Below are 144,179 nucleotides of genomic sequence, written 5' to 3'. Positions count from 1 at the left end.
GACATTTCCAGGTCTACAAAGACAATTCATACAAGTGATAGCCGAGCGGGGTAGCCGCAAGGTCTCAGGTGTCTTTTCACGCTCCGCGCGGCTCCCCCATTCGGAGGAAAAGTTAGATTCAGTAGTGTGTAAGCTTAGGGACCGATGACCTAAGCAGTTTGATCCCATAAGGTCTTACCACATATTTAAATTTAAATTTATAGGTGAAGACATGGTATTTAAGACTGAATCAAACCTCTTATCCTTGGCAAATTTCTACTATCCGAGCAACGAGTTTCTTCACAGAAAAACGTTCTATAATAAACCATTCGTGGTACTGTACTTAAAAATTTTACATCTCTGATTACTTTCTTCATTCCATTTCTTCATTCTGTGCCAGCCAAATAATGGGAGAAAGTCAGAAATTTACTTGAAATCTAAATTTAAGTTATAGTTGTTGCAGCAGAAGCAGGAAATAGTAAAATACCTTCTAATGGCGTAGAAATTAAACGACACTTTTTCTGTAGAAGATGTATCAGATTTCCAGTGTAGTACCCTTGTTTTCAAGGAGCAGCAAGATATAACTTATTATGGATATCGACCACTACACGTTCTCCATACTCCCAATAGTGTCTTCCTCCCAAGTGGGAATATAACGGTGTACTGTTCATGTGACTGAGCAAACAAATCACCGGCAACCATCCGGAATCACGATGGAAGTCGCGAACATCTTAACTTTCATGTTTGGCTAAAAATGGTTCAAATACCATTGCATCAGAAAGAGTAACGATTGGACGGATACACCATCTGCAGTGCACAATTTTCAGTCATTAGAGCCAGGATGACAAATGCTTGTATCATAGCACAAAAAAGGCGAATATGTCCTGGACGAAGTCAGGAACGTAAAATAAGGGAACTAGCTTTCGAAATTAATGTGTCTGCCTCGAAGGTATTTAAATCAAATCATCTCGACATATTTCCAGTTTGATACTTGTTAGTATTAGTGCCCATTTCATGTAACATGATGCATCATGTCAAGTATAGAGTAACGTAATACATGATGTCACGTCGTATAACATCTCACATGCCATCAAGTCGCCGAGCATGGTATTTGTGATGTGCAGTATAACACAATGGGTCATTAAGGTTTAGGATGCTGCATCCCCAATCTAGGATGCTTCCTGTTATAGATGCACCCCGAAACTGAAACATCTCCCATTGCAGATGCTTCCCACTTCTTCCTTTTTAAGTCATCTGTCTTCTGCCTGGTTTGATGCGGCCAGCCACGAATTCCTCTCCTGTGCCAAACTCTTCATCTCAGAGTAGCAGTTGCAACGTACGTCCTCAGTTATTTGCTGAATGTATTCTAATCTCTGTCTTTCTCTACAGTTTCTGTCCTCTACAGCTTCCTCTATTACCATGGAAGTCATTCCCTCATGTTTTAACAGATGTCCCACCATCCTGTCTCTTCTCCTTATCAGTTTTTCCACATATTCCTTTCCTCTCTGATTCTGCGCATAACCTCCACATTCCTTTCCTTACCAGTCCACCTAATTTTCAACAATTTTCAACATTCGTCTGTAGCAACACGTCTCAAATGCTTCGATTCTCTTCCAGTTTTCTCACATTCCACTATACAATACTGTGCGCCAAACGCACATTCTCAGAAATTTCTTCGTCAAATTAAGGCTTATGATAGTAGTAGACTTCTCTTGGCCAGGAAAGCCATTTTTACCAGTGCCTGTCTGCTTTTTGGGTCCTCCTTGCTCCGTCTGTCATTGGTTCTTTTGCTGCTTGGATAGCAGAATTCCTTAACTTCATCTACTTTGTGACCATCAGTCCTAATTTTAAGCTTCTCGCTGTTCTCATTCCTGCTACTTCTCATTACTTCTGTCTTCTTCGATTTACTCTCAGTCCATTATTCTCTATTCATTAGATTGCCCATTGCAGTCCATTAAAATTCTTCTCTTTATCCTTTCTTTTATTTCCATCATTGCTTCTTCGACGTATAGACTCAACAGTAGGGGCGAAAGAATGCTTACTGTCGTACACCCTTTTTAATAAGTCCACTTCTTTCTTGGTCGTCCACTCTTACTATTCCCTCTTGGCTCTTGTACATATCTACAGCTTAAGCCCATTTTTGCTCAAACTTTCGAACATCTTGCACCATTTGATATTGTCTAACGCTTTTTTCAGGTAGATAAATCCTATAAAAGTGTCTTGCTTTTTCTTTAGTTGTGCTTCCATTCAATCGCAACGTTAGAATTGGCTCTCTGGTGCCTTTACCTTTACTAAAACCACACTGGTCATCTGACACATACTCAATTTTCTTTTCCATTCTTCTGTATATTAACCTTGTAAGTACCTTTGATGCGTCAGTTTTTAAGCTGCCTGTGCAATGTCTCTTGCACTTGTCAGCTCTTGCAGCCTTTCTGTCACCTTCCCCAATGATTTTAGAAATTCGGTGGAATGTTATCGATCCCTTTTACCTTATTTGATCTCAAGTCTACCAAAGCTCTTCTGTATTCTGTTTTTAATACTGAATCCCCTATCTCTTCTTTAAAATAGACATCTCTGCCCCTTATAGAGGCCTTCAATGTATCATTTCCAAATATCCATTCTCTCCTCTGCATTTAACAGTGGAATTGCGCTCTTAGTGTAACCAAACTTGCTTTTAATTTCACCAAAGGCTGTTTTGACTTTCCTATATGCTGAGTCAGTCCTTCAGAGAATTGTTTTAGCTTCGATTTCTTCACATTTTTCTTGCTTCCATTTTGTCTTAGCTTCCCTGCACTTCTTATTTATTTCATTCTTCTGTATTCCTGAATTTCCTGGCCGCGCGGGACGGCCTCAGAGGTTTTGTCGCGTAAGACCTTAGCACAAATTTCCAAATTTTTCCTGAACATTTTTGTACTTTCTTCTTTCATTGATCAACTGAAGTATTTCTTTTGTTGCCCATGGTCTCTTCAAAGTTACCTTCTTTGTACCTATATTCTTTCTTTTCAACTACTGTGACAGGGCTTTTTAGAGATGTCCATTCCCCTTCAACTGTACTGCCCACTGAGCTACTTCTTATTGCTGTATCTATAGCCTTAGTGAACTTAAAACGTATCTCGTCATTCCTCAGTGCTTCAGTATTTGCGTATTGATTTCTGCTGACTAATCTCTTAAACTTCAGCCTACTCTGCATCACTTCTACGTTGTGATCTGAGTCTATATCCGCTCCTTAGTTCGCCTTACAATCTAGTATATGATTTCTAAATCTCTGAATGATGTAATCTAGCTGAAATCTTCTCATATCACCAGGCCTTGTCGACGTATTCCTCCTCATCTTGTTATTCTTGATTTCCATATTATTTGCTGAAATTTATAACAGAACTAACTTAGCCCTTCTCCTCTCTCATTCCTTGTCCCAAGCCCATATTCGTCTGAAAGCTTTTCTTCTACTCCCTTCCATACAACTGCATTCCAGTCCGCCATGAATTTTAGATTTTCATCTCCCTTTACGTACTGTATTACCCTTCTGTTATTCTCATATATTTTCTCTATGTCTTCAGCTTGCGACGTCGGTATGAATACCTGAACTATCACTGTCGGTGTTGGTTTGCCGTCGATTCTCATTAGAACAACGTTATCATTGAACTGTTCACAATAATACACTCTATGCGCTGCCTCCCCATGCACAAAAAAAAAAATCTTGGCCCAGTTATACCATTTTCTGCTGCTGTCTGATATTACCCTATACTCATCTGACCAGAAATTCCTGTCTTCTTTCCATTTCACTTCACTGCCCTAGTACACTTAGACTGAGTCTTTCCATTTCCCTTTTCAGATTTTCAAGCTTCTTTACCACCATCACGATTGTGACGTTCCACGCCCCGACTCGTAGAACGTTACCTTTTCGTTGGTTGTTGTTGTTGTTGCTGTTGTTGTTGTGGTCTTCAGTCCAGGGACTGATTTGATGCAGCTCTCCATGCTGCTCTACCCTGTGCAAGCTTCTTCATCTCCCGGTACCTACTGCAACCTACAACCTTATGAATCTATTTAGTGTATTCATCTCTTGGCCTCCCTCTACGATTTTTACCCTCCACGCCGCCCTCCAATACTAAATCGGTGATTCCTTGATGCCTCAGAACATGTCCTATCAACCGATCCCTTCTTCTAGTCAAGTTGTGCCACAAACATCTCATCTCCCCAATCCTGTTCAATACCTCCTCATTAGTTATATGATCTACCCATCTAATCTTCAGCATTGTTCTGTAGCACCACATTTTGAAAGCTTCTATTCTCTTCCTGTCCAAACTATTTATCAACCACGTTTCACTTCCATACATGGCTACACTCCATACAAATACTTTCAGAAACGATTTCCTGACACTTAAATCAATACTCGATGTTAACAAATTTCTCTTCTTCAGAAACGCTTTCCTTGCCATTGCCAGTCTACATTTTATATCCTCTTTACTTCGACCATTATCAGTTATTTTGCTTTCTAAACAGCGAAACTCATTTACTATTTTAAGTGTCTCATTTCCTAATCTAAATCCCTCAGCATCACACGATTTAATTCGAGTACATTCCGTTATCCTTGTTTTGCTCTTTTTGCTGTTCTTCTTATATCCTCCTTTCATGACACTGTCCATTCCCTACGACTGCTCTTCCAGGTTCTTTGCTGTCTCTGACAGAATTACAATTCATCGGCGAACCTCAAAGTTTTTATTCCTTCTCCGCTGAATTTAAATAATACTTCGAATTTTCTTTGGTTTCCTTTACTGCTTTCTCAATTTACAGACTGAATAACATCGGGGAGAGGCTACAACCCTGTCTCACTCCCTTCCCAACCACTGCTTCCCTTTCATGTCCCTCGACTCTTATAATTGCCATCTGGTTTCTGTACAAATTGTAAATAGCCTTTCACTCCCTGTATTTTACCCCTGCCACCTTCAGAATTTGAAAGACATTATTCGAGTCAACATTGTCAAAAGTTTTCTCTAAGCCTAAAAATGCTAGAAACGTAGGTTTGCCTTTACTTACTATATCCTCTCAGATAAGCCGTAGGATCAGTATTGCCTCATGTGTTCCAGCATTTCTACGGAATCCAGACTGATCTTCCCTGAGGTCAGCCTCTACAAGTTTTTCCATTCGTCTGTAAAGAATTCGCGTTAGTATTTTGCAGCCATGACTTATTAAACTGATGGTTCGGTAATTTTCACATCTGTCAAACCTGTTTTCTTTGGGATTGGAATTATTATATTCTTCCTGAAGTCTGAGGGTATTTCGCCTGTCTCATACATCTTGCTCACCAGATGGTAGAGTTTTGTCAGGACTGGTTCTCCCAAGGCTGTCAGCGGTTCTAATGGAATGTTGTCCCCTCCCAGAGCTTTGTTGCGACTCAGGTCTTTCAGTGCTCTGTCAAACTCTTCACGCAGTACCATATCTCCCATTTCATCTTCATCTACATCCTCTTCCATTTCCATAATATTGTTCTCAAGAACATCGCCCTTTTATAGACCCTCTATATACTTCTTCCACCTTTCTGTTTTCCCTTCTTTGCTTAGAACTGGGTTTCCATCTGAGATCTTGATATTCTTTCTCCAAAGATCTATTTAATTTTGCTGTAGGCAGTATCTATCTTACTCCTAGTGAGACATACCTCCACATCCTTACCTTTGTCCTCTAGCCATCCCCCCTTAGCCATTTTGCACTTCCTGTCGATCTCATTTTTGAGACGTTTGTATTCCTTTTTGCCTGCTTCATTTGCTGATTTTTTATTTATTTATTTATTTATTTATTTTGTATTTTCACCTTTCATCAATTAAATTCAATATATCTTCTGTGACCCAAGGATTTCTACTAGCTCTCGTCTTTTTACCAACTTAATCCTCTGCTGTGTATACTATTTCATCTCTCAAAGCTACCCATTCTTCTTCTACTGTATTTCTTTCCCCCATTCTTGTCAATCGTTCCCTAATGCTCTAACTGAAACTCTCTACAACCTCTGATTCAGTCAGTTTATCCAGGACCCATCTACTTAAATTCCCGCCTTTTTACAGTTTCTTCAGTTTTAATCTACCGTTCATAATCAACAGATTGAGGTCAGAGTCCCCAGAAATATCTTACAATTTCAAACCTTGTTCCTAAATCTCTGTCTTACCATTATATAATCCATCTGAAACCTTCCAGTATCTCCAGGCCTCTTCCATGTATACAACCTTCTTTCATGGTTCTTGAACCAAGTGTTAGCTATGATTAAGTTATGCCTTGTGCAAAATTCTACGAGGCGGCTTCCTCTTTCATTCCTTACCACCATTCCATATTCACCTACTACGTCACCTTCTCTTCCTTTTCCTACTATCGGATTCCAGTCACCCATGACTATTAAATTTTCGTCTTCCTTCACTATCTGAATAATTTCTTTTATCTCATCATACATTTCATCAGTCTCTTCGTTATCTGCGGAGCTAGTTGGCATATACACTTGTACTACTGTGGTAGGCGTGGGCTTCGTATCTATTTTAGCCACAATAGTGCGTTCACTAGCCGGCCGTGGTGGCCAAGCGGTTAAAGGCGCTATAGTCTGGAACCGCGTGGCCGCTACGGTCGCAGATTCGAATCCTGCCTCGGGCATGGATGTGTGTGATGTCCTTAGGTTGGTTAGGTTTAAGTAGTTCTAAGTTCTAGGGGACTGATGACCTTAGAAGTTAAGTCCCATAGTGCTCAGAGCCATTTGAACCATTTTGCGTTCACTATGCTGTTTGTAGTAGCTTTCCCGCATTCAATTTTTTTATTCATTATTAAAATCTACTCCTGCATTACCCCTATTTGATATTGTATTTATAACCCTGTATTCACCTGACCAGAAGTCTTGTTCCTCCTGCCACCGAACTTCACTTATTGCCACTATAACTGTAACCCATCCATTTCTCTTTTTAAATTTTCTAACTTACCTTCCCGATTAAGGGATCTGACACTCCACGCTACGACCAGTAGAAAGCCAGTTTTCTTTCTCCTGATAACGACGTCCTCCTGAGTAGTCCCCGCCCGGAGATCCGAATGGGGGACTATTTTACCTCCGGAATATTTTATCCAAGAGGTTGTCATCATCATTTAACCATACAGTAAAGTTGCATGCCCTCGGGAAAAATTACGATTGTAGTTTCCCCTTGCTTTCAGCCGTTCGCAGTACCAGCACAGCATGGCCGTTTTGGTTGGTGTTACAGGGCCAGATGAGTCAATCATCCAGACTGTTGCCCCTGCAACTACTGAAAAGGCTGCTGCCCCTCTTCGTTGGTTATTAAATCTCTTTTCATGGTCACCTCCAACTTGACAGTGCCCTCCCAAAGATGCATATGGGGGTCTAATTGCCAATGGAGAGATCATCATGAAACGCTTTTGGTTGCAGGTCACATGTCGGTGGATATACGTTACTTGTCTTTCATGAAGTGGTTTCCATTGCCTTCTGCATCTCCATGCCGTTAATCATTGCTTCCGCCTTTAGGGGCAGTTTCCCACCCCAAGGACAAGAGAGTGCCCTGAACCTCTGTCCGCTCCTCCACCCTCTTTGACGACGCCATTGGCAGAACGTAGGTGACTTTTTATGTCGGATGTCTGCGGTCGCCAATGCTGATTATTAATAAAAATTTGATCGGTGGCGGATTCGGAAGGCGGAACCAAGGGTCTTTTGATTTCTAATCAAAGGGTCTACCTCTACATCGAATGTGCGCCCGTTTTTTACAACCACTTAAATTTATGTCTATTTGTCCTTGCACTCTACACCGTACATGTCATATGGGGTGGGTTAGGGGTTAGGGGAGCAAATGGTTACCTCGGGAAAAAAAATCAATCCCCACTCATCCAGAATACAAAGAATTGTTTCAGGGTCCGCCCAGGAATAAATCAATGTCTAGAAATTCCCCCCCCCCCCTAAAAAAATAGTTGTTATGCGTATGGTCTTCAGCCATATGATAGATACTATATATTGTTTGCTATGGCCGGTGAATCTCCTGGATTTTCTGCAGAGGATCAGGAACTTCAGCTTATGAACTGCAAGTTGCAGGTGTGCCAACCCCTTGCAGCTAAGAGAGCTCACTGTGCTGTGGAGATAGGGTTAACTCATAAAAAAGCGCGAATATATAAAGATGTTTTGATTTAAAAGTCTTTGAACCTCACTTAAGTGTGATTTGCACACTATTCATGTAGATGTAGATATAAAACTTGCCGAGGACGCCTTTTTTGTGCTATGATTGGAACATTTTTCATTCTGTTTCACAGCTTTTATTCTACCATACTTTTGACGTTAGACCGCCATAGATTTGGAACAGATGTATATTTTTGTTGTGAAGACTGATCCGTTACAGATTTTTTTATTGTATTTCGAACTATTAATTATATGTATTTGTCCACGTTGTTACAAAATTTGAACCGATTCACACAAGCTTGAATATTTAAGTGACGCACGTGTTTTTTGCACCTAAAATCCAATTAAAGCTATATTTTTGAAGCGAGTTTTCAATCTTATCGTGAAAATGCATTTTTTATTTTCCGTGCCTTCAGTGCAAGTAAGAACGTATTTTATGTGCAACATTTAGCTCGACTTTAAAGCGCCGAAGTGGCCGTGCGGTTAAAGGCGCTGCAGTCTGGAACCGCCAGACCGCTACGGTCGCAGATTCGAATCCTGCCTCGGGCATGGATGTTTGTGATGTCCTTAGGTTAGATAGGTTTAACTAGTTCTAAGTTCTAGGGGACTAATGACCTCAGCAGTTGAGTCCCATAGTGCTCAGAGCCATTTGAACCCCCTCGACTTTAAAGCATATTATCTCGACCACGGATAAAGGTATCGGATAAAAACATTTGTTTTAACTTTGACCATTTATCTACCTTCCTGGAAAGTTTGAACTGATTCCTACAATTTTAAAGTGGTGTGACTCAAAAACCTCCGAGAAAAACATTTTTTGTATGTTTTTGCACGTAAAATGCGAACGGTGCACATACAAACTGCACAAACAAATATGCCATTAGCTGAGCATCAGTTTCACTCCAATTAAAACCATTTACCAAAGGAAATTATCGAACTATACAATTTGCCTGTGCACCAGTTCTGGTCTGCCATTCAAATTTTGCTCAGTACACTGTAACGTAGCTCTAATAAAACAGGCGTTCGAATGTTATACAAATGGCGAATGTTATACAAACGCTAAGCAAAAAACTTTTTGCCCCGTGTTCCTAGCTAAAACACCCAACCGCGATTCTGCGCGAGACATTTTCAGACATATTTGTTACAGGGATTCCGCTGATTTGAGCCACTGTATCTTAAACGATGATGTGGTGTGCGATGGAAAGCGACTAACAAATTTAGTTGAATTGTTTCTAGTTTTTATGAATTGTTCAAAAGTTTCCATATTTCTCGCTAACCTGTGTGAATAGCGATTTAGACAGTATTCTAACAAGGAATTGTAAAATTACCACCAGTAATACTGGAAAGATACAAAATGTCGAGCGTATTTAATGCGACAACAAGCGACCATGTGCCCCAAATTCCTGTGCATGTGTTGTAGCGCAGTGAACTCTGCTGCCTGGGTATTCAGCGCTGAGTATATTCGGTGCAGCCCGATGGCAGAGCCTGGTGAGGGGGCGCCGTGTAAGCCCCACTGATACCCTCCGCTAGGCAGCGCGCGCGGCGTTAAGCAGACAGGTGCGCCACCCGTGGATAACAGCCGTCTGCGTCAGCTGGAGCGAAAGCGCCGCGGAGCGACTGCTGCGCGTGCAGACGCTGCCGATACCGGCACAGAAGCTGTCTCGCTGGCGGGAGAGGGGTAAGGGGAGAGGGAAGGAAGAACCAAAACTCACGGCCACCCTCACCACGCCATCCAGCATCAACACCACCACTGTCACCTACACCTTCTCTGCCTTCTTTAATTTTTATTTATATTTTACACATCTAGTTCTATAGGACCAAACTGAGGAGCAAATTTCCATAATCACGGGAAGGGTCAATTAATAAATAATACATGAAATAAAAGTCCAAATTTGTCCTATGTGGCCGACAAGGCTCTGAGTACATATTAACGTAATCAAAAACATAAAACGGGGTGCTGCTTAATTTTTTTCCAGGAACACACTGAAACGCCCTGCTAAACCCGCAAGACAGATCAGGTGGTTTAAGTTGTGGAAAGGGGCCGAAATAAGCGCCTGTCAGCCGGCCGGGGTGGCACAGCGGTTCTATGCGCTACAGTCTGGAACCGAGCGACCGCTGCGGTCGCAGGTTCGAATCCTGCCTCGGGCATGGATGTGTGTGATGTCCTTAGGTTAGTCAGGTTTAATTAGTTCTACGTTCTAGGCGACTGATGAGCTCAGAAGTTAAGTCGCATAGTGCTCAGAGCCATTTGAACCATTTATTACTTCATGGACATTTTACCTCATTGCAGTGGTTGTGATTTTTATTCTCCAGGTAGCCGCGTAACACCCAGCGCGAGAGTTAAGGTGATAGGATGGAAACACACATCGAAATCAGTCACTGTGATGGCGGGGTTCGACGGTGGCCACTGAAACCAAGCGACCGAGCGAGGTGGCGCAGTGGTTGGCACACTGGACTCGCATTCGGGAGGACGACGGTTGAATCCCGTCTCCAGCCATCCTGATTTAGGTTTTCCGTGATTTCCCTAAATCGTTTCAGGCAAATGCCGGGATGGTTCCTTTCAAAGGGCACGGCCGATTTCCTTCCCCATCCTTCCCTAACCCGAGCTAGCGCTCCGTCTCTAATGACCTCGTTGTCGACGGGACGTTAAACAACAACACTAACTGAAACCAAGCATTCTGATGATTTAGGGACTCACCACAATCGACCTCGTAGAGAACAGAAAACTGCGTTACCGCACAAGCAGTTCATCTGCCAGAGATGTCAATGTCTAGCCATATTATTTGTTATACTGCACAATCACATTTCCAACACTCAAGAAACGTTTGAATATAAATATCAACCATTACACCAGAAATGCTTACATTTACGTCGTAAATGAAATGTAGAACAAAGGCGTCGGTTCTTAAGTCCAAGCCGGCCGCTGTGGCCGAGCGGTTCTAGGCGCTTCAGTCGGGAACCGCGCTGCTGCTAAGGTCGCAGGTTCGAATCCTGCCTCGGGCATGGATGTGTGTGATGTCCTTAGGTTAGTTACGGTAAAGTAGTTCTAAGTCTAGGGGACTGATGACCTCAGATGTTAAGTTCCATAGTGCTCAGAGCCGTTTGAACCATTTCTTAATTCCAAAACAGGCACACCTAGTATTTGTCTGCTACGGCGCCCTCTACCACGAATGTAAAACGATGGACTGAGTAAACAGTACGTATTTTTTGGTGTAGAATCCCAATACACAATAAAAATGGAGAGGGTTTCCCATTTGAAAAATCAAAGCTAACTCCGCTCACGCACGAGTAGTGGTTAGGAAGTGGCCAGTTGTAGCACAGGCATATGTCCCCTTTACTAATATTAACTTTTCATCTAAAACATTCTTTTTGTATGGTGAGTCGTTTTTGAGATAAATAGGTGTGTTGAGTGAAAACAAACACCCTGTATATTGAGAGACCTGTGTCAGAATTTCCAAACTCCTAGAAATGGCAGACAACAGATTTGCGAACGAACAGGACATATGGCTCGAATTGCCCTTTTCTCAGCCAATAATATCCCCTGAGATTTGGAAGAGTTACGCGTAATATGATGCCGTATGTCATAAGCGCCAACCGCGGTGATGTAGCGGTTCTAGGCGCTCAGTCCGGAGCCGCGCGACTGCTACGGTCGCAGGTTCGAATCCTGCCTCGGGCATGGATGTGTGTGATGTCCTTAGGTTAGTTAGGTTTAAGTAGTTCTAAGATCTAGGGGACTGATGACCATAGATGTTAAGTCCCATAGTGCTCAGAGCCACTTTTTTGTCATAAGCGAATGAAAACAAGCAGATCCTGACCATGCGCTTTCCATGATAGATTACCGTCCATCTGAGCCCCTACGAATCTGGACTGTTCAGACTCATCAATCATACCCCCATCCTCTGTAACTAAAATGTCAGTTTTAACTGACATGTGTGTCACAAACTGTAAAACCTGAGTCTGTGTAACAAAAATGTCAGTTTTCAGTTGTAACTGAATTGTGTGGTATACACTGCAAAATTTTAGTCATGCTGTGATTTAACATCAATTTATTTTGTAGAAGCCACGAACTTATGTCTTCAACTGCACTAGTTTATACACTTATAACTGCACTATTTTATACACTGTCAACTGCACTATTACATACATGCATGCTATATTGGAACGGTGTTTGGTTAACTTTGACCTCTCGACGCATGGACACAGTGTCACGACTATAGTACCTGGGAATGGGTTATAGTCACTGTCGCCAAATACACAAACACATACAGTAAGGAGACAAAACATTATCACTCACTGGTAATACCACAGTAGGTGACATGTTCTTTATACACTTACATAATAGTTTTTTATTCGTTTATTTCACTGTAAAATAGTTTCGTAATTAAAAATTACTATGTTTTCGCATGATGTTCTGTGTCTATTGTCTTAATTTTACTGGGTCATGTATAGCGTTCATAGACAGTAGTACTAGTACAATGTTAGCAAAGGAAAAGCAGGGGGTAAGTCCCTCTCCGTCAGGTACATGTATGGGCGCCATAGTACGAGTGTTGCCCTGAAAGTAATGCACCGAATTTTTTTTTTCTCATCCTAAAACAATGCTGCGAATGCGAAACGTTACGTATGTATTTTTGAAGTCTCCTGAGTGGGCGCGCCAAATTTCCGTCACTTCCGACAGATAGTGTTGCTCCAAGACAGTTTCAAAATGGCATCCGTAGGTGATGTACGTTATAAACAACGTGCTGTCATTGAATTTCTTATAGCAGAGAAAGAAACTGTGGGGAATATTTCACAAACGCTTGTGCAAAGTCTATGGAACCTCTGCTGTCGACAGTTAATTGCTGGGCATGGTGGAGGGGGGGGGGGGGGGTGAGGACATCATAAGGGCGTTCAGTGGAGCTCCGTGAGACCATCCACGGCTGTCACACCTGACATGTTGCAGCGAGCTGATGTTTGGGGCATTAAATGATGCCATTCGTGGAAGACATTTTGAGGACGATGAGGAGGTGATTCATACAATGAAGCACTGGCTCCGCCACCAGGACAAGGACTGGCACCGACAGGGCATACATGGCCTTGTTTCGAACTGGAGGAAGGCCATAGAACGGGATGGAGATTACGTGGAAAAATAGGGTGTATAGATAAAGCTACGTTCTTACGTGTGTATTATTCTTATTATTTCAATAAAGAATTGTCGAAGAAAAAAATGCGGTGCGTTACTGTCTGGGCACCCCTCGTAGATGCTGTAGAACGGGACTGTGTGTGCGTCTAGTCACACGTAGTCAGCGCATTCGAGTGGAGCTTGCCGAACAGTACAGTACCAACATAAAAAGACTCGACAAAAGTTGTGAAGAAACAACATTGGCTGAGGAGGATGTTAGTGTTTAAAGCCCCGTCGAGAACGAGGTCATTAGAGACGGATCACAAGCTCGGATTAAGGAAGGATGGAGAAGGAAAGCGGAGGTGCCCTTTCGAAGGAACCATCCCGGCATTTGCCATGAGCGATTTAGGGAAATCACGGAAAATCTAAATCAGGATGACCTGACGCGGGTTTGAGCCGTCATCCTCCCGAATGCGAGTCCATTGTACTAACCACTGCCCTAACGCGCTCGGTAAACAACATTGCACTCGGCTCAGCGTTCACCACCTTCAGACAAAGTCGTGAAAAGACCTGTAGAATTCATGGATCAGTGCTTAAGAGTCAAAATAAGATTAATGTTATTCCAAATTCTTGCCCAAAACCTGACTACCTATGTAACGTTACCAGGGACGGCTTCCTGGTCCACATCTTCAGCACTGAAACTTGTTATCGTGCAAAGTTAATTACAGTACTTATTAAAGTACCATATTAAGTTTCGTGATAACTGAGCAACAGCGTTTTTTCTAGCAGTCAAGTAAATGATATGTGTTATTCGTCAGTAAAACTACGTAAGAGTCTTTCATTTATTTGCTAATTATAAACCAGTAATTGATTTGCACACTGCCTTAAAAGAATTAGGAACTGAACGTAAATATCGTTTATTATCCTAAATTGGTGCCTGCTCTGTTAGCCGAGCGGCCTAACGCGCAGCTTTCCGGATTGGGAGCAGTGCCTGGTCCCTGGCACGAATCCGCCCGGCGGACTTGTGTCGAGGTGAGCCGGCTGGTCTGTGGATGGTTTTTATGCGGTTTTACATCTCCCTCGGTGAATGCAGGCTGGTTCCCCTTATTCCGCCACAGCTACACAATGTCGGTGATTGCTGCGCAAACAAGTTCTCCACGCACGCGTGCACCACCATTACTCTACCACGCAAACATAGGGGCTACACTAGTCAGGTGTGAGATGTTCCCTGTGGGGTCCACCGGGGGCCGAACCGCACAGTAACCCTGCGTTCGGTGTGGGGCGGCGGAGGGGTGAAGTGGACTGCGGTAGTCGTCGTGGGGTTGTGGACCACTGCGGCTGCGGCGGGGACAGAGCCTCTCCGTCGTTTCAAGGTCCCCGGTTAACATAACATAACATCCTAAATTGCTACAAATTAAATGTCTTTTGCATAGCAGCAGTGTCTTTAACAGCGTTATAATAATGTTGCAAGAGTTCCATTTCTTTCATTTGATGTATAAAATAAAAGCTGCAATGGTAAGATGGAACATGTTGCTGGATCTCGATTCTAGTATGAAGTTTCATAGTGTTTCTAATTTAGTTGATTAGTGGTATTCTGTGCAACTGAATACAAGCTTCTCTTTAATTAAATAAACAAAACTTTGAAAAAGAATAATGTAGTTACTGTGAATTATTGCAAATTTGCGATACTGTTAAAAAAAAGGGAATGATAAGTGATAGTAAAAGCTCTGATAAGACTGGCGAACTTTTTCGAAAGGTTACCATATAGTACGCAAAATAGTGTACTTCTCGCGAGTAAAGTCACAGTTAACTCATAGTCTTCTGAAGTTTAATGATTTTGCTTCTTAGGAATAACTCTTCAAATACTATGAATGTGTGGTCATATTGCTATCTATTTGCTTCGTTAATACAATTAAAAACCGATTTTTCTCATACAAAATACAAGGTAACACACGCAAGGTACGAAACATTTTTAATTTTCATAGAAGCGGTAGATACAGTCACAACAATTTTTACAATATGATCAGATTAATTTTTTAAGAGGATAAATATATACGCAAGGATATGGGGCATTACACAGTCCCCCCACGTGACTAAATGTCACTTGGTGACACTGTGGGATTTAATGCGATAAGGAAAGTATACGGCGTGCTCAGAAACAGTGGGAGAAACTTGTAAAGATGTTGCAGGACAGGTTGTGCTGAGAAATTATTATTGAGAAAAAAATCGAAACTTTACGCCGTTCCGTGTTAATCAGCACTGAAGCTAGCCAATCAGACCTTAGCGCGAGCAAATTCAAGCGGCCAGGCAGATATAATTAATGTCAATTGTTATTATAGCGTAGATGTGAGCGCACGAGACCGCTCGGCCTTTGGCACAGGTTCGATCGTTACTAACGTCCCACGTCAAATGTGTGTATCGCTCTCTTCTTAGGATTTAGAAAACCAAACAAGAACACGTTTCGCTACACGGTCTTTGGCTGGTCACCTGAATTTGCACTCTCACCGACCTGACTGGCTAACTTCAATGCTAATTAACTCAGAAACGGTGCAACAAATCGATTTTTTTTTTCTTAACTCTTATTTCTCAGCACAACCTGCCCTGAACACCCTTGCAAGCTTTTCAGTCTATTACTGACCACCTCGTATAAGCAGACCAGAGACGAATGGGGCACCATTCTGTCTACAGTACAAATTGGGAAAATCCCGTCACATAAACGACTGAAGCCGATAGCAGATTATTACAGCCCGGCGTCTGGACAGCATCGCGGAAACGGCGATGCTGGTCGGCTGCTCGCATGCTGCTACTATGAGAATCTATGGAAGCCGGTTGAAGGATGGCGAAACCACATGTCGGCAACAACGTGATGGACGTGCACAATTCATCACAGAACTTGAAGGTGGCTTGTCCCGATCTGTAAAGTATAGTATCTGTGGCAGAACTGACGGCAGACAGCATCACTGATTCGGGCACAAATGTTTCAGAGCCGACCGTTCAGTGCTCATTGTTGAATATCTTGGTCAGCAATAGATGACCTCTGTGTGTCTCGTGCTCACTGAAGGACATGGTCAATTACGATTGTAATGGGCATGCGGTTATCGAGACTGTATCGTGTATCAATGGACTCGTGTCACCGTGTCGGATGAATCTCGTTTCTTGTTACGCCAGGTCGATGGTGTCCAAATACACCGGTTCCTCTAAACATGCACCATCACACGGACGCAGGCCGACGGGGACACTGTTATAATATGGGGGACGTTCACCAGGACTTCATTAGATCTGTGGTAATAATCAAAAACACCATGACAGTTGTCATTGCAGGCTACCCGCATCGGTTCACGCTTGATGTCTTCCTTGACGGTGCTGGCAGGGGGCTGATGTCCTTTCTGTTTAGCGCCCTAGACCTCAAACCATCATCATATCGACGGAAATGCCGTCGCCACAGTGATTTGGAGAACAGGTCGATGTCTTGGCCATCAAATTCACTTGAGCTGAACGCGATGAACACATATGGAACGTTATCGGACACCAGCTGCGCTCCCAAAAACCATCAGCATGACGTGACGTATGGGTTGACATCTGGTGTCACATACTTCCAGAAACCTGCTAAGAGCTTGTCGAATCCGTGCTTCTGTACGACACGACAAAGATAGAACAACACACTATTGAGTTGGTGGTCATACATAATGTTTTGACTGATCAGTGTGTACATTAGTCCTTTGATATGGAGGGTGCAAGATTCTGGTAACGCTGGTGGCTCAGTGGGTCTTTGGCAAGCTGAAACGGACTAGAACCTGTTTACAGTGAGGTAAAGGTAACAGTCTTACACAACTTTATTTTCATTCTTTCTGGGTCAAGATTAATACTTAAAAGCGTTATTGTTGTTCTCTTTTTAAAAAAAAAAAAACAAGTACTGCATATGATTATTGATTTGTGTTACACGACCATGTATTTCACATAATGTACTGTGCAGGGACTATAATAAAGTTTTCCTACACAAAAATGCCTGCGTTTTTAGCACACTTTTCTTACATCCGCCCTCCACCCCCACCCCGACCCCTCCACCGCACCACTCTAAGTGCCAACTCTCGCTGGTTGTTTAGTTTATTTTAATTTGTGAGTTACTGTGTGTGCGTGTGAAATCAGTGTCAGCCATTCAGCCATCGTTAGCACTTTGGCAATCAGTATGAAGGTGGATGTATATCAGAACAATATTCACAGTGAGAAAGCGTTTATGAACATTAGAAGTGCAGGCAAGTTACTTTACGAACATATTCAGTTACGTAGCGTTTCTGCACACTACGAAATCAGAGTACGTAAGTTTCACGAACCAGTCCCTCCGTAGATAGCAATTCCAACGAAGTACAAGCATGTTTCAAGGTTTCAAATTAGTCGATATATGATTTTCACATCCAACGTAGTTTAGGAGGTGTATAGGATAACTGTAAGCTCAGCTCAGTGTTCCTTTCACTTAAGACCAGTGTCTCATAAATTAACAGATATATCAGACATTAAGTTAAAAACAAAAGAAACTGTACATTTTATTACCATCGAGCTTCGTCTTTCAGACTTCGTCTGTGCAGCAGATGATCCTCAAGTGCCAAGGGCGGATATCGCTGGACGATTGCACACTTCCTGGAACGCCACACCTCACTACCGATACCGTTGTCCGGCAGATGCTTGCCCTCGTTGTTTTGACCGGCCAGTTGTTGTGGCAGACATTGTCCCTCTGGTCGGTCTGAGCGTTGGAATTCCAACATCCATACACTGGGCTCCGTACACTTGTCCCATTATTTGACGAATTTCCGTTCCTGTGCTCCTTCCACTGTAAGGAAATGCACGACACCTCCTTGGTGCTTCTTTCGACGTCTCCACTTCTTTGTTTTCAACTGTGCTAAGTGCAGTGGAAAATCGACGCGTGCACGTGCTCGGTCTGTTGTCACTTGCTGTGTGCCCACGTCCCTCTAGCGGCGAGTCTGAGACCTCAGCGCTCTTCTGTAAGCTGTGGTATTACGAGCCCTTCGGCAGATTTTACTTTACAGCCTCCGGCTCGTTTCCTTTGGAATATATATAACGCGCAGTTTCCCTGCGATGACACTCCTTCACTGCAGGAATGGAACAGTCTGTTCAACTGAATGGGAAGGAAGTCGTAAGATAGTGCGCTACTTTTGACATTTATTAGGCAGTCTACTAAGAGCTGGAGAGCAGAAACTATGGCAATATAAAATGAACTTTAATGAGTTTCCGAAGTAACTGCAGGCACAGATTTTTTCAGCCTAGTGGCTGTCTCATTCTGAAGGAAAAGGAATTGCAAAGGGGCACTCTATGAAAGTCTCTGTGTCGAACTGCTCGACAGATAAACGACGTGGTTAATAATTAATATGTCTTCGGGCTTATTCTGTCAAGACCTCCAGGTAAGTTACTGTGCTATGGTGTTACGTTACATGATGTATTAAGCCGAGGGCAGGTCCTGCGCCCTTGAAAAATATTCGTGTCTTTAGAAGGGGCTTCATTTGCACATTATCGGGGCACCAGTAAAAATATTGGGGTGGAAGGGGGGGGGGGGGCGGGGCTGTCTGCTTCGGTCGTCCTACTTAACGTTCAGGCTCATGCTAAGCAACAAGTTGGCCTTCGAAATGTCAGCATGCTATAATATTTCCAAAGAGTAACCCAAAAGATGGGTAGCAATGTATGTGGGGAGAAGTGCATTACTTATTGCTACAACAGGTTGTTGAGCCGTGTTGCGGCTCGCGTTGGTGCCGTTGGTAGGTTGGCATTGTGTAATAGCGTTAGTGGCGTCTCGTTTTCTTCTTGTGTTTACTCGCGCCACAATGTTTGCTAGCGTTGTCTGTCCATGAGTGGCAGCAGCAGTGGTTATCGATATCTAGTACTGTGGTACTACCTTTGGAGGAATGTCAAATGTTTTCCAGGTTGGAGTGTGTCGGAGACAGTGGTTGGGACGGAGCAGCAGTGAGGGCCGGCAGTGCGAGAACATGCCGGGACCGCATCCAGACCGGATCCAGAATGTTGGATTTGAGTGAACATTAATCTAGTAGTGAAACCTCCACTCTTTTGAGATCACGCCATTTGTTCGCACATTGTTGCTCAAAGGGTCAGTAAGACGAAGTGCAACAAGTGAAGTGTTTGGAGTTGGCGAAATTAATTAACCATCCTCCACTTGGCGAAGAGTTCTCGGGCTTCCAGCCGGGTGGCGGTGTCTTCAAACTGCGACGTTTCGACGAGTGACATACTCATCATCTTCTGGCGAAGTGACTTGCTAGAAGATGATGAGTATGTCACTCGTCAAAACGTCGCAGTTTGAAGACACCGCCACCCGGCTGGAAACCCGAGAACTCTTCGCCAGCTGTATACGCCGGGAAAGCATACATTCACATTTACGACATCCTCCACTTATTATTAATCAGTGAACTCCTTGTGTTTATTGATGAAGTTCAACCAGCGTTATTTTCCCACCTAGTGGCCGCTAACGCCCCAGTTACCTGCCCTGGACGTTAGCGCATTTTCGCAGCAGTGTACCTTTCCTCGCCTTGTCGCTGCTGTCCGGTAAGGTGTGTAGTTCGACAGCCTCCTTGATTGAGGTTCGGCTATTTTGTTCTTTTGGACTACCGTGATCGTAGTGGTTCCTTCTGCTTCTGGATGCTCTAAACACCAAATTCTGAAGACGCAGTGCTGTCCGCCGGTTCCACCTTGCTGGGGTTATTCCATTGTTGCATTGGTTACCAGATGTTAGGTAGACTTTTCAAGAGTGTTGGTCTGCATTTAAACTGTCACAAGTTGAGTTGCCACCCAGTTAAGTGAATACAACTCGTGGCTGCTTGTATCATCGTTTACGAAGTTGAGCGACTTCCCCAGGTCGATCCTTGGGGCACTGTCTGAGGCCCACGTCTCACTTGATTTGGTCAGATTGTGATAGTTGTCAATAAGGCCTTCAGCCGTGAACGTAATTTATGTTAAAAATTTTTAGTTAGATATTGTCTCTTAATATGATTGTTTCCTTTTTTATAATATTTTAGTAAGAATTTGCTAACTAGGCCTACAGCTGTGAAATTGTTTTTGAGTAATTACTGTTGGGGCCTTCAACCGACAAATGATTTGAATTTCTCGTCAGTAAGGCCTTCAGACGTGAATGCAGTTTGTCTAAAGAATTTTTAATTAGATATTGTCTTAACAGTCAAATTTGGTAATTGTTCCTTATTGTCAACCTTATATGCAATTGGCTCCAAATAAAGTGTGCGTTATTTTAAAAAAAAACTGAGCAACCAACGGTAACTGAGTATGGCCCCGTTCACACGAAATCTCAGTTGTGTCATAATATGCTCTATGTAGCAAACGTATCGAGAATACTAAAATGCCATTCAACTGTATTACTTCTATGAAAACACGAGTGCTTTCAGGTCACTCTAGCTTTTAGCTACGATCTTTAGCTACGATCAAAGGCAGACTCTAATTAGATCTCCCAAGTAGACTACACTAAAAACGGTGACCCTTAAGAAAGCAATCTGGTGAGGACTGGTAAAAAATGTGGGTCCAGGGCTACCAATAAAATGATCTGCTTCATAAGCATGGCGTACTACGTCACAAAAAGAAATCGCGTGCGTCACATTGCGTGTGCACCACGTGGATGACGTTGCTGAACGTTCTTCGATCCGGTGGGGAAAAGAGCATTTCAAGCATGTCAGGAATTCCACCGTCCAGCAACGTTCTTGTGCGAGCTAGTACTTCTTAAACCTTGTGTAACGTACCGCAGTAAGATTTATTTAAAATGCTGATACAGCGATCATAGATTGCTTTAATGCACCTAGCTTACTAACGCTTGGCATAGTACATTTGACTAGCAGCTGTCAATTAATAGGTACATACTTTATGAAGGGGTTATAACAGCTAGAAACAGCGAACGCATGAGATATTTCTTATGATAATATTGCTTCTACTCATTGGAGACTTCCCAAATTTAGTTCGTCTTCAGACGGCTAAATGGCACTTACATGATGAACTAAAATTAGATGCTGAGTGTCTGGTGTGTGATGGTGCCCTACACTGAAAATTAATTTTAAATTGAGAAAAATTTCAAGAATAAACCAAAGCTAAAAGCACAACATAAATGTACGGCCATTGAACTTACTGTAAAAATATCTCATCTATTTTCAAAACCTTGAATTTACAATGCGGTACGTAATTTGTCGTTGATTCGTTTCATGTATGTTTCTCGAATGTTTCTAAAGGGTATGTTATGGTTTGGAGCATATGTACTGCTCTTACTCGCTTCTTGAATGTTCCTATGTCGCTCAAAAATAAGTTTTTGAGGGTAGTACATGAATAATGAGCTTGGAGACGGGATAGCCATCACTTAGGTGAGCTAAGGTAATATCTGCAAGCGTAGGCTTCCGCGAATATTGTCACATTCAATAAAAGTCTTCTGCGTCTGTGTCGGCGTTGTCAATGTATAAAACTTCCGACGTTTCGGCCACTACTGCAAACGGCCTTTCTCAGGATTATTTTTTTTTTTTTTTGTAACTAGCGAGAAAAACACTTGGAAGGGCCTTTTTATTGACTAAGGTAATACTGTTAACAGTTTCACTCTTTTCACTCCTGATACCAGTACTTTGCCAACGGTGTGCTGCCACTTAAGGATCGGTAGTCATGATGATGAAGTGACGGCGAGGAAACAGGTTGGAAACCATCAGTGACACGTACCTAAAAGAAATCCGATACCCACGACAAGTAATTTGGGGAACTTAAATTAGGATGACCACATAGTGATTTGAAAATGTGTTGTTAGTAAAAATATAAAAATAAGAAATACGAGTGCACTGGCTGAGGTGAGGAGAAAGGGACGGCGTTTTATTGTTTATGAACTGGAGACGGATACCAGCATGAATAAAACGGTAAAATATTTTGTGACAAAAACAGTCCTTAATTTTAACATTCTACTTCTTCCATTTGAACATTGGTTATCTCCTCTAGTCTACTCCACAATTATCTTATTGTGGGTGAAGTAAGGACAGCTACTTAATTTAAAAATGAGATTGAAGTTGCCCTTTGAAGACAGACAGATATCGTGGTACTGCTTGAACCTGACCCTCTCACGCAAAAATCTTTCGGGGATTTGTAGCGTAGGCTTGGGCAAGTGCAGATTTCTGCCCCAACCATCCCCCAGCAATCAGAGAAAGGGGACAGGGGCGTGAGGGGTGGAGGGGTGTGCATTATTCAAGCCCTCTGCCGCACACCTGTCCAGGCCGGTCCTCCGCCATTGTCCCCGAATTATACGGAAACTGCAATAAGTTCCGCCAGCCGGCCACTCACTTTAATCATTCAAATGATACGGGGCCCCCCGGCGCCATCTGCGACTCATAATTGGGTCTGAAAGCCTACGACTGCCCGCCCGGACCGTAACGAAATACAATTACGGGAACCATTTGCGAAAGTTCTCCGAATATAGTGTACTTTGCTTTCGTATTCATGAACTGATTAGGTCGGCCGGATGTTCCAGTTTTGATTGTCAGCTTTATTATTATTCTCAGAGGAAGTCTCGTTCACCACGGTCAATGAACTTAGTGGAAAATTTTGCGGTCCCGGTGGAAGGTTTCATGAAAGCACTTCGAATTTGCGATAACAGTTCTGTACATTTACGTTTTCTTTTTACCAGCGTTAACAGATGTACAGCTTTGAACAGGATCAGAAAAAAATGTTTTACATCCGATTTGCAATGTGTTTCAGGAATTAATCGTTTTCAGTAATTAATTCTTTCTTTATTTTCGACATTCATTTTTCGAACCTGCTTTCGGATCTTGGATTACGATGAAAACCATACATCTGCGCAAATGCCTTTATTAACAAGGAAGGGGGGAAGGGGGTGAGACAGGGATGGGTCTAACATGTGGGTCACAGATTTTGGTAATAATGAAAATGGCATAATGAAAATAAAGGGTACGTCTTTCGGCTTTTAGCTAGGTACTGCCTAGTTTCTGAAAAAATGAAAGTCAAAGTCGATGAGAAGACATCGCATTTGCAATGCTATACATTGTAAGAATGTCTAAAAATAAACACATTTTGTTAATATAATAAGGAGTCAAAAGTCAATAGCGTTCGAATTATAAATGTTTTGTGTTTTCGTGCTATACCTATGGCACCAATCGTTCTTCGTGTGCTCGAGCAGTCGAGGCTTTACAATACCAATGGCTAGTCCGTGTTCGATTCTTGGTCGGTGCTCCTTTCTCTTTCATTCGATATTTTCTCCTGTGTATATGGTAATATTATGCCAATGGGAATATCTTTCGTGGATATATGTTCCGTTTATGCAACTAACTGAAGGCAGTTTGTTTACTGCTATACGCGTTTCGCTTCATTTATTTGTGAAGCATCTTCAGTGGCGATGCATATGTTGATCACAAAATGAACACATTATGATCTCATTATGAAATGAAAAACAGCAGAACAGCGAAAAACACAAATGAACTCATAACACAAATAAAAGACTTACACATCCGACAAACAGCATCACTCATCTCTTCCAACATAGAGAACATGTGCAACTCAATGCCCACTGCTGACGCAATAAAACTTATTAAAGAGAACTTACTGACGTACAACAAACTACCTGAAGACAATATTAAGGAAATAACTAAAGCCTTTTGAGCAATCACATCCAAAATTACTTCCAGTTTGAAAAGAAATTTTACGTACAAGAAGATGGGGTTCCAATGGGATCCACTATTTCGGAAAACTGGCAAACATTTTCATCAGCCACATAGAAAACAGAATCTTTGATACAGAATACAAGCCGGCCGAAGTGGCCGAGCGGTTCTAGGCGCTACAGTCTGGAACCGCGCGACCGCTACGGTCGCAGGTTCGAATTCTGCCTCGGGCATGGATGTGAGTGATGTCTTTAGGTTAGTTAGGTTTAAGTAGTTCTAAGTTCTAGGGGACTGATGACCACAGCAGTTAAGTCCCATAGTGCTCAGAGCCATTTGAACCATTTGAACAGGATACAAAATTGTTTCCTGGTACAGATTTGTGGATGACGTAATTTGTGTGGAAGATGAACCAAGAGAGAAAATTGATAAAGTTCATTCAGATACAAACAACATTCATAAAAATATTGAATTCACCATTGAGAAAGAAACACAAAAGCAAATACATTTTTTGGACATAGCAATAAAAAGAGACAACAATAAACACACATTTTACATTTTCAGAAAGCCAACAGCCACAGACATAATTATACATCTTTCAGTCACCCACCCACAAAACAAAAATTAGTTGCCCTACGATATATGTCACACAGACTAAATAGCATCCCACTGAGCAAAGAAAACTATGAAAAAGAATTACGAACACTACAACTCATAGCCACAAACAATGGTTACAACACCCATATAGTACAAAAACTCAACCAAAAAAATTAAAACACAACTAAAGGAAAACGAAAACAAGCAGAGAACACAAACACCAAAGAACCCCACAGACACTACAGCACACACAGAAACACAAAACAGTAATAACGCTCATGACATGAATAACAGAAGAAAATGGTACACTCTTACTTACAAACACAAAGCAACACACGAGATAGCAAATATACTAAGGAAACAAGGATTACACATTGCTTACAGAACAGAAAACACTCTTCAATCACATCTACAAACAACAGGTAAACCAGGTAAATACCAATGAGCAGGTATACATCTGTTAGAATGCGAAGAATATAAATCAGTATATCTGGGGACGACAAGCAGGAACTTCAAAATTAGATATAAAGAACATATAAAAAGTTAGAAATATGAAAATAGCCATTCTACCTTGGCAAAACACCTGATAAAACATGGACACGAACCATTCAAAATGGAACGTAACATAACAGTTATCAGGGGAGATAATCACGACAAAAAGCTCCTCACATTGCAAGAAAACTATCACATTGCAATGGGAAAGAGGGTACTCAACGACCAAATCCATATAAACAATAACTCTCTGATCATGCCAGCCACCAAAACAGTAACAAATCGAAATGTAACCAGCATAAATAATTAATCTCCCTCCCCCTTCTCTCTCCCCCCCTCTCTCTCTCTCTCTCTCTCTCCCTCTCTCTCTCGTATACACACACACACACGAATATCCATATATATTTTAAAAAATTATACGTACACACACAGCAAATACACAGACACACACACCAAATGAAAAATATCAAACCGCGCACAGAACACAAACAAAAGACGACCAATAAACACACAACAACAGGTGGCAACACTACACACATATGTTGGTCAGAAAATGGAATGTGCAAATGATATATGCAACGTTACATTGTGGGTGAAAGAACGCCAGAAATCGGTCAGCTGGAACATGGAAACTAACGAATACATCTCCAGGACCACACGCATGAGTTAACAGCGCTGGAAATCGTAGCTAACACCGAACGATAATTTCACATTACGAAATCTGTACTACAAAAGTTGATTCTAACCAAAAAATCAAGAGCTAACCACAACAAAATGACACATTTGTTGATCGCAAAATGGAAAGTGCAAGCGATATATGCGCTGTGACAAATGTGGCTGCAAAAACACCAGAAATCGGCCAGCAGGAGTATGGAAAATAACGAATACATCTCCAGGACCAAACTCATGAGTTAATAGCGCTGGAAATCACCACTGAAGATGATTCACAAATCAAAGAAGTGAAAAGTATATGGCAATAAACGAACTGTCTTTAATTAGTTGCACAGACGGAACATACCTCCACTAATTTAAAGCAACTAAGGAAAGACGGAAAACAGAAAAAATGACGGGAATATCTTTCTTTGCCTTTTCTTAAGGTAAACCGTGGGGGGATATTAGTAACAATCGAATAAGTGTATGTAATGTGTTGTCAATTATTTTCAACGCGATACATGACGCACTACAACAGAACTTTCGTAGATGACTATGTCCAACGGCCCTGCAGTTTGAAAGTGATGCCACCGAAACCTACCTCTATTTGTCAACCATATGTTGTTTACTCTTCTAGGTAAAGGGCTTCATAGCACGACTTCAAAATCATGTGGCATCACAGCAGAGCAGAGGATTATAAGATAGGGTAGATGCTATCAAAGTTCACGCGTTGGACCATAACCAGTAATGCGCGCCTGTCTTTTTCAAAAAAATGCTTTTATACGCTTGGTACGCGTCTAAATTGATATCTGATTGATCTTTTTTTATTAGTGTGAGCCAGATATGTTTCCCACGAATAGTGTACCGAGGAACATGTCAATGCGACGGAGATTTCATTCGTGTGTTGCGCTTGGTGCGAGAAATACTTCTGTTTTGCCTGTTTCTATGACAAGTTCCACCCCACTGATTGTGAAAACACTCACGAAAAGACGATCAGTTACGACTACGCAATAATATACTTTAGGTGCACTTTTTGTAGTATGTGTCGCAATGAAAATAACTGTCAATACATTATACATAATTTACTTATTTATTAATCACATCTCTTGATGTTTTACTTAAAAACCCATAGAAAAGTACTCTGATTATCTGCATATTATCAGATACACCGAAAAAACTATCGAATGAAAAAGAAGCCACGACCAGTAATCGAACACGGACTACAACACTGGTAGCATAATGCCTTAAACGCTTCAACGCTGACCTCACTCTGTTGAGCACCTATAATGACGGGTACCATAGCTACAGCATGAAAACAGGAACACCCAATATCATGTTAACAAAAAATGTTTGTTTTTCGACGATATTTTGCTAAATAATACCGAAAATACGATTTTCGTTCATCAACTTTGACCTCAGGCTTTTCTAAAACAAGGAAGTGTCTAACAAAAAGCTGCAACATGGCTTTTTTTCAGTATAGATAGTCCGAGCAAAACTTGACCAAAATTATATATATGTTTGGCTTTGCGTCAGTCGTTGGGAGCAACCTGAAAGAAACGTTATTCTTCAAGAATCAAGTCTGCCGAGGTAGCTAGAAATTCATTTTACTGCTGTTACCGGTTTAGACAGATCTAAAGCTGTCATCATTGGATCTTGTAACAATGTAGAAATAAATGCTTTTTACAACACTGAAACTCACATAATGCCGTTGCGTCAAATTGTAATAAAAAGTGGCAGGGAACATCAGCACGTCATAAATGAAATAACGCACAATTAAAATATGCAATATGTTGCGCTGGTGTCCCAGCATACATTCTCACACCTAATAACGTTACAAGATCCATTGATGACAGTTTAGATCTGTCGAAACCCATAATAGTAATAAAAAGAATTACTATCGATCTTGGCAAACTCGATTCTTCGAGAATAACATCGATGGCCCACAAGTCAGACACTCCCCTTGTAAGTAATCCGGTTCTCCAATGTGTTCTTACCATCTCCAGGCTTATACACGCTACTGCCTTGAGCGAAATACGAACACCTGCTAACGGGTTTTCGTTCTGAAAGAGTACAGTGTTACCCGTCACATGTGTATTTGGTTCGTTGTCCTTGTCAAAACATGAACTTACTTAAGATATTTATTCAATACACAGTTACCGCTATCCGAAATGGTGAAGAATAACAACTTGAATATCATACGGGCACTTCCTAGTACAATATATTCCTATGTCCGTCTTCGTAATGTTTTGTTTTGTCTTGACCAGGTAATGTGTAAGTGTATCATCTGTGTCGAAGAGGCGATAGATGGAACACGTAGAGTCACTAGTTATCTTTGAGGAGCCTCTTGCTTGCCAGTAATAAAACCAAAGATATCAAAGTAGTTAGTGGAATATCTGGATGATGGTTGTCCAATGTGGTAACAAGATGGCCCACCAGCACTCACGAGGTGGAAGATACCTTTCTGGGAAACCTTGTTTCTAACTCTGCTCTTGGTGCCTGTACCGAACAGTCTAATATAATGTGTGCTCAGTAACTTCGTTTCGACAAGGGTATACGTTTGAAATACTTAAGGCAGTAGTTACAAATTATGATTTATCTTTTCAGGTCGTCAACAATGAGTAGTATATGGTAGGAGATTTTAACAATTTTAAGATATTTTAGGCAGGTAAATCTTGGACACGTTAGGTTTCATTGTTCCAGGCCAACGGCCATGAATTCTCTATGATAAATTATAGCGTGTTTTAATTTTAGGTTGAGAATATTTAAGTATTCCGTGTGCAGTTTTTGATTACAAGCAAACGTGTGTGAATTAAGTAGTGGATATATTGGGCCTATCTACAGCAGAGTGAACTTTTGCGAGACCATAGAAATTTTATAAAGTAAATGGAATAGCATTCCTGCTGGGTAAGGCTATAAATTGTAAGACTTTTTTCTGCAATAGTTAGACAAAGAAAATAGAGACAGCACCTGACTAAATCGCGCTGTGACATGGATAGAGGAGAGTCGGTACAGCGATAATCTTAATTAACTATGTAAATTGATAGCTTGTCTGATAGGAAATTCAGTAACTCAAATTTAAAACAATTTAAATCACATAATAATTATTAGGTGAGACGCTTAGGGCGTAACTGTCGATGTGATCGGTTTTCAATGACGTTATGATTAAAAGAACGCAGTACGATACTTAGTTTCATACACCATTAAGAATACGAAGTAAGCTTGCTCGCCACATTGCTGCTTGACTGCTAGATTCGCAAGAAGAATAGTACCCTCTCAGCTCCACAACCTATGCTTTTGATCGAATCATCAAATTTCCCAATGCACTGCAGGCCATTAAAACTGACGATCCATGGTATCGATATGAAGTACATTCGCAAAGATTAGTCAGCTGGTGTCTCATTCGGAAATCTCTTTTGAATGGCGCTTGTGTGTGAGAAGGTTACTTTACAGCACATGTAAGAAGCAGAAACGTCTACCAGTTCGCCAGAATTCGACAATTAAAGGGTCGTGCCCTTTAGAGACCTTGGCTTATCGTTCTGCGATATTGCTGCTCGAGTTGGTTGGGGGTCCCAAGGCTGTCATACGAATAGTGAATCTATGCATTCAGGTCTCCGTGGCGCTATGTTTCAACAAGATATCGCAAGACTGCTTGTTTCTCGTGCTGTTCTCATCTACTTCGATACTGATGGTATCCGAGCGGTCTAAGGCACTGCAGCCATGGACTGTGCGGCTGGTCCCGGCTGAGGTTCAAGTCCTCCCTTGGGCATGGGTGTGTGTGTTTGTCCTGAAGATAATTTAGGTTAAGTAGTGTGTAAGCTTAGGGACTGATGACCTTAGCAGTTAAGTCCCATAAGATTTCACATACATTGGAACTGATGGTATCCGTTTATTACCGAACACAAAATGCTCTCCAGATCTCACACCTAATAAAAATGTTTAAATGTGTGCTCCCGAGAGATTGCCACAACACAGCTCGCTGTCCAATGCAAATGATGAATTGGCAAAGAGTCGAAGCAGTATGGGATGACGTACCCAAATGTGTCATCCAAGCTTACTACGAGACCATATGGCATTCGGATTTTTGTATTGTTTTATACGAGAGACCTTCAGTAAGTATTAGTACACCTTTTTTTCTGAGAGCAGGTTGGTTTTCTTATTTTTCAACATAATGTCCGTTCAAAGCGACAGCCTTATGTCACCTTAGTGGGAAGGCCTGTATGCCCGCATGGCACTACTCTATTGGTCGACATCAGAGACATCTTGCTGCATCAGTAACATCCCCTCTTCCACGTAGTGCTTCCCGCGGAGTGCATCCTTCGTTAGGCCAAATAGGTGGAATCCGGAAGGTGCGAGATCCGGGCTGTAGGGCGGAGGTGGAAGAACAGTTCAATGAAGTCTTGTGAGGTCCGCTCGGCTGCGCAGAGTTGTGTGAGGCTTTGCGTTGTCATAGAGAAGGAGAATTTCGTTTGCATCTTTGTGACGACGAATACGCTGAAGTCGCTTCTTCAGGTTTTTTTTTTCCTTTCTTCAGGGTACTACATTGCCAGAGTCACAGTTGTGTACCGCCGGCTGCAACGCGGGAGATCGGACAGGTATGGAGAACCTTGTTGCGTTGATGACAGACGCATCGCCCAGCAACGACCGTGCTTTTGCTCACTGCTATATCTCCGTAGACAGCCTGAAAACGCCCATAAATATCTGCGATGCTCTGATTTTCCGTCAAAAGAAACTCACTAACAGCTCTGTGCTTAGAACACACCACCGTTGTAGGCATCATTTTGAAGGCTACGTATGACGCCACCACCTGTCGGAATTTCATGAAACTATAGGGGGTGAAGCAACAATATTCCAAGATTCTCACAAAAAATTCCACATTTTTTAACCGAATCTGCCAGAGAAAAAAATGTGTTGCATTACCTGTTGAACACCCCACGCATTTGTGGTTCGTTAAATTCAGAACACAAATATCGGTCACAAAGTCAGTTCGATGCTACTCTCAAAAATTCTCGAGAGAGTCGACTTAGCCCTTTTCTGACCGTCTTTAACCTGCAAAATGGATGTCGAGTTTCCGCGACAGCTCTTGTGCATGTGTGGTAGAGTGCTCGCCTATCAAGTATGTAGTTTAGGCCCTGTTCCTAGCTCTGCCGGGCTTTTAAACAAAGTTCCATGTCCGTGAATATTTCCATTAAGCATAAAATACATAAGGATGAAAAATGGGTTTAATTTGTAATTTTTTAAAATTCGAACAATCTTTTGCAAAAATCAGTAATTAAGAACATGTATTTGCAATGAATACTGGATTTTTGTGTGTGATATGTAATTAGAAATGAGAAGACGTGCATTTTTCTAAAATATCAATCACACATCTTTTATTAGTATATACACACATGAAAAATGTTTTGCATCACCTCGGTTCCGAGAGTTCCGGAACCTGTACAGAAAATTGGAGTAGAGATCGACGTAAACATCATTTCCGCCCATTTTTATTGCTCATAAAAACCACACATTGCATGTTGTACCACCATACAGCGAAACCTACCAGTGGTTGTGGTCCTGGTTGCTGTTCAAACCGGTACCTCTAATACCCAGTAGCACGTCCTGTTGCAATGATGCTGGCCTGTATTCGTCGTGGTATATTATCCACAAATTCATCAAGGCACAGTTGGTCCAGATTGTCCCACTCCTCAACGGCGATTCTGCGTAGATCCCTCAGAGTGGTTGGTGGGTTATGTCGTCCATAACAGCCCTTTTCACTCTATCCCATGCATGGTCGATAGCGTTCATGTATGAACTCTGGCCACTCTAGTCAAGCGATGTCGTTACCCGGAAGGAAGTCATTCACAAGATGTGCACGATGGGGGCGCGAATTGTCGTTCATGAAGACGAATGTCTCGCCAATATGCTGACGATATGGTTGCACTATCGGTCGCAGGATGGCATTTACGTATCGTACAGTCGTTACGGCGCCTTCCATGACCACCAGCGGCGTAAGTCGGCCCAATGTAATGCCATCCCAAAATAGCAGGGAACCTCCACCTTGCTGCACTCGCTGGACAGTGTGTCTAAGGCGTTCAGCCTGACCGCGTTGCTTCCAAACATGTCTCCGACGGTTGGCTGGTTGATGGCATATGCGATACTCATCGGTGAAGAGAATGTGATGCCGAACATGAGCGATCCATTCGGCATGTTGTTGGGCGCATCTATACCCCACTGCGCGGTGTCGTGGTTTCAAAGATAGACCTCGCAATGGACGTCGGGAGTGAAGTTGCGCATCATGCAACCTATTGCGCACAGTTTGAGTCGTAAAATGACGTCATGTGGCTGCAAGAAAAGCATTATTCAACATGGTGGCATTCCTCCGAGACATAATCGGCAGGTAGCTGTCATCCACTGCAGTAGTATCCCTTGGGTGGCCTGAGCGAGGCATGTCATCGACAGTTCCTGTTTCTCTGTATCTCCTCCATGTCCGAACAACATCGCTTTGTTTCACTTCGAGCTCCCTGGACATTTCCCTTGTTGGGAGCCCTTCCTGGCACAAAGTAACAAAGCGGATGCGATCGAACCGCGGTATTGATCGTCTAGGTATGGTTGAACTGCAGTCAACACGACTCGTGGCTGGAACTGATCGGTTGTCGGACCCTCTCCATCTAATAGGCGTTGCTCATGCATGGTTGTTTACATCTTTGGGCCGGTTTAGTGACATCTTTGAGCAGTCAAAGAGACTGTGTCTGTGATCGACAGTCAACGTCGATCTTCAGGAGTTCTGGGAACCGGTGTAATGCGAAACTTTTTTTGATGCGTTTGGTTGACTAATTTATATTTAAATGAGGTTGGTATTCAAACTGAACATAAAAAGTAATAAGAAAAACGTGACTCGAATCAGTGATTACTAGTCTTGTGCGCTACTGACTTTTTCCCCTTCGTTATGTATTTTAAACTTCATGGAATTGCTAGTAGGACAGCCACCTCTGTTTAAAAATTTCCATCAGCCAAGAATCGAAACAAAAACACCTGTCTGTGAGGCGAAGATTCATATCGCACAGCCACACGTCATGGCGAGAAAAACCGACCTTGCTTTGGCATATTAAAGATGGTCGTAGAGTTTCAAAGTAGATTTTCTGGAGACTTTGTGCGGATTAATATTTGCGAACTTCACTTAGAGCAAAAATCTGATTGCTCTGTGGTCCCCTTCTTAGTTCGACTAGATGCACAACCGCGGTTTCCGCCATTGGTGACAGCGCCATGTACTAGATTTGTAAGGTTTCTAGTTTATTTTTGGTATTCAAGGATAGTAATGTGAAATTTATTTTTTCGTTGGATGTGTCATATTTCATATTTGACGCAAAACGTTTTTCAAACAGTACTTGTCGACAGTCGACAAGTTACGCCACAGAGGTTCTGAGCACCAGCACTGTGAACTTTGGTTGCCGTAGCATTGTCGCTGCAGTAGGCATTATAAGTGAAACTTATAAAGGACTCGGGTGTAGGCAGTGATACTGAGTGGGTAGAAACAGACTGCAGGGCGCAGAGATAAAAATATAGAAAAGGATGAATTGTGAATTATGATTTGGTAAAGATTAATTGGACAAGTGAAGATTATGAGGTAAAGTTGTTGCTGCATTGCTTGCTTGCGCGTATTTGTTATGTATTTGAAAGTGTTATTGAATTTTTTTCTTTATTGATTTGGTTTATGTTTCTGAAGAAGAGACATTTGTTAACATCGAGTATAGATTTAAGTGTCAGGAAGTCATTTCTGAAAGTATTTGTATGGAGTGTAGCCATGTATGGAAGTGAAACATGGACGGTAAATAGTTTGGACAAGAAGAGAATAGAAGCTTTCGAAATGTGGTGCGACAGAACAATGTTGAAGATTATATGGGTAGATCACATAACTAATGAGGAAGTATTGAATAGAATTGGGGAGAAGAGAAGTTTGTGGCACAACTTGACCAGAAGAAGGAATCGGTTGGTAGGACATGTTCTGAGGCATCAAGGGATCACCAATTTAGTATTGGAGGGCAGCGTGGAGGGTAAAAATCGTAGGGGGAGACCAAGAGATGAATATACTAAGCAGATTCAGAAGGATGTAGGTTGCAGTAGGTACTGGAAGATGAAGAAGCTTGCACAGGATAGAGTAGCATGGAGAGCTGCATCAAACCAGTCTCGGGACTGAAGACCACAACAAGAACAACAACAGTTCGTTGTTCAGACGAGACTAAGTAAGGTTAACAGTTCACACAGCTTGCACTCAGAAGTAAGTTTTACCACCCCTTTAAAATTTTCGGTAATTATTTTATGACAGGAATATTTTTGTGATAAAGGACAATTATTGTAAAGATAATCCTGATTTTTGAGTAATGACAATCACTTTTCTTAATGCACACTTTTTAAATGATGAATTACTTAAAATCATCTAGCTTGTTCAAATTCTATCACAGTCTCCTAATGAAAGAATTTTATATTTTCTGATTATGTGTGTAGGTGCACTGCGCTTTTTAGAACACAGTAAGATTGAAGCAGAAGGTGATTAGAATAGCTACGTGTCCTCGCACTGCACTGCGCAAGGTCTTTCTTTCCTTTTAGCTTGGTTGCTGCTGTTCTGCATGTTTTATGTTCATCACTTTGAACAGTACCGAGTTTCCATTGCCACAGGAAAGGTATATGAAAATTCATTAGGGCCAGTTTTACATTAGTCAGAACTCAGTGAAATCATTTACAGTTAACTTTGCTTCCCAGAATTGATTCCCAGACCAGGTTAGGTAAAATTCAGTTCACGTTTCATATGCATACAGTTTTATTTGTTCACAGTGCAGTGTTACATTCGTAGGTGTATTATTCAGTGTCTAGAATTTTGTCAGTCAGATTGCGTACGTTAATTTACGATGCAGTTTGAAGAAACGTCTTTGATGGATCATTCTTTCAATATTTGGTTAGTAATTTATGTAGCAAAGTCGCGTATTGTGACGTCAGCATTGTAGCACTGTTCACTGTACTGCACAATACACTTTCACAGGACAGCTTATATGTTTTACAGTTTTGGTCTTCTAATTTTATTTTATCTGAAGTCAATTAAAATACAGTTATACAATTTCAGTTTCGGCTACTCATTTATCAGATTGCATTTTGATTAATACACCACTTGCACTGTTCAGCATTTCGACACAAATACATGATTATAAGAATTAGTAGATTAAACAGTAGGTAAATAGCAAATTATACTCCCAGATTTACGAATTTAAGCATTCAAGCTCCTTGCTGTAGTGTACACAATCAGTAAAAATTCACTGTTTTCTTTTCCCGAAACACAGTGTCGCAACTTTATTAGCTAGTATTTTTCATTAACCAAGGTAAAGAAGCAACTATGAACGTGTGAAGTGGAAGTATTTACGTTCAGCGGTGTATAAGTGTTATTCAAACGACGCTTGTTTTGGTTTATAATTAGTTAGGTCCTAGAGGAATGGCTGAGGAAAACCATTGATCATAATTTGTTATTAAGTAGCTGCTCCAAACTTTTATTACCCAACAAAAAAATTAGTTAATACTTGTGTTCCACAACTGATAAATCATCAGTACTTTCAGATAACGTGATTCTTTCTGTTTAAAATAAAAATATTAAAGATCAGCTTTAAGAAAAACTATTAAACTCCAAACACGAGATGTTAAACAGTTCAGACACGCTTCACAATTTTAAAAGGATTTCAAAAGATCAAACATATTAAACATTAATGAATTGCAGTTGACCAGCCTGACGCCGGATGGGAACACAAGCCAGCTGGCGGCACAAGCCACGGGGGTTGAGCTCGGCACCAAGCATCCGGAGTACAACAAGGCAATTGAAAGTAAGTTGACCGCTGCAACAAGTACAGCAAACACTCTCGTAAACAGTGAAATGGTAAAACAAAACTAAGGCTTTTGGCTCAGCTCTGAAAGATATCACACTTATTTTGGGTATAAAACAGGGAGAACCCGAGAATCGAAGACTGTTTTTATTTAATTGAAAAACATGTATTAGAGTATCGTAGAAGACATTCTACTTATCACGCAAAACGCTAAGGATGGGATGCAGTACAAGTTGCGAGAACTAATTGGTATGTCCCGAAACACGTCAAATAAAGTCATTGCTTTTTTAACTAGAGGCATTGCATTTCATATACTGACCAATTCATCTACTTTGCAGCACTCATACTAATTTGCAAGAACCAAGTCACTGCCACTGATTAAAGTGGATCCGTTTTCTTAAGCTAAACGCGGTGGCAAGAAGAAATCTAAACTTAAAACCAACCACAGGACCCAAGGCCTTAAGATCAAAATCAGAAGTAAACAACAGTTTTTACTCAAGTCAGGCGTCCTAAATCTTTAAAATCACATACTCTAAGCAGATAAGCTAATTTACATACAAGACGGAGTTCAGCACATACCAGCTGGTTCCTTCAGGTAATCACCAATAAAATGTAAAATGCGGAAACACAGCTCACTGAAGTTGAATACCAGCTGTCGACGGCTTATCCCATTCCTCCCCCTCTGCTCACCCCCCCCCCCTCGCCTAAACTCTGGGTGGAGGGGGGGGGGGGAAGGTCAGTAAGGAAAAACAAAGATATACCATTTAGTACCAGCAGGATTAGCCTGCTACACCCTTTCCAATGGTACACCCTTTCCAATGGTTGGAAGTACACCCTTTCCAATGGTTGGATGCTTCGTCATTCACTCACAGTGTGAAAGGAGTGGGAATCTCAAGGATGCGCCCCGGACCCCACAAAACGTGGCATAAACTTACTAGGTGCCTTGCCTCCTTTGCCACGAGCTCCAAAGTTGCGAACGTAGTCCACATCCCCCACCCTAAAATTGGCATGCCGTCGCCCACAGTTGTAGCATAATGCTTCCCTTTAATGGGACTTCGCAATGATTGCTCTCGCCCTCTGAAAACCATCCCTAAGAACCTCAGAAATCGCCTGTTATGGAAGCAAGTTCGATAATGGTGAATTTAAAGGACGAGCGAACATTAAGGACGCTGGTATAGCTCGATGAGCTTCATGCCTCTCTATGTTACGAGCAAAACTCAACCAAGGGAGGTAATGTTGCGTCCGAGTGATAAGTGCTTCTTTCAAGTTACTATTCATTTTCTCCATAGAAGACGGTTCAGGGTGACAGGGGGTGGCAGTGACGTAATGGGTCTTATGCCAAAAACAAAACCTGCGGAATTCACCAGACACAAACGCTTAGCGTTGTGACTGACGACAGTAACAGGAGGACCAAAGAGCGAGACGTTTAGTGCTGGCCTCCGTCGCTGCGCATCAACCATGCAAAACGCAAGAAGATGTTCACTGCAACGAAAATACACTGTAACTCGCCCTAGTCCAGGAAAGAAGGCCGACATAATCAATGGAAAGACATTTTATAGAACTTTCGGCGTGTGTGGAACGCGGAAAACCGATCATACGGCCCGAACTTGGTTTTTCCAACTTGGTACTGCCAAATGATCCTTCTTATATCTTTACATAGCAAGGGCCAGGCGCCATGTTGCTTTATCCTGCGTACGGATTTATAAATGTTAAGTGTCCACCTAATAGCGACTGATAATATTTAAAGATGGTGGGAATGAGATCTCGAGGCAAACAAATTTCCGTTGACCATCATCCTGGGTTTGTAAACACAAAGTTCCCTTTCTAAGCTGCTACCCGGATATTTCCTCCCCAGACTGAAGACGCTGTTTAATATGTGACTACCCTGGGTTGCAGTCTTTATGTTGACCAAGATCAGTAAACATCTTAGGCACCTCAGCCAAGACTGCACTAATAGTGGCTCCCTGCTGGGACATTCGTGGAAATGAAAGTTCCTCATCGCCAGACTCGAACATACAGTTTATTGCGTCAGTGATGGCGTTTTCGCTGTCCCTTACGTGCTTTACTGAGAACCTGATTGCAGAAATGCGCACCGATCACCTCGCAATACACCCCGTCTTACGAGTGCGTGCTGGGACGCGTGAGAGAGCCTGGTTGTCAATTTCTAAACTACATCGAGCGTGCTGTAAGTAAAAGTTGAACTTTTCAGTCCAGAGTAGGACAACGAGGGCCTCAAGCTCGTAGGTCGAATATTTGGCCTTTGCAGTCATTAAAGCACGTGGCACATAAGCAACAGGGCGACGTTCTCCGCCCTGTTCATTTAGCAACACGATTGCTGTTCATGAATTTGAAGCATCAGTTATTAAAATAAGGGCTAAGAGAAATTAGGGACTGCCAATAGTGTGGCGTCGCCGAGACCACTCTTCAGGGCGTCAAAGGCAGCTTGCTGACTTTCAGTCCACCTGAATTCTTCCGCTTTCCTCCGTAATAAATTCAATGGAGCTGCCAACTCAGATAACTGAATTCTTCCCCTTTCCTCGGTAATAAATTCAATGAATCTGTCAATTCAGCTTACTTCGGTGCGAACTTTCGAAAACAAAATCGTAATATCTATAAACTGAGCTATTAATTTTTGGTTCCAGGAGGTTGAAAACTGTGAATAGACCAAGTCCGCGATGGTCCACACGAACCTATCAGCCGAAACTAAATGATCCGAAAAGGAGATCTAGGACTGCGCTAATTTAACCCCACCTCCTCCAGCCTTGCCAGTAGCTGACAGAGCTGCTGCAGATGTTCAGGAAAAGTCTTGCTATAAAGACGTCAGCCAGGAAATTAGAAACTAATTGGTGCTTGATATCACCTAAAACAGAATCGGGCGAACGGGAAAGGCCGCTCTTCTAGGGGACAATCCGAAAGGGACACGGTCAAATTCGTACAGGTTCCAATCCATAGCAGAGGCAGTCACAGCTTTCAATTCCAGCGCTAGTGAAATTTGATAATAGGCTTTGTTGACGTCCAGGTCGGTAAATTATCTTGCCCCGACTAACCACGTGAAGCAATTGTGCAGGTCGGACAAGGAGTGTAATTCAAGTACCACGTTGTCATTCAAAAGACGATAATCAACATTGTGTTTAAACCCTCCTCCACTGGTCTTTTCACAAGGAAAATGAGTGAAGCGTAAGGCGAAATGGATGGTCAGATGTTACCTTCGGCCAACACTTTCTCTATTTCCTTGCGCAACCCCTTTATTTTCGGTGGTGCCAAACGATAGGAAGATTGCATAACGGGAACCTGATCCGTCAGTTGGATCCGACATTCGATCATATTCGTCATGCCTTATTTATCAGTAAGAATATGATGGAACAGCTGCAGCACCACCCACACTTGCTGTACCTCCTCAACCGAGAGATGGTCCAAATCAACCCATACTCGACCCCCATCGAATGGACCCCTGACTTACGAGTATGGCGCCAAAAGTTAAGTCCCATGGAGGGCGCGAACATCGACAGTGCCGATCTTACTAGGAAAATCACAGCCCAGCCGGTTATCGACATGCAGACGTTTGGTGACCATATTTTGAAGAAGCCAGGAAAAATCGTTCACCCCGTAACAAACGCGCGATGATCCTAGGACGGCGAGCTGCTACCCGCTAGTCGCACAACTGGTAATCATTGGTCGTTACTGCCCAAACGTATAAACAGCGACCGTGCGGTTCTAGGCACTTCAGTCTGGAACCGCGCGACTGCTACGGTAGCAGGTTCGAATCCTGCCTCGGGCATGGATGTGTGTGATGTTCTTAGCTTAGTTTGGTTTAAGTAGTTCTAAGTTCTAGGGGACTGATGACCTCTGTAGTCTTAGTGCTTTAGATGCATAATTATTATTAACAATGGCACCACTTACATATCGGTTCATTCGCCGATATTTTTACGCTCACCTTAAACTTGAAGATTACCGTAAATTTTAAAGTTTCCACTTTACAGGCAGCTTTAATGAAAACAAGAATGATAACTCTGTTTTACAGGTTGTAAATCGTACGTACAATAGGACACAAAAAATTTGCTATAAATTGTTAGTATTCTGTATATCGGTAGAAATAACAAATTTAAATATTGTTCAGATGTTCTTATTCTTGTCCTTCGTCACGGTCGATGGAGAAGCGTTCCTTAAAGACTACAGAGGATGCTAAAATAAAGAGCAACGAAAGTACAATATAACGCAGGAAGCGTCGGGGAAATGGATAGAAGCGTAAGTGTATTCCAAATAAATATAAACGCTGTGAAGTTTAAAGGCGCTGAAATTTCATAAAATTTGTGCTTCTTAAGAACATCTAACAAAAAATGAACACTCACGGCGGTTCAGAAATGGTTGCAGTAATATAGAATTTAATTCACATTTTGTTTTCACAGGCTCTGTGACTGCTTTTTCTCTTAAAGCGGAGCGAGATATTCTCCTTCCACATACAATTTCCATTCCTTTCGCTTAGCAAGAGAGCTAGTAAATGGGGAGCAGTCGTTTTTTTTGTGATAATCTGTGGAAAGGACTCCCCTAGCGACGCGGAGGCTTCATACATTATTAAAAACACGCGATATCTGCCACTTCTCCATCCACAGCGAGGAAAAAAATCCGGCCACTAGAGTGGAGATAAATGGAGTTATTTATTCCTTTTCCGAAGCCTCGTTTATCTCTGCCTTCTTTATTCAGCTGCAACTTATCGGTTGAGAGTTCTGAATAGAAATGCGATTGTACAGCGAGAGGCAGTATACACGGGAAAGGGACAATAGACTGCCGATGTCATGAAGTCAGCTGTTTTGTTCCGTAAACAGATCGCAAATATCGTAAAGTTCGTCGGAATACGATTTTGTTGCTTGTGTCATCCAGCGATCCAACGAGTCGTAAAGTATTCTATACAATACGCAATTGTTACAAAATCCTGTGCCCTTTAAAGGGAGTATAAAGAGGCGGAACCTTTGTGAGTTCATAAATACCTGAAAAAACAGTGCGCCCGTACAGACCATGAAATGGATGCACAACAGGTCACAATAACACAGGAGCTGTCGGTGCCGTTTTCTCCAGATATGAACACCAACAAATACGTTTCACAGTAACCGCTGCTGCCAATTGCAGTTTGTTTGTATCTTTCTCACATTTAAAGTCATGCAACTCGTTTCGAAGAGTAAACGTCTTTTTCAAGCAACTGCACTGAAGAACCAAAGAAACTGATGTACCTGTCTAATATCGTGTTAGGCCCCCAAGAGCACGCAGAAGTGCAGCAACACGACCTGGGGTGGACTCGACTAATGTCTGAAGTAGAGCTGGAGGGAACCGACACCATGAATCCTGCAAGGCTGTCCATAAATACAAGAGTACGAGAGGGTGGACATCTCTCCTGAACAGCACGATGCAAGGCATTCCAGATATGCCCAATCATGTCAGGGGAGTTCGGTGGCCAGCGGAAGTGTTTAAACTGAGAAGAGTATTCCTGGAGCCACTCTGTAGCAATTGTGAACGTGTGGGCTGTCGGAATGAACTATGGACATGACTGGATGTAGATGATCAGGCAGGATGCTTACGTAAGTGTCACCAGCCACTTGCACACGCTCCACACCATTACAGAGCCTCCACCAGCTTGAACAGTCCCCTGCTTTTATGCAGACTCCATGGATTCCTGAGGTTATCTGCATACCCGTACACGTCCATCCGCTCGATACAATTTGAAACGTTACTCGTCCGATCAGGTAACATGTTTCCAGGCATCAACAGTTCATGTCGGTGTTGACGGGCCCAGGAGGGGTTTAAAGCTTTGTGTCGTGCAGTGATCAAGGTTACACGAATTGGCCTTCGGCTCTGAAAGCCCAGATCGATGATGTTACGTTGAATGGCCCAGCATTGAAATCTGCAGCAATTTGCGGAAGGGTTGCACTTCTGTCACATTGAACGATTGTCTTCCTTCGTCATTGGTTCTGGTCTTGCAGGATCTTTTCCCGGTAGCAGCCATGTCGGAGATTTGATGTTTTACGGGATTCCTGATACTCACGGTATGTTAGTGTAATGGTCGTACGGGAAAATCCCCACTTCATCTCTACCTCAGAGATGCTGTGTCCTATCGCTCGTGTGCCGACTATAACACCACGTTCAAACTCACTTAAATCTTGATAACCTCGATAACTTGCCATTGTAGTAGGAGTAACCGATCTAACAACTGCGCCAGACACTTGTTGGCTCTGAGCACTATGGGATTTAACATCTGATCTCATCAGTCCCCTAAAACTTAGAACTACTTAAACCTAACTAACCTAAGGACATCACACACATCCATGCCCGAGGCAGAATTCGAACCTGCGACCGTAGCGGTCGCGCGGTTCCAGATTGTAGCGCCTAGAACCGCTCGGCCACTCCGGCCGACCAAGAATGATCGAATTGGTTTTAAATAACTAACCAATATAGTTATTATCGTTTCTCATTCGATAAACATATATAAACGGTAGCTCATTTTGTTTATAAAGTAGAAAATCAGTCATTATTTATTACTCAAAATGTGAGATACGCAAAATTAGTAACAAGGTTTTTTGCGATACATCAGTTTTACATGTTGTCACTCCTTGTATTAAGTGCTTCGTCATTCAGGTTCTTAGAATTTTTCTGCACTCTCATCCTATTTGCATATGTTTCTACAATTGAATTTATTCTTTTAGTCGAATAAAATTAAATTTCTCACTTCGACAGCCATAGTTTTAGTTGTTTTCATTTATTAAAGGCGTGTTACTATGTATGATGATGGTTGTAAAGCATCTTATAACTGCATAAACAGCATGAAAATTGCAGTCTATTATTATTATTTAACGGCAATGTTTAAAGTTTTAAAGAATATCTAGAAGTTACTGTTCAAAATTACTTTTCGCTATTTGCTGTAAATATCTCGTATCTCGTGAAGGTCATCACATCGCTAACTCTGCCTTATTTTTCATCTCAGTGAGGCAGCAGATTTGCTTAAATAGCGACGAAAGAAGTTCCGCGGCTGCTGCAACGGACAAGCATTTTGTCAGCATTGGCTTGTTAGAAAACTACTAACAAAATTCGTTTTAGACACGGTTTGTTCGGGACGTCAGGTTATCAAAGGGAAACGCCCGTCAAATGGTGAAATGTTCACGTCAGAGGAAGCGTCAGCGTCACACCTCACTGAATGCGAGCTTGTGAGTGGCACTGCATTTTTCATCTGAATGAGACAGCTCAGAGTGTAGCCTCAGCACTGAGAAACTAGAAACAGAAATAACAGCGTTTATTAAGAGCAACAACAAAATTTAGAACAGACGTTATTAAAACAAGTTCCCTCCAAAAATTTTACACTATGAAGGGAACTAGTGTGAGAGGAAAAGTGGCAAGTAAACAGTTTAAGATGCCAAAATATCAATACTTAGCTTGCATCACAAAAATTTACAGATTTAGAGAGCAACATTATTAGAAACAACCTCACACTGGTATTTTGATGTGTCTTAATTTGATTTATTTCTAGCAAATTTATACTGGCTAACTGGCGTTATGTGTTTCACTGTAGAGTCAGTTTTGATAAAAATAGTTTAACAACGTTTATTTGTACATTTCCTTTGCGTACTATAGATCGTTTCGTAATCCATGAATAATAATATGTAAATAGTATTTCTCTTTCAGATATTCATGTTAAGAACATATGATGCCGTGTATACAAATGTACCAGCAGGAAACCGCCGTGGACTGAATTTGAAAAAAAAAATATTGTGCGGTGTCCTATAAGATAAGAGTAAAATATATGGGAATACGGTCGATAAAATGTTGAGAAGCCAGTGATACGTCTAAGGCACTAAAAGCCCAAAACACAACCAAACAAAATTTAAAAATATTTAAAATAATAACTTACTGACGCAAAAGATATTAAATAAATGGGAAACCACCTCCAAAACACATGGAGGTCCCAGCAGGTAGCTGCCCTTCTCAATTTTTTTTTAAAAAAGGCCTCACGCTTTCACCTACCTAAAATAAATCACCTCGAGAAAGCCAAAAAGTATTCAAAAACAAATAATCGGCTGTCTCACAATAAGTACGTATATCTGTATTAACAGGCAGCAGATTACCTTGTCAAGTATGCGGTACCGTGCACATCCACTCAAATGGGACCAAGCCTTCATAGATACATCACACAGTAAATACGTAGGTTAGATCTTCCATTACACTCAAAAACGCAAAAAAATATACTGGAAGAAACGGAAATAGCCAAGCATGCAGAAAAAACGGACAGAAGACTGTTAAATGATCAGCTGGGCAGAAAGAAACAAATAATTTTGCTACAATGAAGTCATCGTTTTAGTAAGTTATTAAATCTGTGTGCTGTAAGTCATTTGGTGCCGCCTCACATTTTTGTAATTTTTTATATTTAAAATATTTCTTGCATTTTTTAAATTTCCCATTTTTAACGTCATTTTTTTTTTATTTCTTGCACTTCATGTATGAGCTACTATTTTATGCAATACGGTGTACACTACATTTGATCCTTTACACTGAAGCAATTTGATATTTTTTCTGTATTACATTTTTTTATCGGTCATTGTTCTAATGGAATATATTGTGATTCAGTTATTAGTGTCCAAATAAGGTATCCAAATAAGGTATTACTGATTCTGTCTTACTTTCTGAGACCGCTCACTATCATATGACGCTGTTTAGCGCGTCTGTAGCTAATTTTGACTGAAGGGTGTGAAAATATACGAAATAATTGTCAAAATACTGCCTGGTCCATTAACAAATTAGTTCTCTTGTTCCCTCGTGCAAGTTTTATTCGTATGCGCTTCGTCGTTTGATACTTTTATACTTTTTAAGTTTTTAAATTAATTTACTCTTGTTTATTATGACCCATTTGATGAACATTTACTTGCAATTTTAATCAATATCTTTTATATGGCTTCACTGTTTTTTACGTTGTGATTATATCTAGAAACATAATGCACTGAAGAGTCAAAGAACAGGTACACCTTCCTAATATCGTGTGGGGCTCCCGCAAACATGCAGACGTGTCGCAACACGACGTCGCATGGACTCGACTATGTCTGATGTAGTACTGGAGGGAAATGACACCATGAATCCTGCAGAGCTGTTCATAAATCCGTAAGAGTACGATGGGGTGATCATCCCACATATGCTCAATAATGTTCATGTGTGGGGAGTTTTGTGATCAGCGGAAGTGTTTAAACTCAGAACAGTGTTCTTGGAGACACTCTGTAGCAATTGTGGACGTGTGGGGTGTCGCATTGTCCTGCTGGAATTGTCCAAGTTCGTCGGAATGCATAATGGACATGAATGGATGCAGGTCATCTGACAGGATGCTTACGTAAGTGTCACCTTTCAGAGACGTATCTAGGGGTATCACGAGTCCCGTATCACTCCAACCGCACACGCCCCGCGTCATTACAGAGCCCCCACCATCTTGAACGGCCCCTGCTGACATGCAGAGTCCATGGATTCATGAGATGGTCTCCATACCCGTACACGTCCATCTGCTCGATACAATTTGAAATGAGACTCGTCCGACCAGGCAAAATTTTTCCAGTCACTAACAGTCCAATGTCGCTGCTGACGGGCCCAGGCGAGGCGTAAAGCTTTGTGTCATTCAGTTATCAAGAGTACACAAGTGGGCCATCGGCTCTGAAACCCCATATCGACGACGTTTCGTTGAATGGCTCTCACGCTGATACTTGTTCATGGACCAGGATTGAAATCTGCAGCAATCTGTGGAAAGGTTGCACTTGTGTATCGTCGAACCACTCTCTTCAGTCGTCGTTGGTCCCTTTCTTGCAGGATCTTTTTCCGCCACAGCAATGTCGTACATCTGATGTTTTACCCGATTTCTGATATTCACGGTACACTCGTGAAATGGTCGTACGGGAAAATCCCCACTTCATCCCTACCTAGCTGTAGCCGGCCCATGTGGCCGAGCGGTTCTAGGCGCTTCAGTCTGGAACCGCGCGACCGCTACGGCCGCAGGTTCGACTCCTGCTTCGGGCATGGATATGTGTGATGTCCGTAGGTTAGTTAGTTTTAAGTAGTTCTAAGTCGCAGGTTCGAATCCTGCTGCGGGCATGGATATGTGTGATGTCCTTATGTTAGTTAAGCTTAAGTAGTTCTAAGTTCTAGGGGACTGATGACCTCAGATGTTAAGTCCCATACTGCTCAGAGCCATTACAACCATTTTTTTTCGGATACGCTGTGTCCCATCACTCATGCGCAGACTATAACACCAAGTCCAAAGTCACTTAAATCTTGATATCGTGCCATTGTAGAAGCGGTAACCGATCTAGCAATTGCGCCAAACATTTGTTTTCGTATATAGGCTCATATGGCTCTGAGCACTATGGGACTTAACTGCTGTGGTCATCAGTCCCCTAGAACTTAGAACTACTTAAACCTAACTAACCTAAGGACGTCACACACATCCATGCCCGAGGCAGGATTCGAACCTGCGACCGTAGCGGTCGCGCGGTTCCAGATTGCAGCGCCTAGAACCGCTCGACCACTCCGGCCGGCCGTATATAGCCGTTGCCGACCGCACCGCCGTATTCTTCCTGTTTACATTTCTCTGTAATTGAATTCGCATGCCTATACCAGTTTCTTAAGCACTTTAGTATAGTTATCGCAACCCATCGCCTACATGTTCCGTCTCCTGTAGGCTGCATATACCAGCCATATACTTCTTGTATCTGTCAATGCTCAGTACTATGTGGACAGCGGGAAGCATAAGCAACTGCACTTCATCCGTATTTACTGTGTGAGGCATCTATGTAGGCTTGATGACATTTTTGTGGATGTGGACGGTGCCACGTATCTGACAAGTTAATCTGCTGCCTATTTCTACAGGCATAAGTACTCCTTGTGTGACTAAGCCGGTTAATTCTTCGCTATTCTCGAGATGGCAGTGCGACGGCTTTTTAAAAAATTTTGACAGGGCAACAACTTTCTGGAGCTTTCATGTGTTTTAGGCGAGGTTTTACCGTGTATCTAACATCTTCTGCTAAAGTAAGGTGTTAATTTATATTTTTTAAGTTTTGTTGGCTGTGTTTAGGGTTTTAGTGCATTAGACTGTTTACTAGCTTCTGAACATTTTATTCCCCATATTCCAATATTCCGATATATTTTACTTTTACCTTATAGGACATGGTACAATGTCTTTTAATTATTTGTCCAGTTCTGACAACGGCGGTTTCCTGTTGCGACATTTGCATGCGTCGCATCCTACGAGCTTCATATCATAATTTGCCAGTAAGTTGGTTTATTTTGTCTTGCTAGTCAGGTTTTGTAAATGTACAGTTAGGGGAAGTTTACGAGGGACTTCTGCAACCGATGTTAATGTATAGCTTGGCAGGGAAGGGGGAAGAAGGCTGTTAAATATGCCTCGTAGTGGCAGTGTGCAGGAGGTCGAGCGGTCAGGATTTGATAGTGGCCATCCAGGGCTGCCGTTAAATGACAAAACAGGAAATTAAGTACAATGAAAAGATGTATTTCAATATACGGAGTACAAAGGGCGTGCCTAGGGTAGGAAGTTAGCAGGTTTAGGACAGGATAGGAGGTCGATTAATTAATTAAAATGGGCAACGGAAGGGGAAGCGGTTCATGTTAACTTATGTTGGTGGCCGGTCGCGAGAGGCAGAGCCGGAGGCTCTGCCTTCCAAAAAGACGTCTGCTCTGCTCGAGGTCTGGATTACAAGAGGGAGAAACAAGAGTGTTCCTCTCCGCAGGACGCTCCGGCGTTCACACACGTGATCGGTATCCCGCGCACGCTGTTGGCTAAAATCAATGGCGTGAATTCGCTAGCAGTTGCAGCAGAGGACTCAGGGCGTCTCCTGTCAGCAGCTTTAACTGGACAGAACTGTCTCTTGAAAGGCAAGCGACTTGTGTCATGTAGACATGGCGTGAATTACTCTGGGAGAAAATTTGTAAAGATTTCACTAGGCTTTGAAATAAATTTCTTAAACCAATTCCCTAAAATATTCCTTGACTGTCTGCCATCCTGTACATTCCTTCCCCCTTCCAGAGAAATGGTGACAAACATTGTTTACAAAAGGGCGTCAGTCACTCCCCGGAAAGACGGTTTGCCGTAGTAGGGGCCTTAATACTATAAGAGGGATCTGTTACAATATTTCGTTTAGCGTATGTAAATGAGAGGGGATTTACATGCAGTAAAGTTTATCAAATTTCATGAGTAAGAAAATAGTAAAATATTAACTTGTTCAAATTTTAACATTTTAATGTTCGGATAATAAGTTGCCGTCTCTTTAATCTAAGAATAGATGATCAATGCAGCTAGCCGCTATCTCTGTGTAATGTCTTGTCTGTATTAACGTGTATCTGTTGTCTTTAAGATCCCTTCACCTTCACACATAAGTCTATACAGTTAAGTAAGGCCCTCCTAGTTCTTGGCTGATCCGTGATCAGACAGGCGAGAAATTAGACTAATGGAGGATTATTAGCATTATCTCTATTTTCATTCGCTCTCTCTCTTTCTCTCCTTTATCTATGTATAGTTTTTAATATAAGATTTCATTATGATATAGTGATAAAAAGAATCAACCAAACAGAATCTTTGGTGGAGTCCTTCGTCTTGGTAATAAGCGGCTGGCTTGCTATAAGAGATCTTTACATTTATTATTACTGTTAAACACTGCAGTCAGTCGGGAGAATCAATCCTTTGGACAATTTGTTCCTTTTACGAAAGATTGCGAATTCCAGATGTGTACGAAGCCTTTTTGGACGATTTAACAAAGACTCAGTGATTGCAGGCTCTCTTCGACACAGCTGAAACTTCCCCACTAATTACGGGGCCAACGTGATCAACAAATGATTCAGAAAAATCTCATTCGTTCATTCACTCCAGAATAAAAAAGTCACAAACCTTATTTATGGAGGAAATCGTGTATTAAATCCATCTCCATTACAGGTCCAGATCTCCGGTGATTCCACGCCTTAATTATTTTCCTTTTACAATCTCTTTCTCTTCAAAACAAACCGCTAGCGGCACAAATGTTAATTGGCTCGCTTTAGCGAGAAGAAAAGCAGAATATGTATCTCTCAGAAATACGTCAATCCCTCAACAGATACTCCAGAAGCTGTCTTCGTTACCACTCTAACAACCATGGAGAATGCATATATGCATCTCTGTTATTTCAAAGAATAAACGCACTAGAAAATACTTTGGCGTCGACGAGCTGTCGCCGCATATATTACGAGAAAATTAGATCAGATAACTTTTCCAAAGTGAATGAATGTGGATGGTTTGATTGAAAATGATTAATTGGTGCGTGGTAGAGGGTATTTGCTGTGGGGACATTACAATGCCCCTCGCAGCGAGCGAATTTTGTGAGCCTAATTTTGATTTACCGAACACACTTCGCGAGCTATCTATTAGTGTGGGTAACACGGAAGTGATGAGTCTCAGTTCTCCGACTGAAAAAAAATAATTATGTATAAGACCGACGAAGAAAAGAAACATTGAAAACAGAAGAAATGAAGAGACTGGTACCGCGGCTGTATTGCTTTTACGTGCGTCAAGGTGTTATGTCTGCTGTGCACAACCAAGGAAGATGATCTTTCATGAAACTATTATCAGGGTCTACCCATTCGGGAACTTTCTTAAACAGGGAAACCTTGGAAAACCTCTTAAGCCTAGACCCCCAGCCTCCGGTATATAGAATATAGGAAAGCCTACAGAAGAGAAAAAATAATTTTGAAATTGATCTCTAAAGAAGAGATAGGGATAGATTTATACGTATAACGATTTGGAGAAGAGTGATTTGTGCCTCTAGGTAAGAAAAAAAATTTTTTTTTACTACAATCTTGTTCCCAGGACAATATCTTGCGGTGCTGAAACTCCCCCGGATCTTGCATGTCCCCGACGTCCAAATTTGTAGTCGGTCTTCTACGCGGCCCACAATGGGAAGAGTAGAAGGGACAGGGATACCAGATTTTACATGCAACATTCATTCCAAAAGAATTAGCAATGACCGAAAGGGAAACTCCTCCCGTAAAAGAACTGGTTAGGTTGCACCGTCCAAGATTCTCCTTTTTGAAAACAAAATCCCTATGGCTTCATGCATCCTTTTTCTTACGATGTACTGCAAGCAATTTAGCCATTGACTTAAGGTTGCTGTTGCCGAAAACATCATAATATTTACTCTAGTTTGAATTTTCTTTTGGACTTCGCATATCACTTAATCACCACTTGTGCTTATAAGTCCAAAAATTCTGACACATTTCCTGTCAATGATTTACTCTTCGTAATTTAAAGGACTCATGCCACTTGCAGTAGATTTTGGATTCCAATCATCGAATAATGGAAAGTGTGGTTCATTTTATACAAAGACATAATCCATCATTTCCTTGAAAAGTCATATCATTTATCAATTCTCATAAAAATTTTATCCTAAATACATATATTTCTCCGCTTGATTGCTGTAATGTAAAAGTTATTAGTGGCGAGGAATGTGGATTCACTTCTTTCATTTATTCTCTGATTCATCCGGCATTCAGACATGCATATATATGGAAATGGATTTTCAAACAAAATTCCAAAATGAACAAGACCCATTAAATAACTACTAATTCTATGAATATTAACTTCTTTTGACAATCAACAATAAATCAAGAACTCTTAACCTCTAATTATGACACTTTGTTGGCGTTGAACATCAATCCGTTTCCCCTCGCGTTTGATGCGAGTCTCTTACAAAGCATATCTGTGACGTCTATATCGATTCTAACTCTCGCGCCGACGTCAATTGTTTTGCGCGGGAAATTATCTTTGCGGCGTTAACCGTCACTCATGATTCACTGCCTAAACGCATCACTTCACTTCACACGTTTACACATCTAAGCGTGCACTTGAAATTATATATGAACATTCACTGGGAACCTCTTTTGATTATGCAGCGTCATTTTTGGGAAATATTTCTTTCGTGTTGAAGGTCATTCAGATCCTTTATAATTCTTGATGACATTAGCAATGCTAAAGTTCTATGTTTACCCAAACACAGGTGAAGCCTATCTCCATTATCTTCTTTACAGCACTCGATAGTTATATTTATTCACTATTTCTACAATCGGTGTCACTGATTAATTATTTCAGTTTAAAGTTTTCTAACACTAAACACACACAGTTTATTGTTATTTTTTACGAGCGTACAACTCTGTCACTCGCAACACCATTCATACCTATCTTCTAATCATCATTAAATTTTTTCAAGTCGCTATGGGAAAATAACCCTTTAATTTTGTTAGATCCCGGGTATGCTAACAGATAAGCCCCAGGGTTCGGAATTTGTAGAATGATGTATGGGCCAGTATATAATAACTCCCATTTCTTTATAGTCTTCTTTATTAAGGATGATTTGGTATGTCTTTTGACTAGTACCTTCTCTCCGACGTGGTACGCCTGTACCCTCTTGATTAATTTGTCATATTGTTGTTTTCTCTGATCAGCCTTTTGCGTCATATTTATGATGGCTTGTCTTATTTTTTCTTCCCAAAGCATCTCAGTTTCCTGAGTTTTGGGCATATTTTCAGTCCAGAAGTTTTCTTCTTTTGCCTCGAACATCAATTCGTGAGGTGTATAACCAGTGGAGGAGTGGGGCATGTTGTTGTATATCTGCTCAAATTCTTCCACATAATTTGCCCACGCAGTCTGCTTATTATGGCAATAGGTCCTCACAAAGCGATTGAACTCTCTAAAAATTCTCTCAACCAAATTGCCTTGTGGGTGGTAAAATGATGTTAGTATGTGTTTCACACCGACTTGAGACAAAGCCTGTTTCCATCGGAGTCCCGTGAATATCTTAGCAGTGTCTGTTATTATCGCCTTAGGTATACCAACATGTGGAAGATAATCCCTTGTCAATCTTATTACAATTACTTTGGCTGTAGCCGCCTTTATCGGGTATAGCTTTACGTATTTCGTACGCACATCAAGAAATGCCAACACATATCTAACACCTCCTCTTGAAGTAGGTAACGGTCCACACCGATCGCACGAAGTTAATTCTTTTGGTTCTCGGACTAATATAGAGCATAATGGGTGCTTATTCCCTTTTGAATCCGGCTTTGCTTTTTGACAGATTATGCATTTCTTCAAGACCTCATGCATTCTGCGCTTTTTGTTGGGAAAATTACAGTACATACTTATCTTGTCTGCACATTTTGTCGCACCGAAATGTCCCCAGGTTAAATGGGTGAACCATACGAGTTTCTCTATTTGCGCCTCAGGTACACATACACACCAACGGACTTTGTTTAGCCTTCCACAGCGGAAAAATAATACGCCATTTACCAGCTTGTAATAATTTGCCATCTGATCCGAAGGTTGCTGTTGTAACCTTTGAATGACACTTCCCCATTGAGCATCTCTTTTCTGTAACTGTGCCATATGCGCACACACATTGACGTAGTACGTCTTATATGGATTTTCCTGCAGCACCAATACAGGGAATTCTGAGTTATTGTTTACTTCAATCTCTTTAGTCAAACCCTGTGGTGACCTTGATAGAGCGTCAGCAATAATGTTTTGCTGTCCTGAAACATGCAAGATCTTAAATTGGTATTGTTGCAGAGCGAGAGTCCATCTAGCCAGTCTGGGGTGTAACAGTTTATACATTTGTAAAAACGTTAATGATTGATGATCGCAATATGCGGCAGTCTTTGACCCATATAGATAATAATGAAATTTTTTAAAATCCCCAGATGACCGCAAGAGCCTCTAATTCTGTCGTCGTGAAAGTTCGTTCTTAGTTGGACAAAACACGACTAGCAAACGCAATAGGACAGAAGGTGAGTTGTCCATTTATCTTGCGTACTTGGAAAAGGCACGCTCCAATACCCACATTCGAAGAATCTGTTGACAAGTAAAATTCTTCTTGCATGTCCGGATGGTACAAAAGCGGTGCATTTACTAATTGCTGCTTTATCTCTTCGAATGCTTCTTGACACTCTAATGTCCAGAGCCAGGGCACATCCTTCTTCAACAGACTATTTAGAGCTGCTGCGTTCATCGCCTGATTTGTTATGAATCTTCTAAAAAATGAGGCAAGGCCCATAAATCCTTTTAATTGCCTCCTATTCCTGGGTGTTGGAAACTTACTAATTGCAATTAGTTTCTCCTTGGTTGGTAAAATTCCCTTTGTGTCAATTATATGCCCCAGGAACTTGATTCTGTTTACTGTAAAATGGGATTTCAGTAGGTTAGCAGTTATTCCCGTGGTTCTGAACACGTCCAACACTCGGTTCAGTAAGTTAATACGCTCCTCCCAAGTTTTCGATGCAATAAGCAAATCATCAACAAACACTGTTATCCTGCTTCTGAGTTCTGGGCCTAGTGCATAATCTAGAGCTGCTATAAAGATTCCAGCACTAATGTTGAGTCCGAAAGGAACAACGGTGATTTGGTAACTTCTTCCGGAATAAATGAAAGCCATATACTTCCTTGATTACTCATCCAGCTTGACTTGCCAATAAGAGCTCCGCAAATCAATGCTCGTCAAATATTTGACATCATGGAACCATTGTATAAGTTCGTCTATGTTTTCTGGATGTGTTCTCACTGGAATTATGATTTTATTTATTTCTCTGGTGTCGAGTACCGGTCTAACAGTCTCGTTTGCTTTTGGCACGACTAACAATGGGGAGCAGTATGGGCTTGTAGAGGGTTCGATCAAACCCCATTTCAACATGCGATCTATTTCCTTTTGAACTTGAGCCTTTAACCTCCAGGGAACAGGATAGAAAGTTCTACAATACGTTTCGTGCGGCTTAACGCAGAGATGGCATATGTATCCGTTAATAACTCCTGGCCTTTCATCAAAAACGTTTTCATACGTTAATAATAATTCATTGAGCTGCTTCTTCTGATCTTCGATAATGCAGTCGGATTAATTCAACTTTTCAAACACTAACTGACCGAAATCTTCCTTAACTTTGAACTCATTAATTACGTGCTGTTTAGAATTTTGGGCCATCCTGATTGCTTGCACACTGATCTCACAATTATATTTTCTTGTAAGGCTTCTTTTTTTTTCAACAACTCCAACTCAATTTCTTGTTTATTAACGTTCAACCAAATTTTTCCTGTTTTGAAATCTATTCTGCATCCGTATTGACGTAGGCTGTCGACTCCGATAATGCCATCTACCACCAAATTTTTCACAACAAGGAATGTGCTTAATATTGCTACATTTCCGAATTCCACACCAAGTAGTGACTGCACCTTTACATTAGCCGATCGATCCCGAACGGCGCCTATTATTCTGCCAGTTTCAACTGGAAAAACTGATACTCGTCTTATATTTCTGATCCTGTTGAATAGTGCCTCCTAAATAACATTTGTGGTTGCAGATGTGTCTAAAACCGCCACTATAGGTACGGTCCCCATAATGACTTGCACTTCGGCTACTGCCACCTGTTCCTTATCCTCATCTTGTGGTTCTAAGTCCTCGGTCAGTTCATCTGCCAGTAATTGTCCATCATTATACGTTAGCATGGGTACACATATCCTGTTGCCCCTCAACCAATTGTTGACCACTCCTCCGGGGCACGAGTGGGTCCTTACGAGTTTGTAGGATTTTGATTTGTCTGCTGGTTGACATCATCCGTCACTTCGGTAATTACCGGTTGATTCGGAGATGTCCGTCCCCACTGATGTTGGCTATTTGAATTCATTCCTCCCGGTTGATTCCAATTTCTATTATTGTTATTATTCCAGGCTTGGGATCTGAAATTCCTTTCGTTCCCCCACACGGGGTTGTATCTTTTCCCGTTCCTGTTGTTCCTTGAATAGCCCCTCGCAAGACCATTGCTGGGATTACTATTGAGATTTTGAGGGGTTCCTCCATTATTAAACGATCTCTGTTCATTCCTTCTAAGTGTCGATTGATCGCCATTGGTATAACCCATACTTCCACCTTTCCCACCGTTTGGCGGAGGTTCTATCGCCCTATATTGAAATCTGTTATTACGGGCTTTCTGGTTGTTCTCTTCGATAATATCTATATGGTCTAACGTCGTGAGGAACGACTCCAAGTCTTTGTCGTTGCCGTAAACCAATTGATACCGGATGCTAGTTGGTAATCTTGCCTTAAGTATGTTTATTATGTCTGGCACGGGCATAGGTCTGTCCCAGTATATATTTTTCGAAATACCTTTTAAGGCTTCCATTCGAAAACGAGAAAGGCTCTGGGTAGAGCACCTCCTGCCTTAGGTGTTCCTGTACCCCTTCTGACCAGAACTTTGCTAAAAACGCCTTCTCAAAATCGTCATATGTCGGGCAAAAAGAAGTCATGTCCGAGGCCCAGATCGCCCCCGAACCTCGTATATATCCAATTTCTGGGTAGCACTCCTCTGAAACTTCGAATTTTTAATTGGATAGACCCCCCTTTTGTCAGGGTTAAAAATCTTGAATTGCCGATGCTCTATCATTTTTTCTTCGGCATGGCAAAGGCTTTCGTAATCTCCGGTAGATAAGAATTCACGCGAACAACCAGTTTGTGGCAATTTAATGTTTGAATTACTTGCACAAGTCGGTATTGTGTGCGAATGGGCAGTAACTGGCTCTATAGTCGTTGCCAACTTCTGCTGCTGCCCTGTATTCATTTGTTCTGAGCTTTGTTGTGAAGCGCGCATCGACTCTTCTATCGTTTGTTTCTAATATTCAAAATCAGCACCTAACTGCTGTCGCACCTCCTCAAGTCATTTCGCAGACAAATTCTCTTCCTGTTGCCAGATAAATTCTGGAATGCCACCTTAACATTTTGCTCAACGTTTTCGCACATTAGCCTTTTGTTTTCTAATGTGATTTCGGATAATTTACCCGTTAGTACGTTAATTTGGTGGTCTATAACGTCTTGACGCTCTGTCAGATGTTCAACGCTTTCCTTTAGGTTAGTCTGTGTACGTGCCAATTCAGGAAGTTGCGCAATTGCACATGCCATGGCGTCTTGCTTTTGTACTAACTGCGGAACCATTTCCACTTGTTCCAGTACGGTATCTATCTTAATAGCCACATACTCCTTCATTTCGACACGTACGCGCTGAGTAGATTCCTAACATTGTGCTTTCACCAATTCTATTTGTGCAGTTAATTTTCGTTCCGTCTCTTCGGCCTGGTCTTCGCCTCTATCCGCTGCTCTAATTCGGAAAAGCTGTCTTGTAACTGCTGCTTAATCTCAATCTGGACCAATTTCATTTCTTCTTGAGTTTGAGTGACTGTCACTAATTGTGCTTTAATATCGGTTTTCAGATTTTCCTGCCCTTCAGTAACTGAGGCAAATTTCGTATTCAAATAATTTTGGCCTTCAGTAACCGAGGCAAATTTCGCATTAATGTCGGTTTTCAAAGTATTCATGCTCTCGGTTATCATCTGCATCTGTCTCATGATAATTACCAATGGATCTAATCCCTGCTGCGTACTCGCTGTTACACCCGCAGCCGTGTCTACAGGACGTTCTGTTGCGCTATCTGTAGCCATCGGTCCTACAACACTTCTTACTGCTTCGTTATTATCAGTGCTAACAGTTGAAGGCTGATGCGTGCTGCTTTGCTCTGCTTGACTCATCCTAAACATTGCCCTAGTTAAAGCCATTTAAATGTTCTACTGTCACTGTCACTTCACACGAGAGTACTTCTGCGCCTAATTTCTTGATGTACACATAGAGATAAATGCAACTGGTACAGGTCAATCAAAACACTTTCTATATTTGTCATGAACACAAATACTCAATGTTCACATATCAATTAACACTAAATAAAAAAGCGTATACTTCCACTGTACTAGCAAGCTTTAAAATATAGATCTAGCCTCTTCTCTGCACTCAGCGTGCTGCCTTTCGGTTTTATTTGTGGATCCAATTATATCACCTGCGAGTCTTTCCTCTCTTTTCCAAGTGTCCGTTAGGTTAGCTCGTCGTAGTTGACATGAAACAGAGAACAAAATTATTTTAGCAACGTCCAAAAACGTGTCCTGTCACGGATTGGCCATTTTAACATTTTCAGTGTTGGGTTAATAAGTTGCCGTCTCTTTAATCTAAGAATAGATAATCAGTGCAGCTAGCCGCTATCTCTGTGTAATGTCTTGTCTGTATAGACGTGTATCTGTTGTCTTTAAGATCCCTTCACCTTCACACATAAGTCTATACAGGCCCTCCCAGTTCTTGGCTGATCCGTGATCAGACAGGCGAGAAATTAGACTAAGGGAGGATTATTAGTATTATCTCTATTTTCATTCGCTCTCTCTCTTTCTCTCCTTTATCTATGTATAGTTTTTAATATAAGATTTCATTACGTGATATAGTGATAAAAAGAATGAGCCAAATAGAATCTTTGGTGGAGTCCTTCGTCTTGGTAAAATGATTAATTAGTGCGTGGTAGAGGGTATTTGCTGTGGGGACATTACAAAATTACAATACAATATATCCTGCAATAGTTGAAATCATCACTGTCCATATAATCAAGTCTTAAGCAAAGGAAGTTAAATGATGTCATAACGCTTCACAAAATATGTATGAACCATCATGGTTTCTGTTAGTTTCAGGGGAAAATCTGTTATTATAACAAAATACTTGATTTTATGGTAATCAAAATATTTGGGTAAAAAGATTATAAATTGACTTACTGCAGATCATTAACACCTAACTTGGGTTACAACACATTCAAAGAAGAGTGATAACAAATGTAAACCGACCGTAGTGGCCGTGCGGTTCTAGGCGCTACAGTCTGGAACCGAGCGACCGCTACGGTCGCAGGTTCGAATCCTGCCTCGGGCATGGATGTGTGTGATGTCCTTAGGTTAGTTAGGTTTAATTAGTTCTAAGTTCTAGGCGACTGATGACCTCAGAAGTTAAGTCGCATAGTGCTGAGAGCCATCAACAAATGTAAAATCTTAGTACATCCTCCATGTATTAGTTACTAGTAATGCTTATATAAAGTTCCACGGGCTACAACATACACTGACAAAACACTGGAATTAAGGATGAAATGAGGGGACTGTCATATGGCATAAAATAAGCTTGTAAAGCAAAGTTATAGGCGTGAAGAACACGCAGGCAAAACTCTAGAAAAGGTGATTAAAAGTGTGTCCATAGTGACAAAACAGCTAACAATATTCTCGTCCTCTTCATAAAACTTCATATAAAGAAAGGGAAAGAATGCAGTCAGTTTTTAATCAGTTCCCAAAGTACGGAAAGGTTCCCATCTAGAATGTGCATCTGCGCGACAGAAACGCACGCACTGTTTGTAAACAAACTTTGACTGACGGGAGATGAGCATGTAGCTTGACCGACGGGGAAGTGTGACGTCGACGACTAATCGAGGTCATATCATTTATATGAAACGTTGTTCAAAATGGCTCTGAGCACTATGGGACATAACATCTGAGGTCATCAGTCCCCTAGAACTTAGAACTACTTAAACCTAACTAACCTAAGGACATCACACACATCCATGCCCGAGGCGGGATTCAAACCTCGCGCGGTTCCGTACTGAAGCGCCTAGAACCGCTCGGCCACACCGGCCGGCATGAAAGGTTGTATTTTTTTGTAGTAGATAGATCTATTTAAGATGCCCTGTATAAGGCGAAATGCATCATTGAAGGACAAATAAAGCAAAAAATCCACTTTTACAACCGAGACTTTTTTTTTCATATAGTAGGTGTGTTTTTTATGTAAGTACCCTTTTGAAATTAAAAAAAGACGTTCTGATATATCTCAATAATTTTATTTTTACATGAAAGCCTGTACCTTAATCTACTTTTCTACATTATTTCCGGCAATATTGAGGCACTTGTCATAACGTTGCACCTGTTTTTGAATACCCTCCTCATAGAAGTCTGCCGTCTGACGTATTAACCACTGATTCACCATTGTTTTGACTTTATCATCGTCTTGAAGACGCTGCCGGCCCAGGTGTTTCTTCAAGTGCAGGAACAGATAGTAGTCACTGGGCGCAAGATCGGGGCTGTACGGAGGATGATCTAGATTTTCCCATCGAAAAGATGTGATGAGATCTTTGGTCTGATTCGCCACATGCGGACGGGCATTGTCTTGCAGTAAATCGATACTCCTTGCCCAACTTCCACGGACTGTTTCTTTGATTATGGTGTGGCGTAGGCCTCTCATGTTTCATCGTCCTTAACAATTTGACTTAAGAAATCATCACCGTCGTTGTGGTACCACTCAAGGAAAGTCAATGCACTATCTAGACGTTTCGTTTTGGGCACATCCGTCGACATTTTCGGTACCCAACGTGTGCACAATTTCCGGTAATTCAAGTGCTCGGTCACAATTCCATGAAAAACACTACGAGAAACATTAGGAAAGTCATCCCGCAAGGAGGAAATCGTAAAGCGTCTGTTTTCTCTCACCTTATTGTCCACTTCCCGCACCAAACTTTCATTAACGACCGAAGGACGCCGATTCCGTCGTACATTATGCACATTTGCGCGGCCATCTTTAAATGCTCTCACCCACTTTCTTACCATTCCATCATTCATAATGTTTTCTCCGTAAACTGCGCAGATCTCACGATGAATATGATGTGTTGGCAAATGTGCCAACACCTTGTAGATAGAGGAGGCCGAAATGCACGCTATCTAACGCAGACGGGCGTGAAGTCTGGAACAGGATACGTTATGAATGCACTAAAGAAAAGTACGTAGCTTCTTTAATACTTAACTTTAATTCCATCATTGTAGTACATCGCTCTTGGTTATACAAGTGAGACACTCTCCAGAAATGGTTAATGGTGCCTTGCTAGGTCGTAGCTATGGACTTAGCTGAAGGCTATTCTAACTGTCTCTCGGCAAATGAGAGAAAGGCTTCGTCAGTATAGTCGCTAGCAAAGTCGTCGTACAACTGGGGACGAGTGCTAGTACGTCTCTCTAGACCTGCCGTGTGGTGGCGCTCGGTCTGCGATTACTGACAGTGGCGACACGCGGGTCCGACATGTACTAATGGACCGCGGCCGATTTAAAGCTACCACCTAGCAAGTGTGGTGTCTGGCGGTGACATCACAGAATATCGATCGCTTTTAGGCCTTTAGCACTAAGAAATCTTATAACAGCCCGTACTTCACAGTCGGTGGGACTCACGATTATCGGAGGCATCTTAAACACTCAGTACACAACGTAAACAAGGAAGAATCAGACTGTAATGGCGTCAGTGCGTAGATTAAGGTACAGGCTTTCATGTAAAAATAAAATTATTTAGATATCTTAGCTCGTCTTTTTTTAATTTCAAAACGGTACTTACTTAAAAAACACGCCTCGTAGTTATCTGACAAATTACTCTCACATCTTTTTGGTTTTCTAAACAGTTTACTGCCTTTTACCTCTTGCTAAATGTTTGCGAATGTAACCAACTTCTCAGAAAGAAGTGTGCATTGAAATATTTAGGTTTACGAGTTTGATAAATGATAGTCTGGGTCAACACCACTGAGTCCTTTCGTAATCCATTTAATACGAAAATCAAATCCGGCAACGGATGACAAAGAGGTGACATAATAAAAGAAACATAGAAGGTGCTGATTTGTTTGTTATTGTCTACACGTCCGTCTTCCGTGTGTAAAAGGCGTTCATGATTGGTTTCCACTAGTAATTTCAGAGTAAGCGTAAGCAGAGCCGAAGTAATTGCTATTATATTGCCTAACAATTAAATCCTTTTAACAGAATCTAGATAGGTACTCCGATACTCCTCTTAACAGGGCAAGGATTAAGCAAGTCAGATTTTATTGTTCCTCTAAGGCAGAGCGGCCTGCTGGGTCCCGAAGACAATGGAAACCCTCACATAATGTATACAGGACACTCAGGCGAGTGGGCCTTACGAGCTATTTTCAGACCCGATAGGTGTTTGTCATGGTTTGAGTCGGCAGAAAGTGCTGTGTTGGACGGTCTACTAAATAATGGTGTAGTTACGCCTCATGCCTACACACTGACACCAGCAACAAGGAGGGAGTTTAGAAACTAACGATTGGATATAACCACGACCAACTTCTTGGCATCAGCCAAGTTGTAACGCCGGAAATGCATATCCTCCTATTTCCATCTATTGCACTGCAAATTTTTTTTCCTTATTTTGTTACCTGAAGATATAACATTTCTGTGTCTTTGTATATTGTACTTGTTTTACTATTTGTATATATATGCATTTATGTCGATTTATAATTGGTTTGTTTTGTAAATATTATTTGTATTTTTACGCTGGGTCTTGCCTAGGGAAAACTATGCTATCGAACGAATACATCGATAGGTCGTGTGGAGAACCAAAGTGTTTAGGATCTTTGGTAGTGTTAACTCTGTCGCGTGGAGCGCGGGCAGAGGGAGAGTCTGGCTGGGGTGGTGCAGTGGAGCAGGTGTGTTGTGTGAAGCTCCCGCGAGTTGCCGCGCTTTCGGGGTTCGGCAGCATGTAATTGCGCTCGACTTGCGATGATAGTTTCTGACATGGTATCGCGGACGGGAAGCATTAGCTGGCGCACATCAAGAGCCCGTTTCGTCCGGTGACCGTGTCGAGAAGAAGGCGCGCCAACATCCAGCTTCTGCAACAGCGACGGCCGACAATGAGTGACTGTCGCCACCTCCTCGATCAACGGCTTCAAACCTTCAATCAACCAACAAGGAAGAGTGGAAGCATGTAAAGTTTTAGAACTGTATGACAGACCTCAGCTTTTTAAACTTTTAAAATTGTTGCATGACAAAATTACAGCAACTTAGCATGAACATTTGTTGCTCATTGTCCCAATTGCATTACCAAGCAGGGTCCCTTCCTTTTCCGGAATGAACCCGAGTGTCGTTGAAATTCAAACGCCAGCATCATTCGATTTCACTGCTTTAATTTCAAAGTTCAGTTAAGGTATTTATAGCTGGCTACAATATTTAGATTACACAAGCACAAATTAAGAGTGCGAGTTTTGTTACCGTATTTTAGCTTACCTGTGACTGCAGCTCAGCTTGGTACTTACTAAATTTTACTATTGTTAATTGTTCAGAATCATTTAATTCAAGTTCAAAGTTAAATCTCTTATTTCTAAATTGCGTAGATTCAAGTAGCTTTTGAAATGATTGTTGAGGTAGTCCAAGACTAACCGTATTTTACTGAATTTCGATGTGCTTCAGAAAGAAAGCTCACTATTAACTTCAGTCACTAAATTAACTTTCGATTTTCCGGTTTTATTAATTCTTTTGCTAAATTAAGTCAGAGTGTAGCGAAATTTATTACTTCTGACAAACTTTCAGTTTTCACACTACACGTGTCAACCTTCAGTTGCCACGCTTCTAGTGCTAATTATACGTGTAATAACCTTTCTTTTTCAGTTACTATAGTAATTGTCCTTAGGACTGGCGACCGTAATTTCCCCCAAATCTCAAATATCTAATTACCGCTAGTTAATTGTTAACGTAACGGCCGCACATTTACTTTCTTTATTAACTTTACCCCTTTTCAAAATTAATTTCCACCAGTTTCATTAGCATTTTTCCTTTCATTTAGATGTAACCCTTTCCTCCCTCTTTACCGACAAATTAACTTCGGTGACGATTGCTTTTCCCAAATTTCCATTAGGTACACGCGGTTTAATTTTTCACTGTCATTAAGGTCGATAAGTGAGGGGTAGGTTACAAAGTGGTAACAGTCTTCTGACTGAGTGGGAAGTAACGCCCTCACCAGATTTAGCGATGCCAAAGGTGTTTACAAGAACCATGACAACTTTCGTGGTTTAGTTAAGATGCTTTCAAAATTAGTTTGAATTGTAGGGGAACATGTGAGCATTTGCTCATGTGTCGTAGGCTAACACTGGTATACGAGCTATCATTGGCCACTAAAATTTATGTGGATTTTTCTGAGGCTTATAAGACGAAAGGAGGGGAGTGGTAAATTTTCTCGCTTCCAACAGGTCAGCAAGCAGTCACGAGGCCTGGTTAGCTGACGATTTTTTGGCGGAACTACGTTTGGTGCGGCTCCAGAGTTAGGAAACGAAAAGTACATAGGGTATTCGGTGTCGGAGTTCAATGGAAAGAGCATTGTGTTCCAGGGATAGGTGGAGAGAGAAATGTCGTTCTGGAGACAGTAGGGGGGACACCAGTTTCCAGGCTTCGAGCTCGCTGGAGAGCAGTCGGTGTTCGTTCGAGACTGCACCAGAATGGTAATCGTTCTCGCTACGGTGTTAGAATTTAACTGAGTTAGCACTGTGTGAATCACAGCTAGATTCATTAGTTATGATTCTTAATTTTATCATTTCAATTCTTTCGCAATTTGGGCTTATCGTTCATTGCAGTGAATCTTGAGTTACCATGACTTGCTCGTTAACTTGTCCAGTGCATGTATTAAATCTAGTGCATGTCTAACCTCTTCTTACAAGGGAACCTCCCCATCGCACCCCCCTCATATTTAGTTATAAGTTGGCACAGTGAATAGGGCTTGAAAAACTGAACACAGATCAATCGAGAAAACAGGAAGAAGTTGTGTGGAACTATGAAAAAAATAAGCAAAAAATACAAACTGACTAGTCCATGTGCAAGATAAGCAACATCAAGGATTATGTGAGCCCCGGGCCGCCGTGGTCCCGTGGTTAGCGTGAGCAGCTGCGAAGCAAGAAGTCCTTCGTTCAAGCCCTCCCTCGAGTGAAAAGTTTAATTTTTTATATAATCCAACTTCGCTCTCCAAAATTCCAGGACATGTTTTGACAGAGCACAGGGAAAACTGTGCGACTGTGAAACTGCATTCATTTGTTGCAGTTTATGTGACAAACTCTTATGTTTTCATCACTTTTTTGGGAGCGATTATCACATCCACAAGAAAACCTAAATCGGGCAAGGTAGAAGTCTTTTTACCCATTCGCCAAGTGTACAAGTTACGTGGGTCGACAACATATTCCTGACATGTGACGCACTTGTCGTCACCAGTGTCGTACAGAATATATCAGACATGTTTTCCTGTGGAGGAATCGGTTGACCTATGACCCTGCGATCAAATGTTTTCGGTTCCCATTGGAGAGGCACGTCCTTTCGTCTACTAATCCACGGTTTTGCGGTGCGGTCGCAAAACACAGACACTAAACTTATTACAGTGAACAGAGACGTCAATGAACGAACGGACAGATCATAACCTTGCGAAAATAAAGAAAATAAACTTTTCACTCGAGGGAAGACTTGAACCAAGGACTTCTCGTACCACAGCTGCTCACGCTAACCACGGGACCACGGCGGCCCTGGGCTCACCTTATCCTTTATGTTGCTTATCTTGCACATGGACTACTCAGTTTGTGTATTTTGCTTATATTTTTCATAGTTCCACACAACTTCTTCCTGTTTTCTCGATTGATCTGTGTTCAGTTTTTCAAGGCCTATCCACTGTGCCAACTTATAACTAAATCTGAGGGGGGTGCGATGGGGAGGTTCCCTTGTCAGTATCACGGACACAGTAATCATATCTGCCATATCATTTAAAATCGACTCAGTCGCGATCTCTGGAAGTAACAACTCTTTTCTACTGTTTTTTGTCAGTAGTGCCTCCATACTGCTCATAGTTGGCCGCTGGGTGCCATATTATCGTCAACTCAACCTAAACATAAATAGAAATGTAATTTGACGTTATTGATCATAAGTAAGACGTAAATAAGAGCACTATTCACAATATCCTCAGATGGTTTTGAAAATGGAGTTGTAAGCCGAAACAGGCAAGTGTACTATGCAGAATTATCTAAGTACAAGCAAACAGAGATTACAATGCACAAACTGGAACTGACTTCTTATAAAATGCCTTTTATACCGTGTTTCCCACAAGGGAAACTCCCCATCACACAACTTTCTCAAATTTTGTGGTAAGATGGCCTAGTGTATAGTCTGTCAAACACTGAACAAAGATCAAGCATGAAAACCGGAAAGTGGTGTACTGAACTGTGTAAAAAGAAGCAAAATACAAACAGTGAGTGGTCCAAGCTCAAGATGCGCAGCATCGAGCGAGCATATTTACCTCTGGTGTCGTAGTTCTGTGGTCAACATGTTGGAGTGCGCCAGGGAGATCCGTGTTTAAATCTTCCTCGTGCTCCAGTTTATTTTCTTTTTTGTCACAAAATTACGAAATGACGGTCCGGTCATTGACGTGTCTGTTCGGCGTATTTAAATTTGTGTCTGTACCGTGGTATAACGTCTGTTTACAAATGCGAGGTGTAAGAAAGGGACCTCCAGACATACATACCTCCTATTTGTCGTACACAAATACCGCATGTTACGACCCTTGCGTTGCGTTTTGGAAGTTTTGACTCGAATTCTTTTGTTGTGAAATGGTTCACATCCGTTTATTTGTTGTTTTCATTTCCGTGAGAGGTCTATGCTGCATCTCACCTGCTTTCACTATTCATCAAATTTACTTGCGATGGTAATATATTCTTACTATGTGACTCATTTTCAATAATCAGTGTATAGTATGACAACTGCCAAGACTACAAAAAGAGAGCAGACACGCGATCACCAGACGGCAAGTTCATAATTTTGTGAAACAAAATGGGCACAAGGGAGATTTTTACACGGACCTCTCGCTTTGCAGTCCACCACTGACACCCACACAACCACAAAGACGTGACTCTTACACTTCGCTCGATGTTGCACATCTCAGCTTCGACCGTTCACTGCCTCTGCGTTCTGTTTTCGGTGGACTATCCACTGGACCATTTTACCACTACATCTGAGGGGGAGTTTCCCTTGCCAGTACTTTGCGGACTCACCTTATGTGTATTACTTGTAACTGAGACAGTTTAATGTATCATGTGTTTCTTGCTATTTTGAATGAAGTAGTCCGCCAGGATTAGTTTTTATCTTGTGTGTAGACCCTTTGTGAAAGAATTGTGCAGTAATCCATTCCTTGGTGATATCATTTCGATAGTTAGTTAACCCCATGTGACTTGAATACAGATAAACGAAGGCCATCAGTTATACAGGGTGGTCCATTGATCGTGACCGGGACAAATATCTCACGAAATAAGCGTCAAACGAAAAAACTACAAAGAACGAAACTTGTCTAGCTTGAAAGAGGAAACAAGTTGGCGCTATGGTTGGCCCGCTAGATGGTGCTGTCATAGGTCAAATGGATATCAACTGCGTTTTTTTAAATAGGAACCCCCATTTTTTATTACATATTCCTGCAGTACGTAGAGAAATATGAATGTTTTATTGGACCACATTTTCGCTTTGTGATAGATGGCGTTGTAATGGTCACAAACATATGGCTCACAATTTTAGACGAACAGTTGGTAACAGGTAGGTTTTTTAAATTAAATTACAGAACGTAGGTACGTTTGAACATTTTATTTCGGTTGTTCCAATGTGATACATGTACTTTTGTGAGCTTATCATTTCTGAGGACGCATGCTGTTACAGCGTGATTACCTGTAAATACCACATTAATGCAATAAATGCTCAACATGATGTCCGTCAACCTCAATGCATTTGGCAATACGTGTAACGACATTCCTCTCAACAGCGAGTAGTTCGCCTTCCGTAATGTTCGCACATGTATTGACAATGCGCTGACGCATGTTGTCAGGCGTTGTCGGTGGGTGACAGAAAGAAATCCGGGGACGTCAGATCCGTGTACGTGCGGGCCATGGTGTGGTGCTTCGTCGACCAATCCACCTGTCATGAAATACCGCTTCAACCGCACGCGACCTATGTGCCGGACATCCATCATGTTGGAAGTACATCGCCATTCTGTCATGCAGTGAAACATCTTGTAACATCGGTAGAACATTACGTAGGAAATCAGCATACATTGCACTATTTAGATTGCCCTCGATAAAATAAGAGCCAATTATTCTTCCTCCCATAATGCCCCACCATACATTAACCCGCCAAGGCCGCTGATGTTCCACTTGTCGCAGCCATCGTGGATTTTCCGTTGCCCAATAGTGTATACTATGCTGGTTTACGTTACCGCTGTTGGTGAATGACGCTTCGTCATTAAATAGAACGCGTGCAAAAAATCTGTCATCGTCCCGTAATTTCTCTTGTACCCAGTGGCAGAAATGTTCACGATGTTCAAAGTCGTCGCCATGCAATTCCTGGTGCAGAGAAATATGGTACGGGTGCAATCGATGTTGATGTAGCATTCTCAACACCGACGTTTTTGAGATTCCCGATTCTCGCGCAATTAGTCTGCTACTGATGTGCGGATTAGCCGCGACAGCAGCTAAATCATCTACTTGGGCATCATCATTTGTTGCAGGTCGTGGTTGACGTTTCACATGTGGCTGAACACTTCCTGTTTCCTTAAATAACGTAACTATCCGGCGAAAGGTCCGGACACTTGAATGATGTCGTCCAGGATACCGAACAGCATACATAGCACACGCCCGTTGGCCATTTTGATCACAATAGCCACACATCAACACGATATCTACCTTTTCCGCAATTGGTAAACGGTCCATTTTAACACAGGTAATGTATCACGAAGCAAATACCGTCCGCACTGACGGAATGTTACGTAATACCACGTACTTATACGTTTGTGACTATTACAGCGCTATCTATCACAAAGCGGAAAAAGTGGTCCAACTAAATCATTCATATTTCTTTACGTACTACAAATGGGGGATCCTATTTAAAAAACGCAGTTGATATCCGTTGGACCTATGGCAGCGTCATCTAGCGCGCCAACCTTAGCGCCATCTGGTTTCCCCCTTCAAGCTAGACGAGTTTCGTTCTTTATAGCGATTTCGTTTGATGCTTATTTCGTGAGATATTTGTCCCGGTCACTATCAATGGACCACCCTGTATGTGAGGGACACTATTTCTTATGATAATTCCGAGGTGCAAATCTTCTTTTAAATAGCAAATACTTTTCCATTAACATACAGGCCATTTGATATAGTCCTTTAATTTGTATTAATCATTAACGCTCAGGCATATGGAAACGCTTCTGTAGGGTCATTAATAGAACAAAGTAGTAGCTTATATAGTCCTCCATAATGGACATATTTAGCTCAACGTGCTGGGAGATTTATTCAGACCATAACAGATACTTTTTAACGTCAAAGTAAAAATATCCTAAACCCCATTCCTTGTCGTGATGAGAAAATTGCATTACGTTCTGTACCGTTCCGTCGACAAATGGTTTGAATGTCGCCCGCAGAAGTAAATGGGGTATATTTCGACGTCAAGCAGTGTGACAAGGCATCCATTTTGAATCTAACTTAATTTTCTCGAGTTGCCAACGCTTTAGTGTCACTTTTTTATCGTCCTTTTGTGTTTTCTGCAAACACAAAAGGAAGAATCAATCTTCTTTCGACATTAAGTAGAATAAGATCTGAAAAATCAGTCACGATATTTCCTTGAAATCAACTAATTTGTAGTTTCTTGAAAGCCACATCGTCTCATTTCCGCTTTCATACTACGAAATGATACGTTTGGTAAGTAACGCCAGCAGTTCCTCGTAGTCAAACCGCAGACGTGTATTTCCTCTTCTCGGGGTGTATCAGGATGATCGTAGGGGAGCGGGAGATGGGCGAGTGGCTGCCGATCCGCTGGTAACCAGCTTAGCCGCGTGCACACCGTAACAGAATTCCGATCTTCCCCTCCCTGCATCGACCTCTGCGCTAACGATCAATAAACGGAATACTAATTCGTTAATTACAAACCACGAACAGCAGCGCACGGCACATGATATACGCCCGGCAAGTAATGTAACTCGGATTTATAGCGCAAAGCCTGGTATATTAATGCCTGCAGCACGGCGATAATAAGATCCCTCCTCCATCGCGGGGGCAAACACGGCCGACCGCACGCGAAGCGCCCCGAGCCGCGAGCCTGTCTTGCGAATAGACCTCCTGGGCCGCAGAACGGGGAGCCAAATACGCTCTGGCAAGCTGTCCGTCGATAAAAAAGTGAATCTTCCTAAGTAAACAATGTCGTCAAAAAGGCTTATTCTGCATTATTAAGTTTAGGGAAATGAAAAAGAAAGTAACATTTCCACGTGGAAGAGAAAAAAAGTCTTTCACTGGAGTGCTACTAGATACGAATATCGGAATAGATATTATGGACGCTATGATAATGGTAAAATAGTTATAGATGTTTTTGTAATCACTATTTTTAATGACGCTTTTCGAAAATATCATCATCAGATTCTGAAGAGAGATTTTTGTAAAACCAGTTACAAGTTGCAAACACTTCGTAAAAATGTGGTACGGCCACATATTACACATACCAGTTAAGGGAACAAACACCATACAATTTACTGAGTCAGCTAAGGGGGGTAGGACGTCAAACGGGCCGACTTGGAGCAGGAAAGGCACCACAGGACATTTTATTTTCTACTGTCTATACTTTTACAAATAAATTCACAAAACTTTGTCAGCATGGCCAGGAAGGATTCAGTGGAAGTGCAAAAACATAACAAAATAAAAAAATTTTTACATATGAAATTTCATCATTTTTTTCACTTACTGTTGGCTGCATTTGTTGCTATAGACACATTTTTCTTCACAAGTAAGAGAGATTCTTTGATGAATTTTCCACAGCATACATATCATACTTACAGGTGTATGAAACTCTAGAATTTTCCAAATCTATTAAAAACTGTGGTAAAAATTGAGATAATTAACTACAAAATTTGATTTTTTTCTAAACATAAAGTTTAAAACGTTACAGCTCATTCATTTTTTCATAAATTAAGTAGATTCTAGAGTTTCAGACACCTATAAGTACGGTTTGTATGCTGTGCAAAATTCATCGAACAGTCTCTCTTACTTATGAAGAAAACTGTACCTATAGCAGCAAATTCAGCCAATAGTAAGTGAAAAAATGATGAAACTTCACATGTAAAAAAAAATTATTTTGTTATGTTTTTGAACTTTCGCTGCTACGAGTGTGAATCCTGAATCCTTCCTGGTCATGCTGACACATTTTATGAATTTACTTGTAAAAGTATAGACAGTGGAAATTAAAATGTCCTCTGGTGCCTGTCCTGCTCCAAGTCAGCCCGTTTGACGTCCTACCCCCCTTAAGGGGAGGTTTACTATCCTTGGCCCGAAAAAAGCATGTTCTTTGAGAATTTTTTTCTCGGGATGTGCTATAGATATCAATATCAAATTTGTTTTTTGTTTATTGATATTTCCTCTACAAACTGGAATTTCTTCGACTAGAAATGTCGAAGAGCAAAGGCAGAAGTGCAGTCGGAACGAAACAATATTTCGATTTAGACCTCCACTCGCGGTATGTCACAGGTCAGCTTGCTCGTCTGAAATCAAAATTGAGTCGACGTTAGCGAAGTATATAGGAGTCTTTAGGAGTTGTACCTCGCTTAATTTATTTGGACCATAAGAAACAAAATGGCGGCCATTTGAAGAAAATAGGGTTCTTTTCACCGATTCTTCGACTTCATCGGCCAACTAAAAATATTTATAGTTGATGGATCAGAATAAAAGTGGTACAGCACCTAGATAATTTAGTTAGCTTCGTCGGAAACAAAGAAGCATGCCAATCGGTTCAGTGGATTTGAAGTGACCATACCGCGCTATAAAAAAAAGTCATTTCGAGAAAAACGCGTTTGAAGCTTCGACTACATATAAATGCAATATTTATGCAACTTACGTTCAATCTGCTATTCCGAGTCCTTAAACTAGTCCTTCCTCTTCATCTTAGAGGCCGTTCTGCTCGATCTGGGCCATCCTGCGCTGCTCCAGAGCCGCTCGTACGGCCGGTGACAAGCGGTTTTCGGCCGCTTGAACCCGGTGGTCGTCCGAATGCTTGGCGAACTGCGACGAATAGAGTCCCAGGGTGACGTCCATCGTTGTCATGGTCTTCAGAATTGCTGAATACCCTTCGTTGAAGCTTCTCACTGCCAGGAAAGTGGCAATCTCCACAGTCTTCGCACCAGAATGCAAATGCTTGGGGGCTAACTTCAAAACACACACGTTCAAACATTCATTTGAATTTTGTGTGTTTCCTCTCAAGCACCGGTACAATAACTCGTCCTCCGAAAGAAAACAATCTGGTGCTTGAAACAGGCTGATTTCAGGCAGGTGCATTTTTTATTCAACCGCGAATAACAAACATTTCCATTCCGTATTCGGAAAAACCGTTGAGGGATGGATGCTAAACACTATTGTGGATCCAGAAATGAAATTTAAAAAAAAATCGATTTTTTGAACCAAAAGATAGTAAACCTACCATGAAGTGTGCCACATTAAATCGGAACTGAACATCCGTGGCCGGAGAGCCACACAAGAAAAAGAAAGTGATGGCAAGGTTACAGCGTATCATACACAAATGAAAGCAGCGGATAACAAAAAACGCATACAGAAAGACAGTAATCGTAAGATTAACGGTAAAAAACGTTAACTGTAATTCTTACTACAAGATATAAAATTATACCTACATGACGTTTTTTACCGTTATACTTATGATTACTGTCTTCCTGTTTGCGTTTTTTGTTATTTGTTGCCTTCGCTTGTGTACGATACGCTGCCACCTTGCGATCATTTTAGTTTTCTTGCGTGGCTCTCCAATCACGGACGTTCAGTTCCGATTTAATGTGGCACACTTCAGGGGAGGTTTACTATCTTTTGGTTCAAAAAATCGATTTTTTTTTTAGTTTCATTTTTGGATCCACAATAGTGTTTAGCATCCATCTCTCAACGGTTTTTCCGAATACGGAATGGAAATGTTTGTTATTCGCGGTTGAACAAAGAATGCACTGAAGTTGAATCAGTACAGTGTAAGGTGTCTGTTCCCTTAACTGGTATGTGTAATACCTGGCTGTCCCACATTTTTACAACGTGTTCGCAGCTTGTAATTGTTTTTAAAAAATCTCTTCTCAGAAGCTGATGATGATAATTTCGAAATGCGTCATTAAAAGTAGCGGTCAGAAAAATACCTGAGGCTATTTTACTATTACCATAGCGTCTATAACAGCTATTCCGATTCTCCTATTTAGTATCATCATGGCTGCACTCCTCATTCGCGATTTTATATCGAAAATGCAACTGGAGTACAAATTGACGTATTCACAGATGTCTTCTTTGAATTGTCCAAGGCTCCTGACACCGTTGAGCATAAAATACTACAGGGTGTTACATAGTGTTGACATTTTCAGATCTGAATAACACACGCTGAAAATAAGATACAGCGACGGTGGTGCCGTCTATTAGTAATTCGGAGTGTCATGTTTCATCCAACATACAGGTCAGTAAAGATGTCGTACTGGTCGAAGCAACATCGTGCGTTCGCGGTGGAGTGCTATTTTCGCTACGGCGAATCTGTCGTGCGTGTGCATCGCGCCTTTCGTAAGCATTTCAAGATTCAGCCACGATATCCAATTCCTGTTCATGGAACAGTACTGACTTGGATGAAAAGCTTCCGTCGTACTGTCAGAGCATCGTATCGAAAGTCAACCGGCCCTCGGTAAACCATCCAAACTCCCGAGAACATCGAACGTGAGAAAGCAGTTTGCAGGCAAGCCCTCATCGTTTTTTACGAAAACTTGTTTCCAACCAGACGGCGCGAAATGCCACACATCCAGCAGGACTTTTCAAGTTCTTCGTGAAGCGTTTGGTAACTGCATTCTTTCGAAATGCGCTTTGTTGAAAAGCCAATGCCAGACTTCTACTTGAGGGGTCATATGAAGGCAAGCGTCCATCCCGACCGGCCGTGAAGTTGGCAACATTTAAAAGATCCAATCCACGATGAGTCTTTCATAAATCTATCAGCGGTTACGAAAGATGTGTTCAAAAGCTGTGTGAAACGCCACAAGTATTGGGTAGCAGTGAGTAGTCGTCATTTCTCCGATGTAGTATTTCAGAGATAAACTTGATTAGTTTTTGTACCTTGTGTAAAATGTTCATATTTGTTTCGCGGTTAGTTTGTGTGTTATTTAAATTTGAAATCGTCAACACATTGTGAAAAAAGCTGGGAGGATTAGGTGTAAGAGAAATAGTACACGAGGTTTCAGAGCCACCTGGAAAACAGTGTGCGGAAGGTAAAGACAGTTCGACCATCTGGTGATAATGAATCTTTATTATAGCAGTTATCCGACAAGACACTGGTGACTATGTATTGGGTGCAATATTCTGTTCTTAATAGATATCAGTGACTTCCCGGACAGTACAATATAGCAACACGGTGGTGCCGTCTATTAGTAATTCGGAGTGTCATGTTTCATCCAACATACAGGTCAGTAAAGATGTCGTACTGGTCGAAGCAACATCGTGCGTTCGCGGTGGAGTGCTATTTTCGCTACGGCGAATCTGTCGTGCGTGTGCATCGCGCCTTTCGTAAGCATTTCAAGATTCAGCCACGATATCCAATTCCTGATCATGGAACAGTACTGACTTGGATGAAAAGCTTCCGTCGTACTGTCAGAGCATCGTATCGAAAGTCAACCGGCCCTCGGTAAACCATCCAAACTCCCGAGAACATCGAACGTGAGAAAGCAGTTTGCAGGCAAGCCCTTGTTCCATGGAACAAGAGTCTGTTTGGACATACATTTACCAAGGAAAAGTTAAAAAAAGATTATTACAATACATCTGCTTAAAAATAAAGCTAAAATAATCTTTGTAAGTAGTGCATACAAAACAGGCAAGATGCACAAATGATAGAAATGATTCATTCTAGTGGTTAGTAAGGAAAGTGGTAGCTAAAGCCCACCTTCTCGCATCAAAACACCGTAATGCATTTGCAGTTTTCTGTACAGACTGGAGTTAGTGCAAGAGGTATAGCAGCACGTCCGCCGTTCCCGAGTCATCAGCGGGGGCCCTTGATGTGGCAAGCTATTCAGAATAAAACTGTGTTTATATCAAAGAACGTTATACAACAGCGATAATACAAATGAGGTAGTGCTGTTTTTAACACGCTCTTCTCACATTTTGGAGGATGCAGCTTGCTATGTCCAGCCATCCTGATTTACGTTTTCAGTGGTTTCCCTGAGTCACTTCAGGCAAATACCGGGCTGGTTCCATCATCAAGGCCAAGACGGATCACCTGTCTTATCCACTTAAAGCATACATATATATTCTGTGTATATCAATATTTTCTGAGCTACACGGCACAGTGCATATGGATCACATGAAATGATTTCATTTACTGCTGAACAGCACAAGCGGTTCTGGAGTACTAGGTATCGACCCATGCTCAAACATCCATATTAGTACTTGCTATATCCCCCACGGGTATCAATGCTGACCCTCACATTCATTCGGCCATACCTGGCGAATACTGTCGTGGGATACATTTTTCCACGCCTGCTCGGCCTGCTGACGTAGTTCTGTGAGAGTTGTTGGTTGACGAGTCACTTCTCGTCCTACCATATGCAACACTCGCTCAATCTGAGACAAGTCCGCAGATCATGCTGGCTAGGCAAGCTGCTGCACGTCTTGAAGAGCAAGTTGAGTTTCACAAGCAGTGTGTGGACGTGTATTATCCTGTTAGAGCAACACATCACCTTCCTATTGCACGAGCAGCAAAAGAACGGATCTATCAATGTTTTGCACGTACCGAGCGCTGGTTAGCCTTCCCTCCAGAAACAGCAAAGGTGAACGGGAGTTGCAGCCTATCGCACCCCAGACCATAGGGTCTGCGGTGGATCCAGTGTGTCTTGGACGAATGCACTCTACGAGACAGCGCTCACCAGGTCTACGTTCTACATGCAGACGAACGTCACTGTCGTGCAGGAGGAATAAGCTTTCATCCATGACTGAGTCTTAAATATTTTTTGTTTGTTTTATTTAATCATTTATTCATCCAGGGATAATCTTAAAATGATACAAGATTTTTCATCATTTTTTGTTTGTTTTATTTAATCATTTATTCGTCCAGGGATAATCTTAAAATGATACAAGATTTTTCATCATTTTTTGTTTGTTTTATTTAATCATTTATTCGTCCAGGGATAATCTTAAAATGATACAAGATTTTTCATCACAGTACAATGAGATGGTTGGTGTCGTTACCGATTTTTTATGTTTATCTAACTCGAATTTTATTTTGTCTATATGTTGAGAAAAAAAAGAACATTTTTTTATGATGTTACAGAAGATTCCAGAATTGATGAATGATGCAAGATGTCTGGCGTACGCGACGTAGACGCTAACCAAGACCCGCCGCATCGATTCTGGCCACCGTAAAACCAACGGGCGTCTATTGCATTCAACTAATCATTATTAAAATGTGAAAATAGAGCTGTTCCTTTCCTTTTTATATTTTGTACTGAGGTAAAGACTGGCTTCTTTTGACAACTGAATTTTTGTTTTCCTCTCGACTGAGTATGTTGGTTAGTGAAGTAATGTATGGTCATCTAAATGATTACAGGGGAGCGTGAATTGCGTGCATCTTCGTGCATTTATTAGTCAATTCCAGTTCCGGTGAATGAGAAGAGACACGTTCATTACTTATCATAGCAATGCTTAATCCGGGTAGAGGAATACTATGTTGAACAACATAGTGATCATTGGTCGATCACGAAGTAAACTATGTCTGAAACAGATTTGAAGATGTGTTAAAGAGGTAGTTGAGCTGATCGGTAGTTGTATTGATCGTTATTCGGACTTAGTAGCTATCCTTAAGCTGAACCGCGTCCAGTGAGTATGAGGATAGGTTTTCTTCGCAATGCGGAGTAGGTTGTTTTAAGTGCTGAAATGGTCACCTGTTATCTGGTGGTTAAGGGGTTGCTACAGTTAATACTTTCCATATAGTCCGAGATGTTGTATGAAGTTAGTAGTATTGAATCCATCATAGAATCAGTTTTAGTTACCCTCTTTATGAGCTGACATATTTTGTAGAAAACAAGAAGCAGTAATATTTTCTGATCATACAATGAAGGTTTCCACGACCGAATGTCTTACCTACTGGTGAGTCTAATGGGTTGTATGATTTAGGACTTTGTCCCTTACTGGGTATTTGCGTGTGTATGTGTTTATTTATGCTGTTAATAATACATCGTAAGGTCACATAAGGCAACACGCAATATATTCGCTACAACTTTTTATCATGGGCGAGTATTGTTATTTTTGATATTGCTACTTCTTTCTATATTCAAATGCCTGATAGATAAACCACTTTGGAATGACGGTATATACGTAAAATAAATTAGGAACAGGTCGGTCTGAAGCACCCTTAATCTTTTACATTTAGATATATCTCAGATTTATTATTAAATATCTTTTCATTCGAATAATAATTTATACTTTCGAGGGTTCACGTGGAGAAACACCTTTGCCATGGTACACTTATTTTTAGTTCGAAACTAATAACTTTCTTAACTTTGAAAATCTTGTCACTTGAACAAAAGATAGTCGTGCACAGGCAACCACAAGTATGTTTAATATCGATACGACTCTTTGCAAAGTGAACTGATTTTACTTTAGTATGTTTACTCAAGAATTAATTGTAAACCCTCTCCATATTAGTTTACGTCCCTTAGTATTGAATTAATCTCAGCAAGAATGTGCCATCTTGCAAGCGGCGGCCAACAATACAAATTACAACTGGCGCTGTACCGCACTAAAAAAACTACAATTAAATTTTCACACATATGTGGATGCTAACTCCACTGAAATAGTGGTTTGTTTACCAGTAACAGCATATATTTACCAGAAGAGCGTTACAAGATACACACGTCTCCATCCACGTCTTTCTCATATGATGATTCGAACAAAAGTAAAATAATTCTGAAATACTTTTTCTATTGATTCATTGTTCTAAGCCAACAGATTATCCTGCAATATCAACATTGCTTTTCACATACATCACAGTAAGGTAATTAATTTTTCTCCGTATTCCATTTCACACAAAGTAACAGCTTGTTTAAACATGTCATTTCAATCATAAATAATTATTTGTCGTTCCCACAGGACCAGTACAATGGCAGTGCTTCATGGACGCAGTACTACTAACTTCGTACAACACAGCGAATAGAAAAGTTTCATGGACCACTGTCATACAAACCGGAAGACTCAAAGGCAATTAACACGTTACATAAATAACGGGCTGCTTCAAGTATCCACTTCTCTTGTAACAAATTGTCTGGGATACTTACGTGTTGTCAGACACCAACGTCTGACGTTGCTTCATTGTGTACTAAATACGATAAAATTGACGGTCATAATTGGTATTTTTAATTGAGCAAGGCCAAGAGTAGGTTTATTCATGAGTGCTGTGGTATTCGACAACGGAGAGAGTATACAAGGAAATAAAAAGAAAAAGCATACTCAATTTAGCCCAGAAATGAAACAAGGTTCTGAGTTAATTTTTTTTTCTACTTACCCAATGTAGATGTCATATTTGATCATAAAAAGATAAACTGAGGACCTATTTTAATTGCCAGTTGCAGTTTAGATCGAATACCGTGGTGCTAAGGAATTACGGAACACAGCGATCCTGAAGTCACGCAACTGGCGCCATAGTCGAACTGCCAAACCGCCCCACATGCTACGTCAGTGTGTGGAACTATTCAGGTAGCGAGTCGTCGGAGCAGCAGTGCGTCAATCGCCTGTGCATGCCATCGCCGCTAGACAGAAAAACAAGTTGGCACGAGAATGATACGAATATGCAGGCCTGAGATAGGAAACAGACAGCGATTGCGTCAGCAGAGAGTTCGACAACAGAGTTCAGTGAACCTGTGTGTCGTGACAGAGCACCACCTCCAGCTAACCACTGACCACGTTCCTCAGGGTCCGAGGTTCGACCCCATCAGGATGCCCATGGCGTCCAGCGAAGCCATCGCCTAGCCTCCGCCGGTAGTGCTAACAGCAGTCACTCCAGTGCAAGAACTCTGCGCTAGCCTCAGCTATTCGCCACCGGTGCAGTTCAGCACCTTGTCAGTATACTGCCTCCCATTAACGTGTGTGACACACACCAAGACGAAGGCCCCGTGGATCAACGCAAGACTGTGCCCAATGGACAAGAGAGTCCACCTGCTCTAGCTTGGGGAACAGTAAAGAGTTTTCTTGAACTCGGTCTTTCTGTGCCCATCTTCACCTCCAGCAGACTCTTGTAGTCTCCATCAAATCACCGAACCCACAACGCCTAGCTGTGAGAGAATCTCTGCCATCCCGACTGATGGAAGAATGGCTCCTCACTCCTCCAGAGTCATCGTATCAAACTTAATTACTACACTCCTCTAAAATGGCTATGACAGTGTCATACTAGTTAACTGAGAGAAGAATACAAGTTCGATGTACTAGTCTTGGATTATCTCTCGAGTAAGGTAGGAATTAAAGGAGTAGGACCTGGATAAATTGAAAGAATCAGAGGTTTGTTACTAGCTTTAGAAGGGGCAATAGGTAACGTTGGACTGAAGCAGGGGAAAGGAATACAACAGAAAATGAATGAGTAACTTTGGGGTATGGAATGGTGAAGGTAGCAGAGAATTACAAAGGTTAAAAGACAAAGCCTAGTAGCAATCCTACATCTACATATCTACATCTACATACATACACCGCAATCCTCCATACGGTGCGTGGCGGAGGGTACCTCGTACCACAACTAGCATCTTCTCTCCCTGTTACCCTCCCAAGCAGAACGAGGGAAAAATGACTGCCTATATGCCTCTGTACGAGCCCTAATCTCTCTTATCTTATCTTTGTGGTCTTCCCGCGTAATGTAATTTGGCGGCAGTAAAATTGTACTGCAGTCAGCCTCAAATGCTGGTTCTCTAAATTTCCTCAGTTGTTGGTGTTGTAGTCTTCAGTCCTGAGACTGGTTTGATGCAGCTCTCCATGCTACTCTATCCTGTGCAAGCTTCTTCATCTCCCAGTACCTACTGCAACCTACATCCTTCTGAATCTGTTTAGTGTATTCATCTCTTGGTCTCCCTCTACGATTTTTACCCTCCACGCTGCCTTCCAATACTAAATTGGTGATCCCTTGATGCCTCAGAATATGTCCTACCAACCGATCCCTTCTTCTAGTCCAGTTGTGCCACAAAACTTCTCTTCTCCCCAATCCTATTCAATACCTCCTCATTAATTATATGATCTACCCATCTAATCTTCAGCATTCTTCTGTAGCACCACATTTCGAAAGCTTCTATTCTCTTCTTGTCAAAACTATTTATCGTCCATGTTTCACTTCCATACATGGCTACACTCCATACAAATACTTTCAGAAATGACTTCCTGACACTTAAATCTATACTTGATGTTAACGAATTCCTCTTCTTCATAAACGCTTTCCTTGCAATTGCCAGTCAACATTTTATATCTTCTCTACTTCGACCATCATCAGTTATTTTGCTCCCCAAATAGCAAAACTCCTTTACTACTTTAAGTGTCTCATTTCCTAATCTCATTCCCTCAGCATCACCCGACTTCATTCGACTGCATTCCATTATCCTCGTTTTGCTTTTGTTGATGTTCATCTTATACCCTCCTTTCATGACACTGTCCATTCCGATCAACTGCTCTTCCAAGTCCTTTGCTGTCCCTGACAGAATTACAATGTCATCGAAGAACCTCAAAGTTTATTTTGCTTCTCCATGGATTTTAATACCTACTCCGAATTCTTCTTTTGTTTCCTTCACTGCTTGCTCTATATACAGATTGAATAACATCGTGGAGAGGCTACAACCCTGTCTCACTCCCTTCCCAACAACTGCTTCCCTTTCATGCCCCTCGACTCTTATAACTGACATCTGGTTTCTGTACAAATTGTAAATAGCCTTTCGCTCCCTGTATTTTACCGCTGCCACCTTAAGAATTTGAAAGAGAGTATTCCAGTCAACATTGTCAAAAGCTTTCTCTAAGTCCACAAATTCAAGAAACGTAGGTTTGTCTTTCCTTAATCTAGCTTCTAAGATAAGTCGTAGGGTCAGTGTTGCGTCACGTGTTCCAATTTTTCTACGATATCCAAACTGATCTTCCCGAGGTCGGCTTCTACCAGTTTTTCCATTCGTCTGTAAAGAATTGGCGTTAATATTTTGCATCCGTGTCTTATTAAACTGATTGTTTGGTAATTTTCACATCTGTCAGCACCCGCTTTCTTTGGGATTGGAATTATTATATTCTTCTTGAAGTCTGAGGGTATTTCGCCTGTCTCATACATCTTGCGCACCAGATGGTAGAGTTTTGTCAGGACTGGCTCTCCCAAGGCCGTCAGTAGTTCCAATGGAATGTTGTCTACTCCCGGGGCCTTGTTTCGACTCAGGTCTTTCAGTGCTCTGTCAAACTCTTCACGCAGTATCGTATCTCCCATTTCATCTTCATCTACATCCAATTCCATGTCCATAATATTTTCCTCAAGTACAATGCCCTTGTATAGACCCTCTATATATTCCTTCCGCCTTTCTGATTTCCTTTCTTTACTTAGAACTGGGTTTCCATCTGAGCTCTTGATATTCATGCAAGTGGTTCTCTTTTCTCCAACGGTCCCTTTAATTTTCCTGTAGGCAGTATCTATCTTACCCTTAGTGAGATAAGCGTCTACATCCTTACATTTGTCCTCTATCCATCCCTGCTTAGCCATTTTGCACTTCCTGTCGATCTCATTTTTGAGACGTTTGTATTCCTTTTTGCCTGCTTCATTTACTGCATTTTTATATTTTCTCCTTTCATCAATTAAATTCAATATTTCTTCTGTTACCCAAGGGTTTCTACTAGCCCTCGTCTTTTTATCTACTAGATCCTTTGCTGCCTTCATTATTTCATCCCTCAAAGCTACCCATTCTTCTTCTACTGTATTTCTTTCCCCCATTCTTGTCAATTGTTCCCTTATGCTCTCCCTGAAACTCTGTACAACCTCTGGTTTAGTCAGTTTATCCAGGTCCCATCTCCTTAAATTCCCACCTTTTTGCAGTTTCTTCAGTTTTAATCTTACAGTTTCAAACCTGGTTCCTAAATCTCTGTCTTAGCATTATATAATCTATCTGATATCTTCTAGTATCTCCAGGATTCTTTCATGTATACAACCTCCTTTTATGATTCTTGAACCAAGTGTTAGCTATGATTAAGTTGTACTCTGTGAAAAATTCAATCAGGCGGCTTTATCTTTCATTTCTTACCCCAATCCATATTCACCTACTACGTTTCCTTCCCTCCCTTTTCCTACTACCGAATTCCAGTCACCGATGACTATTAAATTTTCGTCTCCCTTCACTATCTGAATAGGTTCTTTTATTTCATCACACATTGCTTCAGTTTCTTCGTCATCTGCAGAGCTAGTTGGCATATAAACTTGTACTACTGTAGTAGGCGGGGGCTTGCTGTCTATCTTGGCCACCATAATGCGTTCACTATGCTGTTTGTAGTGGCTTACCCGCACTCCTATTTTTTTTATTCCTTATTAAACCGACTCCTGCATTACCCCTTTTTTATTTTGTATTTATAACCCGGTATTCGCCTGACCAAAAGACTTGTTCCTCCTGCCACCGAACTTCACTAATTCTTACTATATCTAACTTTAACCTATCCATTTCCCTTTTTAAATTTTCTAACCTACCTGCTCGATTAAGGGATCTGACATTCCACGCTCCTATCCGTAGAACGCCAGTTTTCATTCTCCTGATAACGACGTCCTCCTGAGTAGTCCCCGCCCGGAGATCCGATTGGGGGACTATTTTACCTCCGGAATACTTTACCCAAGAGGACGCCATCATCATTTAACCATACAGTAAAGCTGCATGCCCTCGGGAAAAATTACGTCCGTAGTTTCCCCTTGCTTTCAGCCGTTCGCAGTACCAGCACAGCAAGGCCGTTTTGGTTAGTGTTACAAAGCCAAATCAGTCAATCATCCAGACTGTTGCCACTGCAACTACCGAAGAGGCTGCTGCCCCTCTTCAGGAACCACACGTTTGTCTGCCCTCTCAACAGATACCCCTCCGTTGTGGTTGCACCTACGCTACGGCTATCTGTATCGCTGAGGCACTCAAGCCTCCCCACCAACGGCAAGGTCCATGGTTCCTCAGTAGCGATTCACGAAAAGGACGCCTCCTTTCCTCTAGATACTCCCACCCGAGTTCCTGAAGCATTTCCGTAACACTCGCGTAATAATCAAACCTACCAGTAACAAATCTAGCAGCCCGCCTCTGAATTGCTTCTATGTCCTCTCTCAATCCGACCTGGTAGGGATCCCAAACGCTCGAGCAGTACTCAAGAATAGGTCGTATTAGTGTTTTATAAGCGGTCTCCTTTACAGATGTACCACATCTTCCCAAAATTCTACCAATGAACCGAAGACGACTATCCGCCTTCCCCACATCTGCCATTACATACTTGTCCCACTTCATATCGCTCTGCAGTGTTACGCCCAAATATTTAATCGACGTGACTGTGTCAAGCGCTACACTACTAATGGTGTATTCAAACATTACGGGATTCTTTTTCCTATTTATCTGCGTTAATTTACATTTATCTATATTTAGAGTTAGCTGCCATTCTTTCCACCAATCACAAATCCTGTCCAAGTCATCTTGTATCCTCCTACAGTCATTCAACGACGTCACCTTCCCGTACACCACAGCATCATCAGCAAACAGCCGCACATTGCTACTCACCCTATCCAAAAGATCATTTATGTAGATAGAAAACAACAGCAGACCTACCACACTTACCTGGGGCACTCCAGATGATACCCTCACCTCCGACGAACACTCACCATCGAGGACAACGTACTGGGTTCTATTACTTGAGAAGTCTTCGAGCCACTCACATACTTGAAAACCAATCCCATACGCTCGTACCGTAGGAGTCTGCAGTGGGCGCCGAGTCAAATGCTTTCTGGAAGTCAAAGAATGTGGCATCCGTCTGATACCCTTCGACCATAGTTCGCAAGATATCATGTGAAAAAAGGGCGAGTTGCGATTCGCAGGAGCGATGCTTTCTAAAGCCGTGCTGATGCATGGACAGCAACTTCTCTGTCTCAAGGAAATTCATTATATTCGAACTGAGAATATGTTAGAGAATCCTGCAACAAACCGATGTTAAGGATATTGGTCTGTAATTTTGAGGATCCGTACTTCTACCCTTCTTATATACAGGCGTCACCTGCGCTTTTTTCCAGTCGCTCGAGACTTTACGTTGGGCATAATGCGATAAATGCAAGCTAAGTAAGGAGCCATTGCAGTAGAGTACTCTCTGCAAAACCGAATTGGAATCCCATCAGGACCTGGCGATCTATTTATTTTCAACCCATTCAGCTGCTTCACAACCACAGGGACGTCTATCACTATGTCCTCCATACGGGAATCTGTACGAGACTCAAACGGCGGTATGTTTGTACGATCCTCCTGCGTGAAAGGTTTCTCAAATGCTAAATTTAAAATTTCAGCTTTCATTTTGCTGTCTTTCGTTGCCAGGCCAGACTGATCAGTGAGTGACTGGATGGAAGCCTTCGACCCGCTTACCGATTTTACGTAAGACCAGAATTTCCTTGGGTTTTCAGCAAGATCTTTTGTTAAGGTATGATGGTGGTAATGGTTGAATGCTTCGCGCATCGCTCTTTTTACAGCAGCACGAATCTCTACTAACTTTTGCCTGTCCTCATTCTCCCGATCTTTCTTGTACCGCGAGTGCAACTGCCTTTGCTTCCTGAGCATTCTCTGAATTGCGCTGTTAAACCACGGTGGGCCTTTTCCATCCGTAACTCACTTTTTCGGCACACACTTTTCCAATGTGTGATTTATAATGTGTTTAAAATTTGCCCATAATTCTTCCACGTCCATCGTACCGGAAGTAAATGAAGTCGATTCGTTTACTAAGTGGGATGCGAACAACTGCTTATCTGCTCTTTCTAGTAAGAATACTCTCCTAGCCTTCTTGATCGACTTTTTAACATTTTGTAACCATAGTCATAATGACAACATCATGATCACTAATCCCTGTCTCAACATTGACACCGTCAATGAGGTCTGGTCTGTTCGTGGCTACCAGATCTAAAATATTTCCATTACGCGTTGGCTGTCGATTTAGCTGCTCAAGACAGTTTTCGGATAATGTGTTCAAAAGTAATTCACACGACGGCTTGTCTGTACCACCTGTAATGAATCCATAGACATCCCAGTCTATACTAGGTAGGTTGACGTCGCCTCCGACTAATATAGCATGATCTACATCTACATCTACATCTACATTTATACTCCGCAAGCCACCCAACGGTGTGTGGCGGAGGGTACTTTACGTGCCACTGTCATTACCTCCCTTTCCTGTTCCAGTCGCGTATGGTTCGCGGAAAGAACGACTGCCGAAAAGCCTCCGTGTGCGCTCGAATCTCTCTAATTTTACATTCGTGATCTGCGATACAAAATGTAGACTCCCTCTGAATGATTATAGAAGTGTCACGGTGGAACCTGGTGGCCGGTAATAACACCCCACAATTAACCTTATTTCCTCTAGCCCTGTTAAACGTGTCCAGATAACTTCACAACCACACTCCACTTCGACCTCAGTAGGCACAATATTTTTGTCAACTGCAATGAAGACACCACCTCCTACGGTGTCTACTCTGTCTTTCCGATACACGTTCCAACCCTCACTAAATATTTCACAACTTCCTATATCAGGGTTCAGCCAGGTCTCAGTCCCGAGAATAATTTGCGCGCCACACGATTCCTGGAGGGCAGTAAATTCAGGAACTTTATTCCGAACACTCTGAAAATTTACTGCTAATATCTTTATAGCTGAAGTGTCTTTACACTGAGCGCGTCCTGATTTCCCTGCCTGCACGTCGACTGGTGAGTGTTTATCGGGACACCTCGCACTACTGCCTAGCCAAAAACACCCCTATGTGCACGCCACAAGTACTGTGCTACCCGAGTAGCCGCTTCCTTTGTGTAGTGCACCCCTGTCCTATCTAGGGGCGTCCTTCAATTCCCCACCCAATAGCGGAAGTCTAGAAATCTGCAGCCAAGACCGTCACAGAGTCGACGAAGGCTCTGGTTGAGACACTCCACTCGGCTCCCAACCAAAGGACCCCGATCCACTCTGGGAACGATGCTGCAAATAGAGAGCTCTGCCTGCACCCCACGTGTGAGACCAGCGATCTTCACCAAATCCGTCAGCCGCCTGCACGAACTGAGGATCGCCTCAGAGTCTAAGCGACAGGCATCATTGGTGCCGACGTGAGAAACTACTTGCAGACGACTGCACCCCGTACGCTCGATAGCCGCAGACAAGGCCGCCTCCACATCTTGGATGAGGCCCTCCGGCAGACAAACCGAGTGCACGTTCGATTCCTTTTCAGCCCTGTACGCTATTTCCTATCACCCGCCTAACGTTGGAGCTCCCAATAACCAGAAAGCCTTTGACCCCGTGTGCCCTCTCGGGCCCTGCTGAAGTAGCGGCCCCCTGCCCACTGACAGGACGAGCGGGCGAGGCCAGCCGGACAGCCTCCACATTGACCCTCCGCCTCGAGCGACGCGAACGCGTTGCAGTCCGCCACTCACCCTGTGGTGAGGGCGGCCCCAAAGCGCCGGTTATACTAGAAGGTGCCTCGGCGGCTGAGTCAGCGGACGCAGCAAGCGACACATGGGGTGTCTCAAGCGACGCGCCAGACCCTCCGCCGTCGCTGCACCTCGAGACAGCAGCCTGAAGGCGGCTGACCGTGGCCAACAGCACGCTCAGCCGTTGACAATATAGGTGATCTTAAACTCAACTGGCAAGAGAAGAAATAAAAATTCAGCAAACTAAGCAGGCGAAAGAGAATAAAGACGTCGAAAATATGAGACTGACAGAAAATTCAGAATAGCTAACCAGGAACTGCTAGAGGACAAATGCATAGCTGTAAAATCAGGCATGACTCTGCGAATGATAGATGCCGGCTACAGGAAAATTAAGGAGATTTTTACAGAAAGGAGAACGAACTGTATGAGTATAAACACTTCAGATGGAAAATCAGTATTAAGCAATCAAGAGAAAGCTGAGATGTGGAAGGAATACTGGGCGGTCAGAAACTGTAAAAATCTTGTAACAGTTCTGCAGGGTAGGTTGTGCTGATTAATGATTGTTAAAAAAAATTCAAGAATGTTTCAAGCATACGAATGTAGCGAACCGGATTAACAGTCAATCTGGCCCCGTTCTCTTCAAAAAAATAAGGTCCAATAATGCCAACAGACCTAAGAGCACACCAGACTGTTACTTTTTCTGAGTGTAGAGGACGCTGGTGGATAAGGTGTGGTGCTCTGGAGCCGAGTAACGTAGGTTTTGCTTATTCACGGTCCCGTTTAAATGAAAATCAGCTTCATCGCTCATCAATAAAATTCCATTTTCATTCCATACCAAAATCACTTGCATTCTGTAAGCGAAGTCTTCTCGTACAGGAAAATCAGTTTCCTTAAGTTGTTGGACAATGAGCATTTTGTAGGGATGGATTTTTAATTCTTTATGCAAAATTCGTCTAACCAATTCACGATTGATTCGTAACTCACTAGCATGACGTCTAGCTGACCGTCCTGAGCTTCTCACTGCGGCTTGCCTTACCCTTTCAACATTTTCTGGTGTCGTTACTCTGCGTCTCGGGCCAGGATGCTTCTTATCCAGTATGTTTCCAGTTGATCTGAAGTTTTCCGCACATGTGAGGATTGTGTTACGGCTCGGAACAGCTCCATGTCGACTGACATTAAATCGCGCACGAAACAATCGCTGCGTACCAATAATAGCCTCACCACTTTTCACGAAACTGTCATAGATAATCACTCGACGTTGCAAGTTCCACTGCTCCATAGTGACTCAGTAAATGAAATGGCGTCTTGTGCGGATCAGAACTATTCCCACCACGACCACCTCCCACCACCGCGCCCTCAGTACTACGCAGTTCAAAACCGCCCGTCTCCCGTGTCTCAACCTGTACCTACTGAAGCAAAAATACTCTAATAGGATAGATATTCCTGAAACAGGAAGTTCGTCTGGGAATGTGATGAAAAATCCCAGTTGCGCGGAGTGGGTATTTTCCTAGTGATCGCGAGACAGAGAAGAGCTTTTCCGTATGGACTACGCTGCAAGGTGTGGCTAACAAAACCGCCATTATTTTTATACAGGTTTCGTGAAAGACTTTTTATTATTCCTATTATTTGTCTTATGAGTTAGAATTAAAGCCACAGTCAAAGCGTATTAAGGTTGCAGTATATTGAATAATGGGTGTACATGAATCTAAATGTGTATAATAATCAATCGGCTATTAGACACGTGTTCTGACCCACATGGAAGTTATTGCTTCGCATATTGTCGCTTCGTATTATCTTAAAACCATTTTTAAATGGGTTTAATGTCTTTTCCGAATTGTAATTATTGTAAGAGTTCATGATACTCGCACTTTCGGTATCGAGATATCATATATCGTGGGCCCTTAGTATTTGGCCACGTCTGTGAGTACACTGTGATATGAACCCCCTTTGTGTTTGCTCTTTTCGACTCGATATATATTTATTCAGAACCGTTGTTAATAGGAGAGCAACAGGTATTCAGGACCAAATTAGATCTAAGATTTTCGGCCTGCATACATGCTGTAGCAGGAGCAAACAAATGATGTGAGACCTGAGTTTTTCCTGGCGTATACAACTTTCAAATAACTTTCAGCGACCGCCGATATTTCGGCGGGAGAACACCCCGCCATTTTCAAGGCAAACTGCAACGGACAGGCGACGTACATGCAAATTTAAAACCTCGGTTGCCGGCCTGAGTGGCCGAGCGGTTCTAGGCACTACAGTCTTGGACCGCGTGACCACTACGGTCGCAGGTTCGAATCCTGCCTCGGGCATGGATGTGTGTGATGTCCTTAGGTTAGTTAGATTTAATTAGTTCTAAGTTCTAGGCGTCTGATGACCTCAGGAGTTAAGTCGCATAGTGCTCAGAGCCATTTGAACCATTTTGAAAACCTCGGTTCTCGGACTGAAGCAGGAAAGATAACACACACACTGAACAAGAGCCAGGCCAGCACGTCGCTTGATGCCATTGGCGGTAGGGGTATTAATATGGTGCACAACCTTGGCAAATGTTGGAACATGATTTTCATCAAGACACCTCAATAAAAACGTGCTGGCCTGAATCTTGTTCGCTAAAGGATTCGTTTTACTCGTCGACGTTTGGATTCTGTTTCCAAAGAATTGTATCATTTTCATTTAATGGTTGCATCTGAAGTGTCTGATTTCACTTGGGATTGGTTGGACGGTGCCTCATGGACTCAAGCTCACTGGGAATACAACTCCGTTTCTGCCCGGCATTTGGTAAAGTTTGAACGTTTTCATCGGGCGGAGTCTGATATCTCGACGTTCTGTGATAAACCTCACAGAGATATCTTTTGACGACGCAACCTTATGCGTGATTGGGAAGAGTTTAAATTTTGCACCCACTCCGAAGAGTTTGCCGGTAGTTGATTTTATTACTTGAATTGAACAGGCAGTTTGCAAACTACCTCCTGACGCTGCAGAGGAGGCTAGGAGGGAGGCATGCCGTGTTTGGACTAGGGCTCGTCCACTCAAGAGTAATGCAACAGCAGCTCTCTCAAAGTTGATCCTGATATTGTTATTTTACCAGCGCACAAGGGCAATGCCGCCGTTGTTTTAGATGAACATGATTACGTACAAAAAAATGCAACGTTTCTGATTCTGCGTATCGCAGAATCGATGCTGACCCCACAAAAAGTGTTGAGAGAAAGACCAATAGCCTCCTGAAGAAAAGTGGTTTGTCGCAGGACACTATCAAGAGTCTTAACACCTGTAGTGCTGTTCCCCCTAGGTTATATTGCCTTCCGAAGGTTCACAAGGAAGGGGTTCCTTTCCGTCCTATAGTGAGTAACATCGGCGCTCCGACATATCGTGTAGCCAAGCATCTTGCTTGTCTATTGAGTCCACAAGTAGGTCGGTGTGAATATCATATCAGGAACTCAGCTTATTTTTTACGTCGTTTGGAGGGACGGCGGTTGAACGACTCAGATATTTTAGTGAGTTTCGATGTGGTTTCTCTCTTGTATTCCTCTTTCTGATTCGTTGCGGTTAATTGAGGCCAGTTTTGGTGCCGAATTAACTAATCTCTTTCGGCATGTGTTGACATCCACTTAATTTGAATGTCTTTCTAGAACATCTGAACTCGATCCACCCGAACATTCGTTTTACGATGGAGGTGGAAGAGAATGGTTGCCTTCCCTTTCTTGCCGTGCTATCGAGCAACTGTACATCGGGCGATTGATGATGGTTCTGAGTCAACACCTAAGTCATGGAGTCTACAGGAAACGTACTCACACCGACTTGTACTTACAGGCTAATAGTTGTCACCATCCGGCTCAGCGTGGAGGGGTACTTCTTACCTTGGTACACAGGGCACATGTCGTTTCTGACGCTGGGACTTTGCCAGCTGAGCTGTCCCATCTTGCAGCTACATTTCGTCTAAATGGTTATAGTGATAGACAGATTGAACGTGTGTTGCGCTATCGACCAACTGTACATCGGGCGATTGATGATGATTCTGAGTCAACACCTAAGTCAACTGCCTTTTTGCCTTACATAGGAAACACGTCCAACAAGATCGGTCATCTTTTACGGAAATACGATGTGAAATGTGTTTTCCGACCTCCATCTAAAATTAGAGCGCTTTTGAGTTCCTCGTTAACAGGGATGGAGGTTTCTGTTTAAACTCTGTTTGGAATCCGGCTCTCTCCATTGTCAAGAAACAGAGGGACAGAGTCAATGCTACCTCACCTATGAATTCGTAGTCTCACTATCGATAGCTCTGACTTTGGTCATCTTTGGTGGCACTAGTGTTCAGCGTATGTGTTATCTTTCCTGCTTCAGTCCGAGAACAGAGGTTTTAAATTTGCATGTACGTCGCCTGTCCATTGCAGTTTGCCTTGAAAATGGCGGGTTGTTCTCCTGCCGAAATATTGGCGGGCGCTGAAAGTGTTACCTGGCTGAATTCCCGGAAGTTATTTGAAACAAATTATGTTCCCATGACCCATAATTCTCCTGAGCCACGACCCTCACCACTCTACTCCTCTTCCCATTCCACCCTCCCTCTTCCCCTATCACCACTCCCCTCCCTTTCACTTCATCCCCTCCACTCCACCACCCCCTCCCCTTCCTAAGTCATGCCTCTTAACCTTCCAACCCAGGCCATGTCCTTGGTTTGGAAACAATCTGAGAGTATCTTACAACAAGGTTGGTCAGGCTATAACAACGTTATCGTCCTGTAGTGGTGGAAAGTGCACGAACTATGCATTTCGTTGGACATATTCGTGTCACTGGCAATTTTAGTTCGTTTTCATACCCCAGGGGCCTAAAATGACAAAATATTGTGTACTGTAGGCTGTTTCAAGGATGTTCTTCGGTTATTTTCTCAGATTTTATGCTTTTGAAATGGCTATTGTCAGCATTACGTGGCTAAAATATTGTGTACTGTAAGCTGTTTCAAGGATGTTCTTCGGTTATTTTCTCAGATTTTATGCTTTTGATATAGCTATTGTGAGCATTACGTGGCTAAACATATGTGAATTGACCTTGTGGTTCTCAGAAACAGATGCTGGCAAAATGCCATAGCTGGTTTTTTTTCAATAGATTACAGTCATTGCCGCAGCTAAGTCAGTAACTATTTCCTTTTTTTGTTTAACAATATTGCCATATTTGAAAGTGAGTCTTACGTATTAGTAAGCTGTAAAACTTTTTGTATACTTACTTTATACTACAGTTTTGTGTTATTCATACACTAAATCTAAGCAAAATGTACTGAAGTTTTTCTACATTGTGTGTGATGGGGCGGCAGCATCTTAAAATGCAACCAGTTTTCAAGGAATGGTGGGCACGAAAATCGAACTTCATCACTTGCATTACCAGAAGTTTTTGAGTAATTATTCACTTCACTAACCACTATTTTAAGGGAAAAGTGATAACGTATAACGTTCTACACGAGAAAAATATTACCTACTAGCCACTTATGGCTACATTTCAAAGGAACAGCTAACATTTTTTCTTATCTTCATAATAAACACCATTAAGTAGACACCCAGGACATATGACTATTAATATTCATTATATTATCACTGACTTTCAAGAATTTCCATCACTTATCTACAAGAGATACAGCAAGAGCCTCACCCAACTCCACAGGACAAGAAACAATTTGAAACTCAACAACAGGTGAAGTCAATATCATTGGACTCCAAACTCTAATTTTGTTACATTCATTAGTCATTCTCAAGCAGCTCACAGTGGTAAGTTAGGAGCACAGAGATCTTGGTAAAATAGTGATATTATATTAAAAAATTTTGAACTCAACAGGATCCTAAACAGTTTGTAGTTACAGATAGCTACTTACCTGAACAATCTGTGAGTTCTAAGGCAAATGATAGATGAACAGATAGCTACAAACATCAGACAAAAATAGATGTGCTCATTAGAAAATAATTGCAAGACCAACACTTCACTCTCTCTCTCTCTTTCTCTCTCTCTCTCTCACACACACACACAACCACACACACACACACACACACACACACACACACACACACACACACACACACATATCAAGACCTCCAACACACATTTTCTCCAAAACCAATGAATGGCACTGACAAATAACTGAGTGATGTGGAAACATAATAGTTAGAGAAATATCGTAAATATAACATTAACAAGAACAAATTAACAAACACAGTCTTTAGTAATATCAAAATCGAAGCAGAACATGTTAAAACGTAAAAGGAGAAAACCAAATCAAGTATATAAATACAGGAGTAGTATGGGGATTGATAGAGAAACAAGTAAATTTCTTCACCAAGAAGAAGAAAACTCATGTAAACCAACAGGAGGGTAACAAAAAAAGCACTAACAATTAAGATAATAAAGAAGAAATTACAAGAAAGGGGGCAATAGCTGCATAGGTTGACAAAGTAACACTCTGGTGCTCATGGATATATATGAATATATGAATTAAAAGAAGATGAAATTTATAGAAGGAATGTTGCAGATCTACAGTCTGATCCTAGTATTAGATTCCAAATGTAAATCAGTTACCAGTTTCAAGAAAGGTTTCACATACCACACTGCAAAATTTGCACAGCAATATATAACTGAACATTACAAAATAGAAAACAAAAGAAGTATATAAAACTCCTTAGCATTAATCAAAAAAGTAAAAAACTAAAGATATCACACCAACTGAAAACTGATGGCTTTTGATGTCTAAGACATGTACTTTTTAGTCTCACTCAGTAATACAATCAAAATTACAAAGGAACAACTGGAAGGGCGCCCAGAACTGTCTAAAAGTGCTACAAAAAACTGATACACATCATAAAAGTAATCTCTGAGAATAGCTAACTCAGTTTAACAATTCATCTGTTTACGAAGTAAGGGCTCACTGTAGGGGACTCAAGCTGACACATACCAGCAAATATCATAATGAATCAAACTGAAAACAGAATTTTTACACAAAAAATAAAGCAAAAATTATAGCATTTCATACAACTTTGTCATGTAAAGATATGGTTAAAGACTGTGTCCATCGTTTAAGATTAATTACCGATAGTACAACAGCTGCAAAATGATTTTAGCTAACTTTATTCAAGAAGTACTATTACTGGTTTCAAATGAATGCAGTTACTCATCAGATGGCTTTTATGATTTCGTCGAAACATATGAGGCATTGGTTTAATCTTTGCTCGAAACAAAAATTAACCTGATAGAAACATCTCTTAGCATTAAGTTCAACAAACCTAGAAATATTCTTTAACAGACTAGTTAATACCACTGGCATTCTTTATAATGACATTCTACTTCTGCTATTAGATAAAGGCCTAAAACACAATCTCAAAAGATAAGTCAACAGTCACAGTGTCAAAACTCTCATGGCCTGCACAAGATACCGTTAACTACATACATACTGTAAGAGATATGCACTGGCATTTAATTGGCCAGAAGCATCTATTTTTCTTCAAGATGACACCAAGACTGTGTATGTAAGTCGTATGAATAAGACTGTACAAATTTTCGAAATTGTGAAGCACTTTTTGATATGCCCTTTAGCTATACCAGAGCATAATATCCTAACAAGTAACAACCTTTCAGTTTGCTCATAGTATACTGTTTCACGCTTTTAAGCCCCCAGGCTAAACAAAATGGACTAAAATTGGCGACGCTGCAGATATGTCCTATCACCATGTTCACATTCCATAACTGTCAGCCCCACTGGGTGAGAATGATGCTGCACTCGCCCATCCTTGCCCTAGGAAACTAGAGGACTGGTCTATTTCCAATAAAGGGCTGTAGCTTAAGATGGAGTGTAAATGCGATTGGATGAAATGGTATGGCATTAAAATATGAGCGGTAGGTGGGCTAAATATATGTGTTGGGTGAGAAGCCTTGTGACTGGCCTACTTCCAAAAAGGGGTATAACTTAAGAAATAGTTAAAAATGTTATTTGATGAACTGATATGCAATAAAGCGTTGAGCAGTTATTGGGAGAGCTAAATATGTCTAACATACTTATATTACAAGCATTCTGATTGGCATGTTTCCAAATAACACGAGGTAGGGGAGGAGAAGAGGCACACCTTTGGATGGATGGATAGAAGAAGGCACAGGTGGGGTGTGGTTTGGAAGAGCGGTAGAGGATTAATAACGTCCTGGGTTTGTCCCTGCCTCAGCATGTAAGCCCCTCGGCAGTCTAAGGTCAAATTTGTTCCAGAAAACTCACTTCTACTGTTGTCAATAATTTTTTTCTATGATTATTCATTTACTTATGGAGTCTGTTGTATTAAACGCCTTCATGTGGCGGCTTCTCCAACTGCCTTGCGCGCAGATCACGCTTTAGGAAATCCCTGAGTGGGTCAGACAGCCGTGAGGACAAACGCCGGCGCATCCCAGGGCCGGGCCGGCAGCCCGCGCGGGATATTGGCTCCGTGACAGGCGGGGGTGGTGAGTGGAGGGTTGGGCGCGGGACTGAGTGGGAGGGGGAGAGCGGCGGAGGAGCGTGGCGGCACTCGCTGTGGCGCGTCGCATATTGGACGCGGCGCCCGGGCCTTCCTTCCGGCCTGGCGAGTCGCACCCCCGGCTTCCGGCGATCAGCAGCGGTCTACGCGTCACGTCTCCGCTGATACACGCCAGCACCGGAGGATCGCGGCCCGCGCGTAGCAGGGGATAAGGGAGCGCGCCCGCGCCGGCGCCGGCTGCGGTACACGACGCCGGGCGGTCTAGAGTGACATCGCAGCATCGATTTGGCCGCAGGCTCTCGATAAGGAAATGCAGCAGTCAGGGAACTTTATCATACGTGTTACTCAGAAAGCAGAGTTGCGCGCGCGCGTGATAAGGCCATGTTATGCGACGTTAGCTCACCACACAAAATATTGGCAAATCGTGAAAGATTGTACAGGTCGGTTTGTAGAGCTGTAGGTGGTGTGTAACTGTAAACGAGCGGTCATGTGACCTTCCACCGCTGACGTAAGTCTTGGTGGTTAAATCGTGTGTATGTCCCATTCGGTTGTACGAGGGGCGTGCAGTAAGTAATGCAACCACTATTTTTTCTCGGCCATTTTCTATTGAAAAAATACTGAATTTGCTGTGGTACATCGATGATGATTCCACCTCAGCCTCTACAGTTTGTAACAACAACAACTGTACATATGATAAATTTTTTTTTCTTTCTGAATGTTGATAAATTAATGTAAGCAATGTTTTGAATTTCTTTTTCTTTTCGTCTCATGTTAAAGAAACTGTGAGCAACTTTCACAATGAATATTATTATTTATGTTAGATTTCAAGTAATTTGGTAATCAAAGGGAAGTGTATTTAATGTTAAAACTAATGTAAGATGTGAAAATTGTATTTATACGCTTGGTCCATACGTAGGAAAGGTATGAATATATGTGTAGTAGAAAACCTGTGGTGAATACCCTACCTGTAGGGGAGCGGGAAAAGGTGGAGGCAGGCGAGCGCGGGAAAACGCACACTGGCGCGGTTCGGCACAACGGGCTCAGTATTACAGTCGGAGTTGGGCATCGGTCAGAGGAACACGTACCGTATCGAGGAGGCTATCCAGGAAAAGCGGATTCCATTGAGCCTCGGATGTGCCGATCCCGACGACTACATGGCATGGCTATATCCTTAGGCACAAAATTGGAAAGATGACGACGCTAAGAAGAAGGAAAGTGCCGATGCAGTGAGAGCCTTAGCCGTGCTTATATGTGTGCTGTGCTTCTCGCTATCTCGCTGTCCGCCATCCGCCGCACCGACTTGCACAGGTCAAACATTTATTTCATCTTTAGAGATGTATCTGTGTGGACCAGTGTCGAAACTGTTTCTAACTGTTCAATAATAACGTGACTTTTACCAAAAAAAAAAAAAAAAAAAGACACCTCGATACACTTCACTGCCTCATCACACTAGCTGGGGTGCAGATCACTCTGCCCTTTTGTGGATCTACAAGTTTCTGATTCTTTCCCGTATTGATTATGGGAGTCATGCATGTGGTTCAGCATCACCCTCAGCATTGCGGATGTGTGACACCATTCATCATTATGTGGTTCGACTTGCGACAGGAGCCTTTTGAACTAGCCCTGTTAATAACCATTATAATAAAATGTTGTGTCTGTTATTATCTGTGTGTTGTTGTTGTTAGAACACATTGGCAATGAGTAGGGTTGTTATCCCACGTGTTTCGTTGTGCAGTTGGAAAAAAAACCCTCACTCAATGCCTAATTAGGCTGGCGACCGAATTATTAATCATTCTTGTCCGTGCGAATGCAGAATTGTACTTTACCTTTACTTGACGCATCACTGTAGTTACCAACTGGGTATAAGTCCGAATTGCTTACATTTGGGGTACACACGGTCAAATTAAGTACTAAAATCCTTGTTTATAAGGTAAAGCCCGTGAACTTATTACAGTACAGGCTTTAAAGAGCTAACGTACGCCCGAGCGCATTACAAGTGGCTTCCCGGTGACAGGACGTCCAGTTGTTGTCGGTTACAAATTAACGTAAAGACCGAACAGTGGATGTTCAGTGGCACGAACAGCAGTAAAGTTCAGTAAAATAAACTGCAGTGTGCGTAAAGTATAGTAGTGTGGTACAATTGGCATTATGTATGGACAGAAACATAGACGGGGTAGATGCGCCAAGTGAAATGGAGAATGCGGCTGGCAGTAGCCGGAGTTTACGCGGCCAGATAACAGATGGCGTTAGCGGGAGACAATTGGCGTACATACAATACCATGAACACGTCAACGAACAGATTGAAATGTCGAGATCGTCTCGAACACAGCAAGGGACAAAACAGGAAGTAGAGGGTGACTTTGTAGATGATAGTGGGTACGTGAACGAATCCACTGACATATTTGATTCACCACAGATAAAGAAAGAACCGAAAGAAACTTATGAAGTAGGACCGGAACACACGAATTCCGTAGAACAAAACAGTGTAAAAATTTTAAGCATGAACGACTTATTTGAACAATTAACCAAACAAATTGCAGGACAGACCAAGCAACTCAAAACACAGAACGAGCAGCTTAAAACACACGTTAATCAGCAGCTCAAAACTCAAAGTGATCAGATTAAAGCACAGGTTGAAGGACAGGGAATTAAAATTAGTAAACAAATAGAACAGGTAGAACAAAAAATGGGTAATTTAAGTGCTGTGGTAAACAATATGAAATTTGAAATTGATACCATTAACAAAAATATGGATACTATGCAGGAGGAAATTGGAAACATTAATAGTAGATTCGATGTTGAAATTCTCAACATCCAAGAGAAGGTAGAACCTCTGGTTGAAACTAAGGTAGACGAAAAAGTTTTCAGTCTTAAAACTGAGATCGTAAACGAATGTCAACATGGAATATCACAGTTGAAAAAGGTAGTTTTAGACACTGAAAGGGATTTAGGTAAAAAAGTAACCGGATGTGTTCAAAATTGTGAACAAAATACTATGAAAATTCAAGGCAGAATTTTCGATCTGGAGGCAAAATTAAAGATAGGCCTGGTGTTGTCTGTAATGGCACACCAATTACGAAGCTATTAGAAGGTGAGGAACGCTTCGATCCAGCCAAGAAACATAACGGATGGTATCCGTTAGATTTTATCAAAAATTGCGAGAGAGTATTTCTTGAGCACTTGTCTGATCAGGAAAAGATAAATGTAGTAATTAGCGCCTTAGCAGGTGACGCTAAGCGCTGGGGAATAAATTTAAATACCGAACGAATGACGTTCGAAGAATTTAGGCAAAGATTTACAGAAGAATATTGGTGTGAACAAAAGCAGGACCATTTATGGCGCGAGTTCATCATGGCCAAACAGCATGATAACAGGGGCAGGAATTCTTTGAAAGATTTCTGTGAGTATTGGTACCGGAAATTGACGCATTTAAGAGGCCGAAGATCAGATTCAGAAATTATCTGGGAGCTATATAAAAAGCTTCCAGAAGATTCAAAGAGGTATGTAGGAAGCAATCATCGCAGCTTCCAAGCATTTCTCAAAAGAGTCGAAGATGAAGATCATTGGCGCGAAAGTCGTGCCAATTATCAAAATTTTGGTAACCGTAATAATCGAAACAATGACGAAAGAAATGACGGTGATGGATTTCGTGTCAATGTAATACAGAGAGGAAGAGGCAGAGGAAGAGGCAGAGGAAATTATCCAGGTCACGGTAGAGGGTATACCGCACTAAATAATAACGACATGGGAAACTAATTTCCGTGAACGTTGCAGGCCAAATGAAAGCAGACAATACATACAGGCCCCGATTTAAGAAAAGATACCGGACCGACAGTAATATAATGAGACAGGTTAGAGACAGGCGTGGAACGACGCAACGTGTTGTGACGAAACAAGCGTCAGGTGCGAGCCAGAATGAGTCATCTCTGCCACACAGAGCGCTACATGTTAACAGGTGAGTGGAGCATCAGAGGGCAACGACCCAACCTAGCCGAACATCTGTTCGGAAAGAAGCCGCTAGCAATACGGCAGCAGTAAGTACGAACATAGCCGTCAGAGCTAATGAAAATTTTACGAGTGATAATTCCGTGGCAAAGGAAACAATAAATGAGACTGAGTACACAGAGAGGTGCGGTTAGCAGTGTTTGCAATGAGGTAAAAGGCGGAAATGAATTAGCAGAAGTAACTGATTGGCGTGTGCAGATCGACGATCTATACAAGGGCCTAAAGCAATGTGAGTGGGAGGATTTTAAAAGGGAGTATGAGGCGAAGAAATTAGTTAATAGAAAAGGAAATGATAGGGACGTCAATAAGGTGACATGGCCCGAATTGGAAGAGGAGAGAATAAATAGCGCCGCGCAAAGTACGCGTGCCGCCAATAGGACGCAGATTAATGATAGGAAGGAGTTGGAGGATGAAATCCTCAGCATTGACGAAGAAATAACTTCTGCTAACAATCCACCAATAGTACAAGCTGCTACCGAGAGGCACCGTGGAGAAGGGGTAGATCATTACCTGATAGTAATTAAAGTCCACGAGGATTACACTGAATATGAAGTCACAGTAGATGTAAATAAAGCTGATGATGAGGCCGTTTTGCCAAAAGAGGAGATTGAATTAAAATCCAAGCCTGATGACAATACAGAGGAAGAACTTAGTGCCTGTCTCAGAAACGCTTTTATGTTAGAACCCGAAAGCGATCCAGAATGGTCGGATTCCGACGATAGTTCAGATGATGAAAGGTACGCAAATACAGACGAAAATGAATATACTAACTTTCCCTATTGTGCAAAAGTAGCGTACGTAAGTGAATCTGATGGTGAGGAAGAGAGTAGTGATGACTCTAGTGTAGATGAATTTTCAGGTGTAAAAGAAAGTGAATATACTTTTACTGAAAGAGGGTATGAGAAAATCAGTGAAAATAAAGGGGATGCAGTTAATTGCAATATTGTACCTAACAATGACGACGTATCAAAACAAAATCCAGACGTTGAAACAGAACAAAGAAAGAAAGAACCACCAGACGACTCAGGATTTATTTTGCGAAGAGTTCAAGTAAGCAAAGACTTTGAACTCCAGAGGCCTAAAAAGCCACCAGACTTATGTGACTGTTTTATGAACCATAAAAGACTGCCTTGTTAATAAAGAGACTAGGGGCAGGGTGCTGTATTTGTATATATTATTATTATTATGCATGACTCTATTATTACTGTAACTCAGTGTTATCTGAAAGTGAATTATTGTTTTGTTGAATTAGAGCCTGGGGCAGATTTATATTGGATTTTGAGAATGTCATGGACACATTACATCATGAAACTACAGGATTCCCACTGGAAGAAATTTTGTTAGGCAGAAGTAGTAAAAGTTTAATTGAAGAAAAACTAGAGTTTCCACGTTGTACAAGTTTGGGATTGGATCAAAAGAAAGAATTGGTAATAAAAAGGGCAAAGCAAAAAGCTGAATCTAGGTCTAGAAGACACGATAAAAATCTAAAAGTTTCAAAATTTAAAATTGGAAATTATGTTCTTTTAAAAACCCACGAAAAATCTAGTGAACTAAACCATGAAATTTCAAAATTTAAATATATTTATAATGGACCATATATAATACAGAACATTCCACACGATAATGCTTACTACCTGATCTACCCGAAATCCAAAAGACCTTTAGGTGTAAGAAATATTGTGGACCTGAAACTGTATGTTCCTAGGAACGAGTAATTGTGCTGTATCTTATGCTGAACCCAAGTTATTTCAAATGTAACTAATCTTTGTACATGTCTGTATACCCCTGAAAGTGTGCTAATGTAGTTATGTGAGTTTCAGATTACCAATTATACTGTAACTGTAAAAATGTATGGAGAAAAGGATTGAAAAGAAAGGATAAATGCTATCAGCCAGATAAAAGACGGGACTGTCAAAATGAAAATGGGCAGTGTATGAACCATAAAACGAAGGACTGCCAAATACCAATGAGGGCAGATAAATAGTCGATGGAAAATTTTAAATGTGATCCAGAAGATGTGACAATATGAAGTGAAAAGGACTGCCCAAATCCGCATAATAGGCAGCAAATATGTGTAGTTAATTTTCTGAATATTTTGTGTGTGTGTTTTGTTTAGTAAGTAAGGAAATGGACTGCTATTCAAAGCAAGCAGCGACAAATTATCTTATAGTGTATACGAAATATGCATTTGTTTCTTGTAGTTAAATGTTTGTATTCCATAATCTGAAATTATTTCTTGGGTAAGTTAGTAAAAATGATTAAATTGCTATTTTAATAATGTTATGATGGGAAGTTGGACTGTGCAAAAGGCACTTGAGTAAATGACAAATAATTGTTCTCAGTAAAAACGTAAAAGGAAATATGTAGTGTAAATCTTTTTGGACATTTACATAAAGTTTTAAAACCACTGTATAAATTGTAAAATTTAGTGTTCCCATAAAATTTGGACTTAAGAAAATTTTCTGGAAACAGGGGCATGTGTAACAACAACAACTGTACATATGATAATTTTTTTTTTCTTTCTGAATGTTGATAAATTAATGTAAGCAATGTTTTGAATTTCTTTTTCTTTTCGTGTCATATTAAGGAAACTGTGAGCAACTTTCGAAATGAATATTATTATTTATGTTAGATTTCAAGTAATGTGGTAATCAAAGGGAAGTGTATTTAATGTTAAAACTAATGTAAGATGTGAAAATTGTATTTATACGCTTGGTCCATACATAGGAAAGGTATTAATATATGTGTAGTAGAAAACCTGTGGTGAATACCCTACCTGTAGGGGAGCGGGAAAAGGTGGAGGCAGGCGAGCGCGGGAAAACGCACACTGGCGCGGTTCGGCACAACGGGCTCAGTATTACAGTTGGAGTTGGGCATCGGTCAGAGGAACATGTACCGTATCGAGGAGGCTACCCAGGAAAAGCGGATTCCATTGAGCCTCGGATGTGCCGATCCCGACGACTACATGGCATGGCTATATTCTTAGGCACAAAATTGGAAAGATTACGACACTAAGAAGAAGGAAAGTGCCGATGCAGTGAGAGCCTTAGCCCCGCTTGTATGTGTGCTGTGTTTCTCGCTATCTCGCTGCCCGCCATCCGCCGCACCGACTTGCACAGGTCAAACATTTATTTCATCTTTAGAATTGTATCTGTGTGGACCAGTGTCGAAACTGTTTCTAACTGTTCAATAATTACGTGACTTTTACCAAAAATAAAAAAAATAATAAACCTCACTCAATGCCTAATTGGGCTGGCGACCGAATTATTAATCATTGGTAGTATCTACTGTGTGTACTTCTTGTCCGTGCGAATGCAGAATTATACTTTACCTTTGCTTGACGCATCACTGTAGTTACCGACTGGGTATAAGTCCGAATTGCTTCCATTTGTGGTACACGCGGTCAAATTAAGTACTAAAATCCTTGTTTATAAGGTAAAGCCCGTGAACTTATTACAGTACTGGCTTTAAAGAGCTAACGTACGCCCGAGCAGGCAGTAGCGTTACAAGTTTCATCAAGTTTCGATAGGTGGAGGCGCTAAACGTAGCTTTCAAAATGGCGTCTGTAACGGAGGTGCGTTCCAAGCAGAGAGCTGTTATTGAGTTTCTCTTGGTGGAAAACCAGGGCATCGAAGGTATTCGTGGGCGGTTTCGGAATGTCTAAGGAGACCTGGCAGTGAACAGAAGTACAGTGAGCCGTTGGGCGAGGTGTTTGTCATCATCGCAACACGGTCGCGCAAACCTGTTCGAATCCCCCGTGCCGGCAGCCGCACACGTATGAACAGTCTCCTTTGGGGTGATCGACGGATCACAATAAAAGACCTTCCTCCTCAACTGGACCTGTCTGTTGACAGTGCTCACACACTAGTTCCCCAGATGGGCAACTCAAAGGTGTGTGCCCACTGGGTTCAATTAAGGACCATCTGTGCGGAATTGCTTCCGCCTTACGAGGCTGATGGTGACAACTTTTTGTCAGACGTTATCACAGGCGATGAAACACGAGTTCATCACTTCGAACTGGAAACAGAACGGCATTCCATAGAGTGGCGCCACACCAGCTCTCTTCCGAAGAAGAAGCTCAAAGTGGGACCATTCGCCGGTAAAGTCATGGCGTCGGCCTTCTGGGACTCAGATGTCCTCCCTCACTGTGCAACGCTCTAGTCTGTTGTGCTATCCTCAGGAAATGGAAGAAACTACTGTAGCGTGTTTGTCGCCAAACAGATGCAAACGAACTTCTCCATGACAACGTAAGACCTCACTGATGTCTGGGCACCCGAGGGGGTGTGACTAAACTTAATTGTACTCTTCTTCCTGCGAGCTAACATCCCAAAGATGTTCGGGTTCACATGCGGTTCCCCCTCGTCTAGGGGTTGAACCGCACGTGTAGCATTACACGCCCTAAATTAGACACTCGTGATCCTTTGGTTAAATTGACTGGCCGATGTCTAGTTTGTGACATACAAAGTTAATATTACATATAACAACAGTAATAATCATATCGGGAGCTAAATTAACGACCCATAAATGATATAGGCCAGACAGTTATGATTTGGGTAGAAAAATGTTTATTCAAGAAGCAAACTAATAGCGAAAGTGGTTGTATTTAGAGTTACTGTTACATTCGAACGCATATACATTTGATACAGTTGCATCATTCACAATCTCAATACTTCACCTTGCTATTTACGTGAAAAGTTCACATCAGGCGCGCGGCTTCTCAACGCTCAGTGACTAAGTCACTCGATACCACACAGCGCGAAGTGTTCTAAGTCGTTTCACTTCCTAGCTGTCTAAAGCGCTTTCGCGTCTCAATCTGAACTCTAAGCCCGTCCAGGGCCGCGTTTCCCGCGCGCCGGGTATCCTCGCTCAACTGTCAAGCGCAGTTCCCTTTGATGAAGCGATCCACCTGATTGGCTACGGCTTATTCTGCATTATTTCACATTTTAACATATTTAAATAATCAAAGATTGACCACGTTCACGTTCTAAATAAAGTAACAATAATATCTATTACGTAATAAACGTTGAAGTCTTGTACATAAAACCAATACAATTTCCTTCTTAACTTTGAATGTCACGGCCAGTAGCCTTGCACCAATGTGCTTTCTGATAAATAAATAAAGAACAAAAGTGACTATTATGCAATAAACTTTACAACAAATATTCTATTACCTAATGATTCAATAAGGTGTCGTGCTGCACCGTTCAATGTGTTTTGTGTGGAGGAAACAATGATCTGATGCTTAACTGAAAATACTGATAATTTAAATTCACTATATCTTTTAAACAAATGAAGTTACAGAGTTGATATTTTAATGATGCGCTTCTATATGAAATGTCGATCGTTAAGACGACCGAAGCGTTCATATTTTAGCATTCAGGTCTTGTTACAAAACTTGTTAATTTCACTTTAACAGTAAATCCTAAACTATTATAGATATGATGAATATTCAAGTTTTATTGGGATCACCATGAAAATTTATGAAGGATGGTAGATTAAAATTACTGTGGTTTCATTCCCTGAATTACTACAGAATTAAATAATTTTCATAAATGTTTCTCTTTATGGCCACTCTTAGGTCTGCCATATTTAACACTGCTATGTCTCTCTGGCCACAAACGGCTTCTATGGGGTTTCCCTATGACGTAGGTTCTCGTCTGTCTCAGTCCCACACTACAGCACAATAGACGTCTGTGAATTTCCCGATCTCGTGGCGAATCTGCGCTCTTTGTGGAACACGGTCCTGCACGACACGGTTCGTTTCACAATTGCTGAAGGCCGACTCTTTCGGCCATATACTTAAATGAGAGCGAAATGCTCGTTAACTCACATTCCTCATACATCCTGCAGCTCAGATCGCGCACCTTCCGACTTCCACCCACTTGGCCCAATGAAGGATGCACTCTGAGGGGAAGCAGTACGTGGATGATGAGGAGGTTATTTATGCAGCAAGATGTTGATTCTGACGACGACCATTAGAGTGGTCACGTGCGAGGATACAGACCCTGCCAGAAAGGAGGCGTAAGGCCGTCGCATTGAACAGAGATTATATTGAAAAATAGGCTTTCGGAGCCAAAAGAGTGGGAAATAATATGGTGTATTCGAACCCTGAATGAAACCAACCTACTTTCAGAAAATCCCTTATTGACCATCCCTGGGATGCCATCATGGCAGTTAGATCTTTGGACGTAGAGACGTAACCAAATGATAGAAAGAGTTGTCGTCTTTGGACTCACCCATGATGAAACCGTCAATGAAGTTGACCGATTTGTTGCTGTAACGACACAAGACTGTCCACGGTGTCTACAAGGAAGGGTGTATCAATCGCAGCCATGTAACGCGGTTAAAAATAATCTAACCGACAGGGGTAGGAGACGACTATCATCGTCTTGTCCTCGAGAATCGGTTTCAAATCAGACACAAATTACTGCTGTCAGTGAATTTAGATCCGCATCAACCAGTTTCCGACCGAGTATGGCGAACGTGTGGAGTCCAGTAACTCGCAAAATGCAATTGCTCAAAGAGGCACATAAGGCTCCATCTTCAGTGGGTAGCACTACACAGAAACTCGCCATTAGCCAACTGGAGGCTGTTCGTGTCATCCGATGAGTCAGAATTTTTTCTATTTTTAAATGAAGGAAACTTAACGTACTATTAAGTCTTCTGAAGGCAATTCTTTTCCAGTATTTTGAATGAAATATTCCACACTGGCTGTAAAGTACTTGTTATTAAAGTCACTGCCGGTTTCGCTTCAATTGAACACGCATCCTCAGGTGATCTGTACCAATTATTACGGTTCTTTTTTTTACAGAGAATTCTTAAGAATGCTCTGAAGAAAAGATTGACACTAAAAAGTGATATTATATAGCAATATTTAATGAGTACCCACAGATTGTTTTTAACAAGTCATAGTGGAAAGGCCACTGCCTTAGGGCCAATCGCCATCATTCAACTAACGTTATAAAGAAATAGTGGTCTAAAAGCGGTGGTACATAGTTAAAATGAAGAGGATAGCAGAGCGTATACAAACAAAACAAGGAGAAAGACCGAACGTGCCAAAACAAGCTATTTAGTAGTAATGCACCTAGATATTTCCAGTGCACGAACGCAATATACGAGAAGAGTCTTACCCAGCCACAAGCAGGAAGGTGATTGAGAAGCGGCAGCAATACTGACCCAATGCAATACCGAAGATGTTTACAGGTGGCACCAGCGGCGATGGAAACAAAACCGCCGTTATAGAAGGTGTGTAAGGGTAGAGGGCAGCTGTATGTGTGCTAACTACTAAAAATATGTAACACAGTACAGATGAGATCGAGTCCCGTTTATAATAGTACTGAAACAGGACAATCAAAAAGTAAAATATTAATAAAGTGGTAATACAAGTTCCCTCTTTCAGAAAAACGTTTTATAAAAATACAGAAAGTGGATAGTTAAAATGAAAAATATTAATTACGTGGTAATAAAAATCCCGTGTTTCGCAAACTGAAAATAACATGCTTTTAAAGCATGTTAGAATCGGACGTCACTAGCATGAACTAACGTAAGTGTGTACATGCGCATATAAGCATAAAATACTTAGGATTGTAATATAACTTCCAGAGGGAAATTAGTTTGTGAGAGATTTTAATTATCTTGAACTATTATCTAGAAAGCAGACACGAACATTCATGAAAGTGGGATCTCACAACGAGCGTTGGGATAGCTTTAAGGAAAACACATGGAAGATGGTCTCACATCTTTCATAACCTTTTGTTTCATGGAATACACTTTATTACTTAAAAACAAAATTATCATTACAATTTAAAAAACTTGTTGAAAGAATCACAACTCTCACGATCTTAGAAACTCGAACAGCCTCAATGCATTAAAAGAAATTAACAATTTATACCATTAAGAGTAGGGCTTGCAACTGGAAGTATACATTTACCTAAGAAACCGAAAAAGTCACGCCAACTGGTCGTGGCTGCAAGCGGGTTCAACAAACCATTTTATCAAAAAACTGAATTACAATACAGACTTTAAATGTACTAACAATTTCCAAGCTTAGGTAACCGTTACACAGTTAGATAACACTCATCCAAATACAGAAAGAACCACACATCACGTCACTGATCGTAGCTGTTAGTAGGCTGTTTAACGCCATAATTTAAAGAAGTCCCTCAAAACAGACAAACAGGGAACATACATAATTTAAATATAAATTGCAATTGGTGCTCTCGACACAAACATTGAAAATGACCCTAAAATAAAAATACAATTTCTGAAAATACAGAATAAGTTGGGAGACTATGCAATTAAAATGTGGCTCCTAACTGGAACAGACCAGGAGCAACATTGACAATGACCTTTAATAAATATATAATTGCCCATAATTCAAGATAAGCTCAGAGCTATAGCACTGGATGGCTATCTGAGTCAACAAGGAACGTGCAGCCAAGTTTCACAACGAGAAGAGTTACCTAACGCCTGTGTATCAAGGTAAGGTTCGACAGTTTATGTTGGTAAGTATCAAGCATTAAACATAGCGCGCCGAGAAGTTGTAATAATAGTGCAAGGTTTAAACAAGTAGGTAAAGAGGTATAGTGAGATGGAACCGCAGGCTTGCCAAACGCACTTTAAACCTCCGGAGCGTATTAAATTCACCAGAGTAGACTACTGGTTCCCACCTAATCAGTGGCACTCCGGTGTGGCATGCGTCAAACGATGAACTTCTCTTGAGCAGCTACGACGAGGCTGGGAGAGGCACTAGGTGCCGGGAACCCACAGACCGTGCGACGACGGAAGTGCCGCCATGGCAAAAAGCAAACACGTCTCTTCTCCGGGCCCAGAGAACAGGAACGTGTCGTCAGCCGCCAAAGCTACCTTGCCAGCACACATCAACATGAAACAGTAATTTTCGCGAATAAGTCTATCCACAAGAATGCCTAAGTAGAAAATCTGAATCAATCGCTAAAGCGACTACCGAAAGTTACAAGCTTAATATTATTTAAAATTACTGTTATTCAAACGTGAAAATATCAGCACCTTATCACGCAGTAACTTAAGCACATTCATCTACACAGGTTGCCTTGCCTGCCGCACAGATTATGTTACAATTGAACTCTCTGCATGGAACTTAACACAGGACTACTTCTACACTTGCACGATGTATGGCCTGGAACACATGTTGCGGTCAGTAACTCTTAGGCGCGTCAGTAACTCTTACGCGCGTTAATATAAGATCCAATTTCGCATAACACAGAGATGGCCTTATAGTATCAAGTTCTCAGTAATAAGAAAACAACATTTAACTCCACTCAGGTGTGAAGGAACCGTGACTCGCAGTATTCCAGCCGGAGTGTTAATGTCTCCAATTCGCACAGGTGATCGTCGAGGTGGCGTAAAACTTGAGCTTGCAGAGTAGGCCGGGAACTTGCCGACGACCCCGCACACGTCGTAGGTAGGTCTTCCCGCACCTCACCGCTACCAGTCTTTAAGCGAACCGACAAGGCCGAGTTGACCATACGTTGCTTCTCGAGACTTGCACGGGACAGCAGGAGTCCCCCAAAAGCAACAGTTTGCCAACCACGTGCCCTCCAGCCAGTCCACTCTGCCCAGCCCGCCACACACACCTCGATCAAATATCTTAACTCGAGACATACTATCAGATCGATATCGGCAACCCAAGCAGTTAGTGCCAAGAAAGGAGCGCCATGCCGCCAGGATTAAAGCCACCACGGCTCAAACAGCGTGCACATATGTACTCTAACGGACCACGTGAGTGTTCAATAACTCACATTCACGAAAGCAGTAATACTATTTAGAGAGAGGGCAAGTGATGTGAAAGACGACTTATGGCCTTGGCTGACACACTGTTAAGCAGATACTTATTCGCATATTTAAACAAAGACGCCATCTTGGCGGTGGTCTAACTTTGCTCACATGGATGCACAATTGAGAAACGTTTCTTGCAGCTGAGCCTGAAAGATCATATAACATGGAATTACATGCTGCGGCATGTAGGCACGCAAGAGGTCTGCAGCTTCATTCTGAAATTTAAAATGTTGATGTGGACCCTGGATAAATATTTAATAGTCACTAGATGTAAGGCAACTGCTTCATTGACTCGAATACACTCATCTTCAGAATATCTGCTAAAGGTTATAAAAATCGAGGATAGCAAAGTGATGGTAACTAAAAGACAAAAATACACAATAAAGAGTGCATGAAAAACAAACACCAAGTTAAGGAGAACAACTTCATACGGGCCATTTAGGGTCATGTGCATGTGACACATTAATAGTAGAAAAGGTAAGCGAGTGGACAAGGCATGACATACCACTTATGGCCTCTGGCGTTTCTACTTTCCCACATTTTTGCACAATGTAATATGCACACTTTGTCCTTGTACCTCTTTACCCATTAAATGATTTATGGGTTTGTTGAGCTCTCAATCCTTCATACAGTATTTATACCACAATAAATAAATGAGCGTTATAGGCCTATATGTTTATAAGCCTGCAACCTCTTTACAAGCACCTACGCCACACATTCATTGTCATTTCCATGTAATATTCATGATCTCACATTTTATTCTTATTCTTCCCACATGTAATCGGAAGTACTAACCAACCTAAAAACATACGACTTGTACTAGCTATAATTCTTAGCCTGTAAATGATGGAAATACTGATGTAATGTTGTTGAACAGACTGTCCTCAGTCACCAATAGAAATATTTGCACTTTAATCATCACATCTCATATATAACAAAATTTTGTTTTTTACTTTGTTGGTATCATCACTATAATAAAATCAATTTATCCTTGTTCACTAATGTTTCGTCACCCCCCCCCTCCCCCCTTTCCCAACCTATTCCTAGTGTCAATTACATATAGTGCATTTTTTTACCAACATTACATGAGAAATTTCCTTTTTTGGTATATTTTTACTTTTTACCTGAATGCTGTCGTTCATCATATGTACCACCATGCTTTTACGTCATCCCTTTATTTTAAATTATATTTTTCTCATGCGCTCAACACTACGATGTGTTACCACTTGCACCATCTATTGACAACTTTGTTATCTTAGGCGTTATGCCATGCCTTGTTCATTCAGTTACTTTTTGGAATGTGTCATATGCACATGACCCCATGCTGCCCGTATGAAGTTCTTTTTCCCGATTTGGTATGTTTTTTTTTTTTTTTCATGCTCTATTTTACTGCACTTTTCTGTTGGTCCTTTAGCTGCCATCGCTGTGGTACTCTTCAGTTCTGTCCGCCCCGCTGCGTAGCGGTAGCGTTACTGCCTACCACGCAGGGGGCCCGGGCTCGATTGCCGAGTGGGTGTTGCGTGTCCTTCATCATCACTGAGTCGCAAGTCTCCGATGTGAAGTCTACTAAAGAGGACTTGCAATACGGCAGCTGAACTCCCCCGCGTGGGGCCTCCCGGCCAACAATGCCATACGATCATATTTTTCTTGAGTTCTGTAATCTTTTCCAGATATTCTCAAGATGAGTGTATTTGGAAGGAGTCATCGAAGCAGTTGTCTTGTTGACTATTAAATATTTATCTAGCATCCATATCAGACTGTTCAACATTTTAAATTACATTGAATTACGCCAATGCAGTGCAAGGAAGCAACGATTTCACTAACAAACCTCGATGATACAGCTTAGTGATGCCATCTCAAGTAACTCACAAGGTTAAATTCTTAACTGTTCAGATCGTCGGCAGGTAGTACAAAGTAAGCAGCGTCCGGTACAGACCCCGCAATGGGGAACAGAAAAATAGGGATTATGGCAGGGTACACTCCCCAATCGAACTTGAAACTCTACGCCAAGCAATCTGATTGGCTTACAAGGCTCTGTCCTCAAAGTACTGCATGATGAGATGATTCTCTCTACCGATTCAAACACATCACTTCTGTAGCAGAACAGAAAAAAAAGTACACTATAAGATCTTTGAGTCATTCAAGTAGTTCTCAACTTGCATAGTGACACACAACATGAAAGACGTTTATAACTAACGAGTTTCAACTGTCTTAACTTCAGGCAGTCTCTATGTAATAAAATGAGGAATCCAAAACGGAAGGAGGGAATCGGCAGAATTTATTTTCTGTTTACTTTTTTTTCGTCTATCTCGACTTAAAGATTGACGACGAATGTACGTACTTATAAGCGATGGAAAACTGTGCCTGTTGCACAAAATAGGTACACCAGACGAAAAATTTGTCACCTTACGTAACATCATGCTAGTACCGTGCACCACCGCCTCAGGGTTTAGTAATAGCCTCAGTATGGAAAGAACGAGATTCCACAAGTTTCCTCAGGCATGTCATACCCAGATGAAGCTACACATTGATGATTCGATATCGTGTAGAGATCTGAGGAGTGGTACTAGTCAAATCAGGAATGTTTGGGTGCAGCTCTTTGAATACGGCTGTTTTCATTTGCAAGACAAAAGTGTCCACAACATAATCATCATCAAGATGTAAAAGAAAGATCAACACTTGGTCATCGAGAATATTTAAATAAACATCCATGTTGCAGTCCACCTTATCCTGAATCTGAATGAGTAGTTCCAAGTCACCATTAGAAACATTCTCACCCTTCTTTTTTTTAAAAAAAGTGTATATATACAGTTCATCCATTCAGTCTCAACTGTCGTCACTGATGCTGGTAAGGTAACGGTCCCAGGAATTTCAACATGTTCGAGAACGTATTAATTTCAATATTATAAATATGGCATAAAATCATACAAGAGACAGGCGGCAATCAGCAGTTCTCCATTCAGGATGAATGGGTCGCAGTAGTAAACGTGAGACATCAAGCAAGGAACGACTTTTTTGCTAGTATGACGCGTTTTGCAAACAAGTCTGCGAATGTTTGCTTCATATACAACTTCAAATGGCATATCTACAAGCAGTAATCGCTCTCGAATATCTGATGATGGATAATATCCGAAACGCGTGACATGAGCGATAAACACGTAAAGACGTTCCTTGCCTGATTTTTGACTTTTACCATTGCGACTCAGTCAGCCTGAATGAAGAACTACTGATTATTTTAATTTCAAGTTTGACGGTTTTGTGAGTGTCAAAATATGTGACATAAATGGCCTTAACTTTTGACTGCATTTATTTAGAAGCTAACGTTTATTACAAGGCCAAGGGACCATACACCTTAGTATGTGACATAAATGTTAACCTAATACGTATGCTCGTCCTAAGTAAAAAGGGTGTTAACGGACGGACATCAGACAGAGTATGACAACAAACGACAAAAAAAAAAAAATTCCGTCTGATGCAATTACAAATTTACAGTTTTCGGAGCTTTTCCCTTTATTAGTACAATGAAATCCTGCTCCTTTTCAAATTGCATGATTCCAGGCGAACAGGAAGTATCCTGTAGATTTTGATCGGTGAATTTGCGAGTGTCAAAATATATCTAAATGGCCGCAGCTTTTGGTTGCATTGACTTGGAAGCTTCAATTTTTACACCGCCAAAGGACCGTAGGCCTTAGTTTGTGACAAATTTCAAACTGATAAGTTTAGCCGTTTGATTTTTTCCTCCGGTTTGAACTAGCGCTTGTGGTTAAACGTCTCGCTAGGAAAGTCGCTGCAATCTTGGTTGCAATTTATCTTCTTTCAATTTATGTTAAAGGTTGCTTTTATACGTCCCGTGGCATTATGAAACTTCACTTACACTCCATATTTCATTACCTGTAGACAGATACCGGTCGCGTTTATTCATGGGTTAGATTTCACACAAAGGGAAATAATTTCGGGGTATTAATACGGAGGTCATTATTTGCTATTCGCTGAGGTTAAATTATAACAGATAGCAGCGCTGTTCAAAGTCACTGCAACAGATTTATGACAAAGAATTCAGTATCGCAGACAAACGTTTATTAACTGCTTATACCAAATGTAGTTTGCACCGAAACTTTCTGTCATGTACACACAAATTGAAAAGCCTTTTCTTGGTATAGATGCCTGCTGGAGGATTGTCTCCAATATGGATTGGTGGTTCTGAAAGGCTTATAAAGTATTTGGAATAAGAGCAACAGTTCGGATGTGGTACTTCAAGTATTGTCACAACCCTTGATTTCATTTCTACACATATGCTCAGAATTAAACACTTTTGTAGAATTGTACCACATTCCGTCAAAACTTTCTGGAACATCAGGGATAAACTACTTGCAGATTACTGTAACGCCTTTTTCACCTTTCACGGCTTTAATTACATTACTTACCATTTATGAAATACACGAAATATGTTTCCAAGTGTCAATACGAACAACCATCAGCCGCATAAGGGAAGCAAGACAGTGAAGTTTTCTGCCAGATCAGGAAACCCGGATTTTCCGCTTTACGCGAGTGGTCGCCTTAACTGCTCTGGCCATCCGTGCAAGATTCACGGCCAGACCCAAACTTCCATGTGTCGTCGTTCCTGCGTCACAGCCTGTACTCGTACAGGTGAGGACATTTCAACTAAAAGTCGCTGCCTGGTATCGGCGCATAAATACGGTACTGCAGTGCCTGTCTTGTTAGTAAGAACGATGCAATGTCCCTTCGGACATGCGTGCATATTAAGGTGACCCCGCTCGTGTAAACGGGGAAATTCATGCCTGTAACAAGCACTGAAATATCGCACTTACTACACTCGTGCTCATAAATTAAGGATAATGCTGATACATGGTGAAACAACGCTCTGGTGCGGGGTTTGAGGGTTTAAATCACCTCGGGATACGACCATGCGGTGCAATGGACCTGCGGTAGTCGCACGGTGACGCTGGCAGCGGTCCACATACGCATATGTGTGTTGGTGCATGTCAGAGTACGGTGCAGCGAGTAAGTGTGCAGACGTTTTCAGACGTGCTAATGGTGACTTTGTGTTGAAAATGGTTCAAAGAACACATATTGATGACGTTATGAGGGGTAGAATACTAGAGCGACTGGAGGCTGGTCAAACACAGCAGGCCGTAGCACAGGCCCTCCGTGTGCCACAAAGTGTGATCTCACGATCATGGCAACGATTCCAGCAGACAGGAAACGTGTTCAGGCACTACAGTACTGGACGTCCACAGTGTGCAACACCACAAGAAGACCGATATCTCACCATCAGTGCCCGCAGACGGCCATGGAGTAATGCAGGTAGCCTTGCTCGGGACCTTACCGCAGCCACTGGAACAGTTGTCTCCAGACACACAGTCTACAGACGACTGAACAGACATGGTTTATTCGCCAGGAGACGTGCAAGGTGCATTCCACTGACCCCTGGTCACATTGTAAGTAGGCTGTTTAGGTTTTCTTATTGGTAACGCCACGTAGCGCTCTGTATGAAAATCACTGGCTGTGCTATCTGCAGTCTGTGGCTAGTTTGCATTGTTGTCTGCCAGTATAGTGTTGGGCAGCTGGATGTGAGCAGCACGTAGCGTTGCGCAGTTGGAGGTGAGCCGCCAGCAGTGGTGGATGTGGGGAAGTGAGATGGCGGAGTTTTGAAATTTGTGAGACTGTAGTTAGTGCCTTCCGAAGTTTGAATCTTTAATTTAGCTGGCAGTAGTGGCGCTCGTTGTATTGCAGTAGTTCGAGTAACGAAGAAAAATGGCTCTGAGCACTATGGGACTCAACTGCTGAGGTCATTAGTCCCCTAGAACGTAGAACTAGTTAAACCTAACTAACCTAAGGACATCACAAACATCCATGCCCGAGGCAGGATTCGAACCTGCGACCGTAGCGGTCTTGCGGTTCCAGGCTGCAGCGCCTTTAACCGCACGGCCACTTCGGCCGGCCTGTAACGAAGATTTTTGTGAGGTAAGTGATTTGTGAAAGGTGAGTAACGAAGATTTTTGTGAGGTAAGTGATTTGTGAAAGGTATAGGTTAATGTTAGTCAGGGCCATTCTTTTGTAGGGATTATCGAAAGTCAGATTGCGTTGCGCTAAAAAAAAATATTGTGTCAGTTTAAGCACAGTCATGTATAATTTTTCTAAGGGGACGTTTCAACAGGAGAGCCCGTAAGGCCTGGTGTGAAGAACATAGTACATGGTCATTGGAACTGTGGTCCCAGGTTATGGTCATGGACGAGTCCAGGTATAGTCTGAACAGTGATTCTCGCCGGGTTTTCATCTGGTGTGAACCGGGAACGAGATACCAACCCCTTAATGTCCTTGAAAGGGACCTGTATGAGGTCGTGGTTTGATGGTGTGGGGTGGGATTACTATTGGTGCACGTACACCCCTGCATGTCTTTGACAGAGGAACTGTAACAGGTCAGGTGTATGGGGACGTCATTTTGCATCAGTATGTCCGCCTTTTCAGGGGTACAGCGGGTCTCACCTTCCTCCTGACGGATGATAACGCACGGTCCCACCGAGCGGCCATTGTGGAGGAGTACCTTGAAACATAAGATATCAGGTGGATGTAGTGGCCTGCCTGTTCTCCAGACCTAAACCCCATCGAGCAGGTCTGGGATGCTCTCGGTCGACGTATAGCTGCACGTCTTCAAACCCCTACGACACTTCAGGAGCTCCGACGGGCACTGGTGCAAGAATGGGAGGCTATACCCCACAGGCTGCTCGACCACCTGATCCAGAGTATGCCAACCAGTTGTGCGGCTGTGTACCTGTGCATGGTGATCATATCTCATATTGATGTCGGGGTACATGCGCAGGAAACAGTAGCGTTTGTAGCACATGTGTTCCGGGACGCGTTTCTCAACTTATCACCAATACCATGGACTTACAGATCTGTGTTGTGTGTGTTCCCTATGTGCCTATGCTATTAGCGCCAGTTTTGTGTAGTGCCAGGTTGTGTGGCACCACATTCTGCAATTATCCTTAATTTAAGAGCATAAGTTTACTTAATCAATAACTACAAATCGAAGATTACGTTATGAATAACGTGAGTAGTAGTGAGCTAAGACAGTATATGCCTTTGAGATCAGTTTGTTCTGCGGAATAATGTCTTTATACTAAGCATATTGAAGTATTTGTGACAGTTAATTTTCTGTTTTTTAATGTTACATGGTTTCTGTTGTTTGTAAGGAAATGTATGAGAATGTTCGCCTTTTACTATCAGTCTCAACAGGTAGGCATATCGAGAAAGCCGGTTTCATTATCGGCCGTGAGCAAGTAGGGTTGGGGCAATATAACTTTGCGATGTAGCAACTTGTGCTGCGCAAGGTCCCTGTAAACCAACTTGGCGGGCGGGCAAGTTGAGCAAAGTGAAGTTAACTTGCGAAATACGAAGACAATTACCGTTATGACAGAGTGCTCTCCTAGTTGCCGTACTGTAACCACGTTTAAGTGCGGTTTCTTATCCGTTCTTTGTTTCAGAAATAAATATTTATATGAAATATGCACATAATTAAAGATAGAAATAGGGCAGTGGACCTAACACAAAGTGTGACCAATTACTTCCTTTTACGGTAGCCATAGTGCCTGCTCTTGATAAAACCGAGACAGTAAAATAGTGGAAATCTTAATAATGGAAGCCGTCCAGTGTCTATTCAGTAGCATTATTTTTATGTCAATGTACATTTCGAGCTCATAGCATTATCATCAACGCTGAAACTGACATTAAGTATCTTAATCGAGTTTGTCCCACAAATAAACAATAACAGTTCTGGTTCAAAATGGCTCTGAGCACTATGGGACTTAACATCTAAGGTCATCAGTCTCCTAGAACTGAGAAATACTTAAACCTAGCTAACCTAAGGACATCACACACATCCATGCCCGAGGTAGCATTCAGACCTGCGACCGTAGCGGTCGCGCGGTTCCAGACTGAAGCGCCTAGAACCGCTCGGCCACTCCGGTCGGCAACAGTTCTGGAAATTGTTTTCAAGACGTCAGATTATTAGAACTTAATAGATGGCTTATCAGATGGATTTAGTTTGTGAATTCTTTGTAAATAAACTTACATTCCCATTGCACTGTTCTAGGTTATTATGATATAGCCACCACTGTGACCTGTACATTATGAAATAAAGTTCAGTGTAGAGTTGCAACTCTCAAACTGCAGAAAGCAATTAAGAAATAATTGCAAAAAACGTAGAAATCCTTCAACAGCGTCCTTGATGTAAAAGTAATAAAAAACTACATAAATACAAAACTAAAAGCCCTCATCTCCCTCGCCCACAAACAGTACAAAGGAGATACAATAGATTTAATGCTTATTGAAAGATAAACTAAAAGGCTTCAGATTTCTTCTCTCTTAATAATGCTGCAGAAATTAAAAGGGATCGTTCTCATTCTTTTCAACAAATGCTGAAGAAATTATTAAAAAGTAGCTGTTTCCTACTGACTACACAGCAAGCAAGAGGTCATACAACGATAAATCTATGGACACCATTACTTAGGTGTCACATAAATGCCACATAAATTATCAGTTCCTTCCATGGACCGGCATTTCAAGAGAACCAGAAGTTAAACTACGCAAACAAACATTTTATGAAATTGTATTCTAAACAAATCATTTATTTTTGAAAATATGCGTTCAGTTAAGTACGGAATCGAATTTGTAAAGACTGTTCGATCAATATTCACACAAGATAATCGCTCAGTTAGCTGTTTCCTCCTTAGATATATAAACCTATTCTCAAATGTATTAGTCTACTCAACATGAAAAATAATAGAAGATAATGTGTTATTTTTGTTGTCTTCAGTCTGACGACTGGGTTGATGCAGCTCTTCACGACAATCTAGCATATGCAGGCCGCTTCATCTCCGGATAAATGCAGCAGCGTACGTCTGTTTGAACTTAATTACAGCATTCATCTCTTGTTCTACAATTTTATCACTTCCGCCCACACTCTTTCCTCTACTTCCTAATAGACTGTTAATTAATATCTCAGGATGTGCTCTGTCGGTAAAGTTGAGCCATAAATTTCTTTTTTCCCAGTTCCCTCCTCATAAATTAATCTATCTATATAATATTCAGCATTCCTCTATGGCACCATATTTAAAAATCTTCAATTCGCATCATCTCTGAACTGTTTATCGTTCATGTCTCGCTTCTATACAAAGCTATGCTCCAGAAAATACCTCCTGAAAACATTTCCTGACACTTAAATTGACATTATATGCTGGCAATGTCCTCTTTTCACAAATAGTTTTCCTGTTGTAGCTAGCTTGCATTTTATATCCTCCCTGCTTAACAATTCTACAGATATTTTACTGCCCAAATAACAAATCCCATCTTCTACCTTGTCTCATTTCTTAATTGGATCCTCTCAGCATCGCCTAATTTAATTCGTTTGCATTCCATTGCCCTTGTTTTACTTTTGTTCATCTTATAATCTCTTCTCAAGACGCTATCCATTCCATTCAACTGCTCTTCCAAGTTCTTTGCTGCTTCTGATAGAATTTCAGTGTCATCAGCAAATCTCAGAAATTTTAATTTTATCCATTACGGATGTTTAAAACACTCGTGACTGTTTATCTAACGTAAATACATAAAACAGCAACCATTTATTTATTTATTTATTTATTGAAATAGTTATTTATTACATCAAAGGATTTTTGAACTTTTTCAGGTTCATCTTCAGATGGTGTATATCAGGTTATGTAGCTATTTGAAATCGTAATGCTGGATACTGGCTTGCGACAGTATGGGCGGTTTATGTTGTTAATATCCGTCTGTGTGCTTCCATTGACATGGATAATTGGTACCATATCACTCACTTTTACAGAATATGTGTGCATATATAATGTAGTAATGAAATTTTGTTAGCATCCAGCATAAGCTATACAGCTGCTACTTGTTACAAAGATCTTCTCAGAGATTTTATTTCTTGTTCATAAATTTTAATTACGTTTCGAAATTTCTCTTTGGTTTCCTTTACTGTTTTTTGCTCATTGATTCAGTGTACAGAATGAATAACATCATGGATTCTCACTCTCTTCTCAATCGCTACTTCCCTTTCAAGTCCCTCCACTGTTATAGCTGCTGCGTTGTTTCTGTAGAAGTTGTAAACGGTATTTCACTCCATGTATTTTATCCCCATTACCTTCAGAAGATTAGATGGGTAGATCACATAACTAATGAGGAGATATTGAATAAAATTGGGGAGAAGAGAAATTGTGGCACATCTTGACTAGAAGAAGGGATCGGTTGGTAGGACATGTTCTGAGGCATCAAAGGATCACCAATTTAGTATTGGAGGGCCGCGTGGAGGGTAAAAATCGTAGAGGGAGACCAAGAGATGAATACACTAAACAGATTCAGAAGGATGTAGGTTGCAGTAGGTACTGGGAGATTAAGAAGGTTGCACAGGATAGAGTAACATGGAGAGCTGCATCAAACGAGTCTCAGGACTGAAGACCACAACAACAACCTTCAGAATTTGAAACAGTCTATTGGAGTCAACATTGTCAAAAGCTTTATGTAAATCTATAAATGGTATAAATGTAGCTTTTCCATTCTTCAACCTATCCTCTAAGATGAGTTGTTGCTTCACGAGCTCATACATCTTTGGGAAAACTAAAGTAGTCTTCCCCGAAATCGGGTTCTTCCATTCTTCTGCAAATAATTCCTTCCAATATTTCGCAAATAAGACTTATTAAACTGATGGTTCGACAGTATCCACATTTGTCAGCACTTTCCTTCTTTGGAACTGGAATTATTAGTCGAAATCATCTTCAGGACGAAAGGTACATCCCCTGTTTAGCACACCTTGGACACAAGGTGGAATAGTTTTGTCATACCTGACTCTCCCAAGGGTCACAATAATTCTAAGGGACTGTCCACCCCAGACGCTTCATTACCGCATACGTTTTCCAGTACTCTGTCCAATTCTTCTCGCAATATAACATCTCCCATCTCAGCTTTACTGATTCAGTAACTCAGATGGTAAAAACGGAGCTCTTATAGAATCACTTTGTTGTCCGTCAGTATGTCTGTCTCTCTGTCTGCCTGACTGAGTGCTAAGGGCCCTTTTTCTCAGGAACGGATAGAAGTGCCTAGCTGAAATTTTTGTCACATACTGAAATCAATGGTCTCCTGGGGGTGTACAAAATTTGAGATTGTAAATCAGCGCGATCTAAAGATACGACCATTTACGTAACGTATGTTATGCTCACAAGGACACCCACCAAACGAACTTGCAGCATATTGCAGGTGGAAAATGGGTCCGCAACTTGCTTTTCATTTGGTATAAATGGTTACAGCTCCGTCATAAGTTACATTAAGAATTAACTTTTTTTTCTTGATGGTGACATTTTCAAACAAGCCGTATCGCAAGTGTGACAATGCAGGCGAGAACCTATGTACAAAAATTGCCCCTGCAGTGGCGATCAAAACGGCACTACAGTCGACTCAACCACTTATTTAACTTATCAAAACCTAAAGAGTACTTCCCCTTGACTCAAAATCATGAAATTTATCAAGAAGCAAAGTTTCACAGTGCAAGTAAGCAAAAAATCCGAAAATTGTTAATTTGTAATTCTATCACACGAAAACACATCTTTCTTGGTGGTCTGTTAAGAACCCTTTTTCTCTGAACGACTAGACGTATATCTTGCTAGTATCGATATCAATTACACGCAAAAACTCGTCGAGATTCTTGAGTCCCGAGCTGGAGACTATGTACATACGTAATTAACCCTTGGTGTGGGAGTCCTACTCGCTCTTATCCGGATTTTTTTACGTATGTAGACGCTCTGTATACTTCTTCCGCCTTTTTGCTTTCTTTACTACGCTTATTAAGGCTTGCCATCTGCGTATATTCCTACAGCTGCTTTCTTTTCTCCAAATGTCTCTTTAGTTTTCCGAAAGACGGCATCAATCTCTCACCTGCTCACGCATGTTGAAAATGATTCAAATGGCTCTGAGAACTATGGGACTTAACTTCTGAGGTCATCAGTCCCCTAGAACTTAGAACTACGTAAACCTAACTAACCTAAGGACATGACACACATCCATGCCCGAGGCAGGATTCGAACCTGCGGCCGTAGCGGTTGCGCGGTTCCAGACTGTAGCGCCTAGGACCGCTCGGCCACCCCGGCCGGCACGCATGTTGAAAATTTGGTCACAGTTATCGATCTGAGTCGAGCAGGGTAACTGCAATGCTAATTATAAAACAAAACTTTGCTTTTAGAGGTCGATCGAGTGTTATGCTCCTTCTTTTTTCTGAATTCTTCATTTAACTGGGCACAGCGATAATGCCATCACAGCTTAACTGTGCACGGGTTACATTTATAATTAGTGTGTCGCCTGATGACGGAAGAGTTACAAAACAGTGTAGACGATCTTGAAATCTGAATCAAGACTACTTTCCCTAATGACTGACAAAAGTGACAACAAGAATTTGCAGAGGGAAAAGTTGTCTAAAACTTAAAAAAAGTTATAAAATGACTACAACACTGTGGCAAGGTACCAAAATGTGTGGAAGACTGTGTAGAGAAAGTACAAGAAGATCTGCTCATCTAGACAGGTCGTAAAATCGAGATTAACGCTTCAATGAGATGCCACAAATCGGAGACAAACTAAGCGACAGCAGTTGCGTTTCAAAGTGAGTAAATAGCAAGCTGCGTAAAATGTAGATTGCGCTACCGCAGTTGCATAGCCTTATTATCTGAGATTAAATACCGTAAAACAAGTTTACATAAAAATGCATATTATAACGTCAGGAACTACCATTGCTTATAACATAAATCTGGTATTCACAAAATTATCTTTTGGCCAGAGTAAACATTGTAGGATTTATGCTAAACTGATTTAGTTAATAAACATTTTTGTGTTACATAATGAAAAATCTGTAAATAACATACATATATCCTGGAACTGTGCCCAGAAATATCGTCTTACGACACATGAGTACTGCAATAAAATATTGATTAGTTGTCACATAAAAAAGTTCTTCCACTACTATGATAATTTATTCATACAGGGTGTCCCATTGATCTGGACCACACTAAATAGCTGGTTGTCCAGATGCAAATTACAAAATGTTTCAAGCAAATGTTCTTTAGCCGTCAGGGGGACATCAATCAGCATGACTGCCTTCGTTGTAGCTTTGTAGCTTTGATTTTTACAAAGATATGAACAGCGGTATGACTTTTTTAAGTGGGACCCTGTATTTTTTATTCAGTAATTAATTTCTTCTCCTAAAGACGTATTCAAAAGTGTATCACAGTGTACCATTCATTGAAACACAACGATATTACCTACATAACACAACACTGACGTTGATGCTACCAGTGCTTGGTGCAGGTACTCGGGGTAATGGAACACATCTATGTGCTGACGCTGACAGAGGACAAATGTAAACATAAGCAGAATGCACACCCGTCATTCCGTCAACCATCGTCAGATGGAGAGTTGTGTGACTATAATGACAACAACGAAGAAAAGATAGAAATGCTACTCATCTACGAGTATGAAACGTCCCCTTAGAACAATTTATACAAGACTGTGCTTAAACTGACACACAATAATTTTAGCGCAACGCAATCTATCAAAAATCCCTACAAAGGAATGGCCCTGACTAACATTAACCTGTACCTTTCACAAATCACTTACCTCACCAAAAATCTTCGTTACTCGAACAACTGAAGTACAGCGAGCGCCACTACTGCCAGCTAAATAAAAGATTCAAACTACTGAAGGCACTAACTACTGATAGGGATAGTTAGCAAATGAAAGATATTAATAGCAGTTCATGACAAATTACAAAACTCCGCCATCTTTCTCCCCACATCCACCACTGCTGGCGGCTCACCTCCAACTGCGCAACGCTACGCGCTGTTCACATCCAGCTGCCGCTGCCCAACACTACAATGGCAGACAACAATGCAAACTAGCCACAGACTGCACACAGCACAGCCAGTGATTTTCATACAGAGAGCGCTACGTGGCGGCGGCGTTACCAATAAAAGAACCTAAACAGCCTACTTACATAAAGAAAACGTAAACACAATATAAGAACCTAAACAGCCTACTTACATAAAGAAAACATAAACAGCCTACTTACATAGCCCCCATTCTCCCCAAAAAAAAATTTTACAATTTATTTTTGGGTAGTGGCCAATAATGATTTGATAAAATTTTTCATAAATACAATAAGAAAGAAATCAAATGCACACACTTATTGATACAATGTTGGTCAAAAGCTAAAATTTTCTCACAGTCCATAAAGACAGTCCTGATCATTCATCATAAGAGTAATTACAGTTTTTATTTTACAAAGTCTCATTACTAAAAGAAATTGCACACAGAAGTAGTGGATTTCCATCCAGTCTTGAAGAAGTAGTGTTGCCCTTCCAACGGAAAGACAGTGCTGACTCTTGACATGTAGACAGGTAATGGACCACAACAGAGCAAACCCACAGCAGAGTCATTCGACGTTTTGAAGAATATTGGTAGGTAGGTCATCACATACCCACTGTAGTCCTGGTAGAGAATATGGTATTGGTGGGCCACCAGAGGTGTAGACCCACTGCAGTCCTTGTAGAAATAATGGTATTGGTGAGTCATCAAAGGTGTAGACCCACTGTAGTCCTTGTAGGGATAATGGTATTGGTGAGTCAGGAAAGGTGTAGACCCACTGTAGCCCTAGTAGAGATGGCCAGCAGCCATCTGCTGCGACTGTGCAGGTGCACAATCACCATCGAAGAGTCTTGCAGAGAAGATAGCAAGTCCATAAACCACCACTTGTTCACGCACAAAGTTTTTGGGAATTGTACTTAGAACCAGCAATGCTGTTATCCAGTCCCTTGCTGAATTATTAACACATGTGTAAACACTAACAGTTCCTACTTCTCACATATTTTCCATATACTATGACCAACAGAAACGTGTGCAGTGAAATGTAACTTACAAGTTAATAATATGATGAACTGGTGTCAATTACAATTTTATAACATAAGAATACAATTACAAAGGTACAAAATACATCATTAAAGAACATAAGAATACAGATAACATTTGTAGTAATACAGGCTTTACAATAGAATCGAAATAACATATACATCAGTGTTACAGGAATTATGACATAAGTAAATACATGAAAGATCAGAATAATTGTTGAAACATCAACTTCACACATGAGCATTAAAACAAAACAGTATAAATAATGTCTAAGCATATTTACAAGGTAAATAACATATTATTATTGCCAATTATATTTGAGGAGAACAGTATTCCTCATCATAGTGAATATAGCTTAATATTAAAAGAAGAAAAAATTCTATGGAACTACACAGAGACAGGAAGAAAACAAATACACAAGGGTACACAAACACATAGTGGGATAACACAAAAGGAAAGGACAGGGTTTGTTTTACTGCAGTATTTTGCATGGAGATCTCTCTTCATTCATCATTATTCCCAAAAAGTCCTATCTATACCTCATTCCTGTATTCTATTCATATTTCTTTCAAAATAATTATTTCTCATTGTACAGTACTCATTTTGGCCCAAATCTTTTTCATATAACTTCGCAATGCATTCTTTACCTATTCTCTATAGTCAGTTTCTTATATAGTCTACCCCTCTTAAGCTAACTTAAATCTACTGAGCTCAGATGCTAAACTAACGGACGAGGCAATGCAGCAGCATAAAACAATTAACACAAACATCAAGAACAAAAATTTTAAATAGGCAAAGCAATTGCAGTACTACAACTAATATAAGGCACTGTGCAGCAAACAAGAAACATAAATCAGTGGTAAACTGGCTTAACAGCGTAATACAAAGTCAAATTCAGTAACACTATGCCTGGCAAATAGCAGTAGCAACTTATACCTAAACATGACATAGCTCAAGCAGAAAAAATATTACACTAATATGGCCATGTCTAATACCTATGTCACATCTTAACACTAGAGTGATGCATCCCGAGAACTTACACTAGCAGATAAGTTACCAAATCGTAAAGAAATTATTTATGCAATTCCTGTGAAGGGAAATGTCTATTTATGTGCCCTCTTTTTCTTGGAAGTAGATCATAAATTTCTTATTGACTGGATCTGTAGGCATAAAATAACTATATTAGTACATATATTAAATTTTATTTTAACCAATGCTGCAGTGCAGCTAGAAACTTGATATTAAACAAAATGTGTAAATAAATACATAAAGCAAGCCATATGGCATTTTTCTCAGCTAGCAAGACAATAGCCGTGAAATGTTTCTCATTGTTTCATTAGGCATTTCACTAAATATCATAAATTACGAGCTCCACAGTATGCTATCAACAAGGAAATGTCAATAGCGAGGAGAATAGCATCCCTTTTTTTTTCTACCTGTGCTTCCGAAAGGCACTAATGGCTTTTTTCCAGGCGACGCACAGCTGGCCGCTCAAGACGCATTACGTCAAGGTCACTTGGTTTTCTTACCGAAATATTTACGACACCAGTTTGCTACAGTGACAGTCTCATATAAAAATATTTCACAGGTCAAGAATTTGGGTTACGAATCTGTAGAAACAAAATCCTGTTGATATGACAGTGCCCAAAAAATGTTCGTCGGCATTGGGATACATTCACACATTTACATACATTTCATAACTCTTAAAATACGTTTCTTCGTTTCCAACATCCTTTTCATAAATCTGAGTCCCTAACCACTACTCCTTATTCCTTACCTTTTTATACATATTCATATTCGTCGACACTTCTTCAATATTTCATCATAAGAAATATGTAGCCTAATCAAATTCCTCATATACGGTAGCATCATCTTATTGATCATAAACATACCTCAACAGCATAATACACATCGTCGTCATAAAAATATCATAACAGCTCAGTCAATTCTCAAAATCGTCATAACTTCCTCCAATAATTTAAAAACCTAAAAAAAATTCTCTGCTCATTTCAATAGTGTCATCTACCTCAAACGTACTTTAAAATCATGCTCCCTTACCAAATACTTCATTCAAAGCTCTCATAGTATCACAACGGTTCCCAAAAATATGAAGGGTTCACACAGTACAGACAAAATACAGTTTCGTAAGTGTGAAGTTATCCAACGGTGTAATTACGTAAACATCTGTCACTGATGTAGTAAAATAAATGTTTGTCTCTTCCAGTTAAATGATCAGATAGCTGTGTAATTATGTTGGAGAAATATGGTACCGATGTGTAAAGTTGTATAAGCAAATACCATATTAGCTACGGCTCCTTGTGCTTGCCAAACACATGGTACACAAAGTAGGCGTGTACCCCCCTGAGGATTTATGTAATGGAATGAAATGTATTACGGAAAACCTTTGTATCATTGTACTTCAAATATCTTTAAAAATAAATGATTTAAGTACAAAATTAATCACTCAAATGCGTGTCCTGTAGCGCTAAATGTGCGTCTTGCTGTAAGATAATCTCTGTGGAAGTGTCGTAGTTATTTTCCTCCGAAAGCTAAGTTCTGCAGAAGTCAATGTACTTACCTCATGATAAACAAAAGTGAAATGCTTTGCGTATAGATATCTTAGTTATTACGCTTATTGTTGTGATGAAAAAATTACTGTGCTGTAACGTATTGTTGTGCTACGGAAAAGGCTGTCTCATTGTAGCTATACCACAAAAGCTACTACTAAAACATGTTTTACTTTCCAGAATAATACAGAAAAACTGTGCAGATATAAAACAGAAACACCGCAAAAGCAACATTGTAAATTGTCACTCATTAGTAGCGTAGTGATAAAATCGTGTAGCTGTCACATAAACTAACCACTGTCTCATCTGGTATCTAACAGAAAGTACCTTAAATCCAGAATGTATTTTCAATTAAACCAAAATGTTGCATTAAAACATTGTTGTATGTTAACAGTTTCTTAAGTCTGACAAAGCATACTAGCAATGTAAAGTGAAAAGTTATATGGCAAAGACAAAGTTAAAAGGCAGATTATCTTTCAATAAACGGTTTCACATGTGAAATGTGGTGTAAACCTTTACTCTTCCTAGTACGTAGTGTTTCTACTTCGACGCAATTATCATGTGCTATACGTCGGATTCTGTAAGGTCCATTGTAAACTAGAAAGAATTTGTGACTCAAGTGTTTCTTCTTATGTGACAATGAATGAGCTTTAATGAGAACTTTCTGACCAATACATAATTTCTTTGCATTTGCTTTACCGTGTAGTTTTCTCCTTTTGTCTGCTGCAGATTTAATATTTTTAAGAGCCAAATCGATTATGTCTTTGTGTCGAAGTTTACGTGTATTCGGGAAAGGTACAAGCTCTCTGATTCTGTTCGGTGGTTCTACATTCTTCAGTACAAGAGTAGGTGGTAAAGCAGTGGAGTCATGAAGCATTTCATTCAGCACGTTTTGAAATAAGTGTAAATATCTGTCCCAATGCTGATGCTTTCTGTGACAATAAAGTCTGCAAAATTTATTGATTTCTTTCATAATCCGTTCAGACGGGTTACAATGTGGTGAGTACAATGAAATAAAAACAGGTTTGATTTTATGATTCCGAAGCATGCGTGACCAAACAGCAGATCTAAATTGCGGTCCGTTATCTGAAATGACTTTAGCAACGTGGCCAACTTCACGTAAGAAATTTTTAACAAAAGCGTTGGATACAGACCGTCCAGTGGCTTTACGTAACGGAGTGAAAGAAACAAATTTTGAAGTAAGTTCAACAGCGACTAGAACATTCGAAAATCCTTGAGATGTTCTGACAAGCAGTCCCAAGAGATCGACAGCAGCAAATTCTTTTAATTTAGAAGCAATAATAGGAAACAACGGAGCACGATGTGAGATAGTAGATGGTTTCGCCTTTTGACAAAGTTTACAAATAGACAAGACTCTTCGAATTCGCTTTTCCATATTGTTAAAATAACAAGTCGTTCGAAGAATATGATAACATTTTCGTGGACCAAAATGTGCGTAGCTGAAATGAATATACCAAATGAGCTTATTAACAAAATCTTCTGGAATGCAAAGTACCCATAGCTTGTCATCAACAGTGCAGCGTTTGAAGAGTATGTTGTTTCTAACCAGGTAATAATGCCGAATCTGAGTGTGTGTCTTTTCATGCCATTTACTTTTGATGTCTTTCCAAATCGGATCTTTATCTTGTTCATGAGCAATGTCCTTTAAAGATGTGGTGATGAAGTTTTCAAAGGCAACTTTCTGAATGTAAAGAATACTGAAATTTTTCTCGAGGTTGCCTTCTGTGTTACTTTTCTCAAGCCCAGCCGGTGCGCGTGACAGTGCGTCCGCAACAATGTTCTCCTTGCCGGGAATGTAGACTATTGTGAAGCGGAATTCTTGCAGAAACAATGCCAAACGTTTTAACCTGTCATGATTTAATTTTGAAGACATAAGAAATTGTAATGCACGATGATCACTGTATACTTTTACGTGCTTACTAGAAAGAAAGAAACGGAATTTGTTAAATGCCCAAACAATAGCTAAAGCTTCTAATTCAGTAACAGAATAATTTTTTTCAGATTTTGTTAGCACTCGGCTAGCAAAAGCAATGGTTTTCTGAATGGTAGTGTCATTTTCTATGGCTTCTTGAAATAAATGGGCACCAAGACCGACTTTAGAAGAATCCATGCTAAGGCAGAAATCTTGTGACAGATCAAGATGAGCTAGTATTGGCGCGTGAAGTAACGCTTCTTTCAAAGAATTGAATTTCAACTGTGCTTGTTCGTCCCAGTTCCAAATAGTATTTTTTCCAGTGAGAGAACAAAGTTTTGGTGTAACTAGAATTTGCATATTCAGAAAACGACGGTAAAAAACGACCTAGAAAACTGCGGACTTGTCTTTTTGTGGATGGAACTGGAATGGCTCTGATTGCTTCTAACTTTTCAGGATCCGGCTGAATGCCTTCGGAAGAAATAATATGTCCCAAAAACCTCACCTTTGACCTACCGAATTCAGACTTTTCCAAGTTAACTGTAATTCCAGATTCTGCAAAAATACGTAACAAACTGTTGAGGATGCGATTGTGTTGTTCCCATGAGGCTTCTGCTATCAGAATATCGTCCACATATAAGGTGATGTGACGTTTTAAGAACTCAGGTAATATGGAATTTAGCCCGCGAATGAATGCTGCTGAAGAAATGTTCAAACCGAAAGGAAGTATCCGAAACTGATAACAAACGCCGAAACTAAGGAAAGCTGTGTATTTTCTACATTCTGGATGAAGTTCGATCTGATAAAAGCTGGATCTGAGATCAATAGAAGACAACACTTTTACGCCATTAAAATTTTGAAGTTCTTCCATCGTTTGCGGCCTGTCTGTTTCAGGAATGATGATAGTATTGATTTGTCTCGAATCTAAGACAAGCCTGATCGATCCATTTTTCTTCTCAACAACATGTAATGGATTGTTGTATGAGCTTACTGCAGGCTCAATAATGCCCTCGTCAAGCATAGATTGTATTTCTGTTCTAACACGGTCCCTATAATGTGCTGGAATTACATATGGTATAACACAAAATTTAGTATGCTCACGAACACGAAATTGGTATTGAAATCCCTTGATTGTTCCTGTTTTGTGAGTAAAAACTGTGGAATGTGCTTGTAAAATCTCAAGAAGGTCCTGCCTATCAGTGTTATTACAATTCTCAATTCTTTGAATTTTATTCTGAATTAACTCATTAGTTTCAAATGTGCCGTCGATATCATCCCTGTCAGTACTTGCAGAGTGATTGTTAGTGTCTAGTTCCGTAGAAAATTCCGAACTGTTGTCTAACAGAAAGTAAAGCCGATTAATTTCCTCATCATAGTTTGAGAGCCAGTCTTCAAATTTCAAAGCTATTGACTTACCTTCTTTCTCAAAACTAATTTCAGCATCGTGAAAGCTTAAAATTGCTTTGTATTCATTCAAAAAGTCTACTCCCAGTATAATTTCCGTCGACAATAATGGAACAATAAGAAAGTTCATAGAGAAGCTGTGGCTTTGGCTTAAGAATTCTAAATGGGTTTGTTGGCGTACATCTTTTTCCAAAGATTGCACCTTGTAATTTAATCTTACGTAACGGAAGTGTGGGGCAATCGTTCGATTTGTTGCATTTGCTAAAAGCTGTTTCACTAATTACTGAAATTACTGCCAGAGTCAAGTACTGCCATAAATTTTACGTCATTTACAGTAATGTGAATCACAGGATATGCAATGTTGTTATGTTTTACGTCGTGTTCCTGGAGTAAGATGTCCCTAATGTCTCCCATTTTTACGTAATTACTACCTACGGCAGCTGTGTCGTCAGTTTCATAAGTACGTTTTGTGGCTGCCAGCGGTGTGAGTCATTGCCTATTGTCTCTTTGTTGACGAGCGTCGTTATTGGGATTAGGAGACCTAACTTCCACAAATTCACGTTGTCGAGAGTGCTCTGCTCTGTTTGAATTCCGCCAGTTCTGATGCAATTCAGGTCTGTCGTTAGGATCATATCGTCTGTCGTCATGTCGGTAGATTCCATAGTTTCTTTCTTGTCGGTCACGTGGTGGAGAATTTCTCCCTGAATCGTAACTGCGCACTGGACTGTTGCGTCTGAAGTTATTCTGTCTCCCGTGATAATAATAGTTCTGGTTGCCAAATTGTCTGTTTCTATGATTGTCTCTGTCATATTCATTACTACGGAAATGCGATCTTTCTCTGTAACTATTACTCTGGCAGTGGTTGTCATATGGGTGGTGTCTGTTTTGGTCACGATTTACGTTGTAAGAATAGGCTTGTCGTGGCCATTTATTGTTTCTGTCGTCACGGAATTGTGACGGATGTGACCTGTAGTGATTGTTTTCCTGTTTTCGCATCCCGCGACTGTCTGTGTCAATTTCTAATTCTTGTAAGAGTCCCTGAAAAGCTTCAATGTCGTCTTCGCAACGTCCTGCCAAAATAATATGCCATAAATGTTCAGGTAATTTGATTAAGCAAATGCGGATGAGTTCTGAAGGGCTGTATGGGTTTGACAGGTACTGATTCTTGTGCAACATGTCTTCAAAATATTTGACAAGACTGGAAAATTCAGATTTTTCAAAGTGTTTCATCACCATGATGCTATGTTTTACTCGGTCTTGTGTAGCTTGTGACCAATATGCTGAGAGGAATGCATGGTAAAATTCTCCTTCACTGTGGCAATCGTGAATGACCGATCGCATTCTTACAGCTGGTTCATTCTCTAAGTAGCCACATATAAATTCTAACCTGTGCTCCAATGACCAGTTAGGAGGGAAACAATGAGAGAATTGATGGAACCACGCTTGTGGATGAATGTCGTTGGCAGAATTCTTAAACGTTTTGAATTTACATGTACTAATGAACAGCTTATAGTCCAAATCATCGTGTTGGCGAGTAGCATATCGGTCATTGTTACGTCGTGTCGGCGGTTCCATCTCAAAATTCGGTTTACCTTGCCAATTTCTTTCATAATTTCCGAAGTGCCCTGAATTATTATTTTGTGGCTGTTTCGTATATCTATGTCCCTCTTCCCGTATTGGAGCGCGAGTGGCCTCTGAAATACGTAATTCTTGTATTACCTGTGTCAGCTGATCTTGTACTTCCCGGATTTCTCTTTGGTGTTGCGTATTAATTTGATTCTGATTTTGTTTGAATTTCCTAATTTGTTCGCACTCTTCTGTGTCAGTGATGGCTACAGGTCTTGTGTCATTCAGATCATCATCTACCTTTGTAGATAAGTTAGTGACCTGATCCGAAAGTTCAGCTACTTTCTCCAATAGTGTACTTATTTCCTCAGTGTGTTTTTCTGAACCAAGTTTCAGAGTGTCCATTTGTGTTGAAATCGTATCTACTGTGTCCTTTAAGTTTTCTTGAGTTTTTGCAAGTTGCGTAACCGAATCGGTAGATGCAACTGAGTCAATTTTAGCTTGCAAGGTGCCGTGATTTTCATGAACAATAGTTTGCAGTTCTTTTATGGCTGCTTCATGATTCTGTAATGCATTTTCATGACGCAAAAAAATAGGTTGGAAATGCTCACAAATTTGTGTTTTTACGTCATTACAGACTTTTTGACATTTCGATTCAATGTTATGTAATCAGCAGTTAAATCTTCACGTGTTTGTTCGAGAGTTTGTTCCAGTGAGTCTAACTTTTGAAGCTGTTGCTGTGTTTGTCTCTGATTTTGTTCCATTGTGTCTAACTTTTGAAGCTTTTGCTGTGTTTGTCGCTGATTTTGTTCCATTGTGTCTAACTTTTGAAGATTTTGTCCCATTTGTTTCTGATTTTGTTCAAGCGTTGTGTCTAACTTTTGTAGCCTTTGTCCCATTTGTTGCATTAACTGTAATAACAGTGCACTGGTGTCTGAAACATGTTCCTCAGTGCTATTCGGCAACGCATTTGAACCGGCAATATTCGCAGTTTGAATAGCAGAAAATGTGTCTTGACTTATTTGAGAAAAGGGTGAGGACGCAAAACCTGAATCTACAGTATTTTCAAGATTGTGTCCTGTCATTTCGGATTCCTGAGGCAAGATGTTGCCGACCGATCGATCGATAATGCTTCCCTGTTCACTAATTTTTTCACTGTCTACACGATTGTTTGCAGCTCGCTCCATTTCCCTATGTACAATTACCAAATTACTACTTTGAACATTAGTTAATTCATTACTCGGTGGCGCTAACACACTGCTTTCGTCTTCACTGTCATTTCTCAGTTTTCTTTGGAGCCTAGTATTACGTTTTTCACACGCCATTATTGTCACAATATTTCACACGACAACACAATTTGAAGAGCAAAAATAAGAGAACACATTAACATAGAACTGAAAATAATATGTAGTTAATTGCAAGCGCGGCTACGAAATACTTGGCGCAAATCTACATGCATGCCACAACTGTTTTACTGTGCAACAATGAAAAACCACAACTACCAAGGAAATTCTCTCTATAATTACGCGCTAGCAATAAAGAAAAGCTACACTAAATACACAAACTACAAGAAAAAATTAGAAGATTCCAGTGAGGTATCCTAGGCTAAGGGTCGACATATGAAACGTCCCCTTAGAAAAATTTATACAAGACTGTGCTTAAACTGACACACAATAATTTTAGCGCAACGCAATCTATCAAAAATCCCTACAAAGGAATGGCCCTGACTAACATTAACCTGTACCTTTCACAAATCACTTACCTCATCAAAAATCTTCGTTACTCGAACTACTGCAGTACAGCGAGCGCCACTACTGCCAGCTAAATAAAAGATTCAAACTACTGAAGGCACTAACTACTGATAGGGATAGTTAGCAAATGAAAGATATTAATAGCAGTTCATGACAAATTACAAAACTCCGCCATCTTTCTCCCCACATCCACCACTGCTGGCGGCTCACCTCCAACTGCGCAACGCTACGCGCTGTTCACATCCAGCTGCCGCTGCCCAACACTACAATGGCAGACAACAATGCAAACTAGCCACAGACTGCACACAGCACAGCCAGTGATTTTCATACAGAGAGCGCTACGTGGCGGTGGCGTTACCAATATAAGAACCTAAACAGCCTACTTACATAAAGAAAACATAAACAGCCTACTTACATGAGGAATGTAAGTTAGCAGAACAGTAATAGCAGTACTGTTTTATTATGTACAGGTACATTTACTACAGTAGTTTAGTCCTTTTAAATACTGTTGCGTAGAGGATGCATACAGTAAAGGCTGTCCTTCCTACAAACTACATCGACGTAACGTTTCTTTTATTGTTGTTGCTTAAGGTAGGCGAAACGCTACGCAGGCAGTGAAACTGTACAGAGAGTGATATCCTGACAAGAACCCACCTTCCCGACAGATGTTTTCTCGTCTTGCTGCGACGCTTCAGGAAACGGGAAGTTTCAACCCACGACAACGCAATCGTAGTAGCACTCGCACGGACGAAGCCGCCGAAGTTACTATTCTCGTTTCCGTTGCTATGAATCAACATGTGAGCACACGACAGTTTGAACATGAGGCTGGTATTCCTAAAACTAGTGTACATCGTATTCTTACACGTCACCGGTTCCATCCTTACCATGTACACCTACATCAAGAATTTCATGGGGATGATTTCCAGAATCGTGTACAATTCTCTCCGTGGGCACAGCACCAAATCCTCGCCAACCCGAACTTCTTCTCCAATGTTCTATACACCGACGAATGTTCCTTCTCAAACAAAAGACAGGTAAGTATAAGGAACATGCATTATTGACGCAGCGACAACCCACGATGGCTTAGACAGGTGGAACATCAGCGTCAACGGAGAGTTAACGTCTGGTGTGGGATGCTTGGTACTACAATTATTGGCATTTATTTCATCAACGGTAGTCTAAACGGCACAGCGTATGCCAACTTCCTCAGACGAATTCTTCCTCCTCTTCTGGATGAAGTGCCGCTAAGATCCAGAATGCTTATGTGGTAATTACACGATGGATGTCCAGCTCATAATGGCTTGCGCGCACGTCGTGTTCTTAACCGAAAGTGTCCTGCCGGGCCGTGTAACCTCCCCCTCACTTATCGACCTTAATGACAGTGAAAAATTAAACCGCATGTACCTAATGGAAATTTGGGAAAAGCAATCATCACCGAAGTTAATTTGTCGGTAAAGAGGGGGGAAAGGGTTACATCTAAATGAAAGGAAAAATGCAAATGAAACTGGTGGAAATTAATTTTGAAAACGGGTAAAGTTAATAAAGAAAGTAAATGTGCGGCCGTTACGTTAACAATTAACTAGCGGTAATCAGATATTTGAGATTTGGGGGAAATTACGGTCGCCAGTCCTAAGGACAATTACTATAGTAACTGAAAAAGAAAGGTTATTACACATATAATTAGCACTAGAAGCGTGGCAACTGAAGGTTGACACGTGTAGTGTGAAAACTGAAAGTTTGTCAGAAGTAATAAATTTTGCTACACTCTGACTTAATTTAGCAAAAGAATTAATAAAACCGGAAAATCGAAAGTTAATTTAGTGACTGAAGTTAATAGTGAGCTTTCTTTCTGAAGCACATCGAAATTCATTTCAATAGCTAGTTGAATCTACGCAATTTAGAAATAAGAGATTTAACTTTGAACTTGAATTAAATGATTCTCAACAATTAAGAATAGTAAAATTTAGTATGTACCAAGCTGAGCTGCAGTCACAGGTAAGCTAAAATACGGTAACAAAACTCGCACCCTTAATTTGTGCTTGTGTAATCTAAATATTGTAGCCAGCTATGAATGCCTTAACCGAACTTTGAAATTAAAGCAGTGAAATCGAATGATGCTGGCGTTTGAATTTCAACGACACTCGGGTTCATTCTGGAAAAGGAAGGGACCCTGCTTGGTAATGCAATTGGGACAATGAGCAACAAACGTTCATGCTAAGTTGCTGTAATTTTGTGATGCAACAATTTTAAAAGTTTGAAAAGCTGAGGTCTGCCATACAGTTCTAAAACTTTACGTGCTTCCAGTCTTCCTTCTTGGCTGATTGAAGGTTTGAAGCCGTCGATCGAGGAGGTGGCGACAGTCACTTATTGTCGGCCGTCGCTGTTGCAGAAGCTGGATGTTGGCACGCCTTCTTCTCGACACGGTCACCAGGCGAAACGGGCTCTTGATGTGCGCCAGCTAATGCTTCCCGTCCGCGACACCGTGTCAGAAACTATTATAGCAAGTCGAGCGCAATTACATGCTGCCTAACCCTGAAAGCGCGGCAACTCGTGGGAGCGTCACACAACACACCTGCTCCACTGCACCACCCCAGGCAAACTCCCCCTCTGCCCGCGCTCCACGCGACAGAGTTAACACTACCAAAGATCCTAAGCACTTTGGTTCTCCACACGACCTATCGATGTATTCGTTCGATAGCATAGTTTTCCCTAGGCAAGACCCAGCTTAAAAACACAAATAATATTTACAAAACAACCAATTATACATCGACATAAATGCATAAATATATATATATATATATATATATATATATATATATATATATAGTAAAACAATTACAATATATAAAGACACAGAAATGTCATATCTTGAGGTAACAAAACAAGGGAAAAAAATTATAGTACAATAGATGGAAATAGGAGGAGATGCATTTCCGGCGTTACAGCCGGCCACTGTGGTCGAGCAGTTCTAAGCGCTTCAGTCTGGAACCACGCTCCTTGTGTGGTCGCAGGTTCGAATCCTGCCTCAGGCATGGATGTGTGTGATGTCCTTAGGTTAGATAGATTTAAGTAATTCTAAGTCTAGGGGACTGATGACCTCAGATACTGAGTCCCATAGTGCTTAGAGTCATTTGAATATTTGTCCTGCCAGATGGATTGGTCGAGGAGGAACAGTTACTTGGCCTTCTAGGTCTCCTGATTTAAATCCTCTGGACATTTTTCTTTGCGGCTGCATAAAAGATGTTGTCTATCACGATATTCCAACAACTTCAAAGTGCAAGCAGAAACGTATGGTGCTTGCTTGTAATGCTCTTCAGCAGGCAACAGAGAAAGCAGTGAATAATTCTTTCATTCAACGAGTGCACCAGTGTGTTGGTGCCCAGGGTCACCACTATGAACACCTTTGAATGTTCTACTCCTGGGCAATGATACAGGTGAGTCAAAGTCAATTTTGTGTTATGTTTTTACTTGGTTTTAATTTGTTTTCTGACAACTGCAGCAAGTGGACGAGTTTGTGATTCAGGGATCATAGACAATATTGTGTTATGTGGTTAATAACGTTGTGTTTCAGTGAGTGGTACACTGTGATACAGTTTTGAATAGGTCTTTAGGAGAGGAAATGAATTACCGAATACAAAATACAGGGTGCCATTTAAAAAAGTCATACCGCTGATCATAGCTTTGTAAGAAACAAAGCGACAACGAATGCAGTCATGCTGATTGATGTCTTCCTGACGGCTAAAGAACATTTGCTTGAAACATTTTGTAATCTGTATCTAGACAAACAGTTATTTAGGGAGGTCGAGATAAATGAGACACCCTGTGTATGAATGTGTCACCAGTAAGACTAACGTGTAACAAATTTTGTGTCAAAATGACATGTTGTGGATGTGACAGCTCATAAGAGCACAACAACAGGGTTTAATGTAACATCTAAATCTCGTAAAGCAGAGAAAGTCTGCATATTTGTCCGTAGTATTTACAAGTTACATAATGTACTTAGCTGTGTGCAGAAAAACTAATCTGATAATAAAAAATTAAAAAAACAGAATGTAGTAGTGCCTCACTGGGATATATGTAATTGTTACTTAATAAAAATTACCTAGAGAACAGTAGGGAAGGTCATGAGCTGGTGGCATTGGCCCCTAAATGGTGGCACTGGTCAGTTGTTAACAGTGAAAAATAAATGGTTATGTAAAATTATTTCTGAAATTAATTAATTGTGTTTGTACACCAACTCAACCTGCACAAAATGGAGTGTTTTCACATGTGCTGGATTTACTGGGACTTTGCCTTTCGCAGACAAGTGCTCTACAAATTTAATTCCGTCAGTACCTCGCCTCTTACATTCCACATTTCACAGAAGCTCTTCTGGGCACCTTGCAGAACTAGTACTCCTGGAAGAAAGGATATTGCGGAGACATGGCTTAGCCACAGCCCGGGGGATGTTTCCAGAAAGAAGTTTTCACTCTGCAGCTGAGTGTGCGCTGATATGAAACTTCCTGGCATGTTAAAACTGTGTGCCCGACTGAGACTCGAACTCGGGACCTTTGCCTTTCGCGGGCAAGTGCTCTACCAACTGGGCAAAGGCAAGGGTTCCGAGTTAGAGTTTCGGTCCGGCACACAGTTTTAATCTGCCAGGAAGTTTCATATCAGTGCTGAACTGTCCCCTTAGAAAAATTATACATGACTGTGTTTAAACTGACACACAATATTTTTAGCGCAACGCAATATGACTTTCAAAAATCCCTACAAAAGAATGGCCCTGACTGACATTAACCTATACCTTTCACAAGTCACTTACCTCACAAAAAATCTTCGTTACTCGCACTACTGCAATACAGCGAGTGCCACTACTGCCAGCTAAATAAAAGATTCAAACTACTGAAGGCACTAACTACTAATTGCCATAGTTAGCAAATGAAAGATTTTGATAGAGAACAAACAATGTATTTACCTCAATAGTGTTCAAAAGTCATAATGTATATAGCAGTCCATGACATACAGTCTCACAAATTTCAAAACTCCGCCATCTCTCTCCTCACATCCACCACTGCTGGCGGCTCACCTCCAACTGCACAACGCTACGCGCTGTTCACATCCAGCTGCCCAACACTACAATGGCAGACAACAATGCAAACTAGCCACAGACTGCACACAGCACAGCCAGTGATTTTCATACAAAGAGCGCTACGTGGCGGCGGCGTTACCAATATACGAACCTAAACAGCCTACTTACATAGCCCCCATGCTCCCCACAAAAAATTTTACAAATTGTTTTGGGCACTGGGCAATACATATTTGTTAAAATTTTTCATAATCGTAATTACAATAACAAAGAAATCAAATGCACACACTTATTGATACAATGTTGGTCAAAAGCTGAAATTTTCTCACAGTCCATAAAGATAGTCCTGATCATTCATCATAATAGTAATTACAGTTTTTTTTCACAAAGTCTCATTAGTAAAAGAAATTGCACACAGAAGTAGTGGATTTCCACGCAGTCTTGAAGAAGTAGTGTTGTCCTTCCAACGGAAAGACAGTGCTGACTCTTGACATGCAGACAGGTAATGGGCCACAACAGAGCAAACCCACAGCAGAGTCATTCGAAGTTTTGAAGAATATTGGTAGGTAGGTAATCACAGAGCAGACCACTGTAGTCCTGGTAGAGATTACGGTATTGTTGGGCCACCAGAGGTGCAGACCCATTGCAGTCCTTGTAGAAATAATGGTACTGGTGAGTCAGCAAAGGTGTAGACCCACTGTAGTCCTAGTAGAGATGGCCAGCAGCCATCTATTTGACTGTGCAGGTGCACAATCATCATCGAAGAGTCTTGCAGAGAATATAGCAAGTCCATAAACCACCACTTGTGCACTCACAAAGTTTTTGGAATTGTCCTTAGAACCAGCAATGCTGTTAATCAGTCTCTTGCTGAATTATTAACACACGTGCAAACACTAACAGTCCCAATTTGTCACATATTGTGCATATACTATGACCAACAGGAATGTGTTCAGTGAAATGAATGCTTACAAGTTACTTAATCTGATGAACTGGTGTCCATTACAATTATAAATTTACAACACAAGAATACAATTACAAAGGTACAAAATACATCATTAAAGAACATAACAATACAGATAACATTTGTAGTACAGGCTTTACAACAGAATAGAAATAAACATATACATCAGTGTTACAGGAATTATGACATAAGTAAATACATAAAAGATCAGAATAACTTTTGAAACATCAACTTTACACATGAGCATTAAAACAAAACAGAATAAATAATGTCTAAGCATATTTACAAGGTAAATAACATATTATTAATTCCAATTATATTTGAGGATAGCAGTATTCCTCATCATAGTGAATGTAGCTTAGTATTAGAAGAAGAAAAAATTCTATGAAACTACACAGAGACAGGAAGAAAACAAATACACAAGGGTACACAAACACATAATGGGATAGCACAAAAGGAAAGGACAGGGTTCGTTTTCAGTGTAACATTTGGTACTGCAGTCCAACCCAAAACTTCATTCCATAGATCTTTCGTCTTATTTCGATATTTGCTCCAGCCAAAACAATCCTATCCAAGCATGCTTTCTGTATTTTTCTCGTATAACCTCTCAGTGCATTTCTTCAAATTCATCGCAACTCATTCTCTTAAAGGCTACCCCCTCTTAAGCTAACTTAAATCTACTGAGCTCAGATGCTAAACTAAGGGACGAGGCAATGCAGCAGCACAAAACAATTAACACGAACAGCAATGACAAAAAAATTCAAATTGGCAAAGTAAGCAACAATATTACAACTAATATAAGGCAATGAGCAGCAAACAAGAAAAATAAATCAGTAGTAAACTGGCTTAGAAGAGTAACACAAAGTCAAATTCAGTAACACTATGCCTGGCAAACAGCAGCAGCAAATGAAATAACTTATATCTAAACATGACTTAGCTCAAGCAGAAAAAAAACATTACACTAAAGACAACAATGCAGACAAGGGAAATGTATATTCACATCTTAATGTCTATGTAATTAAAGTGGTACACCACAAGAAGTTATTCTACAAAAAAAATTACCAAGTAGTTGAAAAGAAAATTCCGTATGCAATTCCTGTGAAGGGAAATGTCTTTGTGCTCCCCCATTTTTGGGAAATGTATTACAAAATTAGTATTTACTGGGTCTGTAGACAGAAAATATTTATATTAGTACATCTATAAAATTCTATTTTAACCAATGCTGCAGTGCAGCTAGAAACTAGATATTTAAAAAAATGAAAATATGTACAAAGGAAGGCATGAAACATCATTCATTAGCCATATGGCATTTCATAAGGTAGTAAAAATCGCTCAACTATAAAGACAGTAGTCATAATCGGGTGTATAGACATAAAATATTTCTCGTCATTTCATTAGGCATTTCAGTAAATCATAAATTAAGAGCTCCACAGTGTAATCATATGTTTTCAAGTTTGAGCGTGTCGTATTTGGGATGCTTTCTACAAAGGAATGTCAATAGCGAAGATAACGGCCTCCCCTTTTTTTCTACCTGTGCCTCTGAAAACGTACACACTAATGGCTTTTTCTCCAGGCGTCTGACGCAGCTGGGTGCCCACGACGCATTACGTGCAGGTGGTCACTTAACTTTCTTACAGAAATATTTACGACAGCAGTTTCTGCTACAGTGACAGTCTCATATAAAAATATTTCACAGGTCAAGAATTTATGTTGAAAATGTGTAGAAACAAAATGCTATTGATATAACAGTGTCCAAAAAATTTTCGTCGGCGTTGTGATACATTCACGCATTTACATACATTTCATAACTCTTAAAGTACGATTCTTGGTTTCCAACAACCTTTTTCACAAATCAGCGGCCCGAACCACTACTCATTATTCCTTACCTTATTCGTCGACACTTCTTCAATATTTCATCATAACAGCTATGTAGCATAATGAAATAACTCATATAGCGTCAGCTTATTGATCATAAACATATCGCAACAGCATAATACACATAGTCATCGTAATAATAACATCATAACACCTCAGTCAAATCTCAGAATCGTCGTAGCTTCCTCCAATAGTTAAAAGAAATTCTCTGCTCATGTCAAAAGTGTCATCTGCCTCAAACGTACTTTAAATATCATGATCTCATAACAAATACATCATTCAAAGCTCTCACAGTATCACAATGCTTGCAAAAAAATATGAACAGTTCACAAAGTACAGACAAAATACAGTTTTGTAAGTGTGAAGTTATCCAATGGTGTAATTACATAAACATTTGTCACTGATGTAGTAAAATAAATGTTTGTCTCTTCCAGTTAAATGATCAGATAGCTGTGTAATTATGTTGGAGAAATATGGTACCAATGTGTAAAGTTGTATAAGCAAATACCATATTAGCTACGGCTCCTTGTGCTTGCCAAACACATGGTACACAAAGTAGGCGTGTACCCCCCTGAGGATTTATGTAATTATACCGTGTTACAGATTACAACAATGGAATGAAATGTATTACGGAAAACCTTTGTATCATTGTACTTCAAATATCTTTAAAAATAAATGATTTAAGTACAAAATTAATCACTCAAATACGTGTCCTGTAGCGCTAAATGTGCGTCTTGCTGTAAGATAATCTCTGTGGAAGTGTCGCAGTTATTGTCCGCCGAAAGCTAAGTTCTGCAGAAGTCAATGTACTTACCTCATGATAAACAAAAGTGAAATGCTTTGCGTGTAGATATCTTAGTTATTACGCTTATTGTTGTGATGAAGAACGTACTGTGCTGTAACGTATTGTTGTGCTACGAAAGAGGCTGTCTCATTGTAGCTATACCACAAAAGTTACCACTAAAACATGGTTTACTTTGCAGAATAATTCAGAAAAACTGTGCAGATATAAAACAGAAACACCGCAAAAGCAACATTGTAAATTGTGACTCATTAGTAGTGTCGTGATAATATTGTGTAGCTGTCACATAAACTAGCCACTGTGTCATCTGCTATCTCACAGAAAGTACTTTAAATCCAGAATGTTTCTTTCAAGTAAACCAAAATGTTGCATTAAAATCTCATTAGCAGTACTGGTAAATGTTCTAAGTATGTAAGCCTGATAGTCGTTACGTAATCGTGCAACTAACAAGCAAGAATGTACAAATACAACACTGTGTCGTCTGTTCACTATAACAATGCATTCGTAATTTCTGTTTAAAAATGTTCCCTAGGTTCTAGACTGGATATTTAACTTCAAACATTGTTGCATTTTAAAAGTTTCTTAAGTCCGACAAACCATACTAGGAATGTGAAGTGAAAAGTTTTATGGCAAAGACAAAGTTAAGGTGTAAACCTTTACTCTTCCTAGTACGCAGAGGTTCAACTTGAACGCAATTATCATGCGGTATTCGTCCGTAAAGAATACTGGAATTTTGCTCATGGTTAGTGTCAATGTTATTTTTCCCTGAGCCAGCGGGCGCAAGTGGCTGCCTGCGGTGCGAGTCATTGTCTGTTTCTTTGTTGTCGCGCGTCGTTATTGGGATTAGGAGACCTAACTTCTGTAAATTCGCCTTGCCGAGAGGGCCCAGCCCTGTTTAAATCCCGCCAGTTCTGATGAAATTCACGTCTGTCGTTACGATCACATCATCTGTCGTCATGTCGGTAGATTCCATAGTTCCTTTCTTGTCGGTTAAGTGGTGGAGAATTTCTTCCTGAATCATAACTGTGCGCTGAACTGTTGCGTCTGACGTTATTCTGTCTCCCTTGATAATAATTGTTTTGGTTCCCATATCGTCTGTTTCTAAGGTAATCTCTGTCATATTCATTACTACAGAAATGCGATCTTTCTCTGTAACTATTATTACTCTGCCAGTGGTTGTCATATGGGTGGTGTCTGTTTTTGTCACGATTTGCGTTGTAAGAACAGACTTGTCGTGTATTACTTCTGTCATCACGGAATTGTGACAGATGTGACCTGTAATTGTTGTGCTCCTGTTTTCGTGTTCCGCGATTGTCAGTGTCAATTTCCAGTTCTTGTAACTGTCCCTGAAAAGCTTCATTGTCGTCTTTGCAACGTCCTGTTAAAATAATATGTCGTAAATGTTCAGGCAGTTTGATTAAGCAAATGCGGATGAGTTCTGAGGGGCTGTATGGGTTTGAAAGATACTGCTTCATATGCAACATGTCTTCAAAATATTTCATAAGACTGGAAAATTCAGATTGTTCGAAACGTTTCATCATTATGATGCTATGTTTTACTCGGTCTTGTGTAGCTTGAGACCAATATGCTGAGAGGAAGGCATGATAAAATTCTGCTTCACTGTGACAATCGTGAATGACCGATCGCATTCTTACAGCTGGTTCATTCTCCAAGTAGCCACACATAAATTCTAACCTGTGCTCCAATGACCAGTTGGGAGGAAAACAATGAGAAAATTGATGAAGCCATGCTTGTGGATGAATGTCGTTGCCAGAATTCTTAAATGTTTTGAATTTACGTGTAGTAATGAACAGCTTGTAGTCGAAATCATCGTGTCGGCGAGTCGCACATCGCTCATTGTTACTTCGTTTCGGCGGTTCCATCTCAAAATCCAATGCGCCTTGCCAATTTCTTTCATAATTTCCGAAGTGTCCTGTGTTATTATTTTGTGGTTGTTCCGTATTTCTATGTCCCTCTTCCCGTACTGGAGCGCGAGTGTCCTTTGAAATATGTAATTCTTGTATTACCTCCGTCAACTGATCTTGTACTTCCCGGATTTCTCTTTTGTACTGTGTATTGATTTGATTTTGATTTTGTTTGAATTTTCTAATTTGTTCATACTCTTCTGTGTCAGTGAAGGCTACAGGTCTTGTGTCATTCAGATCATCATCTACCTTTGTAGATAAGTTAGTGACCTGATCCGAAAGTTCGGCTACTTTCTCCGATAGTGAACACATTTTCTCAGTGTGTTTTTCTGAACCAAGTTTCAGAGTGTCCATTTGTGTTTAAATCGAATCTACTGTGTCCTTTAAGTTTTCCTGAGTTTTTGCAAGTTGCGTAACCGAATCGGTAGCTGCAACTGAGTCAATTTTAGCCCACAAGGTCTCATGATTTTCATGAACAATGGTTTGCAGTTCTTTTATGGCTGCTTCGTGATTCTGTAATGTATTTTCATGCCGCAAAAAAATAGGTTGAAATGCTCACAAATTTGTGTTTTTACGTCATTACACACTTTTTGACATTTCGATTCAATGTTATGTAACTCAGTTGATAAATCTTCACGTGCTTGTTCAAGTGTGCTGTCTAACTTTTGAAGATTTTGTTCCATTGTGTCTAACTTTTTAAGATTTTGTTCCACTGTGTCTAACGTTTTAAGATTTTGTTCCACTGTGTCTAACTTTTGCTGTGTTTGTCTCTGGTGTTGTTCCATTGTGACTAACTTCTGAAGATTTTGTTCCATTGTGTCTAACTTTTGAAGATTTTGTCCCATTTGTCTCTGATTTTGTTCCATTTGTTGCATTAATTGCAATAATAATGTATTAGTGTCTGGAATCTGTTTCTCTATGCTTTTTGGCAGTGCATTTTCACCGGCAACATTCAAATTTTGACAAGCAGAAAATGTGTCATGACTCATCTGAGAAAACGGTGAGGACCCAAAACCTAAGTCTACAGTATTTGCAGTGTTGTGTTCTGTCATTTCGGATTCCTGAGGCGAGCTGTTGCCGACCGATCGATCGATAATGCTTCCCTGTTCACTACCTGTTTCACTGTCTACACCATTATTTGCCGCCCGATCCATTTCCATATGCACAATTACCAAATTACTACTTCGAATGTCTGTTAATTCACTACACAGTGGTGCTGATAAGCTACGCTCGTCGTCACTATTATTTATTAGTTTACTTTGGAGCCTAGTGTTGCGTTTTTCACACGCCATTATTGTCACAATATTTCACACGAAAACACAGAAAAGCACAATTTGAAGAGCAAAAATAAGAGAACACATTAACGTAGTTCTGAAAATAATATGTAGTTAATTGCAAGCGCAGCTGCGAAATACTTGGTGCAAATAACATGCATGCCACAACTGTTTTACTGTACAACAATGAAAGACTGCGACTACAATGGAGATCCTCTCTACAACTACGCGCTAGCAATAAACAATAGCTACACTAATTACACAAACTACAAGAAAAAAATCAGAAGATTCCAGGTTCGAATCCTGGCAGGGTCGCCATATGAAACGTCCCCTTAGAAAAATTATACATGATTGTGACACACAATATTTTTAGCGCAACGCAATCTGACTTTCAAAAATCCCTACAAAAGAATGGCCCTGACTGACATTAACCTATACCTTTCACAAATCACTTACCTCACAAAAAATCTTCGTTACTCGAACTACTGCAATACAGGGAGTGCCACTACTGCCAGCTAAATAAAAGATTCAAACTACTGAAGGCACTAACTACTAATTGCCATAGTTAGCAAATGAAAGATTTTGATAGAGAACAAACAATGTATTTACCTCAATAGTGTTCAAAAGTCATAATGTATATAGCAGTCCATGACATACAGTCTCACAAATTTCAAAACTCCGCCATCTCTCTCCTCACATCCACCACTGCTGGCGGCTCACCTCCAACTGCGCAACGCTACGCGCTGTTCACATCCAGCTGCCCAACACTACAATGGCAGACAACAATGCAAAATAGCCACAGACTGCACACAGCACAGCCAGGGATTTTCATACAGAGAGCGCTACGTGGCGGCGGCGTTCCCAATATAAGAACCTAAACAGCCTACTTACAGTGCACACTCAGCTGCAGAGTAAAAACCTCATTCTGAAAGTACAGTGTGTGTGTGTG

This window comes from Schistocerca cancellata, chromosome 1 (assembly GCF_023864275.1).
Source record: "Schistocerca cancellata isolate TAMUIC-IGC-003103 chromosome 1, iqSchCanc2.1, whole genome shotgun sequence".
In the NCBI taxonomy this organism is placed as follows: domain Eukaryota; kingdom Metazoa; phylum Arthropoda; class Insecta; order Orthoptera; family Acrididae; genus Schistocerca; species Schistocerca cancellata.
The sequence above is the reverse complement of the archived record's forward strand: the minus strand, read 5'-3'. Positions refer to the sequence as shown.